Source organism: Mus pahari, chromosome 11 (genome assembly GCF_900095145.1).
Source record: "Mus pahari chromosome 11, PAHARI_EIJ_v1.1, whole genome shotgun sequence".
Lineage (NCBI taxonomy): Eukaryota > Metazoa > Chordata > Mammalia > Rodentia > Muridae > Mus > Mus pahari.
In genome coordinates this window covers 43,473,854-43,607,898 of record NC_034600.1, presented here as the reverse complement: position 1 = coordinate 43,607,898, position 134,045 = coordinate 43,473,854, and the positions used below count along the sequence as shown (strand labels likewise).

Genomic DNA, 134,045 nt, shown 5'->3' with positions numbered 1-134,045 from the left:
GAGAAGGAGAAGAAGAAGAAGAAGAAGAAGAAGAAGAAGAAGAAGAAGAAGAAGAAGAAGAAGAAGAAGAAGAAGAAGAAGAAGAAAGACTAAACTGACTTAAACCAAACCAAAACCCCACAAACAACACGTAAATACATATATATAAATAAACCCGAGAAATTAATATGTTGACAATAATGAACTGTGATGTAACAAGTGGAAGTGGAACTAAATACTAATTTTTAAATATTTTTTCCATTTACTGTTGATAATGATTCTGGCTTCAGTTACATACATGGAAACATGCATCAAATTTGAAAAGATATTCAAACTAACATTTCATGCATGTGCATACACCTATAATTTATCTTTTTCTCTTGAAGGCACTTAAGGCAAATAAACTTATTCTTGGACAGTTCCAGTAGAGTGGACAGACGGGTTATTGTGCCCACTGCTCTCTTCTAAGGAGCACATCTGCCTCGCTGTCCTGCGGGGTCAGTATTTATCTGCTACTACATATCAAATGATAAAGAACTTTGGACTTTCAAAGGCTACATTATTTATTATGATTGCTCACAGGTACTGTGAGTCAGTGATTCAGAGAGGGCAGGACGTGATTGACGACTTGTCTTTGTCACGCAAGGCCTGGAGCTACAGCTGGGGAGTGAAATTATATAAAGCTCCATTCCCTCCCATATTTACTGGCTTCAGGTCATCTGTACTTTTTATGTGGTCTGAGTTTCCCCGTGATGCAGAGGTTGGGGTGTGAAGATCACTGTCACAAAAGGAGAGTATGTATGTCACAGTAACAGCCTCCTTTTTAAGTCCCAGCCTCAAAAACCACACATGACTGGTTCATGGTACTGTTAGTTGAGGTCCCACAACCCCAGGTTCAAGGGAAAGAACGTCTCTCTTGGTGAGAGACATGTCAGGAACACTGTAGAAAGAACATGTGGGATGGAATGAGCATGCCAACTTGAGCCTTTGGAAGACAGAGTTAGACTCAGGACCTAAGTGAAGCTGAGGTACATTTCCTACAGCATGATGGATGGACAGACCCAGGAGAAGAGCTTGTGGTAGCTTAGGGCACTGGTTCTCAACCTGTGGGTCGCGACCCTTTGGGGGGGATGAAATGACCCTTTCAAGGGGGCCATCTGAGACCATCTGCATGTTAGATATTTACACTATGATTCCTAACAGTACCAAAATTACAGATATGAAAAAGTAACGAAAAATTTTACAGTTGGGAGTAACCATAATGCGAGGAACTGTAACTTACGTCTATACAGACGCCCTTATGGTCACCACAGCATTAGGAAGGGTGAGAACCACTAACTTGGGGCTTTGAAAGTGACAGCAAAACAAGCGGAGTCAGAGTGCTCTTCCGGTAGGTAGCACAGTCGCTGCCACTCCCGCCCTGGCAAAGGGTGAGTGCAAAAGCAGAGGGAAGCATGAATTTGAGTCTTCACAACTACATTTTCAAATGGGGGGTAAAGCTCACAATGTGAGAACAAGATCCTGGGAGTTCTACAGCCCTGGGCCTCTCTTGGGAGGGCCCTGTTTGTAGCCTTGCCCTTTGGGTTGAGTATCTTCCACCTACCCCGTTTCTATGGTGAATCTTGGCTCTTCCTCCTTAGCAGGGTCCTCTCTGCTGCTGGCACTGACCAATTTTATTTGTTGTGGTTGAAGTTAATCTCCCTGGAAACAATAGTCCTATTGACTATTCAACACATACTGCAGCTTTGCTTGGTTTTATATCTTTCTTTTTTCTCTTTCTTTCTTTCTTTTTTAAAAATATCCATTATCTTTGTGAGGTAGTGTTACACTTAAAAGATTTTTTTCCAGTAAAAAAATTTTTTTCATCATGAAGGATGCTTCTGACATTTATTCTTGATTGAGAAAGCTAGCAAGTATGTGACACTTATATGAAAACTGCAAAATATTGAAAATGGCTTAAGTGTAGACCCCGGTAGCTTTGCCCTACGGAGTTAGAATACTTGACTTGGGCTTGTGGCGTGTGATTCTAGACAAGTCCATAGATAATTTTAATATGTACCCAGGAACCATTGGGATTTTTAGGGCACTTGGGATTAGAAATAACCGGAGGGTCTCACTGCCAACTCCGTATACAGTTAAGAACCATTTAGAAGACATCTTTTCTCCTCTTCCCACTGGTGTCAAATTTGCTCATTGTCATCATGGAGAATATCCTCCCGTCTCCTCCAGGGTGTGTCAGGGTTTCCTGGAGACGGTTGTCTGACCAGTGGGGACAATCTGGGTTAAAACCGATTAACAGTCTCCTTTTCTCTTTCTGTACAGGAAAGCTCACAGATTAGATTTCAAATGTGCCACACCCTACTGAGGAGGGTGAAGAGGGGAGCCTGAAGCCAGAAGTGGATGCATGAATGTGTGGCAGAAACAGCCAGGGAGCCAGTTTTCCAAGGTTGGTCCTTTAGGAAAGACGAAGAGCGGCTCTCGGTGGCCAGCTCGCTGCACCAGGGCTGAGGTAGAAGGAAGGTGAGGAGCTCCTGGCAGAGAGGAAGAGCAGTTTGTTTGAACTTCCGGACACCTTTCAATTTTGTGAGACTGAAAAGCGCCAGCTGCGAAATAGTTTTCTATTTCCCTATGAATATGGCAACGAAGCTGAAGGTTTAGAGAAACTCTAGGGGCAGTGGGCCAGTTGCAGCCCTGCATCTACAGTTTGCACAGCTGCAAAAGGGAGTTTCTGTGTGGGCTCCAGCTCAAGAGGAGGCAGGCAGGGTCTGACGTCAGCGCTGCTCCTAAATATGAAGAGAGGTCCCACACCCTCTCCCAGGACTCACAGACTCCCTTACCACCCTACCCTGGTTTTCCAGAGCCTCCTGGTAAGTGCCAGCCTTCTGCCTATGAAAGAGAAACCATATCTCTGGAAGGATGGAGTCTAGCGTTTCAGACCGGGATGACAGACATATCCATTGCTGCTCTGCTGACGTGGAGACAGTTGAACAGACTTTGTTGTAGCTTGAGTTTTGGCATCCGATTTTTGTTTCCATCTTTGCTCTGAGCTGATTTAGGGAGTTTCTCTTTTTTAAGTAGGGATATATTTTAGATGTGTAAAGCCTGAGTACCAGACTCTTGGCCTGCCTGGTTGCTTCCAACAAACTTTGAAAAACCACTTTGTTCTAATAGTGCCAACTTGTAGGCCACCCAAAACGTCCAGTTTCCATAAAGCCCACCACTTGGGATGAAAAGATTAGGCCCAAAATGTATTTGGTGTAGATTTTCTTTAGCAAGTAGATATGAGTTCACTGGGGTAACGTGATTCCAACTGGGCAGTGGGCGCAGTAGTTGGAAAGGACTGTGCCCACTGAACCTTATTAGTGGGATGAGTGTGCATTTGTCACCCCAGGCCCTTAGTTCCCGTTCATTGCTTTTCTGTTATGGTTCTACATCTAATATCATACTATTAGATGTTATTGTGTCTAATATTAGAAGATGATTTAATCTGTTAGACACTCCGTTTCCTCTCTTGGAAAATGAAAAGGGCAATTCCCATTCCATCAGCAAGTCATGATGTCGATATGAAGGTTAATCATGCTAGACAAATGTTTTTAAATAGATGAATGGAGACAGTCAGGGAAATTCCAAGAGATGGGAACATTTTAAACCTGCTAAGAATGGGCCTAGTACAGGTGATTCCAAATCTCCTGTCCTGTGGAGAAACAAAGTCGCACCAAGATATGTTAAAGAGGGCACAAAAAGATGTTAAACATCTGGACAGATACGTGTTTTAATCACTTGTATCAATGACTGAGCAATGTAACAACACCTCCTTGTCTCTGGTTCTCTCTCACTTCAGTTCACGCTCTTCCATGCATTAGATCTTGATTCTAGAAGTGACGATCAGGAAATGGAAGAGACTCATGAAGCTGTCTGTAGACTGTGGCTGGTGTCAGGGTGCACGCCTATCTGCCACTCTCCAGCCCGGGTGACCATACCACATCGCTGCCACCTTTCCTAATACGAACCCAGCTTTCTTACTACTTCCCATCGCTGGTCCCATCATCAATGCTCCAGTCAAACTGGAATTTGTTCTAGCACTGGGAAACTGCAGACTTTTCTAGAGGCTCTGGTTTCTCATGCCACCATAACAAAATCCCTGAGTGTCTTAAAGAAGAGAAAGCTCTTTTCCTCAGTTCTGAAGCTCAGCAAACAGGGTGCCAGTGCGGTTGAGTTCTGAGGGGGGGGCGCTTTTCTTGGGTTTGCAGACACCCACTTTCTTACTGTACCCTCCTTTGGAAGGAAGAAGGAGAGGAGAACACTCTGCTATGGGCACTAATCCCAGATCCAGAGCCCCATCCTAGCCCTAAATGTCTCTCAACAGCCCCTTCACACTGGAGGGTTGAGATTTCAAATAAAAAATTGAAGGTCAGAGAAAGCAGCAGTTAGCTATCTATGATTTGGAAAGATGGGAAGGAAAGCAAAGTGTAATTATGACTGCACAGAAGTTTGGAGCACAGAGTTAGTTCATGGAGTGGTGGTTAACCTACATTCTATTGTCACTGAGAAAGGGACGACTCTCTCTTAACCTCAGGGTTGCAGCAAACCAGAGTCAGAGAGCTTGGAAATGCTGATAGTTGGGCTCCATATTTGTTATCACGAAAATGAGTGTCTTATTTAGACTTCATACAGGACTCAAAAAATAGCTTAGTACGTAAAAGCACTTTGCTGCCAAGCCCGGTGAACTGTGCCCCACATTCAGAGTGTACATGGTGGTAGACAAGAACCAGCTCCCTAAAGTTGTCCTCTGACCTCCAGATTCATGTCATGGCAAGTACACAGGTGTGAGCATGCACACATAGACACAAAAGCATGCATCCTTGCACACATTTGCTCAGGCACACAAGTAAGGAGGCATTCTTGGTTGAATGGGAGAAGAAAGGCTGTAGCCACAAGGGTTTTTCTCAATGAAGTAAGTTCTCACTCACCAGAGGTTCACCCTTTCCACACAGTATTTCTGAATAAACTTTCTCACAAATAGCAACCCACAGACACCAAGTTGCCCCTGGGATTGCATGTGTGTAGAAAAACTCATTGCTGAGGATACATATAGGATGAGTACTTATAATTTGCCAGGTAGAAGAGCCTGTCAATATTTTTTTTCTGTGTACTAGAGCAGTGTTTCAGAAGACAGAACCAAAAACGTAGAGGAGATGGTAGTATAGTAGCCAGCCTCCAAGCTGGCCCGTCAATGGTATCCTTCCTGGTACTGATGTCCTTTGCGTTGATCACCACATTCTGTTTACCCTTGACTAAGGGTACATTAGGGGCAATAGGACTTCCAAGACTACACCATAATAGACATCAGTTTTACCCTTTCTCGAATCACTTACGATGAGAGAAGCTGACTTACAAGTGCAGTCCAGCAGCACCAGGAGAGCCCTCTAATAAGGCCTCCAGCTATCAGTCATGTGAGTGAGCACGGAACATAATTAGAAAATAATAACTACCTCCTAGGTCAGCATCTTAGCAGCAATCTCAAAAGAGCTCGTGAGTCACCGCATCTTGCTACTGAAGTCGGGGTGGAAAGATTAGACCTCTGGTGAGTGGGAATTTATGATTCAGAGAGGCTGAGCTAATAAACGCTTATTGTGTTAAGCTACCCATATTGGGGATGGTTTGTTACATGGCCTGATAGGAAGGACTGTTAGGAATATGACCAGAATTGATATTTAAATTTTTAAGAAAATAGGAAAATAAAGGCTGGACTATAGCTTAGTTGAGAGAGTGATTTCCTGGTGTGCACAAAGGCCTGGGTCCAATCTCCGGCATGCCTGAAATCTCAGTGCTCAGCAGGTAGAGGAAGGATCAGGAGTGCAAAGTTATCCTTGGCCACACAGCGTACTTAAAGCCAGACTAAGGTACATGAATCTCCATCTCTAAAAATGGGTGGTGGCTTGAATGAGAATGGCTCCCATCGGCTCATATGGTCAAAGGCTTGGTCCCCAGTTGCTGAAACTGTTTGGGAAGGATAAGGAGGCGTGGCCTTGTTGGAAGAGGTGTGTCACTGCAGGTGGACTTTAGGTTTCAAAAGCCCAAGGCTTTCCCAGTTAACACTCGCTGCCTCTTGCTTGTGGATCGGATGCAAGCTCTCACTCCAGTGCTGTATTATCTGTCTGCTGCCGCACTCTGCCGTGAGGGTCATGGACTCTAACCCTTTGAAGCCATGAGCCCCCAAATTGAGTGCTTTCTTTTATAAGTTTCCTTGGTCATGGTGTTTTCACGACAATAGAAAGGTAACTAAGACAGATTGGGTGAGGGAATTTGGGAGAATTATCTAAAAACCACTATAATCTCCATCCTAAAATCTGACCAAAAAAAAATAGCACTTTGGAAATACAGAAAAACTCAACTTAAGAATCCATAGGGAAATAGAATATTCCTATGTATAGAAGTTGTAATTGGTTTTTCCAAGGAATACAAGAAAAATGCATAGTTTCCCCAATTATTTATTTAAAATAATAATTTATCCAGTTAGTGGAAGGCATTTTAATACTACAAAAAATAGCCTCTATATGATTATCTGGGTAGATACCAAAAGATAGTAGAAACCCTAACATCCGATCCTTTTCACCAAGATGGCGCCGAAAGCGAAGAAGGAAGCTCCTGCCCCTCCCAAAGCCGAAGCCAAAGCGAAGGCCTTGGAAGCTAAGAAGGCCGTGCTGAAAGGAGTCCACAGCCACAAAAAGAAGATCCGAACGTCACCCACCTTCGGGCGGCTCAAGACCCTGAGGCTCCGGAGGCAGCCAAAATATCCTCGAAAGAGTGCGCCCAGGAGAAACAAGTTTGACCACTATGCTACCATCAAATTCCCACTGACCACCGAGTCAGCCATGAAGAAGATAGAGGACAACAACACTCTAGTGTTCATTGTGGATGTAAAGGCCAACAAGCATCAGATCAAACAGGCTGTCAAGAAACTCTATGACATTGATGTGGCCAAAGTCAATACCCTGATAATGCCCGACGGAGAGAAGAAGGCGTATGTTCGCTTGGCTCCTGATTATGATGCCCTAGATGTTGCCAACAAGATTGGGCTCATCTAAACTGAGTCCAGATGGCTAATTCTAAATATATACTTTTTTTTTTCACCATAAAAAAAAACAAACCCTAACATCCATTTCTGACATACACCTAAAAACTTAGAGATGTATACAAAGAAATCTGCTTATCTTGTGAAAGTAATTTTGTCAAACAAATGACACATACTTAAATAAGCTTACTTTAAGGATTTGTACATTGCACCAAAAGAGGGTAAATATAGCCAGACATTGTTATTTGAATATTCTATCACTATGTATACGTTATTTGACATTTTCTGAAGACTTAGCAAACAGTATGACTGTATACATGCAGTAAAGGAAGAGACAGATGACATTACTCAAAATTTAATTATGCTACAAAACACCTAGAATAACAAGCAAGAGTTTAGGGATAGATGTCCACATAAGAAATAAATCATTATCAGACATTTGGGTATACACCAGCACATACTAGCAGTAGTTTAGAGATTAGCAGGTATTTCACAAGGATTCAAAATTAGTTTCACACTATTAGTAATAGGATATCCATGAATGATATTTTTCTAAGATTTTCATGAGATAATATTCTCTTTAAAAACATAAATAAATGCATGTTTTTATTGTTGAAATGATTAAATTCTTTATGAATTCCAATTCTTCCTTGGTCAGTTTTTAAATGTCCTCTTTCTGTTGATGACACATGTTACCTGACAGCTTCACTCACACATTTTGTGCCTTCTATTTACTCTCTCCATTCTACCGTCTTCAGTCTCCCTCCTACTCTCACAGAGCTCTCTTTCCCACAGGTCCCCTTCCCACATCTATACTTTTTACTTTTGTTTGTGACTTATAGATTTAACCAAGACTGTCTATATGGCCACAAGTTTGGACCTGTCCTGGAGGACTCATTATTTGGTAAAAAACTGAAGGCGATGGTAGTCCCTCCCCTAGACTCCATCAGTTCAATGCCAGTAGTTCAGAAAGCAGGGGTAGGGGTCCATAAGCCCTTCTGCAGTGTGTGATTGGCTGTTGATAGACCTAGTGGTGCACCAGTCTAATGCAGGCAACTTCAGCTGCTGTGTGGTCATGTCTGCAATAGTTATGGAAGTATTAGTCCTTATCCCCATCTTCAGGCTCCTGTAGGAGGCCACGGTCCCTCCGCTGGGCTACCCAAAGCCGCACCTTAAAAGATGGCACCTGTTGGCTATGGAGCTTGTGGTAAGCAGGTCCATATTTGGTGGTGATATGTTCCTACTCTTCTGGTTGGCTGAGGCCGCGTGCCTGGTGAAGTGACATGGCCTGCCGCGATTGGAGTGGATAAGAGTACAAAAGGGCTTGTATCCCGGGGCTCGAGGGAGATGAAGAGGGAGATGAAGAAGGAGATGATGAAGATTGTTCAAGGTTCCTGAATAAACTGCTGTAAGAAGAACTGGTGGTTGTGTCTTCCTTGCTGGTCAAGAGGACGCAACAGGCTCCTACATTTTTAAGATCACCCTTCCACAGTGTTCCCTTAGAGGGGGATGACAAGTTTAGGGCTGACAACTTAACTAACATTTATGTAAGCATCTTGAACAAACATGAGTTTATGTGTTCATTGTCTAGAGATGGTTTTCTGATTAAGGATGGGAACAACATTTGTCTTTGGGTATAAACAATATTTAGATTACAGTGTGCTACCATGTCAATTTATCTAAACAACAGTAATAAGTTCCCCCTGAGAGATGTTCCTCAAAATACTAGAAATAGAGCTACCATGTGACCATGGATACCACTCATTGGTGTGTCCCACCATAACGATTCTACATCCTATTACAGAGATATTTGATTATTTATAGTCATCTTTGCTATATTCACAATAGCTATGAAATAGAATCAATCTAGATGTCTGTCACTAGATGAACAGGTAATGAGAATGTGGCACATTCTACTCATCTGTAAGAGAGATGAAAATTTCAGATGAAGACATGGAACTGGAAATATATATTAAGTGAGGGAACTCAGGACTGGAGAGTCAAATGCCACATGTATGTCTGTGGATGCTATCTCAAATCTTGCTAACTTGCAGCACCCATAGAAGCCAGGAAATTAGAAGGAGGTTGTTGGAGGAAAGAATGTCTTCAAGGAGAGAGATGGATAGAACTTAAGTGATCTTAAAGTAGAGGCGGAGGAATTCAAGCAGGTAAGCAAGGAGGAGGTCAGAGAGATCTGGGGACAGGGAAGGGGGACTAATCAAAGCAGAACACATATGAAAGACAATTTGTAAAACAAATTTAAAATATACATTAAAGCCAGGAGTGGTGGTGCACAACATCTATTTGTTTGTTTGTTTGTTTTTCAAGACAGGGTTTCTTTGTATAGCCCTAGCTGTCCTGGAACTCACCCTGTAGACCAGGCTGGCCTCGAACTCAGAAGTCCACCTGCCTCTGCCTCCCAAGTGCTGGGATTAAAGGCGTGCGCCACCACTGTCTGTCTGGTGTACACCTTTAATCTAGCACTCAGGAGGTAGAGACAGGTGGATCTCTGTGAGCTCAAAGCCAGTCTGGTCTAATAGAGTGAGTTCCAGGACAGCCGATGCTATGTAGAGAGACCTTGTGTCAAAACGAAACAACAAGAACAAAAACCCACAATGACAATAACAACAAATATGTGCAGGGTGTGTGTGTGTGTGTGTGTGTGTGTGTGTGTGTGTGTGTGTGTTCAGAAGGGAGAAATTCTGCATGGCTAGATAATGCTGCATCTAGAAGCCAATGTTTATTAAGCAAAACTCTAAGTGCCAGGCATGGGCTATGTTGCTTTAGGTCAGGGAAGCCTCCTTGACACCCCCTACCACCATAACACAGCTATTGTCATTTCTCTTGATTTTTGCATGATAAGACACTATTAATGAACATAGCACACACCTTGCTTGTGAGATCTGGAGAAAGCAGGTGGGAATTGAATTGAGAGTTTCTCACTTCTGCCTAGCTTTCATAATGCCACAGGGGCTATGCAAACTGCTGGGGCGATAGGGCATCAATGATGTTATACAGCTGAGAACTCTACAAACTACAAGGTAAGCCTTCATAGCAAGATGTCTCCTCTATTGAAATAATGCCAGGAGTGTTAAGGGGGTAATCACTCTCAGAATGGATTTAAGAACTATTCCATAGGAGGGAATACCGACTGGTTCTGTAAACCTAATTAAAAACAAACAAACCCAAAAATCATGGCTTCAGATTTCATAGGCCCTATATTACCTTATAACTTTAACATGATTCAAAGAAAATTCCTGTATAAATTTATGTTGTCAATTTAGCAAAGCTAAGGGTTCCTTAGATAAATGGCTAAATATTTCGGTGTTGTCAGTCTATAAAATAGCATGTGTGTCAGGGGCATGCTTGTCAGCTGATGGGCTTTGGGAAGTGATTGGATCATGAGGAATCTAATTTCATCAATGGATTAATCCTTTGATGACTTCACAGCTGAATGTCCTAAGAGGAGGTGGGGCCTGGCTGAAAATGGTAGTTAGGGTTTTATTCCTGTGAAGGTACACCATGATCAAAGCAACTCTTATAAAGGATAATGTTTAATTGGGGCTGGCTTACAGTTCAGAGGTTTAGTCCATTATCATCATGGCATGAAGCACGGAAGCACCCAGGCAGACAAGGTGCTGGAGAGGCAGCTGAGAGTTCTCCATCCGATCAACAGGCAACAGTAAGGTCTGGCTTGAGCATTTGAAACCTCCAAGCCCACACCCACAGTGACACACTTCCTCCAATAAGACCTCACTTAGTCTAACAAGGTCATACCCCCTAGTGGTGCTACTCGCTGGTGTAAGCAAGCATTGGAGCACATACGTTGATAAAGGCCATTTCTATTCAAACTGCCACGGTGTCTACTTTTGGTGAGAGGTAGGTCTCGTCCCTGAACCTTTCTGTGTCTCTGCTTCCTGAATGCAATGCATAGAGCAGCGTTTCTCCGCCATGCTTTTCCGCCATGATGTTGTCTCACGTGCCACAGAAACAGAGGCAACAAGAGTTATATACTGAAACCTCTGAGCCTTGAGCCAACAGATCTTTCTTTAAATTGATTTAGTCAAGTGAATTGTCACGGGAATGGAAAGGGCCCAGCACACTCCATGTGTCTGTAAGGGTGTTTGCAGAAAAGCCTTATAGTTGGCTTGAGGAAGGAGTGTTTCACCAAGGTGTGTAGTCATCTTCCCATCCTATGAGGTCCCCTAGCAGAGCAAAGAGAGGAAGGAAGAGTGAATTCACTTACTCAGTTTGCACTGAGGCATCTCCCTTCTCCTTTCCTTGGACTTTGGTGTTTCTTATTCCTAGACGTGTGATCTTGCACTGGATCATGTGACTGGCTTTCTATGTTCTCCAGCTTGAGATGGTAGATTATGGGACCCTAAGTTTCTTAAACCAAAGTCAAACAGCCAATTTCCATAATAACTCCTTCACCCTCCCTACGTGTATATCAGTTGAGAACTAGGGAATAAATCATGAGCCATCCACATTGTTGAAGGCTGTATAGATGCTTTAAAAGATGAGGTAGGTCTTCTTGGTTTCCATGTGTATTTTCTATTCTCTTGCTCTGCAGAATCCTAGTGAGCCTTAACAGCTAGCTAGCTAGCATGCTTGCTTCCTTGTTACATTGGTTGCTTTGGTGGTAGGAAATTCCATTTCTTCTAACTTGGAAAAATAAATGCCCTCCCCTCGGGGTACAGAGAATTATATGCAGAAGAGGTAGAAAGATTGTAAGAGCCAAAGGGGATGGATGAGACCAAGAAAATAGTGTCTTTCTGACAAGACAGGACACATACATGAATTCAGAGGCTGTGGCAGGATGGATAAGGCCTGTACTGATCCAAACCAGATGGGGTTCCAGCTCTGAGATTGCTCCAATCCCCAACCAAAAACCTATCTCCCCTTAACAACCACTCTCAAGGGAAAAAAGTAGTTTCTCCAAGCAAGACTCACTGGGCAAACAAACCACACTTAAGGGCAGGCCTCACACACAGCAGTGATGGCCAACACAAAATAAACTCAAAGGTGTTTTAAGGGATTTTTGTTTCTTTATTTGGGAATTTTTTTAACCTTACTGTTTTTTTTTTTTTTTTTGGCTTGTACATTTTTTTTCCAATTTTGCCTTTTCATGGGATTCATTTGTCTCTGCATGTGTATGTATTTCTCATGCTTCTTTTTCTTTTTTTTGTTTTGTTAGTTTCTTTGCTTTGTTTAACCTTGTTTGTCTTTTTTATTTGCTTATTTGTTTTCTTAAGAGAGAGAAAATGAAGGATAAGTTGGAAGGGTGGGGAGGAGGGGAGAATCTAGGAGGAGATGTGGGAGGCAAAATTATGATCAGAATACACTGCATGAAAATAACTTTATTTTCAATAAAAATTTTAAAATTCATAACAAAATATATGATTTAAGAAATCCATAAAAACATTAGTAGTGAATGGAATGCTGCTTTCTCAATAATTAAAACACTTTAGATTTTACATAAGTATAGGAAAAAACAATAATGAATCAGAAGACAGGAGCTAGATTCATATATCTATGTATATGCATATGTACAGATCTATATATGTAAATATTTTAATGTAAAACAAAGATAGAACATTAATGTACTAGAATATTTCTACATGTAACAATATTGAATTTTCAGGGTATAACATTGAATTGGTTATTAAATTATAGAAAAGTAGGTTCAATCCTCTTGGGTGGAACTTATTTTTATGAAAGATGCAAGACATTCTTAGGTCTACTGGTTTCATTGTTAGACCATCTAGAATAGTGTTATACAATGGAGAAAGCTTGCAAGACTGCGTCTAAACCATCTTGGCACATTTGCCTCTGCATAAGCATGTAACACCTAAAATCAAGTCTTCCATATGAGCTGGCTGACAGACAGCGTTATAGAACATTAATGAATAGTGTCAGTTTATAGCATAGACTCAAACTCATGAATATGTATATATCTGTACTTATCAGTTGGAAAGCATAAACAAAAAGAAAATGGAAGAGAGACAAATAACCGCTTGGTAAGTAAACTACAAATAAACGGCTGTTACTACGTGAAGAAATGTCATTCCAATCACAAAGCGGTACAAATTCAGAAAAGCCAGGGTTATTGTACCCTGTCAAAGTAAGAGGGGTAGCGCTGTTAGACTACGGCAGGACGGTCATTCATGCTAGATATATAAATCCTTCCACTCTCTCCATGACATAGTCTAGTCACAGTTTGGAAATTTTAGCACAGATGTGTTTTAATCTACTGCTTCTATTTATTCTAAAGGAATTGTGGTATAACAAAATTGTGCTGCATAAAGATATTCTTAATATACTGATCATAATTAAAAAATAAGTGTGACTAACCTAATGTGGTGGTCTGAATAAGAACGGCCCCTATAGGCTCCTATGTTTGAATGCTTAGTCATCAGGGAATGGCACGACTTGAGAAAAATTAGGAGGTGTGGCCATGTTGAAGTAGGTATGGCCATGTTGGAGTAGGTGTGGCCTTTTGGGCATCAGTGCGGCCTTGTGGAAGGAAGTGTGTCACTGTGGGTGGGCTTTCAGGCTTCAAAAGGCCACAGCAAGCCCAGCGTTGCTCTCTTCCCACTGACCTTTGTTTTTGGATGTAGAACTCTCAGCTACTTTTCTCACATCATGTCTGCCTGTGTGCTTCCATGCACTCACCAATTAAATGTTTTATAAGAGTTGCTATGGTCATGATATCAAGTGGACATTTCTGGTTTCTTTGGAGACTCAGTTGTGTCATGCAATGTTTTTCTAGAAACTGTCTTATGAGAGGATGTTTTGCTGAAGCATACATGTGCAGGAGGGGGGATGTTTTGTTGAAGCAGACACATGAGAGAATGTGCTTTGCTGAGAACCTACACATGGTATTTTTCTGGAAGCTGCCTGGGAAGAGGGGCATGTGATGTTTTGTTAGAGGGAATGCTTGAGAGGGCATGTGATGCTTGGAAAGGGTATAAGGATAACCCAACAGACAGTGGAAGTTGCTGTGGCATTGCTTCACCTTGCCACTCTTCACTGGTCTTCACTGAGCTTTGCTGACGCTGGTCTTTGCTAATGACGCTGAGGCACTGGTTCACCCTGCCTTCTTTTGATGATCATCATTTGTCATGATTCTGTAGAGAGAAACACACCAAAGAACTTCTCATGATATTCTGGCAGCTTCTTGCTGCTTCTGCGGACTCGGGCTGATTGGGAGAGTTTTGAGAGTTTTGTACTGAATTGAACTGCTGTTGCTGATTTATGGATGGTGTTTGCAAGTAGATCGAGCTACTGCTGCTGATTCGTGTGAACTGAACTGCTGATATCCTGACAAAGAAGATTGGAATCACCCCAAAGAATGATTTCTAAACAGGTCCATATCCCCTTTGTCCTACTAATCTTTCCTTTCCACTATCTCTGGTGGGTGGTGGGCTAGAAGGGAGGCTAAAGCATTTAAAAACTCTTATTAAAGTAGTTTTTTTGTTTTTTAAATCTAGGCTTACAATGAGGTTTCTTCACAGCAATAGAACATTAATTAAGGCATCTAATGAGGTAGTGGAGAATTGAGATATAAGGCAAGGGTGATCTTCAAGGCACCAACCATCTTCAAAGCTGAGTACTGAGTAGACATCTTAAAAGATGAGGTAGATACTATTGACACAGATGTTTTGCTAACAGTGCTGGGTGTGGTGACACATGGTTGTTGACCCAGCATTCAGAAAGCAGAGGCCGGAAACCACCAAAAGTCTGAAGTTAGCCTAATATATATCTAAAATTACAGAGTAAGCCCTTGTCTCAGAAAAATAATAATAAAATAAATAATTATGGCTATAGCCACAAAAGAAGGAAAATGCTCTAATACCTTGAAATAAAATTAAAGGATTAATGTCAAGCTGTTATATGTTAGAAAGGTTTATAAATTTAAAAATTGTACCTTTCCTGTTCTGTTGCTTTAATTTAGTAACTAAATATATCTTTTCAAAGTGAAATATAAGGAAAACAAAGTCTTTGCCAGAAGAGCACCTTAGTTTTGTATGTAGGATGATGAATCTTTACCTTGCCATGCATTGTGATATAGACAGAAACCAAGGGCCAACTGTCTAGCTACTTGTGAAAACAGAAGAGGTCACTAACTTATGGGACTATCTCGTGTTTTCTAGATCATCAATAGCCACAGAACCACTGCCTAACCGCCTCACATCCTGTCTTCTGAAGAGTCCACATGCAATGAAACCACTAATGACAACCTTAAACAGATAGCCTGTCTAAAGCTCCGTGAGGCATGCATGTGACACTGGGGTGTGTCGGTGGCTGTCCACTATGTAGTCTGTCTGAAATCAGTCACCACCAGGAGGAGAAAGGTTCAGCCAACCTCTATCAGTGGACCGAGTTGCTATGGGTACACCAAGCCTAGTCCCAGGAAGTCCAATGACATCGAAGCCCATTAGCAAGAATTCAACATAGAGTTAGTAGTCCACACAGTACTTCAAGGCTACAGAGCCAAAATCCACTCAGTGATAGCTCCCACCACCACCACTGAATACCCACAAAAGTCCACAGAAGATTCCCTGCCTTCCTTTCATTTAATTTCAGAGTCTTGTCTGGAGTCACAGTTGTACCCACCGGGGGGAAGTGGTGTGCGCTGTCAGTTCAGAGCCAGGTCCTGACAGGCTCACTGCAGATGGGGACATGAGGTGGGGTCTTGAGCAAAGGTTTCATAGAGAAGTAGCATTGGGTCAGTTCCTCCTATCAGTTCCTAGTGCACTGTGAGAGGGGATGCATCTGTGTGTGGGCTGAGAGAGCCATGTGGCCATGGCCTGCTCATCTCTGGGAAGACAACCAAGCTAGAGTATGCACGTGCTGCTTGTCCTAGGCATCTCTTAATTCCCTAGGGTTGTCACTTTGGAAGAAGAATGGGAGTGTCATTCATCCAATAGCAGCAATTGCCTCTTCCAATATGGATAATTAAACCTTCTTTGATTTTTCAACAGAACACAGTGGTTAAGGACTCCAAGAGCCAAATGGCTCGAGCTGAGGTCATAGCTCTAGCAGTGTCAAGACATGTGCAGCAGACCCGGTGCTGAGGTTCACAGGGCAGAAGAGTTACTAAAGAGGACCCCTGGGATGAGCTACTATGGAGACTACAGGAGACTCACAAGGCGAGGCAGCATGAGGAGGAAGGCTGCTGTCAGTCTCAGCAAAGCCAACCATTCAAGGCCTGGGAAGCTGAAATGGACCTTCAGGATTTTAGTCTAATGGAACAGGGAGGTTGAGCCTTTGTCTCTGTGTCAGTCAGTCTGAGTCTTTGTCCCTGCGTCGATCAACCGTTGGGTGTAAGAGGTCCCTGGGAAATAGGTAAAATAAGTATGGCCCTCTTCAACCAAGATGAGTCTTGTACTCGTGGTCTGTCTTCTGGTCATGCCCACTGGGTCTGGGGCTATTTAGTCTCCCATTTAGAAAGGGGATCTGAGCCGCTCATGAAAACATTTCTCTAAGCTTACTATTTATATGACCTTAAAAGGTTACTTAACCTCCTTACCCTTACAAATCAGAAGACAGGAGTATTTATAGGCGGCTCTCTATGGAATGTTTGTGATCATTAAGGGAATACCCATGTTGTGCTAAATATGGAACAGCCCCATTGGCTCCTGTAAGAACACTCGGTTCTCAGATGTTGGGACTGTTTGGGGAGTTGTGGAATGTCTGGGACTCTAACCTTAGCTAGCAGAAATGGGTCCCTGGAAGAGGGTCTGTGCAGGTAATCTCCATTTCTGGTTCCAGCCCTGGCTGTCTCTGCTGATCTGCGAACCACGAATAAGCCGTGTTCCGAGTACCTGTCTACCACCCTAGACCACGAAGCTTCACTGTGCCTTCCGACCATGATAGGCAGTGTTTCCAGAAACCAGACACCAAAGAAATCCTTCCTTACAGTGTGCTGTTTCCAGGGGGTGTCCTGCCACAGTGATGAGAAAATTACTTAAAACAACTGGTAAAATGTTTATTAAGTACCTACTAAATGCCTGGCATTGCTCAAAGCGGTAGCTTTTATGCGACTAGCTAAAATGTCTAACCCAGGGCTCTCTATCGCCTCCATATTTCTTTTAAATATTAAACCATAAAGGGCTCTGTGAGGTGCTCTCTGTTACACATTTGTCCAAGATGTCCATTTTAATATACTTTTATCATACTGATATAGTGGGGGAAACATTTTGTCTCATGTGAGGAATGGCACTTAAATGCCTTGCCCTCTGAAATCTGCTCTTAAGTTCTCTGTCCTCCAAGGCTCTGAGGAGTGATTCTGTGCATCTTCTCCTGCAGGACCAGAGGTAGGCTGCTTGGGGAAGGGCAGGGACCAAGAAGCACTGGGCATTGCACTTGGGATGGGTTGTTCACTAAGAACAAAGTTAGGGTTCATGAAGCAAGCTCAGAGCACAGAAGATGGGATTCACAGGAAATAGGGAAAGGTTACATTGATTTGAACCATGTGTGTGTGTGTGTGTGTGTGTGTGTGTGTGTGTGTGTGTGTGAGTTTACATGTGTTCAGGTGCAAATGTGTGTATGGGGGCAGGGCTATATACATATGTTGACCTGCCAAAGCCCAGCCTTGGGTATTGTTCCTCAATGCTGTCCATTGTTTTTGTGAGTCTCTCTCTCTCTCTCTCTCTCTCTCTCTCTCTCTCTCTCTCTCTCTCTCTGTGTGTGTGTGTGTGTGTGCGTGCGTGTGCGTAGAAGTCAGCAATCGAGCTAGGCTGACTGGCCAGAAAGCCCCAGAAATCCATCTATCTCCACACTGCTGGAATTGACAAGTGAGTCACCATTGGTAGCTTCTGTCTTACGTGGGTTCAGGGGATTGCACTTAGCTTGCACTGCAAGCCCTTTACCAGTTGAGCTATTTCTCCATCCCTGGGAGAGACTGGATATTCTAATCTGCATAGCTGAAGCTGCACTGGTGACTAAATGGTTAATAGGCTGGAAGCCTAGAGTGTGTCACTCAGGTCTTACCCATAGCTGTGAGCAACTTCCTACCTCCTCTTCTTAAAGCAGAGATGGTGATGGCTGCTTCCAGTGACTTGCTTTTAGGCAGGAGAGACCAGTCTTGCTCTGCCCTTGCCAGCCTAACACTGCCTGGACCCCACACTGCGTGCTCATTTGTCTCCCAGCTCGTCTAACCCTCTGCTTGTTTTACCATCCGAGCAGCTAAGGTGGAAATGTATTTTATTTCCATGGAAACCTCAGAGTATTCCCTTTCTTCTGAACTATGAACCTTGTTGTTCCGCTGTCCCGGCCCAGCTCCTGACTTGCCACCCCTTACCCAAACCATTGCTCTCCCACCCTTCCTGCTCCCTAAATGTTTTGGTTGAAGTTGAAGGTGAACTGTGGTTTCCAATTCTATTCCAAAGCTCAGAAGAACAGCTTCCTCGTTTTCAATTGACCGTGGTAACAGCAGCCTCAAAGAAATCACTTTTCTGAAAAAAAACTGAGCCTCATTCAGAAAGCAAAGTGAGATTTTTTTTCCACATTGCATATGGACTCAAAAACTGTGGGGGACCCTCTTGTGCCCATCAAGAGCTGCTCCCCAAAGCCCACTATGGCAAAGCAAGACCACAAGGTATTGGATGAGATGGACTCTGGGTTTCTAGACCTGGGAGAAAACCCAAGAAAGGCAGGAGAAAGGGGTCAAGTCTTTCTTTCCTAAACAATGTGAAAGGCAAACCCAAGTGGGCCCCTTACGGTTTATTAACCATAAGCTGTTCCTCCTGTCTGTGACACTCAAGGAGTCTTGGAGCTGCTCGGGGTAAGACAGTATGAGAAGGCTGCAGTGTGAGGAAGTAAAAGAAGACAGTAATTGGAGTTAGAAGCAGGTGCCGACCTTCAGCTACAACACTGCTGTCTGACTTGTGCTAGACACCTGCTGACCGCACCTCGGGCCATAACGCCCACTCTCCATCTGGCTCCTTCCTCGGGTGGCTGCTTGCAATGGACTGGATCAGAAGCAAGCCACCCCCGACTTCTGAACTGAGTCAGTCAGGGAAAGTATTTGAAGGGGACCAGAAGGAAGGGCAAGACGAGAGCATCAGTTCCTCCATCCCTCCCACTCCTTCTCTCTGAGGTTGGCTGCCTCTAGCTATGGAGGTCACAGCTCCCAGCAGGTGACCATCTAGTTTAGCTCAGGACAGCAAGTCTTCCTTTGTTCTCCCTGCTGTGGCTAGCCCACGTGACCCCAAGCCATACTCACTTTTTTCCTAGCTCTGCTCCCATCTCTACCAACTCTCTTATTCGGTGTGCCTCAACTACCCAATTTGGACTTTTCTTGTTTCCTGCTGCCACATTCATGCCTCATGAAGGTCTAGGTCAGGGAATCTGAACTTCTCAGAGTCCCTCAATGTAATCTTGAGGAGGAAGCTAACTTGGAAACTCCAACTTGGAAACGTACCAGGTCCACCTCCCTAAAGCCGTATTCTGAGGGAGATCTTGACAGCCTCTGGGGACAACAGGCAGGATGGGAAAGGAGGACACAAGCCCATGGCTAACTCTGCCTACTCTAGAGTTTGAGAAAGCAATGTCAAGACACTAGAAAACGAAGAAGGGCCTAGAACTTATGGAGCAAGGAATGCATGTGCCAGCTTTGATACAAATGCAGTCTCTGCTGCTATTTTAGGAACAAGACTTATCTCAGGGAGAAGGCACAGGAGGAGCACTCTGTAGTGCCACCCTGCCGTCCTCCCTCCTTTCAGAGTTGACTCCTCCCAAGGATCCAGATAAGGAGGAAGTACTTCCACCCTTCTTCTGGCCACACAGATGGTCACAAGGAGACAGCTCATCCAAGAAGAATGAAGCAAAAGTCCGGGCTGATAAAAGGAGTTTCTATCTCTTGAGAATCTGGGCCGGGTGACCTTCAGTCGTGGTTGCATGATGACATGTATGCCCTGAGTTATACAGAACCATGGAGCACAGGATGGAGACACCTGGGCCACTAGAGGCAGCAGCCATTTCAGGCTAGGAGGAAATCAAAATGAAGAACCTTGTGGCAGAAGCCAGCCCTCTGGCAAGGGGGAGGACAGCCCACCATGCCCACTCATGTGTCTCACACGTGGGCTCTTGTCTTAGTTTCTAATACCTCTTCAGGCTCTGCCATGACGGTTATTACATGCTATTTCATGTTCCAAGAACAGCTGTAACTTTTTCCTTGGTCAACAAATGCCTTTTCCTTGTGCGGCACTAAGGGCTGCATAATAAGTAGAAGAGATGGGAATTCTTTTCAGGAGAATTTGCAAACCATGCATGTCCTATTCCAGGAGATAGAAACTCACTCCACAATGGACTGGACTCAGCAACACTCTGGACTGGACTCAAACGGACTGGACTCAGCAACACCCTGTAATATTCAGAGGGGAAGCAAGGGTGGGGGGGGGGTGAAAGAATAATAACTTCAAAGTGGTCGGGCCTGGGAAATACCACTTTAATCAGCTAGTTAAGGTTAACAGTGACGCCTTAGGTCACATGGGTATCATTTACCTGGCATCATAGAATCCAGGCACTTGCTCGGTGTGGTATTTCCTCCTCAGGTCCATTATCTCTAATCCAATGAGGAGAAAGTCTACATCAAGGGACACTGTATAAAATCACTGGCCACTGCCATCTTTATTTAACATGGAAAGAGACATGATGGCTAAGGAGAAATAGCAACCGAAAGCAACAGGTATCTTGAGTTGGGTTTTAAAGAATAAAAGGGGCCTTGGTGGGAAAATTAGTGAAATCCAAATAACAGGCCCAGTTAGATAATAATGTTATATCAATGATAGGGTGGGTATTTTGTTTTTAATAACAGCATCACGCTTACAAACATGGTATGTTAGAATAAGCCATACGGGCGTCTTTGCAGCCATGGTGAGTCTGGAATTATTTTTAAGGACTCCAGAGAAGCACACTGACTCTCTACAAGCATCAGAGAGCCAGCCAGTCTTGGCAGCTGTGGAGGCACAATTCACCCTCCAGAACTGGCCCATCCAAGATGGCCACCGTGGCTGCAGGCTCCCCTTTCCACTCCTGCACATCATTCTATGCCATTCCCAACTCTGAGAATGCCATAGAGCTCCTGCTGCTCCCATACTGCTACTTGTCACCAAAACTGACTGAAGACATCTCCTGCTTTTTACCTGTCATAGGCCTCTGTGCTCAGGAACAACTCGCACATCGGCTGGAAGGAGGCTGGGTCCTGGCACTTGCTTTTATCCCCGAGTGGCAGCTGTGCCTAGGAAGGAAGAGCTTGCCAAACACAGGAAGGGGCAGCATCAAGGCTGTGTCAGCATCAAGGGTGAATGCCCAGAGTGGTGAATGAGGCAGCATCTAACTGGAACAGTCACAGCGGACATCTCAGAGAAAAGAGATCGAAGATAGACTGGTTTCGTGAAAATGAATTAGAATTGGAAATACAGCAACAGCATCTGGTCTTCATCCCCGTAGAAGAGGGCGGGCTTCGGCAAACGGAAATGATTGCTCCACATAAATGTTATGTTGGAAAAGGCAGGCCATGACATGAATACAGAAGACTTCTTGTCTCCTCTTGCCCTTCCCAGCTCTACAAGCTGTTTTCTGTCAGGGTCAGCCGATCCCGTGCGAAATACACTTTTAGGGTTTCTTAATTAACAATGTAAAATTAGTCTTAAGATGTCCGGGCTTGGATACCAGTCAAAATTTCAAATTTTCTTTCAAACTGAAGGATTCCTGGCATGCGACTCCCATACAGTTTAGGCCTGAAGTGAAGACAGGCGAATCTCTCCTTCCTCACACCCCCTCCCAGATCACCCCCTAACTTCAGCTCCTTCACAGCTGGCAGGTAGAATTGATGGACTGGGGAACAGAAAAACTGCTTTCCGATTGGTGCTGCTGATACAGGCTCAGAATCTGTGATCTCCTTTTGTAAATACTTCAGGCTAAGAGCTCCTATGGTTCTTCTGAAACACTGAACATCTTTCATCTATAACTTCTGTGAGGATGCATGTTCTCTTTGTAGAACCAGAGGGCAAGGGCTTCTTCCACTCCCATCCAGTTAATGCCATACTGTGAAGAAGACATGTATCAGGGTGTTTGAAGAGGGACCCCTAAAGGTCAGAATCCGTCATTGAATCTTGTTAGGAAAAGGCATTTGTGGGAGGCTGGACTGGGCTGGGGGTGGAATAGATGAGAAGCAGCAAGGAAGAAAAGAAAGAAAAAATCTCTCACTTCCTACCCATCCCAGAACATCCTGTGCTTAAGCAGAAGTCAGCCACTCTCCTGCTCTCTCCCTCCCTGCATACTTATGCTCTTCCCAGTCACCTGTTTAGAAGCACTAGACTCATCACGACAGAATTATAATTATTCAGTTATAGCCCTCCTATGGGGGGAGGGAGCCATTTTAACCCATTTTCCATTCCCAGAACTTCAATTTTCAATGCTGAACAAGACTTTGCCAATTCTTTTTATTTTATGCTTTCTTTGAGCCAGCACCAAATGGTAGACATTGTTTCCTCTTAATTGACTCCATCTGCAAACCAGACTGTTCCAGAGCCTCTGGAAGGGGGGAAAAAACTTTCCAAACTCTGTATTAATTACTTGATTAATCAGTGCACTTTGACATCTGGCTCTCACGCTGTCCTGGCTCTAGCAGGCATACTTGCGTACAAGAACGTGAGTTATTGCTTCAAGTGCTTCCGCATCTCTTTCCAATATGGACAGGAGTTGTCTGTGTTTGGAGTCACAAGATTAGCAGGAGAACGGGTTGAGGAGCGGATCCTGTGTTTGGCCAGCCTGGCAATCCTAGTCCTAAAGAGCTTATGGCTGAAGCAAAGCAGCAGCCAGTAGGCTCGGTGAGCCAAGGACATCTGGCTCTTCCACAAAGAGCAGGCACTGACCAGTCAAGGGAGAGAGAAACCCACCTAATGGGTGCAGGTGTTCTTCAGCCTCTGCCTTATGTGTGCTGTATGTGGTGCCACTACATGCAGATGTTCTTCAGCCTCTGCCTTATGTGTGCTGTATGTGGTGCCATTGATCTGTAGGGTGCTTGGGTTAGACCAGGGAGGGCTAAGAACAATTCTGAGTCTCGCTGAGATCAAGCCAACCTTGGCTTAAGACTCCTAATCTCCCTCCTTCCTCAAACAGAAATGCTGGGGCGGGGCAATTTATGAGTGAGAGATATGGAAACATGGGGGTAAGCACCTCCCTCTTAGAGATTCCCTGTAGTCCTGACAATCTGTCAGACCAATTGCAGGGCAGACAGGCCCCATACACTATCGGGGCATTGTCAATGCTGGGCAGTAGCTCTTGGCTTCTGTTTAAGCCGACATCTCCCTGGCAGGACCTAAGAGACAGGCTGGAAAGTGTTGCTGGATCTCCTTGTTTCCTTTCCCAATGTGGCCACATTAAATACATCTATTCCCCCCCCCCATTATTTTGTGTCTCTAATTAGCCTGAGGGTAGGTGGCACAGCCCCCCTTGTTAGGACTGCCAGGGCCCGGGCTCTGACCCTAGCAACTCCAGTAACATGAGTTTCCATGACCAGCAGTAAGAGGCAAGAATCGAAATAAGACATGGCAGGTGTCTTTTTGGCTAAGTGTGTCCTGTCACCATATGGTCTGAAGACTGTGAAGTTGTTTCCGAAGGAGCAGCTGGGAGGGAAGTGACTCTTCAAGGAGCAGAGGGAGATGGGACCAAAAGCATGTTTCATAAAAAGTAGACCAGATGCAGCCGGCTCTGACTGACACTCACCAGCCTGACGCTTGGCCTCACGTTTACCTTGTGATTCCCCAACCCACGTGTTCTACCTCTTAACAGAAGGTATAATATTCTCCTTAAACAAAGAATGAATGGAAAGTATTTAGCTGTTAGGTTTTGTTTGTTTTTTAAATATATCCTTTAAGTAAGAATGTCCACGCATGTCATTAGCCGGAGTTTGAAACATATCATGGTACCTGCCATTCTGTTTTTAGAACATATGTTTGCCTAGACTTAGTAATGAGTCTGTTAATCCTCCATTGGGTATACAAGCTGCTGCTTCATGATGGCTCACCTGGTCATTTCTGTCTCAGCCACACTGACATCTGGGACAGGATCCAGCTGATTCTTTGTCTGGGGTAGGGGTTTGTTGTCTATTTGGCTCTACTGATTGAATGCAAAAAGCATACTTTCTCCCACCATTTTCGAACGTCTCAGGAAGCATCTTTCCCCTCGCAGAGCTATTCACAGCCCCACCATCCTGTAATGGGAACTCAGAAATCACTTTTGCTAAAACGTGCTGAGCCCTCCCTCCCTAGGACCGAGGTAGTAAACTGTGGAGTCGGTGCATCACTATCACTCTTCCTCTTCCATTTTGCATCTGCCCTCTAGCTTAAGACTGGCTCAGATTCCTGATCAATCCTGCATGTAGGCAAGCTGACCATTCAAGCAGTGTCCAAATGTCAGTGATGCTTTCCCTCTCACTCCCCTTCAAGGCTGAAGGCACATAAAGAGACCCTAGGACACACACACACACACACACACACACACACACACACACACACNATATATATATATATATATATATATATATATATATATATATATATATATATATATATATTCCTGACTGGCTTTGGACCATACCATCAACTTTTCACAGACTCCCATGAAGATGCCTAGAAGGCTCCAGTCTGTACCTTAGCCCTGCACTTCCCCTTGCATTCCAGGAACAGCAGGCCTCTGCAGACAGAACATTCCCTGACATCAGCCCCCAGCAGTAGCAATCATCTCATGGGAACCAGATACCCACTTCAAGCAATAAGAGTGTCTTGGAGTCAGCTTGCAGAGCCAGTACTGAGATAATGACCAACCAGACCACACTTGAAGTAGGACTGCTTCTTTATGCAGACTTTTTGTTCCCTGCCTCAATTCTTCCTCTGTTGAAACCAGGAAGACAGACTTGGGGACGGGCGATACCCACCCCTTATGTGGTCTTCCCAGTGTGGCTGTGATTAAATCTTTCTCCGTCTCCTCTGTCTGCTGTTTGGTTTTTGTTTCTGTCTTTGCTTTGTTGTTGTTGCTCTATATCACAGGCTGGCCTGAAATTTGCCACGTAGCCTAGGCTGGCCTCAAAACTGCAGCGATCCTCCTGCCTCTGCCTTCCAAGTGCTGGGAATGCAGGCATGGGCCACCATACCCAGCTGTTTTTATCTTTAGTTGCTGTACTGGGACATGTGGCTAAGCTTTGTTGGGACTCCCATACCCAGGACTTTTGTCCTAAAACTGGTACTAGCCTTACCCCTCAACCACGGGCTCCGGCTTTAAGAACACCATCCAACATGAAAAAGCAGTAGAAGTGTGGCGTCTCACAGATGACAATATGTCAAGAGTATTTTAATAGGCCCATTTCTGTTTACCTGCTCCTCCATCCTCCTCTACATCCACAGCAGGCAGACGGGTGACCTCAGGAGAGATCATCAGTCACAAGGGTGACCCTGGGAGAGATCGTCAGTCACAAGGTCTTATTCGCTTTGCCGGTGGTGGGTGAAAGGGCAGAAAGGATGCGGCTTGGTTTAGACAATAAGGTACGAAAGCAAATGAAATGGGAAGGAAGTCTCCTTACAATAAAACAACTAATACAAATAAAATGAGTCTCTCAAACAAGAAGCCACTGCGCTGTGTGATTCTGCCTTGAATATGTCCACTCTGCTGGGGCGCTTTGGCAGCCATCTCCTAACCATAAAGAACCTGAGGATGGCAGAGCAGAAGGGACAAAAGAGCTACCACCCCTGATATAATTATGAGTCCCAGAGCCAGCTTGGGAATGCTAATGTCTACTACGTTCACGAGTTGACGTAATTCAGCACACTTCAGTTGCTTAAAGCAAAGCCAGGCAAAGACTACATAATGTATGGGTCAAACTCAAGAGCTAAGGATTTCTTTTTGTACATTTTCTTAAAACAAACTTTGTTTTAGGGAAGATGAATAAAAGAAAAACAAATAGCAGAGACCATGTGTAGCCCACAAACCTAAAATCTTTACTATGTTACTCTTCACAGAAAAATCTAAATCATTTGTGCAAGCCTCAGGCTACCGTTTGTGGGTGTGTTATACTCTGCAGCCCAAGGCCGTCTTAGTATGAGTACGGAAAGCTTCATTTTAGACTTACAGAAATTAATGGTGGACAATGGTTCAAGGAGACAATTCAAATACAAATTTGTCATTATTTCCATTTATTGTAAAAGGATGCCAAAGTAAGGCATCCAAAAAAAATAAAAAGCTCTTAACACACCTTTCTACACCTCAGAGCTTCAGATATTTCTTGACTCTACAGATCCTTCTGTAAATAATGCCTCTGGATAAAATACATCGTATTTAAGGACTATGCTCAAAGGAGGTCAGTTTGCCCTGTGATCTGAAGAAGGCATTTCCTGCCCGGGGAAACCAACCTGAGGAAACTCCACAGAGAAAGAGGATGGCACATAAATATTACATAAACAAATCGATGTAATAAATGGCATCTTCTGTGGAGAGAGATCTGGCACCTCCTGCTGACTCACTGACAGGGTGAATCTCCCATGAAAAGTACCCGCACCGTCCTCCCTTAACTCCAAGCCCCAAGTTAAAGGCACTGCTTCCAATGGGATCCCACTGCTCAGCAGTACCTTAGTGCAGTTTAATTCTTCACAGAACCAAACTTATCGAGAACGCCAGGTCCTAGCAAGGGACCATTGTGGAAGGCCCAAGAGTGCAAGGTACGGCACTCACCAACAGCACTGGGCTGTGAGTGAGCCCTGTGTGTAACTACACCTAATGGGCAGCCTGCCTTGATCCTATCTGCACTCCTTCATCGTTATAGCCCAGTGCTGATCTTCATAGCTGTACAGTGGTCAGTAACAGCAAGGAAAGACAGAGATGGGGAGGGGAGGAGAGAGACTGGAAAGTGGAGAGGGATAAAGAGGGAGAGAGAGGTGGAGGGGGGAGCGAAGGAGAGAGAATGAGTGTGAGGTGGTGTAGGAGGGGGGCTCCCCATTTATACCCAGTACTGGTTGTGTTTCAGTGCTGGGTTGGTTTGTCGACAGAGCTTGGCCATGTCAGGATCCAGGTTCACCCATGCCTGCCAAGGAGCGCATTTCTCTATAGGCTCTGCCCCCAGAGGGGCTGGCTGATCATATGATTGGGTCCGGAACAAACTGGTAGGCCGGCTGCTGGAGCTTCTAATAAGGGGTGTCACCGTGACCGTGGGAATGGCTCCACTCCTCTCTGCTCTAGAGCCTGCGGATGGGGATTCGAGGTTTGTCTTTGGCTGGACAAGTGGTCTGGGTTTGTCCTCCTTTCGGCTCAGTAGCCAAACACACAGGGCCACCACTGTCACCAGCAGGAAGAGGAACACAGCAGCTAAAGGTATGATGACCACCAGAGGGTGACGGCTCATTTCCGGCTGCATGGTCCCCCTAGAAAGGGACTCCCCCACTTTAGTGGCAGCATATGGCCAAATGACCCTGGTGGGAGAGACCTTTGCATCTATATTTGTCTCTTTGCCACCGAGTTGAGCCCAGGAATCTGTCCCCGGCCATTTGCCCTGGGTCAGGTTTCCTGGAGTTTCTGTCGGTTTTTTAATTGAAGTCCTAAGTTTTTTCTGAGGGAAAACAGAGGCTATGAGGGTCTCTCCAGTGACAAGCAAAGGCACATCTGGTGTAAATGTCTGTAAAGGTAAGGGGTCTGGTGGCACTATGGTAAAGGCTAGATAACCTGCTGCTGGCTGCACATGGTCTGCGCTGAGCAAGAAGGCAAAGGAGTCATTCAGTGTACAGGTGCCTGTTAGATTAGCGTGTGGCTCAAGCACCAGCTGCCCTTGGTTGATGTCTGTCTGGGTGAATTGAGTGACCTCTTCCATCACAGGGCTGTCAACTGCTCTTCGAACAAGCCGTCCATGGACGGGGGGTTGTATCACTTCAAACATGGGATCACTATTAGTCCTGTTAGCAAGCTCGGTTGCATCTAGATCCTCTGTCCTAAGCTGGTGAGCCACTCTGTTGGTCACTGTCAGGTTTGCTATAACCCACAACAAAGGCCGCACCGTGATGCCCAGTGTCTGCTCCGTCAAGTTGCACTCGGTTGTAAACAGTGAGAACCTCAGCTGATCTTCTGAGGCTGTGAGATTGGTCATGTGGTAAGAGAGTCTTCCAGAATCCAAATCCTCCTGCCCAAAGCTGTTGACCACCTGGTTTTCAATCAGCAAGTGACCACTTTGGAGGGGCTGTGTTATTCTGTAGATGATCTGGAGGCTCCTACCATTGGTCACTGCTGAAAGATGAATATTGGTGATGGGGACAGTGGTCTGTCCTTGTGGGAGAAGCAGGTTCGTGAGGTTCACAAGAGTGATGGAAATGGGGGTGACATCCAGGTGGAAGAGCTTGTAGAGAGGGCGGTGTTGGCCGTCAGTCACACTAAAGTAAAACACACCAGAGGATGGGCTTCCATCTTGTATGAACCACACCTGAGCGTTATTGATGTCCGCCTGTGTAAAATGGTGAGCAGTGGTGTCTGGATTGTGAGCCATGGCTAAAAAGCCATTGTTGGGATGACGGATGATCACGTATTGGATTTCGCTTGGAGGACTATCTATATCTTCTACATTGAGGATTTCAGGTCCCACAACCAACCTATCGCCCTGCAGAACTGTCAACCGAAGCCCTTTGGTCTTTAATTCTGGAGGCTGATCATTCACAGGGGTGATGATGATGTTGAACATCTCTTCTAGAAAGCCAGCCTCTGACTTGCTGGTGGACTGATTCTTTGGGTTTGGCCAAACAGCAAAGGTAAAATTATCAGCCAATGATTCAGAGTCATCATGAAGATACGTGACTCCAAATACATTAACTGTGTGCTGAGAGAAGTAGGGGCTTCCTGTGGTGATGTTTCTCTCTCCAACCATAAGGGTCCCATGGCGAGGAAGAGCTGTAACCTGGAACCAGATTTCATGGGAAGAACGCTGAGGTTGAGGTAGCCGAAGTAAGAGGTTGGAGGCATCTAATTTAGATTGGTCAATGAGAACTTTATCTCCCTCCTTGACAGAGGCTCCTATTGAAACAGTTAAGGAACGAAGAGACATTTAATCAGACACTTAATGAAGGTCATAGAGCTTTCTCTCCTAAGTATACCTCTCAGGGGATGATTCTAAACATGTAGGTTGCTCAAGTATCTAAATTAGCATACAAAAATAAAATTTAAACATAAGCACATACCTATAGAAACCAATACAGGGCCGGGCGGTGGTGTTACACACCTTTAATCCCAGTACTTGAGAGGCAGAGACAGGCAGATTTCTGAGTTCAAGGCCAGCCTGGTATACAAAGTGAGTTCCAGGACAGCCAGGACTATACAGAGAAATCCTGACTCGAAAAAAACAAAAACAAACAAACAAACAAACAAACAAAAAACAAAAAAAGAAGGAAAGAAAGAAAGAAGGAAGGAAGGAAGGAAAGAAAGAAAGAAAGAAAGAAAGAAAGAAAGAAAGAAAGAAAGAAAGAAAGAAAGAAAGAAAGAGGAAAAAGAAACCAATACAGAGGTCCCTCAAAAAACAAAATAAAGCAAAAACCAAAGGGAAAATAGAACTACTATATAAGTCAGCTATACGCTCTTGGGTATGTACTCAAAGGACTCTTAGCAGTCCAAAGAGATACCTGCACACCTATATTTACTGCTGCACTATTCACAGTAAACAGGACATAAGATCAGGCTAGATGTCCATCCATAGATGAATGGCAAAGAAAATGTAGTCCATATATACAGTGGAATCTTACACTGCCATAAAGAGAAGAAAAATGATGACATTGGCGGGGGGGGGGGATGCGTGAAATTGAGATGATTTTCTTAGGTTAAATTAGTGAAACTCAGAAAGACAAAGGTCACATGTTTTCTCTTACTTGGAGAACTGAGATTTACGTACATACATATGTACATACGTGTGTGTGTGTGTGTGTGTGTGTGTGTGTGTGTGTGTTTTTATGTGCATTCGGAGGTCCTCACAGTACAGAAGTGGCCTCCTGACAGTGGCCATGCGGCAGGAAGGCAGAGGTGGGAGCTACACTGAGGGAAGAAAGAGAATGTCTAGAGCAGGGAAGAACACAGGATGTGGGAGGAGAGCGGTTGGGAAATGAATGCAAACAACCATTAAGCCAGCATTTCAGGCAAGGGAGCTTAAAATCTGCACATCCATGTATAAGACTTTAATTTCCTAACTTCCCCATGGCTGAAGTTCTCCTTCCTGCTCTAGAGATAGGCCCAGCTCCTAGTAGTTCTTTTCTACTCATCATTTTCATTTGTATCAACAACTTTCAGTCATGGGCATGATAAAGCTCTCAGTGGAGGCATAAGGAGACTCTTTAAAGTCAACTGCCACTCCTCGCCATGAGGCTCATGACAGAGTAACCACCACTGGCTGTAACTGTGTCCATCTTATCGCAGAGGATGAATGTGGAGCATGGTCTAAAAGGGAAAGACGGATTTCCACATTGTTCTCTCTTCTATAGACAAAGCACTAGCCTCGGTTTGTTGGCAGTACCTGTATTTGCACGCAGCCGGCTCTGTCGACCTGACTCATTGACTTCATGTGAAATGGTGATCCGGAAATCCTCAGGGCCCAGCTCCGCCGGAGGGGAAGATGCTGTGAATGTGAAGGAGTCTTCTGAGGCCCACCCCGTGCTCTCAAGATCCACATGCTGGTAGAGTATCAGCCCTTCACTCACCTGGATAGAGGGAAGTACAGTTAGGGCCAAACTTCCCGGATGACACAACGCATTCTAAATGGAGGAGGCATGCTCTTTGTGGGGCTTACTATACTCATGCTTAAATTATTCCATGTATTTGTATAAAGGAAAAAACATGAAAAAGTGGTGACCTCCTCTTCACAGAGAGGAGTTCACAGCGAGGAGATCATATTTCAAACCTGATCGAGCAATCAGAGAGAAGCCCGGTGACCCTGAGGTGGCCATTGCCCTGGCGTGCTTTTCTTATGGAAAGGGTATATTAAACCCTCCTTACTTGACAGTGTCAGCCACCATCAGCTCATATGACAGGCCTCGTTTCTCAGATACTGCTGTCCACTTTCTGTCCAGCTGTCTATTGGTGATCAACTCTTAGACATTGTGTGAGCTTATCTATACGACCTTCAGGAAGTACCTGTGTGATGTGACTTTCAGAAACATTACACCTCAAGATTAAAAATAACTAATTGACATTACAAATATGCAGCTGGTGTCCAAATTTCTGTATCAACCTGATAAAAAATAAAGGCAAAAACAAAGACAAGACAAAAAAAAACAAACAAAATCCATATATGTATACATGGCTGCTTTTGTCTGAGTCGAGACCCTTAGAAGGCCATTCATTCTCAGGGGTGCCTTTTCATCTCTAAGTCCCTACTTTTTACGTGGTGTGTGTGTGTGTGTGTGTGTGTGTGTGTGTGTGTGTGTGTTTAGAGAAGGCCCAGAGAAACTTAAACTAGGATTCTGTGAGATGAATTGTGAGGGAGCAAAGAGCTTAAAAAAGGTTAGGAATTTGGTCAGCCAAACCAAAATGGCCCCAGGAACAACTTCAAATAACTGCCTGTTTCCACTGTACGACGTACATATGGATAAACTAGTTAGCTAAGTACCTGGGCTCTGGGGTTGAAGAAGGGAGGGTGATGGGTTTTTATCTCCTATCAATTTAGATTTGTCCAGCTATTTTCCCTCCTGCAGAAGTCATCAAAATATCATCAGAAAGCCAATGGTACGGAATCTCAACTAATTAATGAAGCAGGAAAACTAAAACGAGAGAAACTATTACTTGGTAACTGACAGCTATAAATTCAGGTAAGGGTCCTAAAATGGTTGCTAAAACTAATGAGCTAAAGAGTAGTGATAAACAGGACATGCTGGAAATGGTCACCAAGCATGTCCTCATGGGACACAGGGGCACAAATCACAAAAGAGGATCATGCCTTGAAAGTGGAGAAACTGTAAACCCAGGGAGCAATGAATGGTATGGTGACTATAAAAGCCAACCTCAACCCCAGGACAAAGTAAGCATCATGTTAGACCAGCAGGAAGCTGAGAAGAACCCAGCAGCCCCCATGGTATACCTGCCCACAATGCAGAGGCTGACTCTATGCAGAGGATGCATAGCCTGAATCCTTGACCAGAATTCACAACTTGAATCTCTACACAGAATGAATAGTGAGGAAGGCCAGAGAGAACTGTCCTGTACTCTTAACAATGACAAAGTTCAGCTGGCAAAACGGTCACCAAGCTCAATGACCTAAGTTCCATCCCCAAGGTGGAAGGAGAGAACTCCCACAAGTTATTCTCCGACATCCACATGCACTTCATGTCACGTCATAATAAATGTCTGTCTTGACAAGGTCATAAAAGACACTATATTAATAAATAAAGAATGGTTCCATATTGAAGGAAACTAAAGACACTGGATAACTGAATGCTATGCTCTATGTGGTGGATAATTTCCTCTTTCCTACTAAAGACATTTGTTGGAACAATTTAGGAAAGTTTAATATGATATATAAATTGCATATTGACATTGTAACAATGTTAAAATTATACATTTGAAAATTACACTGTGATTATATGAGATTGCCTCAATTTTAGAAATTGCCACTGAAAAGACAAGTGTGTAAAAAAAATGATAGCCTGAGTCTTGTTAAACACTAGCACTTTGGGAATATGGAGGAATAGAACACGTGGATTCCTAATACTTTTAGTAATTACCTTATAACCTATTTCAAATACAAAATTAAATACAGTAATTCTCATTTTTTTCAATGAGCTTTAGGAAGGAGATAGCCTTCGCTTTTATGATGACCAATACAAGCAGAATAAGGGCAAGAAACCCACCCACAAAAGCAGCCTTGTACACTGAAGACAAGAGACCATCTCCTGTGCTGACACACCGGTCTGTCCCCACCCTCCCAATTTTCATCTCTATCCCTATGACCCCCAACTTGGTCCTTCCTTGGACTTTTAACAAGGCTGTAATCCAATATTACATTAGAAGCGTATATATTTCCAAAGCTTACATTTTTTTATTCTCTGACAATTTCACACACATATATAATATATTTCAATCATATACATCCCATTGTCTCCCTTTCTCTCTCGCTTGGTTTTTCAAAACAGCAATTCCCTGTGTAGCCCTGGCTGTCATGGATATCATTCGGTTGTCCGGGCTGGCCTTGAACTCACAGATCTGCCTCCTGAGTGCTGGGATTAAAGTTGTGAGCAACTATGACCAGCTCTGTAATCATCTCTAATCCCCTTCCACTTCCAGTGAACTTGTTGATCTTCCCAACAAATTTTCCTCCTACTTTGAGGTGGGGGGGGGGAGAAAGGGAAGAGAGGGAGGGAGGGAGGGAGGGAGGGAAAAGGAACACACTGAGTTTAAGGCTTTTGCTTACTGGGTATGTTACCAGTGGCTACTCCTTCTTCCAGCATTGGTTCCAAATTTTAAAACTCTTCCCAAGTAGCTTTTGTTTGAAGGGAAGATAAAGATAAAGCATTCTTTGGGTTTCTGTGATCAAATTTCTATCTCATATCCTTGATTTCTATAGACCTCAAAGAATAGTCAAACGCTAAGAAGAAATATTTGGCTCCCAGAAGGCCAGAGGCCCCACCAGGCTCTCTGCAATGGGCTACAGTTAACAGCTGAGAGGCTGCTGGGAAGGTTAGAAAGATGAACATCTGGAGAACTCTGCCCTTCCTCCAACTTAGGGTGCGACAATTAATCTCCATTGCAATTTGATGGGTTTTTAGAATCACTGTGGAGATAAATCTGTTTGATTTGTCTAAGAGGGATTTTCTACATTAGGTTAATTGAGGTGCAAAAGCCACCCTAATGTCAGTGACACCATTCCTATGGCTGAGGTTTGGAAAAAGAAGAAGCGCTCTAGACACTGATGTGTACTTCTTTCTGCGTCCTGACTCTGTCACCCATGACTTCCTTGTCAAAACGGACTGTTTCCCCATGAACTGTGAGTCCAAAGAAACCCTTCTTTTCTTAGGTTGCTTTTTGTCAGGCATTATGTGATAGCAATAACAATACAATAGTGACTACACAAGGCTAGTTGACTGCCAGGCTTGGTGGAGTCAACCACTACATGGAGATTGACTTCCATCCCCCAACTCTCCAAAGGTGTAATGATGGCTTCCTTGCCTTCTTCAGCTTGCCTGGCTACAAGCATTCCTTGACCTGTGGCTGCAATATTTAACTTCCTCTGTGGTCAGCTGGCTTTCCTCATCTGTCTATGTAAATCTCCTTCTGCCCCCCTCTTGAAAAGACACAGATGACGGCACTTAAGGGTCATCTAGATAGTCCAGGCCACTCTTCCAAGCCTATGACTATTAACTGCATCTTCAAAGTCTGCCGAGAAAGGGGTCATTCATTCACAAGTTCCAGAGACCAGGACCTACTGTTTTCAAAAGTTCCTGCACTTGTATAAAACTAAATCAAGATGTCCAATGCTACCTTTTGCTCTTTCCAAATTATAACATTTTGTGTGGTCTCATTTGGTTAATGTATTAAAGAGCTACATTCTTAAGAGTAGCATGGGTCCCTAGAGACCCTTCTATATAAATGAAGATTTAATCCTCTCTGTGAGAAAAAGTAATAGTTACAGACAGACTTCTGGAGTCCATGCAGAGATTTTCTTTCTAGTAAGCTGCTGCAGAGACCAATAGAGTCATTCAGAGGCATGAATCATAGCTCACTGATAATTATTTGGGTGTGATATTCTGCTGCCAATCTCTAGCTAGATATTTCTGGGTGTTATCATCTAGGAATGCCTTTTCTGCTCATTCTTACTAAGGAGAATCAGCCTCACTTTATACAGCCTGTCCCCTGGGAATTCTGTAGCCATGACACCCTGTGCCTCTGTTATAGAAATCTTGCTGTGCTTGTGCCCAGTTGTTCTCTGGAACCATGATGGTGGTCCTTCTGGTGGAAAGGGAACACACTCCAAGAGGATTTAGGATCTAGGTCCGGAAGGATGGAGTTCAGACTCTGGACAGCAGAGTTATGAAAGAAGACATTTCTAAGGCTTAGTTGTTGTTCTAGTTTGGTTTTTGTTTTTGTGAAGTAACACTGACCCAAAATGAATGACATGGGGGAACAAAGAGTTTATTTAGTTTAACTTCCACGTAGCCCAGAGATGATCTGGCTCACACTTCCATATCACAGTCTAACACCATGGAAGCCAGAGTAGGAGTTCAAGTCAGGGACTTACTGGTTTGCTTCCCAAGGGTTGCTCAGCTTGCATATAACCCTAGACCACCTGTCCAGGGGTGATATCAGCTGAGTGACAGTGGGCTGGGTCATCCATCCCACATCAGCCATCAATCAAGAAAATGCCTCACAGACATGCCTATAGCCCAACGTTAGGGAGGCAGTTTCTCAAAAGACTTCCCCTCTTCATAGGTGTTAGTTTTTAGTTTCTGTCAAATTGACAAAAGCTAACCAGAAACGCCGTCCTGCTTACAGTACTGTATTACGGTGGCCGTGGGAACTGAATAGAAGGAGAAGAAATAAGCCACTCTCATTAAATGGGAATGAGTGCTGTCTTCCTTTTCATAGAAAGAGCCAACGATACTAACAGAACAGAACATTTTGACTATTCAAAGCCACAGGGCCAAGAGCTGCTAGTCAAGTTTAAATTCAAGTAATGGATCGATGACTACATGACAATACAATAATCTCCAACATGTGGAACAACACTCTCCACATAACTCAGAGGAGTGTGATGCAAAACAAAACTGCTGAAAGAAAAATATCAGTGGAAAATGTCCACAAAGACAAATAGGCCTGTTTGTGACTAAACCAGTGAGCCCAAAGAGGCACATGATGGGTGGGTAGGACCATGAATGACAGGAAGGCTGGCCCCTCCCTACTCTGCAGATTCAAAGACAAAAGCCTAATGAGACATTAAGCTAATTTTACTCTCCATTAAATTATAACAAATTAATTTCCAGCCTTTGAGAAATGTGTCTATAATTCTCTAAAACATGTATATGTTATGAAAGCAGTAAGTCCAGATTTGGGGAGGAGTAATTGGACAAAAATTAATAGCCCAGCATGGCTTTGTGATTTTCTAAATGTGGTCCTGGGAAACCATTATCTGTCCTGCAGAAGCAGTGGAGACCAAGACGGATGGCATCCAGCCCACAAAAGTACAATAGCTGAGATGCAATTACTGGCTTTGTTGAAAAGAAAAGAGGCTGGCTGTCATCAACCTCAAAGTCAGAACACTTCGCTGTTTTAATGACTCTAAATTATCTCAACAAGCAACGGAATGAAAATCACTCAATTAGCTGTGAGCTTCACCTGGAAACCATCAGTGTGTTCTGTGGACTCCGAAGCTTGCTTTGTTCGTGGGTTCTTGGAAGTGGACAGAACCTTCTCCAGTGTGTAAGAGTGCTTTCGTGCAATGGGAGTCTGATGGTTGTCTTCTCTGTGGATACATCCTATGCTTGTTCTCTGTGGGTTATCTTAACCCCCTTAGAATTTGACATTGAAAAACAAAGCGGCCACTTGCTTATTTTGTTAGGCTGCCACGACACAGAAAACATAGTGAACTTATTCTGGGCTAAGAAACTTAACATTGGGCAATGACATCACAAATACCTCCTTAGAGTTATTCTGCTGAAGTATATGAAGCACAATGCAGTCGAGGTTTCTAATGAGCTATTTTCTTCATAAGTACTAATTTTAAATGGTCATCTCTTCACAAGCAAGAATAGTGTATGTTTTATATGCAAATGATGCATTACTTTTAATCTCCATCCTTAGCCCCCAACCCCCCACAGGTAGAGAGCCAAGGACAAATTGATTCCCTCCATTAAGGGGGGAAAGAGCACTGAGCCATCAACTGCCTACAATGTCCCTATTGAATGCTTAGCAGGTCACTTGGCTAGAACTGACTCTTGAGAAGAAAAGCTGGTCTAGAAAGTCTATTGGTAATTAGCCATTATTAAGTTACACAGGGCTAAATAGCTCTGAACTCTTTACATAGTTGAAATTACTTCCTGAGTTCTCGTTCTCTCTCTCTCTCTCTCTCTCTCTCTCTCTCTCTCTCTCTCTCTCTCTCTCTCTTCCTCCCCATCACATTGAAGAGGCCCAATAAATGCACATATGTGCTAATCAGGATCTTCATGGAGGATTTCAGAGGAAAGCTTCCTGCACTCTGTTGAACATACAGTCTCAGGCAGGACTGCTCCATAACTGAGCAAATCCCGGTCCAAGAGAAGGCCTCCTGCCCTCCCCTCCACCATTCTTTTACTTCCCAAATGTTCTAAAGCTGACTGATGGTAAATCTGAGCTGTCATACGATGACTGGGACCTGACATGGGTACCACTTGATAGACATTATAAACTTCAGGCTGTGCCAAAGCCCCCTCTCCATCTGCGTGTGGAAAATGGAAAAGGAGGTAGTGTGTGGGAGGGGCAAGAAGAAAGGCTAATTTCCTTCTGTCCTCAAACCATGAATAAAATGCCCATTTCTAAACATATATGCTAACCAGGATCGGAATGTTTTCAGTGTTGTTTAATGTGTGTACATGATGTAATGTGTGTGTGTGCATGCATGCACACGTATGTGCGTGCACACATGTAAGTGTGTATACGCTTTAACCCATGCTTACACATGCAGAGGTCAGAGCAGTCCTTTTATGTGTCTTCTGGGAATGTGAACTCAGGTCTTCATGTTTGCACAGCAGATGCTCTTACCCCTAGAGCCATGTCCTTATCCCTGGAATGCATTCAGGTCAGTGCATGTTTACTGTATTAATAGGTGGTATTCCTCTCTGTCTGGATACAAATTTAACATTTTATCGTTTTCTGGTCTTGCTTTTATCAAGTATGCACTGTAGTTTGGATCTGAAATGTCCCCCCAAACCCCATGTGTTAAGGTTTGTTCTCTGACTTTTGAACTATTGGGTTTCCTGTCTTTGGAGTTATTGGGGTGTGGGACCCTGAAGAGGTGGAGAAACCATTGAGGGTGAGTTAGGTGACTGGGGATGAGCGTCTGAGGGGACGTCGCAACCTTTGCTTCCATATCCCTTTGTCTTCTCTCTTTGTGCTTCCTGGCCTTCAGGAAGTAAACATTTCTCTACCTCGTGTGCCTCGCCAGGATGTTCTGCCTCTCAAGCCTCAAAGCAAGTGACAGCTGACAAAGGACTGAAGCTTCAGAAGCCAAACCAAAGTAAACCTGTTCTCCTCCACACGGATTCCTCTCAGATACTCTGTTACAGCATCAGAAAGCCCTTGAATGTCGTGTGTGTGTGTGTGTGTGTGTGTGTGTGTGATACCCACTAAAACACCAAAGCAAGCTATGACCCTGAAAGAACCAGAGCTCATATTTTGGATTTTATTTTTTCCTGGATTTCTCTGTAGTCTTCCTCCTTTACCCACATCATTGACTGTTCTTTATGATGGCTGAGGCAGAAAGAGAGACAAGTTATTCAAAAGTGACAAACATAGATGTTGGAAAACCCTGAGACTTGTCAGCAGCAGCTCCCAGTTGCTCCCTTCCTCCCACCACATCCCTCTTGCCCTGACTGTCAGAACAAGTCCTTGGAGATGCCCATCCTCAGGCCTCTTTGTTCCTCCGGCCTGGGCTCTGGCCAGGGATGGAAAACTTGGTCCCTGCATGAGACCTCTCATATATCCTTTGCTCGCTTCTCTCATCATCCCTGAGGGAAATGTGTTTGAGAATACCAGGAACTCTCTAAAGGAAACAATAAGTGGGTCATAGGTGGAGCAAATGTCATTCTCCTCTGATGACCTCATTTCCATTCATTAAATGACTGCTGCACATTAGGGCAAACACCAGCCAGTTCCAGTGTAGCAGAAAATTGCCCTCCCCTGGGAAGCTCCTTTTAAATATGAGAAGTAGAAAGGAACTTTTCACATTTCCAAGAACAAAAAGCTAAGCATCAGCCTCAAACCCCATCTAATTAGTGTTTGTAATCCTTAGGATGTCCGGTCACCTCACCACCCTTCTTGAACACCAGCTGGATTTCTCAGTCATCTTGATGCCAGCTCTCCTCAGTGAAATTCTTTACCATGGCCCACACAGGTAGTCACCTTCTAGCTTGTGTCTCTCCTGATCATTAGAAGAATGCTTTCCATCTCCACAACCCTCAATTAAGTGTAGGTAACATGCTATATACTTTACATCTATTTCTGTCTCGGCCGCATTTAACCACTTAGGGGAAAGCTCTGGTTAATTTGGTAGGAGTATGACCTAGAATCCAGAGCCCTGGGCTCAGGTCTTGGCTCTGCTATCAATAGGCTGTGTAACCATGTGAACACGTGTGCTTAAGGTCTGAGTCTGCATACGTGAATATGGTTTCAACAATCACTGCTACGACTCCTCCCGTTTTCAATACAACAAAACAGGTTTAACACCCATGTGATTTGCTGAGTCACAGAGGGAGCCTAGATCTCCTGGTGTTGTGCCAAGAAACTTCTGCACAGTCCCAGAAGTTACCAGTAGGTCTCAGATACCTAAATTATAAAATCTCTCCACATACCACACAACAAAGGCACCAGATGGCTGTCGTATGGAAATTCTACGAACTACAACTATATCTGAGACGTGGTTTTAGGGAGAAAGAAATCATAATATCAGGGGTGTGCCTTATGTATAAAGCCAGATACATGGTCTTTGTATACAACCTTTCAGATGATAAAATAATTTCTTCTTTGTCCTTTGATTCTAAGTTTTCACACCTCTGGAATGGCAGGCGCATGTTCAGCAGAAGAAAGGGTCATGGGAGGGGAGAAGCAGACACTGTGTCCCCTGATCTGTGGCCTGGGACTGGTTGTTTCCAGACTTGAGCCTGCCCCCCATTTCCTTATGCAGCACTGAGCTCCCGTACAATACCTCTCCTGCTCTGGCTCATACCTGCTATTGCTGACATGTTTGTGAGATACCTCCTATGTGTTCACAAAGGCAGAAGAAATCAGAAGGGGCAGGGAACCATTACAACCTGGAAGTAACTGGATTTTATTTCATCGAGACCTTGCTTGCCTGAAACCTTCTATTTGGCTCGGTATGTTAATTTCCTATTTACAAATGTGTTCTATTCTAAAGGTGGTTTGTTTTTTCTTTAAAAAATGTACCCTGGCTTCCAGTATAATACACAGTTTTCCGTTTGCATGTCAGTGCACCATAGCAGCTAGAACACTGTTCCAAATATTCAGTTTATCCACCACACTGGTAACAAGCTACCTCCTGTGGTATGTGAATACAAAGGATGTTCTAGAACACAAGCTGCAGTTTCCCATGGTCCAACATCACACTGTCCTTTGCTGCCTTCTGTGTGTGACTAGAGCGAGGCTGTTCCAGTAGCTAGATTCTGAAAGAACGAAGACATGAACAACAGACCACAGCCAACCCACAGTTGTCAGACAGTGCATGTGAGAAGGGCATGCTGGGTATCATAAGCCTCTGGGACTTGGGGGGTTCTTGTTATTGCAGCAAAAGCTCCTTAGGTCTAGCTTATATATTCACTAGCACTTATTTTGGATATATCGATCTTAATCTAAAAATGCCATATGTTTGAAATTAAAAGCTTTTGGAAATAATAGTCAAAATGTTTTGTCTTGTTTTGTTTTTTAAAAGAACTGGGGCTAGAGCCAACATACTCTTATAGAAATAACAACATTCCTGTTAGTATTCCAAAGGCAAACTGACCCTGGGCGTGTGTTGATGCTCCTGGGCACATCTTAATTCCCTACACAATGGAGATTTCATTCCAAGTTTTTGTTCTGTGTCCTGGAAAAAACTGCAAACCACAGACATTATACTTCTTCTTTTCAGGGTTACACTGGAAGCTTATGCTTGCCTCACGATCCACTCCCTCAAGTGCACACAGACAACTGAAGAGCAAAAGTCATGTCCACTCTCCTCACATCATACAGAAAGAGTTCAAAGGTAAAGAACTCTTTCTATTTCCTCTAAACTTGACTTGAGATTCAAAAAATTCTTTAGTTACTCAAAGCTATAGCCAAATAAATTTTCAGACCTGGTATTCTAGGACAGAAAGAGGATATCAGATTACAACCAAAGGCATGCTTAAATTAAAGAATTATATTTGAGAACATCACCCCAAGAAGATGAAATAACACATAAACAATCATGTTTTGGTTCACCCAATTCCTGGCTAGAAGGCAAAAAAAAATCTGAGTGATTATTCATTTCAATAAGAAGATATGTAAACCAGCAAAGTTACAAAGACCCTGGATATAAATTACATATACTTGCAATTACAATATACTACATAATGAGTACATTCATGTTAGATATAAATATATATATACACTTTGGATTTCCTTTTAAAGGACCCCCTTTAAAAGATTTTCTTATTTTTAAGTGTGTGTGTATGTGTGCGTGTGTGTGCAGTGTACATGTAGTGCATGTGAGTGTGTGTACATGTAGAATCCAAAACAGAGGAAGTTAGGGAGCTCTTGGAGATGGGGTTACAGAACATTGTGAGCTCCCCAGCATGGTAGGACTTGAACTTGGGTCTTCTGCAAGAGCAGTATTTGCTCTCAACCACTGAGCCATCTCTCCAGCTCTGAGTACTTTTTTTTATTTGATACTTTCAGAATCAGCATGATGTTTTCTGACTTCTGTCTCATGTTCTGTTCCCTAAAAAGACCCCGTTTTAAATGACATAGAAGTGGCCTGGGCCATGGCCCACGTCTAATTGGTTTAGCTGGATGAAGACAAAGGAGAGGTCCTCTGCTCAGACTCATAGTCCCACCCAGTGGCATAAAATGGATGTCAGGACTCACCAGACATTGGGTAAAAATGGAAACATCCTCCGTGCGGTTGTCTGAGTTCATCTTCAGCAGCCTCCCGAGTCTAGGGGACCTGACAACTGTAAATGTCACAGTTCTGTTCCCTGCCTTGTCATCATTGGTCACGGCTCTCAGGTCATGAGACGAAAGTGGCTTTGTGGAACCTAAAATTGAAACATGAATATAACTACAACCTACAAAAGGGGGTCGGCTCCTCAGTCTATCCAGACTTCTGAAAACTGCCTGGGGAGTTCATGGATGTGAATGGGGGGGCTATGGGGGAGGCTGGTGATGCCTGGATATTTTCTCATGGGCATGGTTTGTTCCTGAGCCACAGCAGAAACGAGTGATTCTCCTCCAGCTATGGCCTCACTTCTGTTTGGTTCCCTAGAGAAAGGAGTTCATGCCAAATAAGGCCTCTGTGGCTCAGCCCTGGGTATGTAAAGAAAAATCCGATTGTGTGGTACTGGGAAAACAAGAGACTGTGGTTCAAGGAGGGCGGTGCTGGCTCCTAAACAAACCCAGGGAGCCTCCCAGGCCTGTATCACAGGTCATGCGAATGCCAGGGGTTGGGGTGGAAAGATCATCCTCCAGCTCATGGGATCTGAAGCCTGTGAACCCTTCTCCTTTCCTTCAGTTCCTATGATGGAGGACAGGTGGGCTATCGATGCCATTTCCTCTCAGTCCCGCCTGAAGTGCAGGGTTCAGGACAATGATTCTTTGTTGATGAACTGCTCATCTCTGGACCTACAGAGTTGCTTCTATAGCATTATAGCCAAACTTTCCGGGAAATTCCCTCTAAGAGTCAAGACCAACATTCCTTGAAGAAGAGCCAAGTACAATTGAGTAAGCAAAAAACCTACAGCCTAAGGCCACAGCATGTTCTCACATGCCATCACTAGAGCTAAACAAACAAAATCTATGCTAGATTGCAATGTAAAAACCTTTCTTTTCTTTTCTTTCTTTCTTTTTTTTTTGCATAGAATAGAGTTTATTCAGAGCATGAGGAGGGGAGTAGAGAGGATGGGGGGAGCAGAAGCCCACCATGAGCATGTGGAAAGAGAGGGGGAGGGGAATGGGAGAGAGGGGGAAGGGGCAAGAGGACCAAGCAAGAAAGCAAGAGCAATGTAAAATCTCTTACGAAACTTTTTCTTGGAGAATAAATGACAGAGAAGGAAATAGAACAGATGTTGATCAAATTATATAAATACCTACTATATATACATATGTGTGTGTGTGTATATATATATATATATATACATATATACACACACACACTCATGCTATATGTACATACTTGCAATATGACAAAATGAAAAATCAAAAAATACAATAAAAATATGCTTTAAATCTATTACTTAGTACACACACACACATACACACACACACACAAAATTTCATTTAGAAGTATAGTCCTTAAAGTAACCATGTTAAAAACTGATACTCAAATTTGGCAAAATATGGAGGCTATAAAGTCTTAAACATTCACACACTGTGTATTCTAATAATTACTTGGCTTGCCATGCAAACTTTCTAAGAATCAAGCCAGGGCTGAGTGTACAAAGGAGCCAACGCAGAAACTTCCAAAGTCTGATGAACCACAGAGGAAGTTCAAATGGATGAAATGTGAATTAAAGTTCTTAAAGGTTTGATTTCTGTTGGTTGCTACTAACTTATGCCTGTCTGCAATACCTACCCCAACTAAAGAGATTAAAACACGTAACAGTAACGTTGCTACATAATTGATGTGGCCATTAACCTATTAACTTGCTGTGCTTTGTGCGTGTGCGTGCGTGTGTGTGTGTGTGTGTGTGTGTGTGTGTGTGTGTGTGTGTGTGTAATGCCTAGGAGACAAAATAAACAGCTACCCTGCTGTTCCTGTCTCAGAGAAGAGGCATTCTATAATAAAGACATCCTGGGATGCTGGCCTATACCTAAAGGAGAGGGGCTGCCTGAAACAAGTTCTAGATTTGAGATCAGAATTGTCACATTGCCTGAAGGCAATGTCTGTTAGACATGAGACACTGAGAGCCCCATGCCTCCTTAACTTTTACCTGCCAATCAGGATGTTGAAAGTTGTAGGGTTTTGGGGGGTGTGGGGGTGTTTTGAGACAGGGTTTCCTCTGTGTAGCCTTGGCTGTCCTGGAACTCACTGTATATACAGACCAGGCTGACCTCAAACTCAGTCATCCACCTGCCTCTGTCAACCAAGGGCTGGGATTAAAGTTATGCACCAACACTGCCTAAACAAAAGTGTATTTATACACTATTTCATTTAAACTTTTAAAAACACAATGTGGTAATTAAAAATATAAAATTCTATAAATATATAAAGTATCAGTACCTGAATGCCCAGCCTGTAATAGGAATAGATGTTCTACTCCGGCAACAGCGCTAAAACAAATTTTGCTTTCACAAAAACACTAGACTTTTCCCTGGCATTTTAAAATATAGAAGTTCTGAACACATGGGTCTGCAATAGCTCACACTGAATACACACCTTACATCACACCCTGAGGTAGGATGCTGAGTGCCTCCTCGCCCTTCATGGGACATCGCATAGCAGGACAAAGATGCGGACTCTGAAGGAAGATACAGAATGTGGCATCTATTGCCCACTTCCTGCCTTACACACAGCAGCTAGGACAAAGAACCCTCCCTCAGGTGGCTACTGAAGAAGCCATGCTGAGCAAGGCTCAGGTGGGTCCCTGAAAGGGCACAATGTGACAAGAGCCACAGGAATCATGGTGGCCCCTGCTACTTGGGAAAACTTCACAGGAAAACAGTAAGAAGAATGGGACCAGGTGGCCACTAAGGTCCACCTGTACTCTAGGGCTTCTGATTCCACAGTCGTAAGATTTCAGTGACTATCAGTGCCACTCGAGAGACGTGGGTATAAAGCTCCACCTCCCTTCCTCCTGGCCAAGAGCTGGAACAGGACACAAGGCAGGGAGGAGACAGTGGTGACTAAGAAGATCAACTGAGCTAACCGGCCAGGGAGGGTTAGTGAAAGCCAGTTCCAGGAGTGAGGTCTGGAGGCATACAGGGGCTGGGTTGCAGCAGATGTAAGGCTTGCTAGGAAAAGAAACATTAGCATTAGCGGGACAGTGGTCAACAGTGCACAGAGCTGTAAGTCTGACGCAGTCTTCTGAAAGTAAAAAAAGGAATGTGAACACTTTCCTGGATTCTTTTCTGGCCTCATTGATTCAGTAAAATATCCGCCAGAAATTCGAAAGTGTCTAAGTTACAGGGTTCCTGTCTTTCCTTGAATACGACCGTCATCAATTATTAAGCCAGACTCTGCCGCACCAGATGAAAGGAGCTTAATCTTTCGCAGCAGCAGAATTACTCTAGTTTTGGAATTTTAAAAATAGATTGCCATGTTTTTCTGATTACTGAAATGTAGCTGATTATTATTTTTTTTTTTAAAGCACCAAACGGCTTCCTAATTGCCTTGAGGGGGAAATGGTGGAAGCTTCCCACACATTCAGAGGGGAAACGGACAGAGCAAAGGCAAAATAAAGGCTTACATCAGAAGAATCCTAGGGCACACAGCCCTTGCTCCATCTTGAGAGGCTCCCCCTTACCAAACTCAAAAGCGGAGGAGAACGTCAAAATGAACACTTCAAGGCTGGGGAAACCGCTCCGGGGGTAGAGGGTCTACCAGCATCACAATCAAAAATTAGCAAAAGCATCCCAGCAGTTACTGTGAAACAACTGTGAACAAACTGTCCTCCCTGAAGTAGGTTGTGGCAGCAGGAGGCTCTCTCCACCCCTCGCTGCTGGGTTTGTAGTTCCACTTTACCTCACAGAGCCCACCAACTCCCCGAGAACTTATCACCTAGCACAGAAATACCAGGACAGTGTCTAATCCGGCGGATCCAAAACTAGTTCCCCTTTAAGGCCAACTAAAGTTTATTAAAAAAAAAAAAAATAGACAAGATGGCTCAGTAATTCTCGGAACCCACATGATGGTCCACAACCATCCGTGACCCCAGTTCCGGGGGGTCTGATGCTCTCTGCCTTCTGAAGGCACACAGGCACACACATGGTGCTCAGACCTACAAGCAGGCAAAACTCTTACACACACAGAATGTAATAAATACATCTAAAAAGATATTTTAATGAGCTAAGCCCATTTCAGAGACTCCCATTCAACTTCTGAGAGGCAGGTACTGTTAATTTTAGGGTTGGGGGGGCTAGTTGGACCATTTTTAATAAGATCGCCATCTTCCCATCTATGTTTGATGGCTAATGTCTGTCCTTTTATGTAGGATGTCGGGTGCAGGGCTGCACTGGCTCTTCCCCAGCATCCAGGCCATGCTGACATGTTCATGCTTCCTATGTCTACACCTCAATGCCTTCTGGGAAATAACTTCCAGCTTGGTTTTTTTTTTTTTCTCCTTTTTTAAAAATTGCCCTTGCCATTGGACACATTTCCCCCTCTCCATTGTTAGCCAGAAGGGCTCACAGCTCCTTCTCTGTAGGTCTGGTTTAGATCATTGGCAAACAGCCACTCAAAGCCAGGATTAACAGAAAACACTAGCAAGCCCTGGGTGCTGCAGAGAAATTTTCTATTCGGAAACACGAGCGGCTCGAGAACATAAACGCAGACAGGGATGTGGCTCGGATGGCGAGGTGCTTATCTAGCACGCACAAGGCCCCGGAGTTCAGTTCCCAGCACCTCGTAAATCGGGCAGAGTGGTTCAAGCTTGTAATACCAGCACTGGAGAAGCGAAGGCAGGAAGGTCAGAAAGTCAAGGTCATCTGTGGACAGTGGGTTCAAGGCCAGCCTGAGCTACAGGAGCTAGAGCTCTAAATATATACATAACAGACATAAATACACAATAAACAGTAACCTGGGGTTTGTAAAGACTTAGGAGAGAAGAATGCGATGCACACAAACAGGAAGGACAGTCCCTTCCATGACTCCCACCTCTGCTCTGCACCCTTCCTTTTCTGGGGAAGAGGCAAGGAAGGGACAGAAAGGCTGCTGAGTGCCAGCTTTGCTGCTGTCAGATTTCTGCTGAGAATTCCGTGGGGGCCAGGGGGCAGGCTTAATAGATGTTGCGAGAGTCATTCTACAGTAAGAGACACCACTTCATGCCATACAAGTGGATTCTCTAATTGATTAGGAAAACACTTACCCCCCTCCCACCCCCCAGCACCGGCTAAGCCTCTTACCTGGGAAGAGGCTCAATCCTCCGTTGACTTCTAAGCTAATGATCAGAGCTCGGGCGGTGATGCTAAAGATTTGTCGAGGCGCGAAGTTCAGACCATCAGTCACCTGGAAATGAAAGCCACCTGACATTGCTCCTTCAAAAGAAGAAAATATGCTCTGGTCAATGTGATTATCCTGAAAAAGTCGCCTACCTCCATTCTATCTCCTTCCACAGTGCCCTGAAAAATAAGCCAGAACAGTTCCGTAATGTGTTAATTACCCACTGAGCCTGCTGAATTAACTGCAGCTGCAGAGTAACGTTTGGATCCATAACAGACAACCTATAAGACTGGTACATCACCCAGATATGTCATAGCCTGCTTAGTTTTGTAAGGAAGTTTCATGATGTTTGCACACTGATGAAATAATTACTCAGATTGTGTCTCTGACTTTCTTTCTTTTTTTTTTTTTTTTTTTTTTTTTTTTTTTTATCTCGAAATGCATTTCAAATGTTATCTATCCCCTTTTCTGGTTCCCCCTCACAGAAATCCCCTATCCCATCCTCTCTCCCCACTGCTTCTGAGGGTGTTCCTCCACCCACCCATCCACTCCCACCTCCCTGCCTTCGATTCTTCATAGGACCTTTTATTGAGCCTTCATAGGACCAAGGGCCCTTCCTCCCATTGATGCATGACAAGGCCATCCTCTACTACATATGCAGCTGGAGCCATGTGTTCTCCTTTGTTGGTGGCTTAGTCCCTGGGAGCTTTGGGGGGTCTGGTTGGTTGATACTGTCGTTCTTCCTATTGGGTTGCAAACCTCTTTAACTCCCTCACTTTAAGTGATGCTTGATTGTATTATTGACAAGAAACAAAATTGAGACACACCAATACAGGTTAACATGCAGTCTCCCTTGACCTCTGACGTATTAAAACAAAGCGCAGATGTTACCCCTGAGAAGTTTTTGAAATTGTAAAAAATATACATGACCTGTGTTTATTATGCTATCAATAAATTATATCACTAATGTAACAGGTGACTATAACTACACAAATAATTTTTAAGAAGCTGACAAAGCTTAATACTGAAAATTGGAACTTAAGGGAAGGGGGATATTTAGCATCCTACAACTAGTTAAAAACAGCTATACTTTTAACAAAATATGCAGAAGAGAGGAAGGGAAGATGGCAGCTCTGTCCTGCACAAAGAACATAGGCAGTTAAGGATTCCTGAGAGCTTGGGAAATAGCCTTTCCCAGGGAAGAGCACAGTAATCGGCTATCCAGTACCAAATGGTCAACCCTGAAAACACATATACATATATACATACATATATATACACATATACATATATACATACACATATACATATATACATACACATATACATATATACATACACATATGCATGTAACAATAGAAAAAAGAGGCCCTGAATTTGAAAGAGAGTTGGGAAGGAGTATGTGGGAGGTTTGGGGAGGAGGAAAGGATAGGGAGAAATTATATAATTATAATTGCAAAACAATAAAAGAAATTAACAAGCAAAATCTATCTCAAACTAACCATCCTCTAAGAGTGGAAGAGAAAGGAAGGGAAAGACCTGACCTGGTTGGTCTTCATTAAGGATCGGCAAGGAGATCCCACGCCCACCCCGTCAGAGACTAATGATGCCAGTAAAGTGGAAAATTAACTTATGGGCATCACAGAAATGGAGATGGACCAGCATCGACCCAACTCCCCGGGGAGTTTTAACAGTCTGACTCGAAAGGCAGGGGCAAGATCTCTATGTAGGGAGACTGGTGGCCACATCCCTGTCACTCTCTGAAAATGTCCATTTAGCAGTAAATTAAAAGCCCACGGGCCCTCACAGAATGTACTAGGTAAAAATGTGTCTTTGTTGCTGTTGGGGAAATAAGGCAAGGAACCAAGGCTGTATGGTCAGACTGCAATTATGTGCAGGTACTCCCTTAGTAACGCAGACTGATTGACAGCAGGCAGGTTGACGTTTGACATCCTTTAAGCCTTAGATAAGCAAGGCTTAGCTTCCTCATTAGGAAGCCCCCATTCCTCAGAAGAACATTTACAGGGGGTGAGTATTTTTTTTTTAACCAACATATTCATCGGTCACCATTAAAGAATCAGAGAGAGGGAGAGAGAAAGACACAGAGTGTGCCTAACTCCTCATGGGGCCTGCAACCTAACGTTCTGCTTCTGCCTGCTTCCCCAGAAATAGATTTTCAAAGTTGTATTATTGTTTAAATTCTCCACGAAACACAAAATTAAAGGGGGGGGAGGAAATGCCTTTACACACTAGGAATTCCGGGAGTACCTCCTGAATCCAAAGAGATGATATCAGAACAAATAAAGAGTGTTACCCATAGTGAGGTCTAGCTGATTACGTAGGAACAAAGGAAGACAAGGAAGAAAGCAGACATGTAGGGTGACCTGCAGATTCTCTACAGCATAGCTCTGAGTTTTCCCAAGGGTACCTCCAGGAGGACAAGTGACAGAGTCCTTGGCTGCCCACGTCTTGGCTATATCAAACTCCTTAGGCTGTTGTATGGACTGGTGAATTAGATTACAGCAGAGCACTTTGCAGATGTAGGATCCTAAATGAGATTAGTTAAACTCCACCTTTGTTTGGAGCCGGTGATGGGCAGATGGGCAGCCGGTTTCAGCAAGTCACCTGCAGCTGGGCCCCAGTTGCTCTGAGAGTTACCAGCTGGCCTCAGTGTCCATTTAGGAGCTATAATGGATTAGTCCTCGTGGTATCCTGGCCTCTCCCTTTCTTTCCTTCTTGCTTAGACGTCATTTTCTCTATCTGCTAAAAGCACATAGTGACCTGGTAGCTGACAAGCCAGTCAACCCCGACAGCTAGCTGTTGTTTCCATCCTGTGCTGCTAATAGGAACCAAGGTCCTCCCACCTGCCACGCCCTTAAGGGTCAGGCCAGGCTGCATCTTTCTATGTCGTAAGTTTTCTCATCTCAAAAATGGGGTCATGACTGTGTATGGCTCAGAGGCCTGCAGAGTACTTGTGAAACGACATAGTCTGTATACTGTACCTCATGAGGAATGGAAGCGATGTAGGAGAGTTCCAAAAGAAATCTAAGACCCTGAGCTCCAGTCTGTGACCACCAAATGAGAGCATCCATATGCAAATTTGTTTTCAGATTCTTTGGGAAACCTGGGAGCTAAGTGTATTAGAGATAATCAGGGTATCATTGCCTCTGAGTTTAGAAGGTGTCCTATCTTTCTTTTCTTTATTATAGTCTCAAGTAATATACTTTAAACCAACTGGGGGAGAGATAAGATTTGAGCTTTTAAGTCATGTATTCCTGGGTCATACTCCTTCCTCACACCTCCTTCCTGCTGCTGCCCACCCTGGTCCACTGACAAGGCCAGTCTTGCAACAAAGCCAGGCTGCCCTGGCTGACTTCCTGGGCCACCACTACAGCAGATTCCTAGCAAGCGTTGTCAGTATTGACTCACTGATGACTAGCAGGAAGCAGAAAGAGCCTTCCAACCAACATCAGGATCTCTCATGATTATAGTTACATTCACTCATTCATGAGTGCAATCCTTGTACAAAAACTGCTTTGTGTCCTCAGTATCTGGAATGTTACTACCTGGTACACAGTTGGTGTTTTGTAGTAGAAAAAAAAAACTTAATTTGTTCAAAAACATTTTATTTGTTAAGCATCTACTATGTTCTAGTCAATGTTTGAGGGGCTGAGGATGGCAGAGATTCTGTCCTTCCTCAGGAGGCTTGCACTGTCATGGGGAAGGGAGAAAACAAACAGGCCCAAGTATTCTCACAGCCAAAGCAAGGGTGGAGAACCACAGACAGAGGCTATTACAGTGAGAGGGAGGAGTGGGCTCTCATGGAAGGCCTGACCTTACATGCCCTTCTGAGTAAGCCTCAGGGGAGGCTCAAGCTGGCTCTAATGCTTTCATTGGCTCTCCTAAACATGTTGCTTTAAGAAAAAACAAAAAACACAGACTCTGGGAAGTTTCTACGTTCTGTGGTTTTTCAGTCAGCAACTCTTCCGTCTGACGGCCACACCACTCACTGCTCAGAACACATGAACTTGACCCTGCTTTGCTCCGTGACTTACCAGAGTGCACAAACACGAGCTGACCCTCATCAATTTGAGCCTGAGTGAAGTTCTGGATACTTCTGCCAGGAGTGGACGTGAGAGCCAGATGCCCGTTGTTGGGAGGAGTGACCCAGTAGACCAAGTCCCGTGGGGAAGAGTCCCCATCTTCTGCACACAGGTCCCTTCTGGTCACCTCAGTGACAGAATTCACCCACACCTTAAAGAAAAGAGAACCAATTCCAGTCCACCCACATCATCGGGACCGTGGACCCCATGTAAGAAGATGGAAAAACTAAACTTACGCGAGTTTTTAAAGAATGGAGTTACTTTTTACGCATATAGGTGTTTTGCCTGCACGTATGTCTATGCACCATGTACATGCCGGTGTCCGTGATTTAGATTAAAAGTATTAGCTAATTATTTACTCAAAGTTAATTACTCGACAGTGTATATGCACTGATGTAAATATCTAACTATATAGCCATTGGCAACAAAGCATCTTGCGAGCTGTCCCTATGCTAAATACACCACATGGAATGCCAGACGATGCAGCATCTACTTTCCTGGGTTGGCCTGAGGATCTCTACACATTGCTCTCAGTAGCTACTGGTGTCACCAGCTTTTAAACAGTTGAAGAAGAAGAATGCACATTGTACATTTGTCGTTCCCTTTATTCTTCCTGTCTTACATGAAAACGAGGGCCCGCTTTCTTTGTTCTTGTGCCGTTTGCTGTACTGATGGTTCACATCTGTAACCATGGCTAAGAAACTCAGCTGCTTTCTCCTCTTCCTGTTAAAAATCTATTTACATTGCCTGAACATTTCTCTGTGTATCTCCTGTTCTCACTCTCTCTCTCTCGCTTACCCCCATCTCTTCCACATTCCAAGTTCAGGTGTGTGTGTGTGTGTGTGCACATATGTCTGCATGTTCATGGGTATGCAGGTGGGCACATGTGTGCACATACCAGTAGAGGCCATAGGATAACCTCAGGTGTCTTTCTTCAGGGCAATGCACTTTGTTTATTTTTTAGACAAAGTCTCTCAGAGGGACATGGACTAGGCTAGGCTAACTGTCCAGAGAGCTCCAGGGATCTGCCCATCTGCACCTCTGAAGAACTGGGATTACAAAGGCATCACTGTGGCTGGCTGATGGTTCTATGTGGATGCTGGGGACTTTACTAACTGTACTCAAATCTCTTAACTCAACACTTAACCAAATATATTGCTCATTCACCATGTGCCAGCAAGTCTTATGGATATTTGCACTGTAGCAGTGAAGGAAACAAAAGGAGTCATGCCTTTGTGGAACCTGCACTTCAGCGGAGGGCACAAAAGAACACAAGAGAGGAGGGAACAGGCATAATCGGAATGAACAATGTAGTGAGTTATAAAATCCCTAGACCAGGAAAACAGTGAACCACAGTCCGGGGTTCTGGGATGTAGACTGTTAAAGCAGGAGGCTTGTTAGAGGAAGGCCACATGGGATAAAAGAGAAGCCATGCACATATCTGTATATCCAGGAACAGGAAAAGAACATGGGACACTGGAGTTAGATGAGGTAGGAGAAGTGGTGAAGGGGTCATTATGGCGGAAAGAAAATAAGCGAGATGAAGAAGAAAGGAGATGTCTCAAAACACAAGAGATGGTCAAATCCAAGTATAGTCTTGACTTGTGTACAGAATGTCCAACCCGCCTGGCCTTTATGTCATGATGGTCTGTAGAAGCAGGAGACCAGTCAGTGGGTGACTATGAGAAATCTACAAAGAACGACAGTGAGGAAGCCACAGCAGGATGGGAAGTGGTACGGGTCTGGGTGTCTACTAAAGGTGGTGAGGGCTTAGAACATGAGAGTTACAGAGGGAGGAAAGGCAGGGGACTGACAACACACTTGGAGCTTTCCCAGTGAGAAGGAAACGTTCCCCACCATTGGAAGGGAGACAGCCGCATGGGGAGTGGACAGCAGAGAGCGGGAGCTCACTGATGCTTTTAAAATGAGTCTCACTGAATGGAATCAGATATCAGAAGTTCTAAAACCAGGGAGTCACATGATGTGGCAAATCTCCCTACCCCCATATGTGAATGCTTAATCACCAGGGAACAGAACTCTTTGATAGGACTAGGAGGGTTAGGAGGTGTGGCCTTGTTGGATGAAGTATGTCACTAGGAGTGGGCTTTAAGGTTTCGAAAGGCATGTTCAGTCCAGCCCCACTCCCTCTTCCTGTGATCAGAATATAGTTCTCAACTACTTCTCCAGCACCATGCCTGCTGCCATGCTCCCTCCCATGATGGTAATGAAACTATAAGCAAGCCTCCAGTTTAATGCTTTGGTTTTGTAAGAGATGTCTTGGTCATTGTGTCTCTTCACAGTGACTAGGACATGTGACATTTCACTAACACCAAAAGTAAGTGGCTTTATCATTTACTCAATTTTCACACCTTTACCTGTAGCTGTTTCTTACAGAACACAGAGACATCATGTGCACACTCCCGAGTATATGTGCCATCTTTACTAGCAAACCAACACTGTATCTGGTTCTATGCTTTTTAGCAGAGAATCTAAAACTTCACTCCTAAACTATTAAATTGGTATGATGCATGCTCAAAAGGAACAAATTTTCCTCAGAAAGGGAGGCACTTTTGCAGTGACAGTTCGTATCCCATGCCACTGAAATAGAGTTTGAATGGGAATCCAGAAGGCATGTAGGGCTTAAGTTTTCATACCAAACCTGATATCCAGAAAATAAAAATCATTCAAATTATATCCAAAGTGCCACTACAGATAGCAAGGAAAAAAACCCTTTTGTGAACAATCCCCTAACCTTGTGAATGCCAACAGCTATGATCATAAATTATATATAAAATTTATATACACATGCATAAACACACACACACACACACACACACACACACATATACTTACACCAGAATTTATACATACAAATCTGTGTTCAACTCTATAAGGCTACTATGGTGGCGTGAATAAAAATGACCCCATAGACTCATATGTTTGAATGCTTGGTCCCCAGTTGGTGGAACTATTTGGGAAGGATTAGGAGGTGTGGCCTTAGAGGAGGTGTGTCACTGAATAGAGGCTTTGAAGTTTCAAGAGCTCACACCAGGCCAAGTTGCTCACTCTGCCTCCAACTTGCCAATCAGATGTCCGCTTTTAGCTACTGCTCCTGTGCCATGCCTGCCTGCTGCCATGCTCCCAGACATAATGGCCTTGGACTCACCCTCTAAAAGTATGAGCAAGCTCGCGGTTAAGCATTTTCTTTTGTTAGTTTCCTTGGTCATGATGTCTCTTCACAGCAATGCAAATGTAACTAAGGCAATTCACTATCTTGAAGAATAACTCATGCCAATAAAAACAGCACTGTTAAAAATTCAAATTCTTGTGTTCAAATTACTTTTGTTCGAAACCATTAGATTTTGGTTTTATCCAATGACAACCAGGGTTCAAGTCACTGTCTTCATATTTCCTAGCAGTATAACCTTGTCCACATCTCTTAATCTTCCTGGGTTCTAATTTTTTCATCAGTAACAAGGAATAGTGGGGATATCTCTATGTTGTACTTAGCACAACCTCACCTGACATACAGTGAGTCTTTAGTAAATACTAGTTTGGGGTTGCCCATTTCCTTTACGAGATTTGCCTCCGAGGGTAAGACCATATTTGGCTGTTGTGTTATGGTACTGTGTGGCAAAGCTAGGTTCTTCTGCGTGTGTATCACCAAAGATACACACTCAGCCCAAATGTAACTTTGAAAAATATTAGATTTACTTTGTTTTTATGTATGCATGTCTATGTGTACACATAGGTGTGCAGGTGCCCTGGGGAGCCAGCAGAGGGAAACTGATCCCCTGAAGCTAGAGTTATAGGTAGATTTGAACTCTGCATTGTAGATGCTGGAAGGCAAACTGCAACCTGCAGGAGCAGAAAGCGTCCTAACCAGTAGGCCATCTTCTCAAGCCACCGAGTGCGTTGTTCTTTAACACGGCTCTAAAGCCACCCCAGTTACGTTAACAGCACGAAGATTATTTCCTAACACAGGCTGCATATATTGCTTAACTTCACATCATCCATCATGGGATGGGACATTTTCCTGTTAACAACTTCAATTTACTGACCGTTTTTCTCTCTCAGTCTAAGGACAACAACTTTTCAGTGTCTACTGGAAATACAAAATTAACGGTGTGCTCAGATTACAAGGACTTAGGCTTAATTTAACTTGTGGAAAAGCCACGGTTCCTATAAAATGCGTAAGTTGGCCTGTTTAGCAGTACCATGACCACCAGTTTCAGGCTTTACATTTTTAAATCATTCCCTGTGGCTTATTTTTATTTCAGGAATGAAAATTAACTTGCGAATGTGCAGTCATTTCCCTTCCGGTAACTTGTAGACCCTAATTATTTGTTTCTAATCAGGAGCTTGGAAGAGTGTTTTTTCCACTGCAGTTCCTCTAAGGCCAACCACCACTTTCCCCTGTCAGCTCTGGAATATACCACCTTCTAAAACAAATGGGGAACCTGTCACTAGCTCATCAGTCCCATCACTTCAAGGGCAGCTTAGTTTAGAGCCCAGCATTGGGTCACAGGTAACTTCAAATATGTGGAGAGGGGAACAGCAATGAGCTCAACCTTGAAGCCAGATTTGAAAGTGATGTAAGGTTCAATAAGCAAGTGTCTGAGGACATGCCACACTTGCCCTGGGGGCAGTACATCAAAATTCACCTCTGCTCATAAGAGGAAGAGAGGTTGACCCATGGGTAAACTTCCAGGGTTACCAACTGTGTCTAGCTATGGACCCAATGTCATCCACCGTAGTGCTATCAACATTTAAAGACTCTGGCCTTTGGATCGGGTTTCAGGGGAGTTGTATAGAATACTCTGGGCAGTCTGGACTGCCACTGACTTTCACAGCCTTTACTCTTCCACTGTATCTGGTTCGCAAAGCTCCTTCTAGTGGTTCTAAATAATTGCCAAAACCAAATAAGTAGGGGGTGGGGTGGGATGGGGGGGTGTATCTCCAAGGGACAATTCTTGATTAGCACAAACCGGGCCCTGGGTTCAATCCCCAGCACCATACAAAGCCAAGCCAAGCCAAGCCTATCTTTAAAGTAAAAACAAGGCAAAGCATTATAGTATTATATTACAGGTCTTTCTTTTTGAAAAATGGGAAAATGAAGCCTCCTTGTGGCCAGAATTTTATGTGGCCTGTGCCAGTGCATGGCAAATACAGAAGTGGATGCTCACAGTCAGCTATTGGCTGGAACACAGGGCACCCAATGGAGGAGCTAGAAAAAGTACCCAAGGAGCTGAAGGGGTCTGCAACCCTGTAGGTGGAACAACAATATGAACTAACCAGCACCCCCAGAGCTCTAGTCTCTAGCTGCATATGTAGCAGAAGATGGCCTAGTTGGCCATCATTGGGAAGAGAGGCCCCCAGGTCTTGCAAACTTTATATGACCCAGTACAGGGGAATGCCAGGGCCAAGAAGTGGGAATGGATGGGTAGGGGAGCAGGGTAGGGGTGGGGTATAGGGAACTTTCAGGATAGCATTTGAAATGTAAATAAAGAAAATATCTAATTAAAAAAAAGAAAATTAAAAAAATTTTTAAAAATCACTTAAACTCAAAAGCACTCTTTAAGAATGGATTCCAGAGCAGAATACAAAGGAGTCACTAGGGATGGCATAACTCTGAGTCTGGTTTGTCAGAACACAAATAAATGACCCCATTCACAGCACCAAATTCCCTTAGAGATGGGCCCGCAAGCCCTGCGGTTTAAGGATTTGTCTTGTTCCTGCAGGAGAAAGGCACCGCTTGAAACGCCACACCGGAGAAGGTGATGCTCAGACCCTGCTCTGAATCCCCATCCAGAGTCCAGTATGCTGTCAGGATCAATTCCCACCTCTCCCATGCTCTTCTCCAAAGCAGACTGGGGTGGACACTCTTGCTATCTACAGACCCTGGCAAGACTAGGAGGAAGAAAGCCACATAAGGTTACCTGAAAGTTTTAATAAAATGCAGATTGGCGAGAACATGAAGGAAAAGGTGCCTGCTACCAAGCCTGAGGATCTGAGTGTGCCCGTGGGATCTGCATAGTCGAAGGGGAAACCAGCTCTTTGCAAGTTGTCCTCTGACACCGATACTTGTGTTTGGTGCATGGGTGTGGCCCCTTTACCCTATATCCCAAATAAATCAATGTGATTTTAAAAACCCATAAATCTGAAGGCCTTGTGCAAATCACATTTTGCTTCTGTCCCAGATTCTCTCTCTGCTTAACGTTGTTATTTGGGCAAGTCATATCTACTGCCCATATCCTACATGCCACCACTAGTCTCTCCAGCCCACGCCCATGCACACATTATAGAAGTAACTTACTTCCAAGCCACACCCCAGCCCCTCACTTCATCTCTACCCTTAACTCTGTGGGAAGCCCATACTTCCTCCAGGCCCTTGGGTTCCAGAACTGTAACTGTAAAGGAGAAAGTAGTAGTGCTTCACCATTGTGATCTCAAGCTCGTACCTTAACTCTGCTATATCCCCAAGGCTCTGTCTGTCTGTCAGTCTGTCTGTCTCTCTTGAAATCTTAGCCGAGATTCTCCTGTGCTATAGATTCCTCATTTTTCAAATAAAAACGATACCCTACAGAGTTGTTGAAGGCTTGTGTCACATGCTGAGCCCAAAACCAGACACAGAATAAACATTTCAGCAGTATTAGCTACCATGTGACCAGAAAGTGGTCATTATCTTCATCAACCAATTGCTCTGAAATAAAGAGAAGAAATGTCACTGTCAGAAACAATCCCTACATTTGGGAGGAATTACTCATACATCTGCTACTAGACAGTGTGCTCAGTTAGCTGTGGCTTTAACTAAGTGCATACACTGTCCACATTCACATCCAGAAAAATGGACAGACCTGATAATCCTATAATATTATTGGGAATTGATTCATGACACTCCCTGCAGTGTAGTCAATACATTTAGCTTTTCCATCATTACCAGCCAGTCTGGTGGGAAAGGGAGAAATAGCTTGAAAACAAAGATAACGGGGGGCAGAAACTAATAGCATATCTTAGGTCCCGTGGACTGCCTAGAGCAGACTTTCTAAGAGATGAAGGCTAATTCCTGACTTCTGCTTGGTTCTTTTTCTATTTGAAATTAAGTTGCGATTGATAATAGATACTATCATTGTGCTTCAAAATTTCAATGCATAAGACTACATTGTTCTAAGACCTTTAGGCAATCTCTCTCTCTCTCTCTCTCTCTCTCTCTCTCTCTCTCTGTGTGTGTGTGTGTGTGTGTGTGTGTGTCTTTGTGTGTGTGTCCCCTCAACTTTACACCCTTTACTTGGAATGTTTAAATCCTTGTCATTTGTTATTTTTCTTCCCTCATGACGATGACTTTGGATGGCCACTGCAGTCCATAAAGTGAGATGACCAGGTTTGAAAGTAGATGCCTACTGTTCCCCATCCCAGCCTACTTTCTAGCTGGGAAAGGCAAGCCTGTGTGAACGGGCAATGAGCAGGTGGAGCTAATTAGGCTGGCAGAGCTAGGACATTGAACAGTTATTAGGAGACTTTAAAGCTAAGGACAACAAGCGGACTTCCCTGCCTGGCAGTCAGACAACTCTTAATGTAGTAAAGAACTCTGGCAGTATTAGGTGCAGAGGGTACAGTCATTACAGGAGGTAACAACTTTGTCCTCACCCTATGGTATCAGTTTCTGGGAGTTCAGGATTTAGCACTTTCAACAGATGAACTCCTAGAACTTGACTCAACTCATAAAAGGTCACGTTTCCGGGTGAGACAATGGCTCAGTCAGTGAAGTGCATGCCACACAAGCTCGAGGACCTAAACCATCTCCAGCCCCCACATACAAAGTCAAGTTTGTCTGGCATGTGCCTGTAATCCCAACATCGGAGTGGGGAAGACAAAAGAAGTCCTGTGCTTATAGGCACCCTAGCCTGGCCAGGGAGGCAGGCTAGAGAATTCTATATACAGGTGCACATCCTCACAAATGCACATGTACACATGTACAAACAGACAGGCCAAGTGTTTCCAGAAACAGTAAGAGTGATGGAGGGGGCATTTTTCCATCTATATAAAAACATCTGGCTTTGTTAGTTTCATAGCTTGCAGTGCCTTTCAATTAGCCAAAGTAATTAATACATTTTACACACTACCCATGTGGGGTGTGTGTGTGTGTGTGTGTGTGTGTGTGTGTGTGTTAGACAGAAGATAATTTGGTATTACACATTCTATTTCATTTATTATGATTTTAAAATATTGGTTTGGTACCATAGGACCTATAGCCTCCTGACCATTCCTACTACGGGTAGCAGGTGTGGACTCTGAACTCAGACCACCCAGGCTCAAATCCTACTTTTGCTCACTTTGCCAGTTGTCAAGTGCCTTAAATTTTCCTTGCCTCAAATATTTATTACAACCCTCCTTTGATCACAAGAATCATGGAGAGGATTAAACGAGGAATCATTGCATCAGTTAAGTGGTACATTTATAGCCTGACTCGTGAGTGATGGAGGGGTGTGGCTCAGAAATGCTGGCTGCCACCCACTAGTATCTCTGGAAACCAAAAGAACAAACCTGCGTCATGCTGAGGGATCCTTATGCTCAGAAATCAACTCTCAACATGGAGCTAATATTTATCATCCTTTTCTTCCCACCCACCGCTCTGGGGTTTTCATGCCAGGCTTACTTCAGATTGATTATATTTGTTCTGGAGTATTCCTTGGCCAGGAAGGCTCTTCCCCCTAATGTGCATACAGATGGGTCACCCAAGCACATAAGCCCTATCTTTGCTCATAAGAGTTCACAGGAATAAACAGCAGATTCCTCTCCTCAGCGAGGTCCACTGTAAGCCTGGCCCTTGGATGGTACCCAGTACTGTTAACCAGTTTGCTACCCTGGCTCGAAATACTCCCCAAATGATAACTGGGGCTCACCATGACTAAACTGTTGGAGCCATGTGGTCTGTGATGGACTCCTGCTTTTCTGGGAGTCTGGGGTCTGGAATTCGGGTTCTTACCAGGCAGAGGGTGCTTGCCTACCTGACCAGTCCCTGAAGATATCTTGGCCGCTCAGCAACTGATGAGCTTCAATGATAGAAGCTGCTTTGCATGTGTTGTCACATGTTGTTACTCACCGGGCCAACTGACTGTTGACTTCACTGGGAAAGCACTCAAGAGCTGACCCAGTTCCCACTGGGCTCCACCCGAGTGCTGCCTCCCTTTGCTGACTCTGTATTGTTTGTTTCCCCCAAAGAAATCTTAGCCAAGGTATGCCAGTCCCATGTACGAGAGGCCTTGGTTCCCCTGACACACATGCCTCCATGAAAAAGTCCTGCCCTTGGAGAGAGCTTCCCTCCCTACAATGTCCTCACCCTCTGACCAGAGCCATCCTGAATGGTGGAGAGAGACTTGGCTTCAAGGTCACTCTTCTGTTCCCAGCAGCTCCTTCAGAGGGCCATGGAGACAATAACAGGTACAGAAGGGACCAGGACACAGGGAATATACAATAAATGCAAACTTTGATAGCAGTGTCTAACCACCATTGACAGCCATAACTTCTTTCTCAGATGACTCTGCAAAGCAACCTCTGGGGGAACTGCTACAGAAGAGCCTGTGGGGGGGAGGGGGAGAAATGTAACTGAACAAGGGATGTCTAGAAACTTGGCCAGCCAGTGCAGTGTTCCAGGAGAGCCGGGTTAAGACTGCAAAGGAAGCTCAGACTAACAAGTTCCAAAGGCAGAAGCACTTTCCTCATGAAATGCAGAGGTGAATAACTCACCAAACTGTAAAATAAACAAAGCTCTAAAAAGCCTATTCTCTGATCCCACTGCCTCCTGTTAACAATGCAAGCCTGGCTACCTAGCCTAGCCCACGGTGGGCCCCTGGGCTGCCTGCACAGTGGATTAACTGGTCCTGGAATGCTTCGTAAAACTGAAGCCACGGTTTACTGCTTCCTACTTCACGGTTACTCCTTTCTCCCTGTTCTTCTCTGTCACTTATCTGCCCACCATTGTCAACAAAGGGCCTTTCCGGTTTGCTTCAATGGTAGTTCATAAATGGTGATATGCTATAGCATTTCATGGCATGTTGGGCTAGAAACTTACTGCTTAAAAAATAAGCTAAAGTACTTGGCTAGCATGAGCAAGGCCCTAAGAACCCTGGCACCATTCAGACACCGAAGAACAACCCCCTTTAATTAAAAATAGTGGATGTCTAAAATCTCTTCCCAAAAAAGCACAGTAAAGAGAGTATGAAGATTCTTGGAGCAGAAGTCAACAGAACTCACAGCAAACCCCTAACCAGGAGCCTCATTTTCCCCCGCGTATTCTTTTCCTATCCAAGACATGGAGACTACTTTATAAAATGAAAATCTGCAATCATTAAAGAAAACTAACTCTCCTTCTCCCAATAGCTATTAAGCATCAATAGTTCTTCAGTTAATCATGGGATTACAAGTCTGCCTTCCCTGTGTATATTGGGATTTTGTCTGGCTGGAACTTTCAAAAGTCTTGTGCAAGCTGACACAATTGCTGAGTTCATATGTGCATCTGGAAAATACTCTTTCTTTATGCTATCAATCACCTCTGGCTCTTACAATCTTCCTGAGGCCTCTTCCAAGAGAATCCTTTGATCCTTGAGAGAATGGTATATTGCATTTTGAATGAAAATGACCCCCATAGGTTCATAGGGAGTGGCACTATTAGGAAGTGTGGCCTTGTTGGAGTAGGGGTGGCTGTGTTGGAGAAAGTATGTCATTGGGGGTAGGCTGTAGGGTTTCAGAAGCTCAGGCAGGCCCAGTGTTTATTCTCTTACTGCTGCCTTCATATTAAGATGTAGAACTCATCTTGATTGTTGAAGTAGAACTCAGCTCTTTCTCTAGCACCATGTGTACCTGCATATCATCATGGTTCCTGCCATGATGATAATGGACTAAATCTCTGAAACTATAAGCCATCCTCAATTAAATGTTTTCCTTTATAAGAGTTGCTGTGATCATGGTGTCTCTTTACAACAATAAAACCCTAATTAAGGCAGAAGTTGGTACCAGAGACTTTGGTATTGCTGTGATAAACCCATCTATGCTTTTAATGGGAGGAATGTGGACCTTGGGACTTTGGATTAGAAAAGCAGTTGGATGCTTTAAGTGGGATTAATAGGGCCATCCTATTAATGGCCCTATTATTAATTAATTAAAAACATGGAAGACAACGTGTGATTTGAACTGTGGGTCTGGCTTAAGAGGTTTCTGAGGAAAAGAATACTAGTATGTGGCCTAGAGACTATTCTGGTGATATTTTGGCAAAACAAACAAACAAAAAACAATGCTGCCTTTTGCCCTTGTCTGAAAAGTCTGCTTAAGGGTAATTTGAAGAGTATTAGATTATTAGTGTTGGCAGAGGAAATTTCAAGACAGCCTAGTTTTGACTTTGTTGTGTGGTTATTGGTGTTCAATCTAATAAAGATCTATACTGAAAAGGAGCAAGCTAAGCAAGGAAAAATACAGTGTACATACAGTTCAAGGAAAAGGGGGCACCAGGAAGTGGAATGAACCTAAATCCTATGTTCAAAGAGATAAACAGAATACAGAAAAGACTGATGTTAAATTGAATAAAGGGAGTGATCCAGGGCAAGACCCAGTTAAGCTTCCAACTTGTGAAAAGGAATTAGAGACTAGCTTCAGGTCTGGTGTGCTGACACACACCCTTAATCCCAGCACTGGGGAAGCAGAGGCAGGTGGATTTTGAGATGAGCCTGGTCTACAGAGAGAGTTCTAGGACAGCCAAGTTTATGCAGATAAGGATACTAACAAAAACAGAAAGATGGTGAGCATGTAATTGAGTTCCAGAAAGCGCAAATAGCAGAACTTGGAAGCTTTGGCCACAAGGTTCTGACTTTAGAGTCAAGGGTAGGAGAAAGGAATAGTGAGAATTTTGATTTCTTTGAAAAAACACAGAAATATTATGGGAATATGTTTTTGTTTTAATCCCTGTTGTGGGGATGTGGAGCTGCTTCACAGCAGGTGACTATGATTTGCCCTGTGCTTTAGTAGGGGGATAGTTCTTCCAGCTGCAGATAGTTTCTGCAAGTGTGTGACATTTGGAATTCTGGGGGCTTTTCAGAGGATATATAAATGCTAAAGCCCCAATACAAGGGGCTGGTTGGTAGCTGGATGCTGTTGGTTGCAGTTTGTCACACAATTGTGTGCAAAGCAAGGAAGAGATTAGATATGCTAATGGAAGATCAAATTTGCCCCAAGGAACTTGACACCCCTATTCAGCAGGAAGTAGACTACTTAAATCTTTGCCCTCTTTCCCCTCTATTCTTTTTTTTCTATCCTACCTAGTATGAGGGTGTTGAAAGGGAATAAGAAGAAGGATGGAGAAGGGTGGAAGAAAAAGAAACCTGTTAGGGATTGCCTCTAATGCTATTTGTGTTCATTTGGCTCCCAATATCACACAGGAACCTGCACATCTACGATGAGGGTCCTTGTCCCCAGTTGGCTCTGATTGGGAAATAAAGTTGCCAGCTGCCAATGGCTGGGCAGGGAGATGAAGGCAGGACTTTTAGGATTCCCTGGCAAGAAACCAAAGAGATGAATAGAGGATTCGGCCATAACAAGGGGAGATGGACCATGCCAGGAAAGTGCAGAAGGGTGAGATGGCTGAAATGTAGGTGCAAGAGGAAAGCAGCCCCAGGAGGCTGCCCAGCAGGGTCCAGGGCAGCAAAGATGAAATACAGATTCAGTAAGTATTAACTCAGGAATATCGGAGAGGAGTGGGTTAGCCATGACGGTGTGTGTGTGTGTGTGTGTGTGTGTGTGTGTCTTTCATTCATGAATTCAAAACATTTGGGCAGGTGGAGAGCAGGAACACACACCCTCAGGGAGTTTCGAGTGGATTAACAATTTACAGCATCAGGAACCCACAAAGTAGCCAAAAGTCTGGTTACTGAAAGGGGTTATGGAATCTTACTCCAAGATTTAGGAAAACTACTGAGGCCAGGCACGTGTCAGGGGTGTCTTTGCATGGAGGCCTAGAGAGGCCACTGTGTGAAGCTGTGAAGGTGAAGCCTGGATTGCCTTGGAGACTCTAAGATGTTGGAGATGCCAGAGCTCTGTGATGGCTGCCAAGGAAAGCTAGTAACAGAAAATGGAACCAGCCCAAGAGAAAGAAGTGTGTTGCTGTCAACAAAGCTGAAAGGAGTTGAAGATAAGAAGAACATTTTGACATTGGATGTGGGGATGCAGAGCTTGGGGTTTGCCCAGCTGGCTTTTGGTTGCGTTGTGGCTCAGAATTTTCTCACTATGCTCTCTTTCATCTGTTTTGGAATGGTAATTTAATATCCTGTGATATTAGAAGCATGTAATCTCCTTTTTTTCATTTTGATTTTACAGAGAATTACAATAGAGAGATTATATGCGTCTCAGAAGAGACTTTGAATTTTTACACAAGTTTGATACTGTTATAGACTATGAGGACTTTTAGAAGTTGGATAAAATGCATTTTGCATTATGATATGGCTACAAGTCTATGGGGACCAGGGAGTAGAATATGGCAGTTTGAATAAAAATGCACCCCAAAGGTTCACAGGGAGTGTCTGTATTGGGAGATAGCTTTGTTGGTGTAGGTGTGGCTTTGTTGGAGGAAATGCATTACTAGGGGAGAACTTTGAGATCTCAGAACCTCAAGCCAGGGCTAATGGATCACAGTCACTTCCTGCTACCTTCAGATAAAGATTTAAAACTCCCAGTTCCATTTCCAGCACCATGTCTGCCTGTATGCCACCATGCTTCCTGCCATGACACTAAGGGACTAAATCTCTAAATTGTAAGCCAGCCCCAATTAAATTTTTCTTTTATAAGAGCTGCCATGGTCATGGTGTCTGTTCACAGCAATTCATACAACTAAGACACAGGGTCACACATCCAACAGTGGAGTCAGGACTCTGATCATATATAACTCCTGCAAACCTTACTCTCTTAACCACTGTGTTACCAGCCTAGGGAGACCTGGCCATGTGCAGACACCTCCCTAACCTACCACAAAAGACCATGTCTCAGCAAGAAACACTGTGAGTGGCACCAGCTCAAGAAATTCAGAAAACCAGGCCAGTAAGATGGCTCAGCAGGCACCTGCCACCAAGCCTGATGACTCGATGACTAGAGCTAGATTCCTGAAACCTCCCTGGTGAAAGGAGAGAAGAAGCTTCCACAAGTTGTTCTCTAACCTCCACAAATGTACCATACTGTGCGTATATATGTAAACATCATACACACACACACACACACACACACACACACAGAGTCAAATGAATAAGTGTTTAAACAAAAAGTAAAAGGAAATACAGAAAGTATTGCCTCCCAACAGTATCCAAGAGGATATTGGCAAGTATAGTTAACAATGCTTTGCCATAGTGGAGACACACTACCATATGAACATGGCTATACGTATGCCTTGCTGTTTTACAATAGCAATGATATAAATAAGAACTCATTTGTTTGCCCCGAAGTTCTTATGTCAAATCAAAACCATGAGGCACTCACCTGGAGGATGTTATTGGCTGTTACTACCGGGGCCTCATCGTTCACAGACTCAACGGTCACAAACAGAGTCTGTGGCAGACTCTGCTTCGCAAGCTCAGAGCTGTTCGCCAAGATGGTGAGGCTGTCGAGAAACTCCTCACTGCCGTCGTGAACATAGTAAATCAACCCCTGCTCCACCTGAAACCAAAACCAACAGGAGCACCAGCCAGCTGAAACTCAAACCCAAACCATGACGCTGCTAAAAAACAAACAAACAAACACACAAACCAGCTTAAGAATCCCTAAAGCACAGAAGCATGTCTTCATCCCACGAAGCCCGAGTGAGCATAGAGGAACTGTGATGGATAGCATCACACTTCATCCTAGAAATCAGGGAAATACCATTTCACCCTTGGAATAGGTTTAAGGGGGGGAAAAATAATGCAATGTGGCGTAGTTACGAGAATGCCGGGTTGGTAGCAGAATTGTTGAGTTTAAATCCCACCTCTAACAGTAACATGTACTGAGTGTGCGTAGCCCAGCCTTCCTACTAATGGGGCAGCACGATAAAGTGTTAAGTTCCACTTGCTTACTTAAGTGACTAAGTTATGAAGGTTTTGATTGTTTTATTTGACAATTTAAATGGTTAGACTTGGGCTCCTCCTCGGTTTCATTTCTCTTCCTTGGAAACATACGGATCAGGGCAACTAAGTTCACCTAAACATATTTTTTTGAACTAGGAAGGCACTGTTTCCTTAATTGTTCTCTGTGTCTGAGGTTATGTGTGATTGTGAGTTTTAATTAACTTCACACAGCCTGGATTTACCCTGAAAGGGAGTCTCAATGATGGACTGTCTCCATTGGGTTGGACTTTGGGCATGTCTCTGAGGGGGTCTCAGTTAAGTTCATGATGTAGGAAGACCCAACCCACTGTGGGTAGCACCATTCCCTATGCACAGGGTCCTGGACTGTTTAAGAGTTGAGAAGCAAAGCTAAACACAGGCAAGTAAGCAAGCAACATGCACGTATTTCTTTCTTTCTGCTCTTGATTATGTATGTGATACAACTTCTTGCCACTGTGGCTCTCCTGCTATGATGGACTATAACCTGGAATTGTATATTGAAACAAACCCCTTTCTCTGTAAATCCATTTTTGTCTGGGTATTTTATCATAGCAATGGAAATGTAACTAGGATAGCCTGCTACTTCCAAATCTCAATCCCTTGCCTTCATAATAAATCGTGTGTCTCTAACGCTAATATACATCTCCTGTGGACAGAATGCATTACAATCAAATTATTCCACCATGGAAGAACTCTTTTATGGCAATAAAGCAAATGCAAATATTCAGTTTTACCCCGGTTAGATTCCATCTATTTAATTTCAATTCTGAAATAGCCACTGGATGATTTAATTATTCCTCTTTGATTTGTAGTAACCAAAATTCTGATCAAATCCCTTTCCTCTTGACTGTACTGGAAACACTGGTGAGTGGAGTTCAGACCAGAGAATGCTCAAGCCGAATGGGAAATTAGCTTCAATGAGTCTGTGACCCAAACACAATGGTGAGAACTCCCAACACCCCAGAGGAGTTGCTGGAATTCAGAACAAGTTTCTGGGGCTGTGTTTGTTTTGACAAAATTTAGCCAAAAATTTTAGCAGTTCAGCTTTGCCCATTCCTGTGGCGCGTTTCCTTTAAGCAAAGTCTTTTGATCTTACAGGGGTATTTCTGACAAGGATTGAAAAGTTCAGTTAGGGTCTCAAGGGAAAAAAAAATCACAGCCACTGGTATACAGGTGCTATGAGAGTTTCTTTGGAGTTCCATGGGTAGAAGATTCCAGATAACAGGCCTAACCTCACATTCCTGAAATACGTTGTGTTAAGCTACTTGTGAACACACAAGGAGAGGGACTGGCCACAGATGAGAGACCTCAAAAGGGAGAGCATTGTAGGGACACCGGACAGCCCTCACTTCCTGGAGAAATGCATCCCCTCTGCAAAATCACACACTCTTGAATGAGGAATTTGTTCCAAAAATCACATATCAGTTCATGATAATGGCTGAAGGCTGAGAAAGGGTGTGTCTATTCCTGCCTTTCAAAAGTCAGTAAAACATCTGCTTTTCTGGTGTATTTTTTTTTTTTTATAGTACTAATCTTCACTCAACGTGTTATGAATTTCACATGTTTCTTGTTTCTCTGCCTCCTTCTTTCCCAAACCTGAGGAGAAAACTCCACACAGATGGGGGAAGGATCTCATTAGTTCACCACTTTGTCTCCATCACCTAGGTCTCGAAGCTCTGTCACAAGATACTCCCAAACTTATTATTTAACAAATGAACCCAGGGACTTTCCACTAAGACACTGAAGGCTAAAGACTCATGGGATTTGTGTCACTTTAAGTAAAAATGACAATGTCTCAAAACCTGGAGACTACAGGCATGATATATGAAAGTATGAGGGATCACCCATCAAACAGGTTCATGTGACCCTGCCACATGTCTATAAACAGGCTGCTCGATAACACCGATGCCCCAGAGAACGTATGAAGCCACACACACAGTTCGACCAACAATATTCTTAGGAACCCAGTCAGTCACTGACTTGACTGAGGCAGGACTCAGTACATGGTATAAAGGGTATCTGATGGAACTTACACCAAAGCAGAAGGAGGTTGCCAATGCTGGGCTTTCCAGCCTTTGAGATAAAAGCCATGACTGGCCAAAGCATAAGACCGAAGCAAAGAACCATTCACAATGTCAGTAAATAGTCATCTTCCCTGGGACACAGGGAGGAGCTGCTTGCTGCTTTCTTACCCTCTGCATCCTTCATGGCTTCCTGATGATACCTGTCTAGCCCCCCTGACAGCTGATGTAGACCGAGGTAGGAACCCTCCAAATGAAGCCTCAAACAATCTCTGCCTGTGGCGTACTCCTCAGCTACCTACATGGCCCCCATCTCTCAGGCCTCCACAGACTTGCCTAGGCTACTCCTTTAACTTCCACTGCCTTTTTCTGGTTCCTAATCTGTTTCTTCTGCACTCTTTATCTAACTCATCAAAGTCTAGATTAAACTTTATCCCTTGGCAAGCCACTTATGATCTTCTTCTTGCTCTCCAATTGGAATTGGATTTGTCAGTTCCGTACTCCTACAACACTACAGTGAAATACAACGTGAGAGACAAGAGAGCATCCTCATTAAAGATGAAGCGTCTGGCTCCTCCATGGCACTTCTTGAGGCAAAGAAATGTTTCGGTTACCATGGTGACACGCAGTCACTCAAATGGAGCAAGCCTTTAGAAACTGGATTTAAATCCATTAAGAATCCCATGACTTGGAATTTCAGATTTGTATTTAATTCTACATTTGGGTGTTTTGCCTGTACATATGTCTGTGTACCACTCGAACGCCTGATAGCCACGTCAGAGCCTTTAACTAGTCTTGCAGATGGTTGTGAGCCACCATGTGGATGTTGGGAACTGAACCTGGTTCCCCTGGAAGAGTAATCAGTGCTCTTAACTGCTGAGCCAGCTCTTCAGTCCCTAACTTGGAATCCTTAAAAGACAAAATGAAGCAACATTCATGTGTTTTTAGAAGGAGAGGCAAAGGCAGACAAAGATGGTGGGAGGTTATTTGTGGTTTCCAACCCAGAGAGTCTATATTGCCAGGGAAATCTGTAGGTCAATTTTCAAAGTTAAGAAAACAAACGGGAAATCATTCATTGACTCACGATTAGAAAGCAAAGTCTTAATAATAAGACCAAGCAAAGAACCAGATAGCAACCTTGAGTTGACTTTGGTTATTTTCATCTGCTCTCATCTGGATGCCAGAGGACCAGTTGTATCCAGTTAGGGATTACCATTACTGGGACTGAGCCACTCTGGACACCTGTGGTCCATGTTTAGCATATAGTACAAACACGTGGTCATTGGATGAAGGGAGACACGAGTGAAAAACATTCGCTAAAAGATGAGTCGGCCGAGTGTTCCTGGGATCAGTGAGAGGGCCTGGGCACTCATATAGAGGTGGACAGTCAGGATGTAAGTCAATTCAGGGTGTACAGGCAAGTCAGAAGAATGTAACAAAACAGACAAAGTTCAGAGAAAATCTGACAACTCCTCTTTCAAATAGTAAAGCATCTATGAGGCGAGGGACGGTTTGCTTCGGGGATAATCCCTCACACTACATTCTCAAGAGAGGCAGGATCTAATAGAAATTTCTAAATTCAGGTCAGTGAAAAGAAATGTTAAAGTGCTTTTAACTACAAAGGGTCCTCTCAAGGAGTCCTAAGTATTCCGTCACTGAAAATGTTTAGACAATGTTAACATGGTCTCTACAGGGACGCAGCAGATACTAGCATCCTGTGCGAAGTTGGACTCCAAAATCGCATCACTGGCAAAGCCTGTGAGTGTAAATGATACAGCATCAGTTCTAGCCAGCCCCCCCTCTGGCATATTCAAACATACTCAAACATATTAACTGAGATTTATTACCTCTTTCCTGGAAAATCTCATTAGCTTTACCCTTGGAAACTTGGAACTTTCAACATAACCGTGCTTTGGTGGTTCAAGGAGAACAAATTCACAGTCAAGACTCTCAAAATACTTGCTTGCAATTTGGAGGTTGTCCTGCAGAAGTACTTTGGAGCCCCCTTCTTGAACTGTGAGATTCTGCACCTCTAGAGGTATCCACTTAGGGATGATCTCCATAACCATCTCGGCTCTCTTTACAACCTGGGGGTCCTTGGTCACCTCTAGGGTGAACTGGTCCTTCTGTTGGCCGGGAGCTGTTTGGACATAGAGGACATGGCCATCATCAACATCCTTCTGGGTGAAGCTCAGAGTGGGTGTCACGTCTGCCTCCGTGATGCCGTCTTCTGCTGTGGATATTTGGAGGTCTCCGTGTACGGGTGGAGTTCTGACTATGAACACTGCCTCTGAAGGAATATCTTCTTCATTCCCAGCCTTGTGTTCCCCAACACAACACACAGAGACACAAGAAAAAAGGTTATGTGAAGAACTGTAAGAGGCAATCAAAGCCATCGACGAACTACGTGACTTCACTTAACATCGACAAGTGGCTTAAGTTACAAACAGGGTTGTTATACAGTTCAAAGTCAGGTCTGATTTGGGGGCCCATGCCAATATTTGGAATATCAGCCCTGGTCACAAAAATAAATAAATATTAAAAATCAATAGTCAACAGTTATGAAGTACCTGCACACAGCCCTAAAAATCCTGAATAGTCTAAAAATTTAGATGGAAAAAATTTAAATAAGGAGAGGGCTGGAGGCTTGCCTTGCATCTAGTGTTCGCAGGGCCATGAATTTGATCCTTAGCACCATGGTGGAAAGATTATCAAGAGTCAAAGGTGGCGGAAGAAAGAACAATTGACTCAGCAACATCTCACAACTGTAGGGGAAAGGGCTCTTTCCTTTTTTAGTTCTACCCTCACTAGCTCAGCACTTCCTATGTGTTTTCATTGTATTGATTCAGCAAAGACCATCCTGGAACCCTATTTGCAACTCATTTCATCACAAGGCTGAACATGCCACCTTGTGGTGAAATGAAATAATTCTGTAAGCTTGGAAAAGAATCATGTAACACTGGTGTTTTCTAGTCACCAAACTGCCTCTGGCTCAAACTCAGCTCTGATATGATGGGTTGCGCTTGGATGCCTGCCTCAAGTCCCTAAGGCAAAGGCAGAATGGCCTGCATGGGTGGGCAGCTGTCAAAAAGCCCAGCTTGCCCATCCTATACCCTAGGAAATTCCCCTAAAAAAATGAGCCTGGTCACACAGATCCACAGGACTACGCTCACTGGAAGTTTCAAGGTGGAAGAAGCTGGAGGAAAATTTGTGGCTCTGCTTTCACCCTGGCATTTTACTCTACTGGTCAAAATCAGTTTTATCCATCTGTTTCCAAGGCCACCTCCAGACGTCAAGAAAGAGACTATGCAATGCTGTCCTCTGCTGTCTGGGGAACCCTTTTTACATCTGCTACGACTTCCTCCCATCATAGACGAACCCATGTCAAAAGAAATGTTGCTAGCGCTGCTGTTAGCAACACATAAAAATAAAGAGCTCTTAATTTATCATAACATAAGCTTCTCTAAGTCCTAGTTCAGGCTGTACTACATGCAGGCACACACATGACTGCGTATGTAAACACAGCTTTAAAATAAGGCTGGACATTGTGCAGATTTTATTTCCAACTGTCGGAAAACTGGTAGAATCAAACTGAAAACCTCCCAACCTTTCATCTCAGTGGCACATAAATATGCACGTAAGTGTGTGCACACACACATACATTAGAACTATACCCAGTACCATGAAACACAGTGAGAGAGACAGAGACAAAGAGGGTGTTCTCAGAAGCAAACAAATGGATTATAAGCCCCTACGAGTCTAAGCCAGAAAGAACGCACAACACTTTGAATACCACTTACCTGGAGCTCTCCTCTGCTCAGTTTCACTGGTTTTCCTTCTTCAACTCGAAGGCTCTTGCTGTGCAGAGTCGGAGTGTAATGTTGGTGACCCTCCAAGGACACTTGGACCCAGATGCTCACATCTAGGTAGGCATCTTTAACTTTCACTGTCAGGTTAAAGGTATCGAGGTTGCCATCCCCATCGTACCTATAAATCACATGTCCCTGCTTTAGGTCATGCTGGGAAAATGAATGAAAGACAGAATTGTTGGCCAGGAGTCTGCCATGTTTAGGGGGTTGCACGATGTGGAATTCAAACTCATGGTCTGTTCTGACATCTTGATTTGTGGTGACACTCAGGTTGGCTGTTGTTAGAAAGCTGTCCGTCCCTCTGTGCACAAGCAGCCCTGTGTTGTTGACTATGCGGACATAGGCCTCTGACACACTGACCTCGAAAAGGGATGATGTGTAATGGACACCATCTGTCACAAAAAACAGGAACCGAGCGGAGTCTGGACCGTGGTGCCTAAAGAGCACATGCCCTTCCTGTAGGTCCTCTTGTCTGAACTGGTAGAGCTTCTGAATCGGGACAGTGGCGTTCACCAACTCTCCATTTGGTATGCCATGCCTAGTATAGAGCAACTGGCCATCATCAAAATCTATGTCGGGGTCATGGTAGCAGAGGTCTGCTAGTGTCAGTAAGCGCTGGCTGTCCCGCACGACGTGAAAGGTCTTATCTACCACACGCACTGGCTTCTCGTCATTCTTCAACTCAACAGAAACGCTGACTTTGATCTCTGTAGACGTGTGCTCAGAGTAAAGACTTCTGGCCCCTCCCTGATGGCCCAGACCTGTGGCAGAGGCCAGAAGGACGAATTCATCCCACTGGGTCTCAGAGTCATCATGAACATAGACCAGCCTCCCACTCACTATGTCTTCGTCTGTGAATCCAGTGGCCCTATTGTCACTTTCCAGAGAAGCAGACAAGCTGACCAATTTCAGTTCCCCATGCTGAGGACTCTTGGTGACTTTATATTGGAAGACATGATTGTCCAGTGTTTGAACAAATAATTCTGATTTTGTAATTATTGTCCTTTCTCCCTCTGTAACATACAGTCCGGTGTTTGTTATAATGATATGTGTCTTATCTGCTTTAAGGTTTATCCTAAAGGTATGATCTTTAGATTCTACGTGTTTTACAACAATTGAGAAACTAAAAGAATCCTGAGAGTGTTCCCCGAGCGTCCCCTGAGGTTCATAGCTTACCTTAGAGTCTGTAATGTTTTTTTGACTGAACATTGAACCAGATTTAAGAACTTTATTGCCAAGTAGCAGTTTTCCTTTCTTGGGTGGAATCAGTACCTTGAGATAGAGTTCCCTCTCAGGTACTTCCACACTCCCTGCTGCAGCCTGCAGATAGCCAGAATCCAATACTTTCTTTTTTGCGTTGCTAATCTCTAGAGGAATATTTTTCAGAAGCGTCAACTTCAGCCACTGCACAGTCACAGGAAACAGGAGCTCTTTGCTTTCTCTTCCCTCTATGTTAACTTTAAACTTAAAGTGATCCGTCACATTTTCTTGCTGCAATCCCTTGAATGAACTACAGTATCGGATCTGACTCTGGTCAACGGAACGTTGAGAAAAGGTCCTAACTGGTTTCCATTCTCCATTGGGTCCCCGATGCTGAATTTGGCCAAATTGAGGTGGATATGTGATGTCATAGAGAGTGTCCAGCTCATGTTGTCCGCCATTGACCTTCACAGACAAGTTGCTCCGAGTGATGAGAATGGTATCGCCTTGTGGTACCACCACGCCAGTCCTATCAGCCACTTCAAAGTCCCAAGGGACAGCCATGACCCGCAACACCACGGTATTGCTAACCAGCTCGCCATCAGTTGCTCTTAGAACAACTCGAGAGTTTCGATGACCCCTGTGCACATAGAAAATGTTGCCATCTTGTAAATCCGTGTCTGTAAAACCAGTGATGGCTCTCCCGGGCTCCCTGGCATTTTCTAAAAACCCAGCCTCTGAATTGAAATTGTTAAGAACCGAAAACCTGAGACGCCGAGAATCTGTGTCGGGATCTAACACCTGTATCACCCTGGGCGTTAGTCGATGCTTAGTGTTCTCAAAGAGAAGCAGGTGTCCTTCTGGGAGCTTAAGGTATGGGGGGTCATTCACAGGCAGGACAATAATGTTAAACACATGTGGAATAGGAGCCTGCAGCTGGGACGGCATTGCCTGCTTGGTACTGGAAAAAATCCGAAACGTAAAAGAATCCGTAGGCTCTTCTGAACCATCATGGACATACCACACTTTCCCATGCCTCAAATCTGACAAAGTAAAAGTCATCTCCATTTCCTGTGCAGGCCAAGCATCTATTTGAAGGAACCCGTGAGCTGGCATTTCCTGTATCTTAAACAGTATCTGAGAAGAATTGATACCCAGATCCATGAAGTGCACATCCAATTCTATATGCCTTTGTCCCAGTAAGGCTCGTCCACCTTCTTGGACTTCTAACTTATTCAAAACCAAAAAGCTGCCCCTTTGGTTTTTCAGAGGAGAATTGAGAATGGTCGTGGGAGGGGATGGTGGAAACAGGTCTTCCCCTGCCACAGAAGGATCTGTACCACGGAGACCCTCGCTTGTGCACCCAGCGGAAATATCTCTGGAAACAAGAGCATCCCGTAATGCTCTCTTTTCCAAATTGGCTTCTAAGGCTTGCAGGCATCCTTTCAGAGACATGCCTCGAACAGATTTCCCAGGCACAGACACAACTTCTAAGCTGCGCACGGTTTCCCACATCCGGTCATCCAGGCCACCCACGAACAGGGGGCCTTCGGATACAAACGCTTGGCTTTGCAGAGGCAGCCCTGCCCTTTCCCTGTGTTCATCCACCATGACGTCCACGTGCCTCCCCGTGACTCTGAGCTGAACAACGTGCCACTTGTTGTCACTAACCAAGCTGAACGAAGAGAGTTGAGTTTTTGTTCCGCCCTTTCCTACGTGAGCCTTCAGTAGACCCTCATGGATTTCCAAGGCAACGAAATCTCTTCCTCTGCCTGACTGAAATAAAAGCAAAGCCTGAGGGGTTCCAGTTTGCACAGCAAATCTCAGGAACCCTTCCCTGTGTACCTTCCATTCTGGAAAGGTAACATAGGACCTAGAGCTGAAAAAGCTAATAGCTTCATCCTTCCCAGCAAAAAACTCATCATTACACCCCAGCGACACCTCATAAACCTTCTTAAAGCCAGGGTACGACCTAAGGGAGGTGAGGATCGCCCTCTGGTTAAACACCACATCCTCCATGCATCCACGGAAGTTGGGGGTCTTCCTGTCCAGGTAAGGGACCCTGAGTCCCCCACGACCTCCTATATAGATTCCATGGTGAAAGGTGAAGTTACGCATCCCACCAGCCAGCTGGACAGTTGTCTCATAATGCTTGTCAATGACCAAGAGAACAGTATCTTTGCCATAGTGCAGCTCCAACGAATGCCAAACCAGATCGTCCACACGAAGTCTTTGCTCAGAAAAGAGGATTTGTTCCCCCGTGCCCGTGTTTATTTTCACCTGAAAGAGACAAAAGCCATAATTAATGATGCCCATCAAGGTGTTCATCCCTGTGCTCTTGGGGAATGGGTTGCTATGGACTGACCCCCTACTAAACTTGAGGCTTAAATCCCCAACCCGGCAATGCCGAGAGGCGTTGAGGCCTCAAAGAAGCCATTGGGTTGTTAAGAGGGGTTAATGCAATGTCCTCCCAGAGAGTGGGTTCTCTTATGGAATGGACTGGGACATAAGAGGGGGTTGTTAGAAAGCAGGTAATATTTAAGACATGCTAGAAAAACTGGAGTCAATCCCACCCTGCGTACGTGGCATGTCATCTTATTCTACAAATTATTCCAGTTTGTTCTCTCTTTCGGTTGCTTGGTGTTCTCTAGGAACTGAATGCTTACATATTTTAAAGATTATTTTTTTCAAAAGCATACCTGTAATATTCCAGACAGAAATTCTATCAGGCAATAGTCGATTTTCCCGGCTGCAAGGAATAGTAAGCCTTGTGGCTTGCTGGTTTGAAATCTTAACTGAAGCGACAGCTCAAGGTAAACCTCGGCGGTGCTGAGCCCCACGTAGCTTTCCCCATAGAAAGATGCTACGGGGAAGAAAAGCACAAGTCAGGACATGTACCCCACAATGACAATGCATTATATTTCCTTCCTCTTCACAGACTGACCCTGCTGAAGAGAGCTGCCTCACCAAAGGCCACTTCTTCTCCCAAGGGTGCCCCATGAACCCAGCATGCCGTACAAAGGCTTAGCTTTCTCTTCCCCATCTCAGGACAGCTCTGAGAGGTCGCTTCTTCATTAGAACCCTCCAAAGGAACTGCCAAGGCTTTCACAGATTCGGAGGCAGCTCAAATTCCTCACCTCCACAAGTCTGCCCCCTTGCCATCTGCAGGGGTGCTGATTCGGGGCTCCCTCTAATACACCATTTGGGTGTTAAGTTTCATCTCCAGTTTAGCTTCCCACGGAACCTCACTGGTAGTAAAAGTGGCCTTAGATAGCGACTCTGGGAGGGAGTAGATGCTGAACCACCCTCAACTGAGATGACAATGAATGAGTTTTGCTGTCGACAGGTGGGGCCCAGGAAACCTGGCAGAGATGCCAAAGTCCTGCTGGTTATGAACTGGGGTGGCATAGTAGTGACAGAGTACACACTTGTCCAGCTGTGAAACACTAAGTGATAAGAAGCAGAGGGCAAATGTAACCACGAGAACAATGAACCTGGGTACTGAGCAGCTTGAGGTTTTTACAAAAAGATACACTGGGAGAGGCCAGTGTCCTTCTCATTGCTCACAGCAGAAGGACGGAGGAAGCTAAGGTTCATACCAAAATCACCAGAGTACGCAACCTCAAAAAGTCCCAACTAAACGAGCTCACTCTGAGGAAGCAAAGGCTCAGGTGGGATAAAGACAGAACACTGCTGTGTGGAACTGGAAATCTGCATCGGAGCAGTGTAGTCGAGCATCTTGACACGTAGAACCCCCTGGAGCCCTCTGAGCCCACAGGCACAGGTTATCCTCTTATGAAGGCCAGCGCCTCGGAGTTTGCAGAAGCCTTTCTTCACGAGATATCATGGGACCTCTAAAGACAGACTCTATTGTTCCTGCCAGCAGCTAAATCAAAAGCAAAGGGAAAGACACAACCCAGCCTGCCCAGGGTCGTAGTTGGCTGGATATGAGATAGATAAGGCTCATGCAAAGAGGGTGTCCATATGATCACCTTGGATGCTTCCCCCAGCTCCTCCCTCTCTCCAGGATTTCTCTGTGTAGCCCTGGCTGTCCTGGAGCTAGTTCTGTAGACCAGGCTGGCCAGAGATCTACTTGCCTTAGTCTCCCAAGGGCTAGGACTAAAGGTGTGTGCCATCAGGCCAGGCTCAACAGTGGATCTCTATGACTCTGCCATACTATGTGTTGCACCTTAAAATTTATTATAGTCAGGGAAGCAATAGAGAATATACTGTAGTACCCAAGGACTAAATTCAATACCATGTACCAGTGTTCAAAATAAGTTTAGAAAGAAAAGGAATATGGCAACATGATACCGCCAAGAAAACATATAATTCTCTAACACTAGATTCTAAAGAAAACAACACTCATGAAATGCACAATGTACTGGCTTGTTTTGTGTGTCAACTTGACACAAGCTGGAGTTATCACAGAGAAAGGAGCCTCCCTTGAGGAAATGCCTCCATGAGATCCAGCTGTAAGGCATTTTCTCAATTAGTGATCAATGAGGGAGGACCATTGTGGGTGTTGCCATCCCTGGGCTGGTAGTCCTGGGTTTTATAAAAAAGCAAGCTGAGCAAGTCAGAGGAAGCAAGTCAGTAAAGAGCATCCCTCCATGACCTCTGCCTCCAAGTTTCTGCCCTTTGTGCATTCCAGTCCTGACTTCCTTTGGTGATAAACAGCAATGTAGAAGTTTAAGCTCAATAAACCCTTTGCTCCCCAACTTGCTTCTTGGTCATGATGTTTTGTGCAGGAATACAAACCCCGAGTAAGAAATCCAATAAATGATTTATTTAAAATGATAAGGAAGCTGAATAAAGTCAAGAAAATACAGATAAATAAGCAAGACCAGAAAAACAATATATCATGTTAATAAGAAATTGAGCAAAAGAAAATGTGGTATATATGCACACAATAGAGTCTGATTCAGCAATAAAGACCAAAACTGGGTTATTTGTAGGAAAATGGATGGAGCAGAGATCTTCATGTTAAGTGAAATAAGCCAGACTCAGAAAAACTAATATTGTATGTTGGCTCTTATGTACAAAGTTTAGGATGCAGACATAGGCATTTGGCATGAAAATGGAAGGGAAATTGGGGAGAGGGAGGGTGCCATGAGAAAGGGGGGCACAAGGAGGAAAGAATATAGGAAAATACACAATATGTATGTATGGCAACTTCAAATTAAACCTGCTGTTTTGTAAAAATGAACACACACTAGTAAAGAGACAAAAAAACACTTTAAAATATTTAAAACATAAAAAAAGAGAGAAATTCAGTAAAGAAATGGGGATCTTGAAAAGGAATCAAACAGGAATCTTGGAAATGCAGAACTCAACAAGCCATTTAAAAATTACAGTCAAAAGCCGCAACAGCAAATGAGATCAATAGAGAAAGATGAGCTGAGCTTGAAGACAAGTCTTTTAAAAGATATCTCCCAGATAAGAAAGAAGACTGAAGGAGAAGGAGCTAGGGGATGAAGATGAAAGCCTTCAGGAACTTTGGGGCATCATTAACGGTACAAAGGCTACATCCCAATCATTAATGGTTCAAAGATTGCACCCCAGGAGGGCCCAGAGGAAAAGAAACACTGAAGGCATACAATGTCAATTACATGACATAATGGTTAAAAGCACCCATCACCTTGGGAAAGATGTGGATGTCCAGATATAGGAGAGACAAATGACCCAAACAGATGTGTCCAAAAAAGATGCTCAAGCCAACTTATTATAGTGAAATTGTCAAAGTCACAAGACAAAGAGAATTCTAAACCCCCCAAACAAGAAGCTTCCAAGTCCTATTTAAAGGAAAGTTCACTAGACCAAAAAATAATTTCTTTTTTTGGCAGAGTCTCACTATGTATCCCAGGCTGGCCTTGAATTCAAGAACCTGTCTCAACCCACTAAGTGCTCAGATTGCAGCCAAGTACCACCATGTCTAGTTGCCAAACAGAAGACACAGCAGAAGCAGCCCTTGTCAAGAGGGCAAAAGCATCAAATCATAAAGATGAATGGGAGGAATCACAGAGCAAATAGAACTCAAAACAAATAGAAAAATTAACACATTTATCAAGCGTAAGGCCATACATACGTACAAAAACCTTCAGTGTTGATAAATTAAATCCCCAAATTAAAAGATAAGGCCTGGATGAACAGATTAAGAAATAAAGCCCAACAATATGGTTCCAATGAGAAACTGATTTCACTGGTAAGGCACACACAGACTGGAAACGAAAGCATGAAGACATGTCCCACAAAGACAGAAACCAAAAGTAATCAGAGATAGCTATTCTTCAATGAGACAAAATATATTTAAAGACAAAAACTGCAAAAAAGAAATCAAGAAGCTTAGAATGACCGAAGAATCAATGAAACAGGAACACGTAACAGAGCCAGAAGTCTCAGAAGGTTAAAGACATTTTCCAGCAAGTCAGGTGACCCAAGTTCAGACTGATCTTGTGACCTACACAGTGGAAAAAGAGACTCAACTTCAAGTGTTGTCTTATGGCTTCCACATAAACACCATGGTACCCCCCCACTCTCTCATACACACATACACACACACGTACAATCTTTAAAAATGTAGACTATAATAAATTGTAAGTACTATGAACCTGTGTTGAAGCACAGACTTCCATAAAACTATCTTTAGTAGAGCTAAAGAAAAAGATGGGATCTAATACAATGTCAACAGGAGGCCTCAACAACACACTCTTTTGTGTGTGTGTGTGTGTGTGTGTGTGTGTGTGTGTGTGTGTGTGTGAGACAGGGTTTCTCTGTGTAGCCCTGGCTGTCCTGGAACTCACTTTGTAGACCAAGCTGGCCTCGAACTCAGAAATCCGCCTGCCTCTGCCTCCCGAGTGCTGGGATTAAAGGCGTGCGCCACCACGCCTAGCTAACAACATACTCTTTATTCACACAATGAATAGATCATCCAAATAGAAAAGTGACAAACATAATTACACCATACTCTAGATCAAATGGCTTTAGTAATAGGCACGACAAAGCATTATGATAAAAGACTGCTTACATTCTAAGAGACTGGAACTTTTGTTAGATCTCACAGCCAGAGTTGGTAGCTTAAGACTGTAACCAACTTGTTGGTTTAACACATCTTTAAGAGACAATGAAATAGCCAACCTTACTTGCCTTGTATTTCCATGTACTCAGCTTTGAAAAACAAAACTAATGCACCGCTGTAGTCTTAAATGATGTACTCCTCCGTGCTCATGACCCAGAGCAATGCAAGTGAGTTATGATAATTCTTTGCTGGAAACAGCAAACAGAGGCTGAGAGCAGCTTTGTAAAATGAACATTCACCACAAATGCTGAATGTAACATATGGATATTGTTTGATAAACAATAATGTTTGTTATCTGGGTCAAGTGAGGTCAACTAAAAGTCAATGATTTAATCTCTTGTAGAACTCTGTTGAAGATTTCTGTGTCATATCCCTCAGTCCTTCCCTCTGTGATGTATTCTGTGCTAGTCAATAAACACAGAACCAAGCCCTTTGATAGGGACACTCACATGCATAGATAAGAGACAGACAGACATATAGACATGGACAAACAGACAGGGACAAAAGGGCATACATGCGGGAGGAGGGGAGACACGGGGACACATTTACTAGACAGTTTTCAGGAAGGCATGGCTCAGACTCATGCAGTAGACAGAAAGGAGGAAGAAAGACATGGGGAGAGTAAAGAAGAGAGTTCAAATCTGGGCTCACTCTTGGTTAAATGACACCAAGGGAAAGTGTTCTGATTTCTTTCCTAAATGTTTCACTGACACATTATTGGTGACTCTGAGCTCACTATTAAAGTGTTCAAACCAACCACAGGCAGGCATTTTCAGAACATTTTACCCACAACTATAGAATATACATTTTTTCCCTTCAGCACATAGAACTTCCTTCATAGATCATATATTATGTTCAAAATAAATCTCAACACACCCGATTCAAAATCATAGCAGTATCTTTTCTCATCACCGGGGAAACACAACTAGAAATTAACAACAACAACCTTCAGAAGCTTTGTAAAGTCAGAGACTCAACAAGATGCTACTGAACATACCATGAGTCATTAAAGAAATCAAAGATAAATTCAAAACTTTCTTGAAAGAAGTGTGAATAGAAATAATCTATCAAAATTTCTTGGATACAACAAAAGCAGACAAAGTATGTTTCAAAATAAATGAAAGCTCTAAACCATGCAACCTAATGATATATCTCAAGGGCCCAGAGGAGTAAGAGTAAAGCAAATTAGTCAGAGGAAAGACATAACGAAGAGACTAAAAACTGAAATAAGATCAATGAAGCAAAGGAGTTTTTAAAAGACAAAGACAATAAAATAAAATACTTAGAAATAAATTTAACCAAGGAAGCAAAAGAAAAATTAGAAGACATCAATGAAAGAAATAGAAAAAGACACACACACACACAAAGAAAGGCATTCCATGTTCACGAATTGGAATAATTCATATTACTAAAATGTCTACATGATCTTAAGTGATTTTTTTCAGATTCAAGGCAATCTTTATCAAAATGCTGATATTCTTCAAAGCTGAAAAAAAAAATCTTAAATTTTATATTAAACACCAAAGACATCACAACACCTGATTTCAAAGCATACTACAGTGCCACAGTTACCAAACCTCATGTCATGGCACTGGCATACAAACATACAATGACCAATGGAACCCAGCAAGCACTCCAGGAGTGAACGGGTTCCTAATAAAGGCATCAAGAACATACACTGGAGAGAGAGAAGGGAAAGCCTGATGTTAGAATCTGACCTCTGTCTCTTACCCTTGCACAAAAACCAACTCAGAATCATTTGCAAAGTCCCAAATGCAAGACCTAAAATATCTCAAACTTCTAGAAGAAAATAAAAAGGGGAAGACCTCGAATATCTCATTGATACAGCACGTACTCACAAAGCACACAAAAGCAAGAAAGGAAAAAGCAATCAACAGAGGCGGGACACCTTAAAAGACGAGAGAAGATATCGGGATACTATTCATCTGACAAGAGCTTGGTATTCAAATACACGAGGAGCACAACATCCAAAGAAACAAATTCCTATTAGCGACCTGAACAGACACTTCTCAAAAAGAAAGATAAATGGCCAATAGATGCATGGAAGTGTTTGCTGTGGTTAGTGACTTGGAAAATTCCAACTCAAAACTGTATCATCTTACCCTAGATAGAATGACTAATATAAAAACAATAACAAGTGCTGCTAAGTATATGTAGAAGTAAAGGAACTTTTGTACACTGTTATCAGAAATGTAAGTTAGAACACTCAATACAGAGATTCCTCAAAACAGTAAAACTGGTCTACCAGAGGACCCAGCCTTCCCATTTCTGATCAAATATCCACAGGGATGTGAGGAAAACAAGGGGGTGAGTTGCATGCATGTCCATGTTTTCTACAGAACTATTTACAGTAATTAAGATTAAATCAGCAGCAGACAAATGGATAAGTGAAATTAGATAGTGGACAACTGATAGATATCAAGTATATTTATCAACTACAGATGATTGATGGAGATAATATTTAGATATACAATGTACTACTATTCGTTACAATTCAGCCAAGCAAAAATGGGTGGAGCCAGGGAACATCATGTTAGTGAAATAAGCAGAAATGTTGTCTCTCCTATGTGGAAGGTATTTATTGTTGTTGTTTGTTTGTTTGGTCACTCTTAATGTAGGAAAGAGGGGTTAGAAGCTGGGAGGGAGGAAGGGGAGTTAAGGAAGGCTGAAAGTGATCCGGACACACTGTTTGGATCTATAACATGCACAACTAATAAGTTTTGAACAAAAATATACTGAAAAACATCAACAAATACATTAATAAGTAAACTCAATGCTAGAATAAAGAGTTAATATCATTAAGATAAGCAATCAATCATAAACCTCCCAGCCAGCCGAGTTCATTCTCCTGAATGCCCTCCCCCACCCCCACCCCCTCTGACAGGCCTGGAGGTGGAATTGTTAAGTGTTCAAAGGCAGGAAATGTTTTCAAAATCGTAAGATCAACTGTTGAGATGACTAAGTGACATTCATAAACAATATCCTTATAGGTTCCCATGTTTCACCTCTCTGGTGCTGAGCATTTCCAGTCCCAGTGGTCAGAAAATTCCATTGCCTCCAGAGAAAAACAAGGAAGTTGAGTGCACCACTTCTGGTTTGACAGTCAGAGGCCACTTGATGTCCTCAGTTACCCCATCTTGCCAGCCCCTAATACACACCTCGTAATAACAATAAGAACAAACAGGAAACCAAGTGAAATCAGTTCCGGGAGGTGAAAGAAGATTCTCTGGTGAAGGCAAGGATGTGACTTCTGTATCTAATCAGGTTGGACAGAAACTGAAGATGCTGTCCTAGTCCAGTGTGTGATGTAAGGGCTAAAATGCCCAATCTAACTGGTGTTTGGTAATAAGGTAGCTAAAACACAGTACTCCCAGACAGCAAATATTTATGGTGGCCTGTGTTTTCTCTTATGAAACAATTTCCAGTCACCACGTTTACCTTAGAATTGACTACAAGTCTGTCTTCCAAACTCTTTCTAGCTTTCTGTTTGATTTTGGGTTTATGTTTATTTTGTTTTGGATTTGGGTTTGGCTTACTATTTATTGAGTGCTCTTAGCATGTGCCAAGTATTGTCAGGAGCAGAAGGTAAAGACTTAACAGCTCACTGCTTATCAAAATTAAAAATGTGCCCAGGAAGAGTGCCCTTAAGTGATGGAGTTAATAGTAAGGGAGATGGTTTGGGTGGGCCAGGGAATGAGAGAGGGGACAATCAAAGGAAAATGTGCCTTTCGCAGCCCACAGCAGAGCCCAAGGATTTTTTTTGTTGTTGTTTTTTTGTTTTTTGTATGAAGATTCAAAGATAAACACAAAAGATTGTTGTCTTACTTTTCTGTTGGAAAGATAAAATACCGCAAGGAAAGCAACTTAAGGAAGAAAGGGTTTATTTATTTTTTCTTACAGTTCCAGATAGATACATTCCATCCAGGCAAAGAAAACATGGTAACAAGCAGAGACAGACACTGTGGTGGCAGGATCAGAAAGCAAGCTGGTCACACTACATCCATACTCAGAACACAGAGGGAGAAGGAATTAAGACCAGGCTAGTGAGCATCAAGGCCTGCCCCAAGCAACACATTTCCTCCAGGGAAGCTCCACCTCCTAAAGTTTCCACAACTTTCCCAAATAGTACCTCCATCTGGGAACCAAGTGTCCAAACTCGGCAGGCTTATTGGGGAGGTCATGGGGCATTTCACATCCAAACACATCTACTAATTAAGCAATCGTGATGGCTATCAAGTAGGTCACAGCTGAATCACTTAGCTTGGTTGAAGGACATGCGGGGGGGGGGGGTGTTCCAGCAAGACCTAGAGGATGATACAGGAGGGAAATGATGCAGGGGAAAATGAAGAAGAGATGTGATAGCTCAAGGAACTGAAGGTTGTGTCCAGCTAAGTGCAGGATGAAGGGAATGGGTATAGTCAAGCCTGGAGCAACCTGAAGGGTGAGTTGGCCAACAGAGGGGAAGGGGCACCTTCTCTGTCTCTGGGTATTTAAAGGGCCTTTACAACATGAGTAGCTGGCTGCTCCTTTAACAGCCTTTATAAATCTCTGCTTGTTAAGAATCTGTGTCACCGATTATTATCTGGCCCCAGTACCTGCTACCCAGAATGAACTATAACATTTGGAGATCAAAAATCTTTGTAAGTCAGAACACTGCCTAGTTCTCAAGGCATAGGACAATGCCCAGCACATGTTAGACTACTTAATAAACGACTGCCTTGGGAATCAGGACCCTATCAAAAGGGGTTTAGAGAAGAATCTGTTAGGACAATGACACCGTCAGACTGTAACTCAGAAGGTGACAGTACTGAAACATAGGTTTGAAGGGAGGCCAAGAAACAGAGAAGTGAGTGAGCTCAAGAGATAGCTATAAAGTATGGTCATGGGACAGGGAAAGGAGAAGCCGGAAGACAATCCTTATGAAGGTATAAATTCTGTGTTTGGTTGAAATGTACTGAGATGGAAACCTGGGATGAGGAGCCTTTGTGCTTTGAGTTGTTGACGCACATACAAGTTTGGGAGCAAATGAATGACTTGCTAGCTAGGTTCCTTCCAAGGAACCGTCGAAGCAGAAGGTTCAACACTGGCGGGCCTGTGAAGAAGGCTGAACCCTATACTGTAAACAATGCATTCAATAGCTTTCAGCTGTGCGGAGACAGATGGGTTCTGTATTTTAGAGAAATGAGTCTGGTGGCTCTGTGAAGTAGAATATAAAATTAATCAACGATGTATTTAGTAAAACATTTCGGACCTATTTGCTGGCATTGAAAATCAGAATTACATTTCTATAGTTTTAGTATCTAGGGCAATGTTACATCCTATCTTTTTAACACACGGTTGTTCTTTGAAACACACTACAGGGGCATTATGGCCATCGAAATTTGTCTTTAAAACTGAAATCAGAAAACAAAACCAAAGTTCTCTGATATCATCCAAATTAGAAGAGTCCTACACTGGAAAACACCTCATACTCATACTATGTGATCTGACTTAGGCTCATCAAACCAGTTGGAAAGGCAGATTTCCCCCCTGCAGATCCGTCTTAACAATCTCTAGTGTTTTAAAATTGTATGGATGCTGTGCGCACCTCAAGTTCAAGTGGACTATTTAATTCAAGAAACAGCTAACTTTAACTAGCTCCTCGGAAGAAAAAGGAAATTACAAATATGAAATAACTTAGCACAAACATCTTAAACACCCCCCCATGCAGCCTCCCAGCACAAAAAAAAAACCCACAAAACCCTGCTCCCTTACAAACGTCACAGTAGAAAAATCAATGAACCAATATTTGCTCTCTGGCTATAGGATGAGAGGTTGACCAGATGGCTCAGTGAACTGTGAGGGCAACACTGGCACCAAGTCCCTATGATAAATGTGTTGTTGATGCGGTCAGAGGAAGACAAGCACAGAGGACCACAAGTTCAGATACACCAAAAAAATAAAAAATAAAAAATAAAAAAAAAATTTCAGGGTCTGGGTTGATCTAGGTCAAGCAATCTAACACCCGTCAGCTCTTTACAGACCACTACCCTCTAGGCTCACAACTCTCCATTTCACCCAAATATCTGCCTCTGTGCAATTGTTCTGGGCTAGGTCTTCAGGCAAAACCAACTCCAGTCTCATCGTCTCTCAATGAAGATTTCTGTGTCGGGCACTACTCTGGGGGCAGCTGGTCCTGAGGTCTCCAATGCAAAGAGTCCCTGCTGAGTAAGTGAATGGAGTAGTCCAAGTCTCAGCTTTCCCTGGTTGAGCCACCAGCTCCCTCTGCTGTGCCACAGAACCTATGCTCAGTTATTCATGCTCTGCGTTGGTATCTGCTACCCAGATAGTCTTTGAAGCATCCTCCTTAGACATGTCTGTCCATTCTGGAGCCAGGCTTCCTCCCTAGAGGAACAGTGCCCAAGATCTGAAGTTGACAGCTCTCCCTCTCCTCTTCAGTGGCACCTGACTTCTAACACCCAGAATTCTATGACCCTTATCTATCTTTTGCTGAACCCCTGGTGGGGCTTTAAGTCTTTCAACTATGAGGAGCCAGCCCTCTGAACCACCAGCTGCTAAAAATAAAATAAAAATAAAATCCGAATCTGTGCACCAACCCCCAAGGAATGCCAGGATATTTATTGCAGAGCCAAAGGAGTATATGAGGACTTCTGAGGGAGTCGTCATCTATAAAACGAAACAACAAAGGCGAATTCAGTTTGTCCATTTAAAGCTGCCTGAAAGTCTGTCTCCATCAGCATGTAAAATGGCTGTTCACCTCTCAATGCACAAGCAAAGAGGGAACCCCACAATGTGGAAAGCCGACTGTGGAAACATTCTCCTCCTTTGGCACACACCTACACCATAGGCAGGCTTACCTGGTTAACTAGCTTCATCAATTACAGCATCTCCCTGTAAGTAAATACAACCTTAGAAAAAAAGAAATCAAGGGGGCCTTGGTTTGGATGTCGTCTGTACACCATGGTTCATACACTGGAAGCCTGGTCTCTGCTATGCCGACGAGAGGTGCTAGTGGCTTTAAAGGGTAGCATGACGAGTGGGGGGGCCATCTGGTTACCTAGGGCTTTACCCTCAGAAGAGGTTACAGGAGTTCTCGGGGAACCCTTGTTAGCTCTCTGGAGAAAGGAGCTATGAAATGTAAAACTAGCCCCACCCTGGACACTCTCTGGCTCCCTTTGCCCTGGCATGATGCCAACTGCCATGACCTTCCTCACCAGAACCAGCCCTAAAGTCCTGAACTAAATAAACCTCTTTTCTCTAAAGCAAATTCAGTCTTGGATGTTTTCTTCAAGCTGACTAATTAATACAAGGTGTGTTTAAAAGTTCTTCCAAACAACTCAAGGGTGAAGACACATTTAAAAACACTGTAAGGAGCTACAAGGCCAAGCAACAGGTCATACCCCCTCCCCCTGTTCTCTCTCTCTCTCTCTCTCTCTCTCTCTCTCTCTCTCTCTCTCACACACACACACACACACACACACACACACTTCTTCTTGGACAAGCGCCCAGTCAGCCTTGTTAGAATGCAAAAGCAATAGTTGACAAGAAGGTAGTCAAAATTAGAAATACTGAAAACAAATACCAAAATAAACCACTGGTGGTAATACAGCTCCCATGCAACGTATATCCTGTTACCTCCAGAAACTGGCCAAGGACAACAGTGTGGCTTACACATAGAAATAGCTGAGCTCTGTGCACTAAAAGGACCTTTACTAGACAGTATCTATTGCCAGACAAAAGTGACTTCTGCTGTGACTTCTCACCCTGAACCCTTCAAAGACTAAGAATAGTGCTCACCTTGGACGATTCAAGTGTTTAAGAACACACCCTGAATTATACAAGGCGACAAGGGGAAGGGGAACTAAACTCAAATTACACATGTGGTAACTGAGGAAAATATTCTCAGGGCTGGAGGGACACAGCTCAGCAGTTACAAGCACAAACTGATCTTCCAGAGGACCCGGGCTCAATTCCCAGCATCCACATGGTGGCTTCCAACTTATCTGTAACACCAGTTCTAGGGGATCCAATCCCCTCTTCTGGTCTCTTCCACCACCAGGCACACATGTGGTAAAAAAAAAGACATGCATGCAGGCAAAACACCCACAGCCACATACTGTGCATTACTGTTGATGACCTGCAGAGAGTTGAACCTGACTGGGGTAGGAAGGGAATGAAGTAAAGACAGACAGACAGACAGACTGACTGACTGACTGACTGACTTGACTGACACAAAGAAAGCTGGGATCAGATAGCTGGAGCTCTCTATTGCAGAAACCACAGCTCACAGCACATTCGTTATATAAAAAAGAATGGAGAGACACAGTTATTGCTCACAGCTGAGCAGGAGCCAGAGTTATCGCATACAGATAAGCAAGGAGGTGGGGTGTGTGGTATCCGGCTGGATCAAGAAGACAGGTGTAGTTAATCTCCGCAGGAACAGAATGTATAGGGAGCAGTCTTCGGGCCAAAACTGGGGGTGGGGTGTTGTGGTTGACATCTTCTCTCATACTACATCTTCTCTCATACTATCAACATCCACACGTGGACCAGAGGAAGGCTTTGCCGTTTCCCTCTTAGCCTCGACACAAGGATAGAGGAAGGCTTAGCCATTCCTGTATGGATCTGAGACTCTGGGGTCTTTGAAACGGGGAAACCCAGGGCTTCTCCCTATAGCCCATCCACATAAAATAAAAGAATAACAATTAAACTATGCTCCCAGGCATCACAAAGTAGATTTCACAAAATTTGGGCTTATAATATTTGTCCTGCTGTCCTGACAGCATGTAACATGTATGACAGAAGAACATACATGTTACAGTGTGTGCTGCGGGATTCTTTATTCAACAGAGAAGCCACACTCCGAATCTTAGGGAATATTGTGCCCTACTGTCTCCTACCCCACTAACTGTGGACAAGAGGAGGAGCAGGGAATAATGAATAGGAAAGGCAGGAAATGGGTGTTTATTGATTATTCTCTGGCTGCTAAGCAGTTGTTTTAGTTAAGCCTCTCGGAAGATGTTATTACCGTGGTAAATTTTACAGAGGCAAAACCAAAGCCCATAGAAGTAACTGAGAACAGAACATAGCCCTTGGGTTTGAAGTTCTCCCTTGACTCGCTCGCTGACTCTTAATCCGTAAACTTCTCTTTGCCCCCATACTATGACTGGGCCCCTGTCTGAAGCCATGTGGGTTTTTCTTCCAAAGGCCATTCACTGCCCTTTGGAGTCTCCCTCCTCTTAGACTCAACACCTGTTCCTTCAGTCGGTCACAGCAGCCAACAAGCCTCCTCCAACCCTTTGCCACACCCACCCTTGGATTCAGTCATGAAGGGGCAGGGCAGCCTGTAGATGAGGACCTAGAAAATATGAAGGAGGATGAGGAAGGTGTAGAGCTTTTCCAAGCAGCCTGCTCAGCACCTGAGAAAGTGGAAGGGTGAGGCGCCTTCAAGAACCTAGAAGGCCCTTGGACCATTACTCTAAAGCGGCCAAATGACGACATCACGCAATGATCGCGCAAGCAGCAATGCTGTTCGGCCACTCTGAAAATGAATTTAAATCTTGAGAATTTCATCTAAATACTATGCACATGCAACACGTATGATTTAGGGTTTCTTTTCCTGTTTAAAAACAAAGTCACCTGGAAGTCATTTTTGAATTGATGTTGGGGAAGGCCTAGGAAGTGGAGCTCATAAAAGTCTAAAGAACCACGTGTTTAGTAATCCGAAGGGAGGCAAAAAGCCAAGGGGGAAAAATTTGAGTATTTGAGCTCAGAAAAGTTAAGGTCCCCTATGGTGCAAGGACAAGAAACCTGGGTCAAAGAATAGCCCTGGTGAACAGATGATCCCCCAACGCACTACAAGTCACAGGAGACCAAAGAGCTCCAGACCCAAACTAAAAAGAAGCAGCCGGGCTGCCCGCAGGAGTCGGCCATTCTGCTGGTTGGATAGCTAACCTTAAAACTCAGTCTCCGAGTTCACCGGGAGGAGGTGGTGCGGCTGGGAGTTGGAAGGGGTCGGCCGCCCGCAAGCCTGTGAGCAGGGCCGCGTCGCATCCTCCCCTCTGCCCAGCTTGGGGACATGGGGCCTGATCGCGCCTGGGGACCCGAGGGACCGAGGGCCGCGCGCCCCGCTTGCTCCGGCTCGCCCGCACGCCCAGCCCGACCCGACCCGCGCTCCCACCGGCCGCCCACCCTCTCCGCGCCGTGCCGCTTGGCTCGGCCCGCCCCGGGCTGGGAAGGGAAGTTGGGGCGCGTACCTCCGAGCCCCCCGCGCGGCCCGCAGAGCCCCAGGAAGGCGGCGAGCAACAGGAGGCCGCGGGCCCCGGGCCGCCCCATCCCGCCGCGCCGTCTCCGGGGCCCGCGCCGAGCTCTACCTGCGCGGCCCGCGGCCCGCCTGCGCGCCCCAGAGCCTGGAGAGGGGCGGCGCCCGGCGCGACAAGACGGGGCGGGGCACTTCTGCGACCTGCAGCTGTTGCGCGGGGATCCGAGCCAGTCAGATTGATGGCTCCAAGGCCCTGCAGGCGACAAAAGGTCCCGGAGTAGGTGGCCTCCTCCCCTGCTTGCAGATTTGGGGTTTAGTGTTCCTGGGTGGAGAGGGGGAGCTCCGGGCAGCAGGCTGAGGGGATAGAAGGGCAGGACCTAGGCTGGCCTTGAAACAACCTGTCACTCTGAACCACAGCACATCTCAGGGGGTCAGTGGGTTTTTCTCAGCCTTATCCGGGCCTTCTGTGTAATGTTTGTGAATGTGTGTTGGATGCGCAGAACACGGTAGGAAAGAAGGTAACCTGTCATTTCTTTGCAAATGTGAGCCTTACCTTTAGTTTAGTTGTTGTTTTGTTTTGTTTTGTTTTGTTTTAAGCTCAGTGCGAGTTAAACCTTTGAATTTCCGGAGCAACTACCTGTCAGAATAAGGCCTAAGTTTTTATGTGTCGCTATCCCGTCTTACCTTGGGAGCCATGATTACAAGTCACAGGGAGGAGATGCCCCCACACAAGTAGAGTCCAAGGAGATGGTTTGACCAGAGGCTTCCAGGGCTCTCTAAAACCAGCTTCCCTGGGCTACATTTTGTGACACTTAGGGGGTGGACAAAATGGCAGATCTCCAGCTACCAGGATAGTCAATGTTAGTCCTGCTTTGTTCTTAGCAAAACCAAGGATGACTTCATTTCCCACCCGTTCCCTTTTTAGTTCTTTAATAAAGTGCGTTTTAAGCAGAGAATCACATTTTGACCTTTTCTGCAGCCGAAAATCTGTGAGGCCACTGTTCCACTTCTAAAAAAAATTACGTTTCATCCACCCAGCAGCCTTCCATGATTCTGGGAACCTCGCCCTCCTTTAGAAAAACTGTATTCTCTGCCTGCCTCACCATGTGTGGGAATTAGGAGTTGGCATCCACTTCTAAGAGCCCCCTCTGTCACGTGATGGGCTGGGGTGGGTACTCGTGACTGGAACGGGGCCAGGCAGTTTCTAATCTGAAGATTTCCGCTGAATACATCTAAGGAAGAGGGCCTGCAACTCTCCAGAAGGGGAGGCAGAGAAACTAGGAATGGCTCTGACCCGTCTAATAAGCTAGCACACAAAAAGAAGACAGCACATAGAAGAAGGTTGTAGCTCCACCTGGGGTCTACCGCCTCCACGAGCCAGCCCTGAAACCGGCTGTACCTTAATCTTTTCGAGGAGGTTTTTGCATTAAACCATTCACCTCCACTTTTAACCGAAATCTCCCTGGAGTTAAGTTCCTTACTTAACTTATAACCAAAAGCAAGCTGTCAGCTTGAGCCCAAGCATGGTAATGTGCTGGTGTATATATTGGTGGCCTTTCTATCTGGTAGCCTATCTGTCACAGTGACAAGTCATCTGAGTAAAACAACTTATAGGAGGCTGATTTGGCTCACGGCTTCGGCGGTTTCAGTCCCTGGTCAGCTGCTTCTCCCCATTTTAGGCCTCAGATCAAGCAGAAAATGATGGTGGAGAGGCAAGGTAGAGAGACCCTGTTCCTGTCACGGGAAACCAGGGAGCAGAGAACGCAGCAGAGAGTCTGAAGATAAAATATACCTTCAAAGACACTCCCACTGCCCTACTTCCTTCCCTTGGGACCCCACATTCTAAGAGCCCACTGCTATAAACTGATCAGTGGATTAACCTCGTATGGTTCAATGTCAATAATGCATCCAGCTGAGGACCAAGCCTTCAGCACTCGAGTCTTTTGTGGACTGGAGTGGGAAATACTTTGTATCCAAACCTTGTCAGCAAGACATTGGAGGCCGGGAGACAAGCAACAGACTTCCCCTGCAGGTGGAATTCTACCCCTGGCCTCTCTATACTCATCCATGTCCTGTTATTTTGTGTCTTCTCTCCCCCAAAACGTGCACTTTGATCAAGCAAGAAATGGCAATACCAGGCCTTTAATCCTAGCACTCAGGAGGCAGAGGCAGGCGGATTTCTGAATTCGAGGCCAGCCTGGTCTACAGAGTGAGCTCCAGGACAGCCAGGACTATACAGAGAAACCCTGTCTCAAAAAACCAAAACAAACAAACAAACAAAAACAGAAATGGCAATCCACAAAATAAGCAGCCAAATGGGGATAAGCCAGAAAGAATTACAATTTCTAGGACCTGTGAAAACCTATTACTTTTATTACTCTGTTTTCCAACGTTTATAGTCGAGTGTAAACAAAGGACAACCCAGACCTTTGTTTCTTCCTTCTGAAGATCACAGCAAATATCGGGTGCCCCAGGCTTTAGCTTTCTGTGGTGGTTTATACGAAAATGGCCACCCTTGGGCTCATGGAGAGTGACACTATTAGAAGGCGTGGCCTTGTTGAAGTAGGTGTGGTCTTGTTAGAGGAAGTGGGTCTCCTGGGGTAGGGTTTGAGGATTCAGAAGTTCAAGGCCCAGTGGCCCACTCTCCCTTCTTGCTGCCAGAGGATCTGCATGTAGAACTCCCAGCCCATCTCTAGCACCATGACTGCCTGCACCAGCTATGCTTCCTGCCATGACAATAATGAGCTGTAAACCAGTCCCTCCTCCTCTCCCCGCCCCTGAAACATTTTCTTTTGTAAGAGTTGCCGTGGTCATAGTGTCTCTTTGCAGCAATAGAACCGTAACTACGATGCTTTCTAAATGTTGCATTCGGAATGTAAATCGATGTTAGCCCGGGCTGACTCTGTCCTACCAGAGCACTGAGGGTACAGTTTATGGCCAGGGCTAGCGTACCTGAGAGGGTTAGTTCAGCTCAGGCTCTGTGGGTATGTAGAACCTGAGTCGGTCCAAAAGCACAAATAGCCTCCCTAGAGGCCTTATCAATGCCTTCCAGAAGGTGTTCTATGCGATTGTCATCTCTAAGAACATGGTTTGGTATCTGGAAAGGCCTCTTAGAAACGTAAGCTGGGGTACTAATCTTACGAGGCCTATTTGTCTCCTTGAAGTTTGTCTAAATTGAAGATCCTATAAGTCTTATGATACAATAGCCTCATAGACTCATGATTGCATATTGAACATTGTGTGTGGTTCGTGCTAAGATTTCACCAGGTACTACTGTACCTGGGAACCCAAGCAGGGCCATAGGACTGCTCCCCTGCCAGCCTCCACGTATCCTCGGTCTTATCTTTAGAATAGAGGGCTATTTTATTTTCCTCTTCCATGCTTGGCGTACAAACAACTGAAGTCTCATCCTGTTGTGTTGTTAGTAGACTTCAGCATTCTCTGACCACCCACGGTACTGCTGATTCCTTGAACTAAGTGGGGTGTGGGAGCTACAGCTCCGGTAGCAGATGTGTGGCAAATCACATACCACAGCAGCTTGTTCCCTCATCCTAAAAGATGAAAGGCATTGATTAAATAAATTCCCTCTAGGCTCAACATTTTATGATTCTAATTAGTTATCACTGGTATCGGGGCCGCTGCACCATTTGATAAAGCCCTTTTAATTAGGACATAGGGAAACATGAAATGCTTGAATTTCCTTACACGGGCCAAGGAAGCGATGGCTAATAAACTTGGAGCTTTTAATTTAGAGAAAATGGTTAAAGTGTCAAAGAGAGAAGAGAGGATTATCTCCCTGTAGAATGCCCCTTGTTCCTGTTTTAAAATGACTTCTAATTCATTGTTTGTAACCTTCCCAGAGAAAGTGCAGCCTCTAGTGAATTCAGATGTCTCTAAAATAAGGAGAAATTAAAAATGTTCAGTTTTCTTTTTTTTTTTTTTTAAATGAGAAACCATTGTTTATGATGACTTTAAGTCTGTTGCTTTAGCATCTACTCAAGAAATCAACCCCCATCAAGGTCATTCTAATGTAGTCGTTCCAACTGGCGACTGTTTCAGGCTGGAATGAGCTCCTACCAGCTCTACAGAAAACATTTCAAGACAGCTGCTTTGAGCAGAAAGAAGAAATGTTTCCCAAGTTGGAAGATATCGATATTTTCTGCTGTCCCTTACCTGTGGATAGAAAAACCCTTTACAGACCAGACTCCTCACAGATAACTCCAGCTAATAATGTGGAAGCCAAGGGCTATCTAACAGTAGAGAAGGAAGCTTGGAAAAGCAGAGGTCATTCTGTTATGCAGGAGACTTAAGTTCATGCAACTCCCTTCGCCCAAAGGCTCTTGGGAGCTCTTCAAAAGATGGTGGCCAGAAGGAATAACAAGGCCCTGGACAGCTCCCTGGTCACGCTGGGATGTGTATCTCAGGAAACCAATTTCAATTCACCGCCAGATAGAGTAACCAAGGAGAATTTAAAGAAAAGATTCTATCCAAGCACAGTTTAGTGAGCCAACGAGCAGATAGATCACAGGTCCTTAAGAAGGAGTGGCCCAGCAATGGCACCAACAGAAGAAAGCCTTCACCCAGGAAGGATGGTGTCTCGCGAGAGCTGCCTCACTGGATCCCCGCCACTGAAGGCTTCCCCTCTCACAGCGGGTTGTGATAAATATTTAATCCCATCCCGTCCTGGGTTTCTACCCTGCCTTAGACCATTTAAATTCCCGGATGGAAGACACACACACACACACACACACACACACACACACACACACAACACACCCTTTATATTTGCAACAAGTCTTAAACAACACAAGAGCTGGGGGCAGCTGCCTACCCTTTCTGCTGTTAGAATCCACTTTCCTATTGATAACCCCAAATTATTACTTACTATGTTTCATCTGGGCTGCTCTGAACTCCATTTGGCCAGCCCACGGAGGGCATGTTTTCTTCAATCCTAACCCATAGCAGGTTCTTCCTCTTCCTCCTTCCCTTTCTTCTCTCTCCTCATGGTTCCTCTCCAACCCCAAGCCAGGGAAACCTAACCCCCATCTATGTCTCTTCTGCCCAGCTATTGGCTGTTGGTATCTTTATTTACCAATCAGAAATAACTTGGGTTATAATAGCAGGGTCACAGGGTTACAGGCAGACTCCAGGTCTTGGGGGGGGGGCACACTTAGCATTATAATAGCTAGCAAAAGATCAAAAGCCAACACAGTGGTTGTTTAATGTTTATATGACCTTGGCATTTTGAGTCTTGTGAGTTTCTTGAAGTGTCCCCTCCTCAAACACATATCCCTGGAGGAAGCAGCTGCAGAAAAGGCAATTCTTTCATTATTTAGGGAAGTGGGGTTTTGTTGTTGGTGGTGTTTTTTGTTTTCGTTTTTGTTTATTGTTTTTGGGGGTTTTTGTTTGTTTGGTTGGTTGGTTGGTTTTTTGTGTGTGCACTCCAAACTCTGATTATAGGGGTGATGAGAGACTTAAACCCAAGCAACACAATTTATCAAAGCAAGTTGCTTAACCTTCAAGAACCAGTTTTGCCTTCTGTCATAAGGTGATGTCATAAGGTTCAATGAGGTCATCCAAATGGGATGTTTGACACATGGTGTCTTCGTTAGGATACTATTGCTATGATGAAACACCACGACCTAAGCAAACAGGTGAGGAAAAGGTTTATTTTGCTCACATTTTCCTGGAACAGTCCATCATCAAGAGCAGTGAGGGCAAGAACTCAGGAAGGGCAGAACCTGGAGGCAGGAGCTGATGCAGAGGCCACAGAGGGATGGTTCTCCTCATGGCTTGCTCAGCCTGCTTTCTTATAGAAGCCAGGACCACCAGCGCAGGGGTGGCCATGCCCACATGAGCTGGGCCCTCCCCCATCATAAGAAAACGCCTTACAGATAAATCTTTTTTATTATTATTATGTTTGTTCTTTTTTATGTAACACAGTACCAACAACATTCCATATTGTTTACATATTATAATCTAGACATTGATGTTATATATTTTGCATATGCAAATATTATTTAGTTATTGTATAATATATCCTCTTTAAACAGAAAAGAAATTGAGGTTACACAACTAAGTGATTCACTATGGTCACCAGCTCTTTAGAGGTAGAGATAGGATTTGACCCAAGCCCTTATGACTCCATGTTTCTTTTTTTTTTAACTTATTATTTTATTTTATTAGATATTTTCTTTATTTACATTTCAAATGCTATCCTGAAAATTCCCTATACCCTCCTCCCGCCCCTGCTCCCCTACCCACCCACTCCCACTTCTTGGCCCTGGCCTTCACCTGTTCTGGGTCATATAAAGTTTGCAAGACCAAGGGGCCTCTCTTCCCAATGATGGTCAACTAGGCCATCTTCCTTACAGATAAATCTTAGGGGTGCATTTTTCTCAGTTGAGGCTCCCTGGTCTCAGATGACTCTAGTTTGTGTCAAGTTGACATAGAGCTAGCATTTTGACAGTTAATCGTTCCTGGTCTCTTTAAGCAAAGCAAGATATCTCTTGTGTAAATAATACCATTCAGGGGCTTGGAGAGAAAGCTCCATTAGTGTTCTATAGCTTCCTTTCTGTTGCCATCACAAAAATGTGACCGAAACACACACTAACCAAAGCAACTGAAGGCAGGAAAGGGTTTGTGCCATCTTACAGGTTACAGTACAGGTTACAGTATATCACGGAAGAGGTCCAGGCAGGAGCTCAATGCAGGAGCCTGAAGGCAGGCAGGCCTGCTTGCTGTGCCCTGGAACAGCCCGTCAGTCACAACCAGGGAAGTCCCACAGATGCATGGATGAGTGATGCTTGCAGACTCACACTAATGCTCAGCCAGCCTTTGTACACTGCACAGGACCATCAGCCCAGACAACAGCGCCACCTGCAGTAAGATGGGGTCATCTACATCCGTTAACAAGACAATCGCCTTGCAGACCTGCCACGGACCACTGTGAGCTAGGTAGGCTATTCTTCAGTGAAGGCTTTTTCCTCTTAGACGATTCTAGACTAGTCAATAGACTGTGTCAGATGATATTTAAAGCTAACCAGGACTGTCGTGATACATGAGCACACACACACACACACACACACACACACACATGAGCACATGAACACACATATATTAAAAAGTAAAAATTTATACTTTTCAAAGACATTAAAATTACCAAGAGGAGAATGGAGTACCCAAGTGTGGAAAGATCTAGGAATTTACATATTTAAAAATATTACCTCACCACACAGGCAGGAGTGGATTCTCTCTGATGGAGACGGAGGAATTCGTGGATCTGAGCTCAGCCCATAGGTGGGTCTTTCACCCTTGGCTAGGCCCATTTTAGTCTAGCAGTGAGGTCCTTGTCACCTTCCTCGGGGCCAGCTTTAATTATGTTTCACAACACCATTTATGATGATGATGGTGGTGGTGGTGGTGGTGGTGATGATGCTTGTGGTGGTGGTGGTAACGGTCATGATGTTCTCTGTCCTGTTGTTCCTAGACATTCTCCCTACTTCATGGTAATCTCTTTTGATTTGAAGAGAAATCTGTTTTGGTCCCTCTGCTTCTGCTCTGGCTTTGTTCCTTGATTCTCCAAGGGATTCAAGGAGGAAGAATATAGACAGAAGCCCCGCTGCTTTTATAATCTAAAAGGTGTAAACCTCGATTGGGAGTGAGATTCACAGATGCAAAGACGACTACCCGCTTGGTTGGTTACTGAAGGGCTACTCATGAAGAGAAAATGAAAATACATCAAATTATTATTTCAGCCACTTTGGGCCATGGGACAATCTTTTTGGTTTTTTTTGTTGTTGTTGTTGTTTTTTAAGATTTATTTGTGTGTGTGTGTGTGTGTGTGTGTGTGTGTGTGCCACATGTGTGCAAGTAGCCACAAAGGTCAGACGAGGCTATCAGATCTCCTACAGGTACAGGTAGTTATGATCCATCCAACATGGGTGTTGGGAACCAAGCTTGGGTCTTCTGCAAGGGCAGCCAGTGTCCGTCCCTGTTTTCACCTCCCACAGGACAGTCCTTTAGTTAAGAATAACTAGTCTCTTTCTTCACCACTTTTAGAATCCAGAGTTCATATCAGTGATGTGTCATTTAGCAACACTGTGAACTTCAGTTTCAGCTTACCCAGGGTACACAGCCATGGGCTTTAAGTTTCCTCAGAGAAAGCAGCATGTCAGGACAAAGGAGGAGAAGGAGGTCAGAAATCATCTGGGGGGGGGGTTGGAGAGACAGAGAGACAGAGACAGAGAGAGAGACAGAGAGAACAGAGAGACAGAGAGAGGCAGATAGACAGAGAGACAGAGACAGAGAGAGACAGATAGACACACACACACACACACACACACACACAGAGTGAACACTGGAAGCTCATGGTATGTTATACACTTGAGGAATTTGGCTGCAGAAGCCTTCATATCTCACCTGATTATTGCTTCTTCTTGTGCCGCCACCAGGAAATAGCTTCCCACTGAAGGAATGCAGAAAATGTTGCTATCATATGGCTTTATGTCATTATAGAGGTCAAACCACCTCTGGCATTCTTCACAAGACCTTAGTCCATAAAAGGAGGTGGACCTCAGAGTCCCTCCCAGTTCTGACATTCCACAATGACTTGAATCACTGGGCCATTCATTGTACCTAAACGTTTACAGAGCCCTCCCAGTAGCCCTTACAGAGCACACAAAGATGACTCTCTTCATAGCCAAGATGGGGATTCTCCTAATCGTCCCATATTGGTAAATTCTCAGGGTCACACACCCTATCTTCCGTCTATATTGTCTCGGAATTGAGTCTCTTCCGGGCCACTGGCTGGAATGTAGACCCGTATACCATGTGATGAAAATCCACATAGCTGGTCTGAATGGTGGACTATTTCCCACAGACCCACTCGTGAGATTTGCATGGAGATCCCACACAGAAGCCCGGTGCTGAGTCACAACACTCCTGTGTAGCTTTCGACCATTCAATACGTGAACTTCTCAGTGATGGGACAACTAGACATTGTCTCCAGCACCCTCCCCTGCTGAAGAGCCCGGGGTTTCGACACAATACCAACAGGCACCAGGCCTCGTTAGGGAAAGAAGCATTTCTGCTGAATGTGCATGCTAACACAAAGCTGCCTTCTGGCTAAAGAAAAGTAAGAAGCCACAGGAGACTGTTTTGGGCTCTCTCAGAAATGCAGAGAAGATTCTCTGAAATTGTTGAGCTCTACTTTCCAAAGACCCATTTATCCCTGTATTGCTTTAACCCACACATGTCCTACTTTCTCCCTGCAACTGGGTGAGAGGAGAAGGGTTCCAGGGACCCCCTCAGTCATGCCATGCCCCACCCCTGCCTGCCCAACTCCAGCCCCAGCCCCAGCTCCCGCCCCCAGAGTTTGCGCTCAGACATTCCACAACCCTTCGCCCGCCTGCTTGTGATCCACGTGTCTCTGGCGCCACCTGCAGGAAGTAGAGCGCAGCTGCGTCCCTATCCCCGAGGCCGTCCTGATGGAGAGAGGACAAGATGTGTTGGATACAGTTACGTGAAGAAGTCTATTATGAGTGCCCAGTGGTGCAGAAAGGTTTCGAGATAGGTGGAAGAAGAGATAGAGGAAGACTGCTAATACCATTTGAAGGATAGAGCTGTCCTAGATGGGAGCAGCACCCTTACCAGAGACTGAAATGTCATGTCCAGAACGGACAGAATGATAAGAGGAGGAAAGGCCAGGCGTAGGGACCGCGCCAAAGAGTTGGGATTTGACAAGTAGGGATGGGGTTAGCTTGGAGGGTAAAGAGATCTTAAGATTGGGAAAGGGAGTTTTAGAATTAGGACTTGTCTGAGAAAAATGAGGGAGGAAGAGAGAGAGAGAAAGAGGTGGAAAAGGAGAGGGAGAAGGAGAGAGGTGTACAACATTAGAATGCAGAAAGGGATTTGCTAAGGGAAAAGCAGAGGTGCACTTAAGCAGAGTCTGTTCATGAACCCAGGTACAGGGCACGGAGCTCAGAGGCATCTATTTTCTCTATGCTATGAGAAGCACAAGGCCTGCCAAGTGTAAGAGGCGTAACACAGGCTGGGAAATCTGGAGTTAGCCTGGCTCTGGCCATCTCCGGATCACCTCTAGAGAGTTAAATGGACACTCTAGGTTATAAGTGCACTAATTATTGCTCACACTGTGCCCGAGAGTCTGGTTTATGCCTCTTGCCACCGTCAATGTTCACGGTAGCGCCACCTTCTCAACAAGGAAACAACGAAGGGAGGTGGCCACGTCCAAGTCCCTCATAAAAAAAATAGCTTAGTATTGGCATAAGACCTCCTGCATTTAATTTGTATAGCTTGCTTTTTGTTTGCTACCTTTTTAAATCAGCATATGGTATACATTGCTATTAATGAAGTCTAATGAAATGTCTTGATTTGGATATGCCTTGAGTAGTGGCCAACTCTATGTTAGTATTTCACCACCTTATACTTCAGCCATTTCCTTAGGATGAGCATATTCAAAATCTTTTTAAAACTATGTCTCAGTATATAATGTGCTATTGCTAAAAAACACTGTGCTGTGGCTCACCAGCATCTACTCCTCCAATTAAACCATAGCGCTGTGTGTACTCACTAGTCCCCACTCACCAGTCTCCTTTCTACCAGGACACAGGTAACCATTGTCCTACTATAAGATCAACTTCCGACGATCCCACTCATAGGTGAGACCATGTATGGTTCGTCTTCGCATGCCTGAGCTCTTTCACTTAACGTGATGTCTTCCAGATCCACTCACGTGATTGCAAATCGCAGCTTTTCTTTGTTTAATGACCAAATACTGTTCCATCCAGTGTGTAGATCACACTTTGGCACATCTGTCTGTTGATGGCCACTGGTGGATCTCGTGCCCCGCTTACTGAGATCTATGATGCAGGTACAGGGAACTCTTGCACTGGAAGCTGCTTTTAGAGCTCTATAAAGTCTAATACAAGAGAGGTGCTGTATAAAATCGGCATTTGCTCTACTGTTTAGGGCTCACCAATGTGAAAAAATGATCTGTACATATTCCCCACTGTTGCAGAGCCATGAATCATTCCCAGTGGGAGGGCAGAAGGAAGCTCAGAGGGACTGGTGAAATTCCTCAGAAATGTTCTGGATCGAGGAGAGAGTTCACATGCCATCGGGTCTCCGTACACCTCACCACAGGCTTTTGTAAGAGTAAATAATTCCTGGGAGAGAGGAGTCTCACCCGTGGCCCAGGTACCTGCAAGTTACACGGTGCAGTCCAGTGCTTGGCGTTCTTGAGTGGGCACCAAAGCTGCGCTTATGAGGGTGATGCTGCCAGAGATACCCACAAACCAGCAAACTCACAGGGCCACCAAGCTAGACCCGGGCGGAATGATCGCTTAGGTTTTTCAGTGGCGCCTGATCTGGGGGTAGGAAAGAGCTTTTATTCACAGCTTGTCAGGGGAAACTAACAGCAGCTAGAGATTTCCCTCGTCTGTGTGCTCACTAGCTATCGATATGGGGTGGAGAGAGAGAGAGAGAGAGAGAGAGAGAGAGAGAGAGAGAGAGAGAGAGAGAGAGAGAGGATTGTTTCTTCAACTTGCACAATTTGTTTTCTCCTGTAATGTAAATCCTACGTCAGACACAGAGACAAGATAGAGTATTGACCCAGGGTTGGATTTTAAAAATTTAGTTTTAAAATTTGCATTAATGGGCAGGTGTGCGCGCCATAGCATACCCAGGATGGTGAAGACAGCTTGTGGGGTCAGCCGTCTCCTTCCACGGTGTGGGCCCTGCAGATCAGGTCTGCATCATCATGCTTTGCAAAAAGTGCCTTTACCACCAAGTAGTCTCTCCGGCCCCAGGGCTGAGATGTTTGGTTGTTTATTTGGTTGTTCGTTTGTCTTTAGAGAGAACAAAGTGGAAGGCTCAAAAGTCAGAACCTGAAAGCCGTGGAAACTGGCAGCCCAGAGTATCCATGTTTGTTCTTTTACTCACGGATAAGAAAATCAAAGACCTTGTGGTTTTAGCCATCTCTCAGAGGAGAAGCCATTGTCCTCCCGGTGAGCGACCTGCGCTCACCATTGAGCTTTCTTAGCCCCACCTTACTTTCAGAAAAGAAAACACAACTGGAGAGATACAGTAATGACTACACTGCGGTGTGAGCAGAGGGAAATGCCAAATGTTGATGCCACCACACCCTGGGTCCGTAAAACACGAGAACTGCAGGCTTTCTTTTACATGCTGATCCACGCCCCACCCCCACACTTCTCCATTAACAGACAGAAAAGCTATACTCAGTTTCCTGAACTAAAGCGTGGATCTTTCTGCCGGGGATATCTGGACGCCAACAATACACTGGCAGGGCAAAGTCCAGGACAGGGAGTGCACTGCCCACTTCCCACTGGGGTGGCAGACCTCTCTGTATGCCAGACCAAGGAGGGCGATGCGGGGCCTGAGACCAATAGACTCCACAGGGCTCCAGTCTGGCCGGGAATGCTGGGAGTATTATGGCTCTTAAGAGAGGAATAAGTTTGGGTGGCCTGCGCGGGGCAGGTAGCCGGGGTCCCGGGCCCCCACAACAGCTGCAGCTGCAGGGGCAGCTATACAAGCTACTGCTGCCGCTCTGATGTGAGCCTCTGTGGGCAGCTAGAGCCTATCCAGCCAGTCCGGTCCAAGTGCTTCCAGAGAGAAAGTCCTTCCTCAAGTGTTACACAGTTCAGTAAAGACAGCCACTCTCAGATGACCCTTGGTGAAGTAACTTGTGCGTTTTATTCCTCGTGGACCGGGAATAGATGAACCCTGGGCATTGAGATGGGAGTGGGAGGAGGTGAATGTTTTCTATTGGCCGAGTTTGGGATGTTGGTGATGCTCTTGGCGCGGGGAAGGATTTCAGGTCTGACTGCCCGTGGTCCTCGCAATCGGTGGCTGTGGTTCCAGAGCAGGTAGGTATTAGAGGCTGGAGGGGCAGCTCCACTCCTGCCGGCTCAGACCTCTGCGGTTCCAGGGATTTGAACACGCCCCACTTCCCCAGTTCGTATGCCCATCTTGTAGTGCAGCCCACGTGCCCTACATAAAAGAACAATTAAAAATTAAAGACCAACCTGAATGTATCCTGTGAACGAGGCAACATCAGCAGGCGAAGGAAGTGCAGAAAAGAAGGAACTATTTTTTCATAAACAGTCACATGAGAATTAAAAGGCGGGAGGGACAACGTGGTGCTGAATATATCCGCAGTAGAGCCATGCGAGGAAGTCAACCCTGTGTTAGACCCCAGCCCGTCCCTCCTGGGATAGCCTGACACTTGCAGGGGGTCTGCAAGATGCTCAGAAGGTATTGCTGGCTCATCTCACCATGGTCAGAGCTTTGTAGGGTTGGAATCTTGCTGGCGTCTGTCGATGCCTCCCACGCCCACTTAGAAACAGCGTCCTCCGTAAGCTGCCTTGCTTTTCTCCACTGTACCCACCACTGGTGATTTCCATGTGTCCCTTTTCCTGTGAGCCTCACTCGGTTCTAATGTGAATTTCTTGCAGCAACAAATAGGTGTAATAACTGCAGTGTCCCCATTACCTGTAACACAAGAGAACTGCAGGCTTTCTTTTACATGCCGATCCATGCCTCACCCCCACACTTCTCCAGTCTTTCTAAGCAAACATTTACAGGCAGAAAAACTATACTCAGTTTCCTGAACTAAAACATGGATCTTTCATGGATCTTAGGCCATAGTTCGTCCCAAACCAATATTTATTGAGTGAATGAGTGAACAAATAAATACTCTATTAATCCAGTCTCTGATTTTGTGAAATTTTAGTAACCTTCATGATTAAATTGTGGAGATAGTCTAAGAGGATAATTGCACTACGTCTCTTTCCTTTTTGGAGAATCCATCTGAACCAAAAGGCATGAGAGAATAATATTAATAATTAAAGGCAGAAACAAATATATATTGGGCAACACCAGCAAATATATTCTGAAGGCAAAGCAACTAAAAATGAGGATTCTGCCTTCCTTCCTTTTCCCCTTTTCTTTCTTTCTTTCTTTCTTTCTTTCTTTCTTTCTTTCTTTCTTTCTTTCTTTCTTTCCTTCTTTCCTTCTTTCCTTCCTTCCTTCCTCCCTCTCTCCGCCTCCCTCCCTCCCTCCCTCCTTCCTTCCTTCCTTTCTTCTTTTCATGAACAACAACAACAACAACAACAACAACAACAACAAAAAAAAAAGGGTCAGGATCTTACGCATCCTGGGCTGAGTTTGAACTCCCTGTGTAAATGAGCATAAACTCAAGCCTCCAGCCCCCCGTCCCCACCTTCCATCTGGGACTACAGGTATTCAGCTCCGTGCCCAGTTGATGTGGTGCAGGCGTTGAGCCCAGGGCTTCCTGCGTCCTAGGCATGCACCCGATCAACTGAGCTATGTCTCCAGCCCAGCACTTAAGGTCTTCTGCTTCTGCTTCATCATATTTATTGATCTCAATATACCTCCCATCCTTTTAAGAAAGGAACACACTTGATAAGGGTCATCTCCACCACCTCCTTTGTCTCCAAGACCCTTTTTCACTAGCTTCAACCTTGGTCTCTCCTCCCTCCTCCCTTGCATCTGTCTTCGCCGTGATCACCCTTTACCACTCCAATGGCACATGTCTGTTCCTATCAACTGCCTTTGTTGGACTCCGGCAGCTGCCCCTCCTTGAAACCCTTTCCCATCTTGGGGTGGCAGTGGCTAGCCTCTGACTCCAGGGTCTATAACCGATGTGTCTCTTCTGAGTCCATGTCCTCTGATCCATCTTAGTTACCTTGGAGCCCAGGTGCTGTCACCTGGCAGCACCTTTCTTCTCCCTCTTGACTGGAGGTGGAGATAGCATCTATGCTGGTTGATTTCACCTGTTGACTTGATATCATTTGAGAAGGGAGTCTCAATCTAGGGATTGCCCAGATTGTTAAACAAACAAGTAAGCAAGTAGGCCCTTAGGGCATTGATTTCTCTCAACCCTGGAATGAAATCAACATATGATGAATCCAGCGGAAGTACCGGCATCTCCACAGGAGCAACATTTATCTCCTTATTTCAGCAATCAGAATATCTGCTTTCAGTCCCGAAGAATTCTCTTTGCACATTATGCCAGGTTCAAAATAAATGTTTATTTTTTAAAAAGGAAATCTATATATGGACTCTTTTTCAATCATCGGCCGTGCAATCAAACTTAGAATTCTTGGGTTTAAACACAGCATATAAGGCCTCCAGGTAACCACTAAGACATATTTAACTTTGTAGGTGGTGTTTTATGCAAATAAGCAAGGGTGGGTTTTCTGTTCTGTAGAAGTTCCGGGTCCTGTTTAAGCACTCTCTGTACTATGTGTGGATGCAGTGTGGGAAGTCCTTAAAGACTCTGAAGTTGATACCTTTATGCAACTGTGTTTTGTATAAAGCCACCACCATGTAAAACATAGGGACAGGCAGCAATGATCATGGATTTCTGACTATTTCTGGGTGGTTTTTATTTTTATTTTTTTCTAACTGCTGTAACCTACATTTTTTTAAAACTGGGTTGCTTTGAAGAGATTGAAGTGTTGTTCAGAATGATTAAAGATTAGTGCCAAGGAGCCATGGAGATTTAGATTGCCATTAAGGATTCAATGTAGTCAGTTATATGTCCATGAATTAATGAGTTATTAATCACTATTAGAGTAAATAGTGAAATAATGTTATACATAGTTATACATATACATAGTCATGAAGTTTCTACAGATTGTAGTGTGGGTATATTTCATGGTATGTGTTTAAGGTCTGTGAGCCGATGCTTTCACTGAGCTTATTTTGATGCGCAGTGAGGGGACTCGGTGTACACGCCTAGCTGCTTTCACTGTTTTCTTCCATTTTTGTGGTAACACACACTACCGTAATCTCTGTTATATAGACATTTTTAATCAATTTGGCCCACAGACAACATGGCACTGACTGTTGCTATAATAGGAACAAGCCGTGGTATTGTTCATGAACAAAGTAGCAGCCATCTTCCTCCCAATGGAGACTGATGGGAAGTCGACCTTGCAACTTTGTCTCCAAAGTACCAAACTCCCTCACAAAACAAGACATTCCAATGCCAGGCCAGACAGCGGTGGCACACGCCTCGAATTCCAGCTGCCACCAGTGTGTCTCTGCGTTCCAGGATAGCCTGGCCTCACAGAACAAGCTCCAGGACAACCAGGGCTACACTGAGAAAATGTGTGTGTGTGTGTGTGTGTGTGTGTGTGTGTGTGTGTTGGGGAGGGGAGGGGAGGCTTTCAAAAGTATGCGTGTTTCTCCAGACACTTGTACAGTGTTTAATTCACTTACTGGCTCTCTGGGGTAAATACTATTAGTAACTCTGTTTCCAGATTCTGCGGGGGCCCTGCGGTTCTTAAACTACAGACTCACTTTCTTATGCAATATCCTCTTCCAGGCCAGTTCCTCATTTTAAATGCACACATCCATCAACACAGTGGTCGATGTCTTAGTCCAAATGACCAAAACCCCTAGCGTCAAGTCAATTTACAAAACGCCTTGCTTCCTGTGGTCTGAACTCTTGGAGGAAGACTCTGAAAGACGCAGAGAGCAGATAGTGAGTGCCAACAGGATGTAACCCCGTGTCATATTTGACAGCCCTAATCAGAGCCCCCTGTATCTGGAAAATTACTGGAGACTTGTGTCTTTTTACAGCTTTGCCCATTGACTCTTGGCTAAACAAGAATCTTGAGAAAAGAGATGTTTGAGCCTTATAACAACGAATAACAAATACACACGTCTGAAATACAATACTCAAACGATTGTCAGTTAAGGGAAATTTCTCCTCCCCAGAATATAATTAGCAATTGGAGATTATTTACTGTCATGACTGCTGGCTTTTCGTGGTCAAAAACATTGATAAATGCAATGAGCAATGTGAGATTTCATGTCACAAGAATGATATCTGGTCTGAGATACTAGGATGAGTGGAATGAAGAGGCACCTGAACTGTTCTTTCTCAAGGCTGACTTTGAACATAAACTCTCTGAGGCAGCGCAAATTGATGGAAAACCATCCACCAGACCTCCGTTCTCCATTGGACTGGGAATGAAGTCAGTGGTGAGATGGGGCAGCTACGGCGTGTGGCTAATCTCATTGCTACTCTAAGGAGAACAAGGGAGTTGCCGCTGTGCTGGCTAGACCTGTACAGGTAGCCATGCTGATATAGCAGACAGCATGGAAGGCCTATGCTTCATGCTTTAGTAAACATTTAAATGTGTGTTTGAGGGTCGGGGTGGGGCTGGGGAGAGAAGGACAGCACCCAGAAAGGGTAAGACATACTTAGTAACTCTTGCAAAGAAAAGACAATATTCAGCTGCACTATTCACATTGTCCACTAGAGGGCGGGCCTGCTCAGTATTCCCCATCTGGAATCCCGTTCACTGTACAGTGTGTGTTAGGGTTCCTGCAGGAAAAATATTCTAGTTGAGGCAGGAGGATGGTGAATTAGGCTATACAGTAAGGTCTTCAGTGAACAAAAACAAACAAATAGAAAGGATTTTTTTCCTTTCTTCTCTTGGTTCGTTTTAGAAAAGTCTGTAAATTTGAAAGCACTCATCATGTTTTGATAACAAGGAAAGAACATTTGCCTTGTGTAGGGGCCTTCGAATTGAATGGAAGATGCTGAATTAAGTAGAGCAATACAACCATGAAGAAAAAGGTTATGGGGTGATCTTGGGGGGAGGTTCACATGAAGGGGACCACAGAGCTCCCATGAATACCATACCAAAGCCCAGGTGACTGAAGCAGGTTAAAGGCAAGGGAAGGAAATTCCATTTGGGCCAACGATGCTCTCTTTTGTTTTCTCTAGCTCTCAGGTATACACTCCATTGACTGTTTCACTTGAAGTTCACCAGCGATAAAGTTTTAACGCCGTCAAATACTCCAGCCAATTAAAAGAGCCTTGTTTGAGCCTCCTCCCTCTGCAGAGCCCTGTAAAATATTTGGGGATTTCAAGTCTCCCTATCCTCTTCGGCTATTTCTGGCCAGATGTTGAAACTTTGTTGGACAAACAATGCTTGTTCAAGAGGCTAAGGTCACACATCAGGTTGTTTGGTTTGGTTTGGTTTGGTTTGGTTTTAGAAGAGCTTAAACAGCCAAATAAAGCAGAATGCTTCCCCAAAGGGTTTAGGTTTCTAGCTGTAAGTCAGAAGATTCCTGTTATGCAATTCGTTCTTGTTGTCTCTTCTGTCAAAATATACAGAGCCTCCTTTGAACACAACAGCCTTCTATTTCACTTGACAAGGAAATTGAGAGCTTGTCAACTGAATTTTGCCTAACCCCACTTGAACACAAAGAGACTAAACCACCATTTCTGTTTCTTTTCTTAGACGTGAGCTCTAAATTCAGTTTTATTTCATAGCTTGCACTGGGCATGGGACTTTGTCAAAGATGACACTTTAAGGCAGCAGATTTTCATCAAATAAAGGGCGCCCCCAAGTGGCATAGCTTGTTTCAAGATCCAGCATCCCATGGCGGTTCTTTGGGAAACCTTTTTAGAGTGATGTGGCCTGAGCCACTAGTACAGTGGTTCCCCACCTTCCTAATGCTGCCACCCTGCAGTCCAGTTCCTCATGTCCTGGTGACCCCCAAACATAAAATTATTTTGTGGCTAATCTATAATTTTGCTACTGTTATGAATTGTAATATAAATAGCAGATATGCAGGATATCTGATACAGGACCTCAAAGGGGTTGCAACCCCACAGGTCAAGAACAACTGAGTCTAGTGGTATCCCTCTTAATGATTTTGGCCACCAAAGTCCTCACAAAGACCCACAAAGCCCTGCTCCTCTCACTGTCACCCTAGTGGGTACTGATTTCATCTCTGACTCTGCTTTCAATTTAAAGACTCATTATCCACTGCTCTTGTCCCTGCTTCAGCAACATCCACCTCTGGGCTCTGTGCAAACCTACCCAGTTCACTATCCCCGTGACCCTGGCCATCAGGGTCTTCTGCTTGGTCCTCATTCTCGTGATTCTCTCTCTTCTCTTAAGGGCCTTGCTCAGCATAGCTCTCCTTAGGGCATTCTCCCACCCCTCCCTTTAAAGGAACACTAACCTCATTCCTCACTAACCCATCTTTCCATGCCTGGTTTTTCCTTCACCTTTTTGTCAACGTCAGAAGTTCTGTATATCTTGTTTAAAGAGGTATATAAATATAAACTTCCTTCTGCCTCTAGAAGCTCCTAAATCCCCTGACGTGTGTGTGTGTTGTGTGTGTGTACATGCATGTGTACAAGGATTAACAGTGCATGACATGTAGTATATAGTCAGCCAAACATGTTAAATCATTGAGCTGGTATAGCCTAAATAATCCATTATACAACTGCTAAAGGCAAGAATGCAAAACAACAAAGTCACACAACAACAACAGTAGCAACAATAGCAACAACAACAGCAACATTAGCAACAATAGCAACAACAACAGCAACATTAGCAACAATAGCAACAGCAACAAGAACAGTAACAACAGTAGCAACAATAGCAATAGTAACAGCAGCAACAACAGTAACAACAGTAGCAACAATAGCAATAGCAACAACAACAACAACAACAGTAGTAACATCAACAGCAGCAGCAGCAACAACCAGAGAGGAAGGAGAAGGAAGCCTGAGCCATGACTCAATGTTGAGCCCAGCCAAGCAGAGTAAATACCTAACCCAGAGCCACACAGCTAAGGAGACAGTGAGTTCATCTGCTAGCCACCCATCCATTCTATGGTGAGCCCCAGTGAGGTAGAAGAAGAAATCTACATTAATTATTAGTTATTATTAATTGTTGTGTGTGTGGTGGGGAGACACAATTTAGATCCTAGATGGCTTTAAACTGAATTATCTTTCATTCTTGCAATGGGTGCTGCTGGTCATCTGTCTCTGAGCTCCATTTGTTGGAACTGCTGTCGACACTATCCTCGTATAATCAGTTTGGTACTAGTATTCCTCCCCCAGCAGATGGCATCATTAAAATAAAAATAAAAATAAAATAAAATAAAATAAAAAAGTCCAGAGTCACTCTAATCTTTAAACACGAGCTGTAACCAGGGCGTTGCTTTATTCGTTGGAACATCTTAACAGCTTACTACACTATACACACTGGCAGCATCAAAAGCTCAATATACTTCCAATACTTTCTCAGCCTCCACCAGAGCTGGAGAGCCAATCACAAGTTAGTGTAATGATGTAGTGACTATCTTGTTACACCTAGCTTTCCCTGAAGATGGTCTGGTTATCGGCCTGGAAATTTGACTGTATAGTCAAGGTGGCCATGTGTCTTGAATCAGAAAATGTAGTCCTTTCTCCTCTGTCCAAACCCATGAGATTATTTCGCAACACATCAGCCCACCACTGAGCGCCTGGAAGGCTTATCCATTGAAAGAGAGACGTACTCCAAACGCAGCTGTCCGACTCCAGGTTCAGCCAAGCAGTGGTGAGATTCCAGGGCATATAGCTGTGGAGCGGATCTGCAGTCAGGCAGTGAAATGGAAACCCAGCAGTGGGAACCCATTCACCAGTGTGTCTACGCAGGAGAAGACCTCGTGCAGAAGAGCAGCTAAGCTTAGGCTCTCAGCAGCACTCTCAGGCAATGGGAGAAAGTCGAAAGAGAGAAAAACTGAACCTAGAAAGGAAATGAGAATGGATAGAAAGGAAACAGGCATGCAGCCATCTCAATTTTCCGAATAGGCATTGATTCTGGAAGGAGAGTAGAGATAAGGAATGCTTGTACAGGGCCAACGCGCCGCAGAAGACTGTGACAACACGGTACCTCTGGAGTGCGGGACCTGTGCCCTTTGTCCCAGTGAAGATCCTCATAGCTCTTCATGCTGCCTCTGCCTGGCTGTGCCCCCCCCCCGCACACACACACACACACACACACACACACAACCACGCAACACCCACCCGTCCGTCCTCACAACTCTTCCTTCCTTTCCTGTTCATCCTTGTGTCTCAACCTAAACTTCACTTGTTCTGATAAATCCCCAGTTCTTTCTCCGTGTACATCTCTCTTTACAACACTAAATGTATTTATAATTTCTCATCTGCCTTTGCCATTAAGGTCAAAACTCCATCAGCACACGGCCCCTCCTATATACCTTGAGCTCTTCGTAGAGGTCCGGAAACAAAGACAGAGTCAGAGGTACTTTAAATGCTGGATGAGATACGTATTTGGGAGTTTCCTCAAATGGGCTAAATGAACGCCATCACTGGAAGATGCTATTTTCAGAAGCAGAGGGAAACGGTCTGCGATGGGCTTTGATTACTCTTGCTCTCATTCAGGGGCTTCATGTCAAGAGAAGCCAGAGTGGCTTCCCTTCAGAGGCTGCCGTGGGCTACCTCACTCTGAAAAAGGAGTTCTTGCTCTACAGGGTACCACATCAAAGCTCCCTGGATAAAACAGTACTGATAATTTCTTTCTCACAGGTCAATGGATGGGACATTGAATTAAGACTTGACCGAAGTTCTCAAAGCATCGACTGGGCCTTCAGCCTGGGCTAGAAGATCGGAGATAGCTTCAGTCATATCCCTCCCTGTGTGCTCTTCTCTTCTCACACTCATTCTTCTCATAATGGTCTAGCCTATGCTCCTTCACAGCATGAAGTCTGACTGAAAGGAGAGAGAAGCAAAGACAAGCTATCTAACCTCCTAAGGATAGACCTAGAATTGGCTAAGTATCATTTTTTTTCCTGATTCTGTGTTTCAAACCATGTAACAGTGGCACCCCAGGTTCAAGGAGGAAAGAAAGGAGACACCTCTCTTGATGGATGGAATATCATGTGCACACAGGGGGAGAAAGGAAGTGATTGCTGCCACATTCGGAAATTCCATGACATCGCGAACAAGGTGAACACACCATAGTCTACATTGCCATGTGATCTAAAGCAGTGGTTCTCAACCCTCCTAATGCTGTGACCCTTTAATACAGTTCCTCATGTTGTGTGAACCCCCAACCTAAAAATTATTTTCATTGCTGCTTCATAACTAATTTTGCTACTGTTATGGACTACAATGAAAATATCTGACATGCAGGATAGGTGATATGTGACCCCTGTAAAAGGGTCCTTTGACCTCATCAAAAGGGATCTCAGCTCTCAGGTTGAGAATGCCTAAGCCATCATCTATACTGCAAGTCCCCATGCCCCTTCCTACACCTTTAAGTCAACAGACAAGACCTCAAACTTGGCTTTTCTATTTTCTTTACCAAGTTCTTGCTATAGTTTGGATCTTATATATTCCCCTAAGACTCACAGATAAAAGATTCATCCCTAAACAATGATGTCATTAGGAAGTGATGCATTTTCCCAGGGTGAGTCATTAGGGACGTTAGGGTCATTAGGGACGTGTCCTTAGAGATGGCTGCTCTTTCTCATCTCTAGCATGATTGTCCCCACCATGAGCCACTTACTTCCAAGTAACTTTATGACCTGTGTCTTCCGGTAACAGAGAAGAGGTTGGATGGCTTTCTGCTGTGGCATGTCACCTGGCATTTAGAGTTCTATAAGATCCATGGTTTACGGGGTTGGGGAATTGGGGGGGGAGCTAGGGAAGGGGCGCTGGAGAAATGGCTCAATGGTTAAAAGGAGTGGCTACTCTCCCAGAGATCTTGAGTTCAATTCCCAGCTCACAACCATCTGTCATGTGATCTGATGCCCTCTTCTGGCATGCAGATGTACATGAAGACAGAACATCAATCAATCAATTCATTGCTTAATAAAATACAAAAGAGTTACAGGTAGATCATTACAAATTGGAGGTTCAGTGTTCTCTAATATCCTTTTTTTTTTCTTCTTTTTTCTTCTTTTTCTTTTTCTTTTTTCTTTTTTTTTTTTTTTTTTTTTTTTTTTTTTTTTTTTTTTTTGGATGGTGCATCATGTTTTAATTTCTTTCTGAACTGTCTCTGATTTCTTCCTGCCTCCAATTCAGGACAACATGCCTTAGTTTTCTGACAAATGGCAGGATAGATATTAAATAAAAACCCTGGATACATAAACCCAATTCTTTAGAAACAATGCACAAATTGATTTTATTATATTAATCTATTTTTTAAAAAGTGTAAGAGTCAGTCAGGCGTGGTGGCGCACACCTTTAATCCCAGCACTTGGGAGGCAGAGGCAGGCAGATTTCGGAGTTCGAAGCCAGCCTGGTCAACAGACTGAGTTCCAGGACAGTCAGGACTACACAGAGAAACCCTGTCTTGAAAAAAAAAAAAAAGTAAGAGTCAGTTCCTACACTTTCAAATAGTATGCTGGACCATGCCTGTAACCCCAACCCTTGAGAAAATAAGATAAGAGAATCAGAAATTCAGGGCAAGCCCCAACTGTATAACAAGTTCTAAAAATATTGGGAAAAAGATGACGTTGACATTATATATAAACACCTAGATTTTACGAACACAGAGTATAAACCTACATTAACTGCTAAGGTTCTAAGAGTCGACTGAAGTTAATCAAAGCCTCTCAGAGATGGTGTCCATAACAGAAGCCTTTCCTGGGTTCTGGAAGGCAGTCCATGGGTAAGAGCACCTCTGGGCTGTTCTGTGTCTCAGCATCCTACACCGAGGACCCAAAGTTCTGTCCCTGCTTCTAATCTAAGCAGCAGAGATGAGCTCACACAGTACAAAGTATCTGGTGCCACCTCACATGTCCGAGCATTTCCTGGGGAAATACAAGTACTGTCCTTTGGGTTTCCCAACGGCCAACCGCTTCAGGGGCCGTCTTTCATTTTTCCCTGCTGGTTCATATCCTTGAAATAGACCAATGGCAATATTATTATTTTTGCCTGTGATTCAGTGTTGATTCATTTCTTTGCTATTCTGTACTATTTTCCTTGCTATTTATTCTCATTGTCTGAAGCTTATCTACCTCCTCCTATAATTTCCTGGGGTTTAGGTTTTCTCTACCAGGGGACTTAGATACAAAATGCCACAACTTTCATAATTCTTGAAATATCGATTGTGCAAATGACTCTTCAGGCTCTATGAAAATATGACTCACACTGACAAGTCATGCGCTCACGAACCAGGCTCGGGTGTCTTCCTTTCTTCATTCCTTTGGCCTTAGACACTGTCAACAGGAGCCGTTAAAGCATTGTGTCAGGCGATGGCATGACCAAGCATCTTCATGAGATACTTTTGAGGAGGAAAGGAAATATTACGAATAATAAGACCTAGTTGAGCTGTACCAGATGTAAACTGGGATCTGCCTGGGCAAGGCAAGATTCAAGTCTGTCCAACTATTTGTACATTCTGAGGCAGCCCGTCACCTGACATGGTCAGAACTCCACTAACAGCTAGTCAGGCTGTGGGACCCTGATAAATATTTTCATGCTTATGGACATTGGGGCTATTAAAGCAATGAAAACAGAAATATAGAATACAAATCATGGAAGTTAAAGAGTGTAGGAGTTGTAGCTCTCTGCTCCAGTTCATACAATGATGGCAATTCTCCTTCCAAGAGCCAAGCACTTATGTCCAGAGTGGAAACTGTCCCCTATCTCTTCCTGACAAATGTGATTATGTTCAGATGATCACAAATGCCTATGGAGTACAGGATTTTCCCTCTATCTCAGAGCCAACCGCTCTACTCCCATATAAACTGGTGACATAGCTTTTGGGCTTCCCTTTAATTGTATAGCCCTTCCACACATCTCCAGGAGCTTCTTTTCCAGTTAACTGGTGGTGTTCCTCAGACCTGCCGAGCCCTTCTAGGGCCTCTCAGGTTTGTCATTGTGTTTCTGGACTTTGAGAGTTTACATTTCAGTCTTGCACAATTTCTGTTTCATTATTGTTATTAACTATTTGGTGAGAGATTTTTTTAAATAATCTATCTATCCATCTATCTATCTATCTATTTATTTATTTATTTTTATTATATGTTCACTGTAGCTGTCTTCGGACACACCAGAAGAGGGCATCAGATCCCATGACAGATGGTTGTGCAGATCCCATGACAGATGGTTGTGAGCCACCACATGGTTGCTGGGAATTGCACTCAGGATCTCTGGAAGAGCAGTCAGTGATCCTAACCGCTGAACCAGCCCCTAGTGAGAGATTCTTCTAACACAGTCGCTTAGACCTTATTCCCTTTAGTTCTTTGGAAATATTAATAACCACTTACTTAAAGTCTTTGCAATATAAAGCTCAAGTCTAGGCTTCTTGGGACAACTTGGATAGGCTGCTTTTGGTTGACATTTAGGCATTTTGAACAGCATGCTGTGGGAATGGATGCTTGGGAACCAGATAGCTCCTTGGGGATTATCGCTATCTCAGTTTATCCAGTGACTCGCTTGGGACGGTTCTATTTAATCCATGTTCTTCGTCACTGAAGTCTTTACTCTATTTTTATGATCAGCAAATGATGGGATATTTTGATGGCGTCTATTCAGATAGATACCATCTGGTATCTAAATAGCCGTTATCAGGCCCCACCGACACCCCAAGGTTCTCAGGACGGTCCGAAAGTGGCAGCTGTCGCTCTTGTCAATCTGATTGTGAAGATATTTGATCCAGTGTTGCCCAAACTAGCGGTGGTTCAGAAGAAGGTGGAAATGTGAAACCCCCGCATAAAATTCTTCAAGGTTTCAACATGAAAAAGAGCCTGCTATCTAAGCAAAATCTGCGGGCTGGACCTACATAGGCCGTGGGTGATAAGAAAGACAGACGATGTGGGAAGCGTTTTATATGGTTGAAATAGGGATGTGAGAGCGTAAAACCCCTCCACATTTCAGGCTTGCACATTTGTGCTTTATTTGTTTTTCAGTAGAAGATGAACGAATCCTTTTGAGTTAGAGATTGCGGTGATGAGTATTCCCGAGGAAGAGCTAACCTGGCAGCGTGACGGACAGGTAGGAAGGGGCTGTGGTAACGAATGGAGATCCAGGGCAACTTAGGATCCTACAGCGATCTTTTATATGTGAGATAAAGAAGGCCTGAGTAGGATTAGGGTGTAACTTAACTTTTTTTTTTCTTTTGCTTCATTTTTATTTTTGTTGAGTGTTTCCTCAGTGTGCACCACATGCATGCAATGCCCACGGAGGCCAGAAGAGGGCGTCAGATCTCCTGGGACTGGAGGTGCAGACATGAGTCATCGTGTGGACGCTAAGACTGGAACCCGGAGCCTCTGAGAGAGTCGTGAGTGTTCTAACCACTGGGTCATCTCTGGAGTCCTTAGGGTAGAATTTTAAAACAGGCATTAAGTGGCATACAGTTGTATTGACAGAACAAAACCAACAGCAACAAGAAACACTCTAGACAGAAAAAAAAAACAAAACAAAACAACAACAACAAAAAACAACAACAACAACAACAAAAAAAAACATTCAAAGGGCCCAAGTCATCCTGAAAGTTTAAAATAAAAACTGGGCAAGGAAAAAAATAAGTATGACATGGAGTACAGGCCAACTTTGCTGCTGTGCCTGGGCCTAACCCTTCTGTGGAAAAACCTGTGCTCTGCCCACACAGATGCACCAAAACAGCAAGGCACCAACCAAGCTGATAAGGACTGATGGAGCTGATAAAAGAAACAACTTTGTCACAATGAGAGGACTCAGGCAACCTTGTCTTAGATTATGCACAGTCCCAGTTTGTCCAGTATCTTAATTGAATTCTTAAAATTCGGAAAGGCCAGACAGGCCAGGGAGGATGGAGATTCCCTCCTTGAACCATGACCTCCACGGTCTCCTTCTATCTCCCGGGTCCTTAAATCCACAGCTTCCAGCACTGAGTCTCACCTCAGACCACTGCATCCACAGAGCATCATCCCAACCTTTGTTCATATCCTGTTCTTCATTCTCTTCCTAAGTCAACTTGTGCCAGATCTCTTTCTTGTTCTTGAACATTCCGGCTCTAGGTCATGGGATGCGCCACAGGATGAAGACGCTGCTGATGCCCTGCCTCTTACAATTTTCTCCCCACTTCACGTTCACCTGAACTGCAGGGAACAGTCCTTCATTATAATTACAACAATTGCCTCATTTTCTTGTCCTCTGCCTGGGGCCTTCTCCCATGACATGGGAACTCGGCGTATTCTTTGGGATATACAGATTAAAGGCCCCATAGGAGAAATCCTTAACCATTTAATGAAGAATGTCTGCCAGGGAATGAGTATCCAGCTTCAAAGAAATAGTTCTGGCATGCGTGTCTCACCGTTCCTTGTATAACAAGGTCCTAGACTTAGAAGGTCCCCAAGACCTTAGCGCACAACCGACTCCATGACAGAGGTACCACTCAGGCTGCAAAACTCAGCACGTAGACAACATCACCTTCCAAAACTAAAACGAAAGCCTAATCCAGCCAAGGCCATAGTTCTGGGGAAGTCTTTAAAGGGACTAGCTCTGCTCTATGGCTTCTGCAGTCCTGCTTCTGGCTGTTCCTGTTAACTGAAGCATGTTAACCCAGAAACACGGCTTTTGTGCTTCAAAGCTCACCCTGAGAAAGTCTTGGGACTACACAGAGGTCTCGAACACCAGTGCAGTTGCCAGCTAGCTAATAAGGATTTTCTACTGGCTTAAACCCGTGTCCGAGCAGTCTTCTCTGGTGAATACCCCACAGCATTTGGTGGATCTTGAACCTTAAGCCTTTCATCTTCAACAGGAGGTCGGCCCAAGGGCCAAGAGCAAGAATTCCTTCCTTTTCATGACAGGGTCTGACTTCTCCTTCCTCTCTGCTTCTAGAAATCACTCTCTATTCCAAATAAAATTCCCACCTCAGAGTATTTTTTTCTAGGGATGGTTTTGAGTGGCTCAAAAAGACACTGGCCATTTTATCGACCAATGGATAACCATGCTCATAGGTTTTTAGATTACCCTTGAATATTGACAGATGCCCTAGTGGTTATGTTGGGCTATCTTTTGATATAAAAGAGTACAAGTGTCAATGGTGATTTGAAACATAATGATAAACCAAAAAAAAAAAAAAAAAAGGAGATACTTTGAGATGTGCATCACCTGTAGGTAACCCTAAAACACATCACTTGCATCTGTACCCACAGATTTTGCATTCTATGAAAATGAGACTATGTTCTGCCAAACCTACATTTCTAACCACGATGGAACACATTTAATTAAGGTTCCATGTCTCAACAGTTTTCTTTATTTATTAGGGGAAAATATAGACTACCCTTTTCCTTAGTGGGACTCAATTTGAGCTACAGATGACGAATGTGACAAAGGCTGAGAAGAGTCAAGATTGGCTGTACTAGGTACAGCCTTTGATTGACAGCCTACCACAAACCAAAATAGTTACTAATTATTCAGGGTGTGTTCGTGAACTTTATAATTGAATTTAAATGGAAAAGCTTTATTTAAAAAAAAAATCCAGACCATTTTAGGGGTTTTTGTTGTTTCTATATATAAAGAACTGTTGAATTTAATGTTCAGATAAACCACATTCATACTCAATGTGCATTATATTCAGGGTAGAAGGAACGGTTCTGAAAGTCAAAGCATTAAATTGTACATTTTTTCTCTCTGCATATATTTCTTCTTCTGTACTTTTCCATCAGCTTTTTGTCTTCTGAATTTTTTTAAAAAAATAACTTATCAATCTACCTTGCTATATTTCTTTGCATCTTAAGCACCTGTCCAATGTAGAAGATAAAATGCCCGACCTTGGGAACACAGAGAGCTGACTTGTATCAAGTTCTGGGAGCTTATGATTTAACAGGAGAGTGGGCTAATAAAAAGGGTTATGTTTTCAAATCAAATTGACTCAACTTGGAGCTTTATTAATGATTCAGAGACGCAAGCATCGGGGAAGTACAGGCAAAGGGAGGGGAGGTCTGAGACATTTTTAGGCTCTTGGTCTTTCTCTGATACTAGGCATGGGCTCTGTCTCAGCATGGATGAACTCTCCTAGAAAAATCAAAGGCAATTGATATATCATGTAGTGTAGATGTTCTGTTATGTAGGTGGTTTACATCCAAAAGGATGATGTATCTCACCAAACATTCTCTAACCAACCATATTTCCAAAAGCCACAGGTCTGCTGTCTCCAAAGCAAGCTAAGAACCTCCCATTGAGAGCAACTTACAAAATGCCCTCTGCCTGGAGAAGGGCATCACATGTTTCCTAGAGATCCAGTTACTGTACTGATAATGACATTCAGTCAAGTCACCTGTCCTCTTTTCTTTCCCTTGTTAGCATCAGAGAGAGAGAGAGAGAGAGAGAGAGAGAGAGAGAGAGAGAGAGAGAGAGAGAGAGAAACAGGAGCCACAGGAGCCATAGGTTAACCACTTGGTTCTTTCCTCCTTGGTAGATGAAACATACAGAAACATACCTTTAAGACCACACAGAAACTAGAGTTAGGTAGTAGCTACTATAGAACTCAGGGAATAGCAGAACAGAAAAACTACTGCTGCAAATGCTTTGTCTGTACTTCTTAAAGTTACTGTGGCTTCTATGATATATATATATATATGAAATATCTGTCTATCTATGATATATATGCTATATATATGGAAGCTCTGGAGCTCAGTCCTTTCTGCTATGTGTAGATTTGAACCAACCAGATGAAGGAAACAGTCTAACACATTTGAGGATAGGAGACCAGAGAAGCTGGTCACAGGAATCAGAAACCATAGTCAAGATTCCTTACACACATCTTCAAGAGTTAACTTTTCCTCCCACCTTATGCTCCCTCTCTCCTCCCCTCTTTTTCTTTTTCCTCGCCCCGAGAAGGTCTCGGCCAGGACGCCCCATTCCTGGTCATTTTGACACGAATCCAGCAGCTTCAGACCCACAGCACTGGCACCACCCACAGTGTATGCATGAGAGCGTCACCGTGAAAACGTGCACGGCTCTTGACGGCCGGGCAACAAGCACCTCTTCTTCCATGATCACTTCTATTCGGCCACTGCATTTCTTCTTTGCAATCCTTATCCCTTCCAGTGCCCATGAAGCTTCTCATATTGCAAACTATAGTGGTCTTTGTGTTTTCTTACCTAAGCCTGGTTTGGTAGGGGTCATCAGAAATTCCGTTTGGGGCCTAGCAATTTTGAGAGGTCTATTAGAAATCCAAGAGTTGGTGTCATGTAAGCCATTAGATACATGAGTCTGGAGGAGATGAGTTTGACCTCTTAGGAAAGAAGTCCAAGCAGGTACTGAATTGTACAGATGTGACATTTAAACAGACAGGACTGGAAGAGATGATTACATTTGTTCCTGTAGATCAGGAGAACATCCAGGAACTGAGCTATGGACACTCCAACATTAAGAGGAAACCCAGCAGAGAAACAGGAAAAGGATCAAAAATTAAGACAGGAAGAAATCAGCGAAGTACGGTGTTCTGGGAGCCTATGTCACTTTATTTAACTTGGGTTTGGGTTTGGAATACTGAAAACCTCACACTACTTGAAAAAATCCTATACTCTTCAGGGACTAAGGAATCCCAGCTGAAGATAATGAATATGTCCTGGAGGAAGATTTAGTGGTCTGGGGCCCTCCTGCCCAGCTGAGGATGGCCAAGGTGTCCCAGGGAAGGCACGTGCCGTCCAAGTCTCTCCTGTGTCACAGGAGTATGAGGTGATTTAAGCAACTTTGTCTTCCCTCTGCCTGAGTTTCCCTTGAATAGAAAACAAATATGGTTTTGTGACTTTTCTCCCTACAGTAAATATGTGGGTTTTTTTTAAATAGCCATTTTTAAAGTTAATATTATGAAAAGCATTTCAGGGGCCAAAGGTTACCACTGGCAGTCTGATGTGGCCACTTAGAAATTGTAAAGTATTTCGGAGTAAAATTGGAAAATGTCTAAATCCCAGTATTATCTTTTACCAAATAAAGACTTACCTCAATTTATTCACCCTTTTCTCATTTTCCTTACCTGTAACATGCATATAATGCCACCAACAGGCAGACAGCAGGAAGAAAAAAACTTAGACATTTCCAAAATACCAATAAATAAGTCAATTCCATGCTCCACTGCAAGGTCTTAGAAATGCAGTAGGGAAATGATCATATTTTAACATCAAGTGATTTCTAAATATACAGATAAAGAAAAGCCTGCCTGAGTTGTTTTAATGGAAGAAGACAGAGAGGCATGAAATTGCAAACAATGTTCTCAGGAAGTGAACGCTCAACCAACCAGAGCCTGGATTTGTCTGTTAAACTCAATCAAGGCTGTGCCTAAGGGGCAGGGGCAGATGTTAGACAAGGAAACTGCACTTGCCACTTTTATTGGTCTGTTGTGTTCTTCATGGCCAGAGCTTTCACACAGATGTGGTTTGAGTGACTGAACAATGACCAGGCCTTTTCTGTGTGGTCTGCCGTCCTCCCAGAGTGGTCGATGACACTCAGGCTCCAGGTTACACTTGGGAGATGTCTCTCTTTTTAAAAGTCAACCTGGAAAACTGAATTACAACCTACTTGAAGAACGTTTGGTAACAATAATAATAATAACAACAGTTATTATTATTATTATTATTATTATTATTATTATTATTTCCCAGACCAGAGACTTTCTGGCTTGTGAATAAGCTAGGACTCTTCATCTGCTCTGGGAAAAATAATGGCAGAGAAGCTTAGTCCTTGTTGTCGCTATTATACTCTGTGCCCCAAGAAGCTGGAGCAATGCAGAAGGCCTGCATCCGGGTGTTAGTGCTGCTGTGAGAAAGGACCACGAATAGCACGGCTTAAACCACAGCCGTTGCCCCCTCATAGCTCTGGATGTCGGAGGCTCAAGATCAAGGTGCAGGCAGATTCAGGGGCTACCGGGAGCAATTCTCCTCCCTATTCAGACAGCCGCCTTTTCACTGGGTCCTCACAGTGTCTTTCCTCTGTGTGCACATGCCTGATGTTTTGTTATGATTCCAAACTTCCCTTTTTATGAAGATCCCAGAGAGAACAGATTAGGATCTACCCCAAAGATTTAGTTTAAACTTAATCATCTCTTTAAAGTCTACCAAACAAACAAACAAACAAACAAAAACCTCCACATTCTGAGTTACTATTAGAACTTTAATTTAATTTTAGGAGATTCATAATTTAGGTACCAAAAAGGACTGGCTTAGAGACTTAAGAGATGGGATTACATCCATCTTCTTGATGGATTATGGTCAGAAGCAAAGGAAGACTGCCCAAACAGACAAGCTCAGAGTCTAGGAGCGTGTTGTCTGGTGCACTGTTTCAAGTCAGTCCCAGAGCTGATATTTTTGTGAAGACAAGACAAAACCAGACCCCACCCAGCCCTCTGCTCTCTTCCTGGGCTTTCTGGATGCCTAGTTGCTTCCTGGACAAAGGCTTGACCCTGCCCAAGTTGGGACTCATGTCTCCCCATCCATGACACTCAAGCTGCAGCCAGGACATATTGATGGATTTACCAGGACTAAGCTGGGGAACCCACGTGGTCCTCTCTCCGAGGATGGTCAGCACAGGCTAGATAGTGGTGTGTACAGTGTCAGACATGGGTCAGCAATTTCCAGAATAATGGACCACATTGCACCACATCTTCTGCCTTGCAGATGCCACATGAGGGGCTGACAAGAGTGCCGAACCGGAAGGAGCAGGCTGGAGTCTTAGTGCATAAGCACTAAGAAAGCAACCTTTGTGTAGCTGCCCGTCACATACTCTTTTTCCCTGAAGGTTTTGCTGCCTTGATTTTCCCTGTCCGGGGAGGAATCGATACTGTCCTCAGGCATTGCCAGAAAATGTGCAGATTGTCCCAGTGTTGTCTTTAGTGCATCATTTCCAAATCAATCTTCACCCCAAGAAGGCACCTCATTTGTGCAGGGTGGTACTGTGTGGGGCAAGGAATGGTCCCTGTGGTACCAAACGAACCCAACAGCCTGACGCATGGGAGAAGGCCCTGGTCAACCGGTGGCCTTCAGGGGTGTCCTCCAAAGATTCAGGTGTTTTCAGTCTTGTGGTTTAGCGTTCAAGGGTCTCGAAGACATGTCCATCAGGAAAGACATAGGAAAGAAAATGAGGATCTGTAAAGAGCAGGCTTGTGGGCCTGACCCAAAGTGACATTTGTCAGTCCAGTGACCTTTCATTGATCAGAACTGTTACAGGCACATCTGGTAGAGATGGGGGATGGAGTCGGTGAGATAGGGGCGTGATATCCACAATGACATGTTGGCTATGGGGATCTACTTGGAAATACCTGTTGTTTAATTGTCTCCCAAGAGAAACATATCCGTTTTATCTACATTAAACAAGTATTGCAAAACAGCAAACACTAAGAATCCTCAATTATTGGTGTAAATTGTTGGAAGTAATCTCACATCATTTCAGAACAAAATCTTTACGGAGTGGATCTTGTAAATTGCTAACAACTTCCTGCCAATGGGAGTTGGGAGTTTTCAAGACTTGAACTAGACTTTGCTTAGTTATACTATGATTGCTTTTTAACTCCTAATGGAAACATTGTATTCTTGAGTACAATGAGTAGTTTCTGTATCCAGTCTGTATCCAATCCAATGGCTGAAAACAAACCAAATGTAAAACCTCTACTGTGTATTGTTGTACTTGGCAATTCTGAAAACAACAACAACAACAACAAAACTCCCAAGTATCTCTGGAAGCTGCTAATGTTCTTCCAACTGCATTCCAGCATCTTCATGAAATTGCAGTGTGCCAGGACCCTTCCTCTCTGGCTGGATGGCATGTGTGCAAACTAACATCCTAGCTTTGTTGTCTCAGGCTGCGGTGCAATTACCAAGCTTCCTAACTCAATCTCCACTGACGATTTGCAGAAAAGAGCCTCTCTCCAGGATGGATGCATGAACACACAGTAATACTGCTTTGGGCCAGGAAGGTTGTCTGTGTTCCTCAGAGAGTTTCTGGGGAAGAATTCCATGGGGGAAGTGCTAAAGCAAAGGACCCACAGACTTCTAGAAGTCCCTTTGTGGAGGACTTAGGACATAAGCCTTTCACATTGCCAAAATGGGAGTTGTCCAGGATCACAGCTACCTCATCTCCACCCCAGACTCCCTGAGTTTAAGCCATCGAGGACAGGACCTTGACCTTGCTGTTGGTCAAGTGCCCCAAAGTCACTGTTACAGGCACCCTGCTCTTCTCAAGCTAAGACTCAAAAGAAGTGACAGTTTTCACAGATCCAGTACAATTGGTCAATAGAAAAAAAATTTTTTTTGAATTTTTATGTTTCTTATTGCTGCAACAAATTATCATAAACATGTAAAAATAACAATATGTTTATTATTGTTTTATTTTTAGTTCTATATGTGTCAGAATCCAAACCAATAGTTTTGAGGCAAAAATCAAAGCTATGTGGAGGCTCTAGGGAAGGACATTTACCAGCTTCGGGAGGCCACCTGAAACCCATGACTCATGGTCCCTGTCTTCAAAGCCACTTGCATGGCATCTTCAGATCTCCCTGCTTTTATTTCTACTGTCCCATTACTGAGGTTGACAAAAGGAACTTTGAAATTACTCTGAACTCACCCAGAAATCCTTCGTAATTTAAAAAGCTCTAGGTCCTTAATTTGATCACACGTGCAAAGGGGTAATATAGTCTCACAGGTTCTGAAAATCTGGATGAAGGCATCTAGGGAAGGTTGCATCATTCGGCTCACTATGGGATCATTCAATAAGTGGAAGGAAGACTGGGATGGGGTGGGGGAGGGGGTGATCCAAGTGACAGAGCAGCTTCGGCTGCATAAATAGGGAAATTAAAACAAAGGAAAAACAAAACAAAATATAACTTTCTAAAGACACAGAGAATGAGTTTTGAGGATGTTGTCCTACCGCCTAGGAGAGCAGAGGTCACAGGCGAGAAGTTCAGGTTGGCTGTCTGTGCAGTGAGCCGCGCTCGCTGTCTGTGCACACCACGCACAGCTCCTAAGCCTCCACTGTCATTTGGTTTCCCTGTAAGCTGCCCAACTAGGACTTTCAGGCGTGTTGCAGTAAGAAGGATGGGGGGAGGGCAGTAAGCGGAGGGTTTTCTCAATTGCAACGCATAAAACATCAGTTATAAGGAAGAGAGAAGACCATGGTGAAACACAGTCCCTGCTTTGCTGGGATTTACAGATACTCACGGGCATGACATTGCTCTCCAATCAAAATCCTTGTTAAAAAAAAAATCAAAAACAAAAACAAACAAACAAACAACAACGGGAAAAATCTTGATTGCCCCTTTCTCCTTCATGTGCCTAAAGCCTGCAGACCAGTGTCTTTCCCACCCGATCTCCAGGACTAGCGAGCTGCCTCTCTGAGCTTTCTGAGCACCAGTAGATGACAGCGTCTCTCCCTAAGGTCCCACCGTGCGAGTGAGCTTGTGATCACAGAGGAGATTCTTTGATAGATTACAGATTGTTCTCAGCAGCTGACCTAGACATAACATCACCACTTCCTGATCATATTGATATATGTTTCTATTATTTGCTTATTTGCGCCCCGAGAAACAATTCGTTTTTGTTGTCTTACCATAAACAACACTGCAAGGTCTCTGAATTAAATCATAATTATTTACCCGTGCAGTTCATGCACCTTTGTCCCTGGGGAATCTAGTGACGTGAATTTACAGGAACATCAGGGTATTTCTCACCAACGGCTTCCTGTTATTGATGCTTTTGTTTGCTTGTGATCTTTTTTTTTTTTTTTCACTCATTCAGTTTCTCAAGGGAAAAACAAACAGGCACGTGACAATGATCACAGTCATGGGATCTCTTCTGGGGACCTCGCAGATGTGTGTTTGTGAAGGGCTGAACCCTCTGACAAGGCCAAGCACTGTGGGATTGTGTAGACAGACAATTGCTTATCATTCATTTGTTCCCTTAGCTTTCCCACGCGCCTCAGATTGCTATCTCAGTGAACAGGTTTCTGTCAAAGAAATCCCACAGTCCTGGAAGAGACTTGTCTTGAGATTAAAAACTGGATAAAAACAGGAGACTTATTGATGAGATGCAATTGATTATTAAGAACTCTGAAACACCGGTCTCCACAGTTTACAAACATTTTCACCTGCCAAATCATCTATTAGGTCGCTCATAGGCCTATGGGTTCTCCTTGGCTGAAGTAGAAAACTGAGTTTCCAAGCCTCAGACACACAGGAAATGGACCCAAATTACTTAGTCTTTCTGTATCATTCATTAGTCTAAAGTAAATCTATCATGATCTTTTCAAGGGTCGTCTTTAACCAAGCAGTGAGAATCCTTATCCTCAAAAACATTCAGGAAATCACCACAGCTTTTCATAAGCCCCTTATGTCTATCAGTATGCTAGTTCATGTGAGCCAATGACAGTCCAGAATTCTGCTGTCCAAGGTGTCAACTAACTATGGTTATTTAAATTTAGATTTATTAAAAGTTAATGATAGTAAAGTTTCTTTTTCCTTCCCTCCCTTCTTCATCCACTCACTTCTTTCCTCCCATCTTTTCTCTCTCTCTCTCTCTCTCTCTCTCTCTCTCTCTCTCTCTCTCTCTCTTTCTCTCTCTCTCTTTCTCTCTTTCTTTCTTTCTTTCTTCCTTCCTTCCTTCCTTCCTTCCTTCCTTCCTTCCTTCCTTCCTTTTCTTTCTTTCTTCCAACTACTCACTTTCAATTGTCAGCAGCCACACGAAGCCAGAGCTCCCGTCATGGACAGTTCTAAATATTAACAGCCCCATCCCATCCCTTCACAGAACTCCTCTGGGCGTGATGCTCCGGGATGCAGTTTCGCCTGCACTGAACCTTCACGGTGATTATTTATTAGTGAAAGCTGCAGCTAAAGTTCACACCTGCAAACCTCTCAGTTTCTGTCTGCCTCTGTTTCCCAAGTGTACCCAGTATCTGTGGGTGAGGATGTGCATGTGAGTGTAGGTATCTTTGGATGTCAGAAGAAGGTGTAAGATCCCCTGGAGTTGAAGTTACAGGCAGTCGTGAGTGAACCTTATATACTGGGATGAATTGGATCTTGGGAACCAAACTCAGGTCCTGTACAAGAACAAGTGCTCTAACCACTGGGAAACCTCTCCAGTGTCCACTTCACCCTGTCTTTCTGTCATATTGATTGCTACCTCAACAGGAAGGCCCATTCCACCAAACATAAATCTAACAAATAAGAGAAAACTAAACTTGGACCCAAAATTGAAGCAGGAAGTCATGTTTTATTTATTTCTTTACAAATATTTGGGGGTTTTTTGTTTGTTTGTTGTTTAGTTTAGTTTTGGTTTTGGTTTGCTTTTTTTGTGTATGTATGTATGTATGTATGTATGTATGTATGTATGTGTGAGTGTGTTATACCTACATGTGTTTGAGTGCCCTTAGAGGTGTTAGAGCCCCTGGAGCCAGAGTTATAGCATTTGTGAGCCACCTGACATAGGTGCTAAACATCAAACTTGGGTCCTCTGTGAGAGTAGTACTTGCTCTTAACCTCGGAGCCATTTCAATAGCCTTCATGTCTTGTTTTTCTCTATGTGTCATATTTTAAAAAGGTACTTAGTTGGGGGTTGGTCTGGTGCTAATTCTGAATCCTAAGATCTGGTTGCACCCAGACAAGTGAATTCTCATTTACACCAGCTTTTGTTGTGTAAACCTTACTCCCCAATTTAAAGCTATTGGTAAAGGGCTTAAAGCCTGTGACTTGGCAGTAGAGATAAAGGAGGGACCTGAGGGGTCTGGGGAGAGACCATGGGAGGAAAGGAGAGAGAAAACGAAAAGAGACGGTGTTGTCATGAGGCCAGATGGCTCATGAGCGAGGGCGTGGCCAGAAGAAACACATCCTGAGGAAGGCTGATGGAGCAGGAGCAACCCAGGCAAGACTCAAACAGTGAGTAACAAAGGGCACACGGTTTGGATATAGGTGAGAATAGCATGGCATCTGCCCAGTCTAGGCTTATAGCTTGTAAATAGAATACCAGGTTAGTATGTCTTTTATATGGACTAGCTAGGATATATGACTCTTTTACAATACTTAACCTAGGTAAAACCAAACACGACTGATCCAAAATTTTATTTTAAAAAAATAAATAAAATGATTCCTAACAATAAAAATTAAGACACTTAAAATTAATATATTATAACATAGAAATTACATAAAAATCCCTCTCTTTCATATTTTGAGGGTTGGAAATAAAAGGGGACAGAGTCTTTCTTTTCTCTTCTTTTCTTTTCTTTTTTCTTTTTTTTTTTTTTTTTTTTGGCTTTTTGAGTCAGGGTGACAGAGTCTTGATCAATGTTGTCTTTGATTGTTTTAGCTGAGAGATCAAAGTTTGTTTTAATGTGCTTCAAATATTGGGAAAAGAATTAAGTATGCATTGCCAAATTCTTCCAACAAAGATATTAGACATGTTTGATAAATATACAAGACATATGCACATATGTGTATATACATGCATAAGAACATACATGAGAGAGTGCGGTAGAGACAGTTTCCCCCAGCACATGAGAGTCAAAGACATGACTCTCCTTAAACCCAAGTTCAGCAAGACTGGACTTTCAATTTGAAATCATTCATGGTGAGATATTTACACCATAGAAATCTGAAGAAAGGGCTCATTATTATATATTTATTTACTTACATTCATACCCTGCTCATGTCAATATACTCATAAATATATATGCTTATATACTACTATGTATTTGAAGATTTACTAAGATGATAACAGATAAAAATATAAGAAAAGAACCTTTGCAAGGCAATGGTGGCCCACACCTTTAATCCCAGCACTCCCAAAGCAGAGGCAGGTTGGTCTCTGAATTCAAGGCTAGCCTGGGCTATAGAGTTTGTTCTGGGACAGCCAGGACTACACAGGGAGCCCTCTCTTGCCAAAATAAACCAACAATATAACAAAGAAAGAGAGAAAGAAGGAGGAGAAGGAAGGAAGGAAGGGAAAGAAGAAGAAGAAGAGGAGGCAGTAGCGGTGGTGGAGGAAGAGGAGGGGGGAGAAATGATTGAAAAGAAAAAAGAGTCTTCATTTTTAAGAAAATAATATGAAAAGACCAGGGACATTGTCAGTGGTAGAATGTTTGCCTAGGATAGGTCCTGGGTTCACCCCACAGCATCACCAAATAAAAAGATGCTCAGTTTTAGCTATGGCAGCTCATGCCTGTACTCCTAGCCCTTTCTAGAGTTGGGGAGATTGAAGCAGGAAGATCATCATGAGTTTGAGGCAAGCCAGGCTACATAGAGAGAAACGATCTAGAAAGGAAGGGAAGCCATCTGTTAGTCCCGGTGAATCATTGGAGACTTTTACTGGCAGTGGAAATAATATAGTTCATTAAGCATTTTGCAAAGATGAGAATAAACTGAGGGCCCGGAACTGGAGAAGCAGGCTGATATGAGTGAGTGAGGTCAAGCAACATCCTCTTTCCCCAGATAAGGGTCTAAAAATTGCTAAAGAAGACCCCAGACTCAGATAGTATACAAAGACAAAGAGTGTTTATCCTGCAGAAACAACCACTTTACAAAATGGCCATCCCAGACAAAGACACACAGGCCTTCTAATAGGGAACCAGAAGAACTCTCTAGAAGGATTAGGTAATCTCTAATGTGATTGGTAGGGGCCAAGGTGGCAACATCAGTATAACTTTGATTGGCTACTATGTTAATTCTTGTATATTTAGAAAGTGGGTTAGGTAATCTAAACTTTCAATGGTGGGTGCTGGGAAGATCACTGAGGTCAGCTTCTGATTGATTGGCTTAGACCAGGTGGTCAATGGCCTGCATTCCTATGCCATGAACAGTTAACTACAGGATAAGATAGGACTTCCCACCACAGATGACCCTCACTGGGATACAATATTTTCCCATTCTTGTGGTTATCCAGAGGCTGTTCTTTGGAAGGGGAGTTTATTATCTTGTTATGGATTTTATGGTCTGTTCCTGGAGGTAAATGCTTTGCTCTGCTCCTCTCCAGGAATACTTTCATGACAATACACTTCATAAGGTTTCCAACAGTGGGTGGATCCAGATGTCCCAAGCTATTCCCAGTCTGGTTACACATTCTAACAGTGCCTTTTCCTGGCCCTATTTCTTTCTTCCCCCTTCCCCAGTCTCTCCCCTATAAATACTTACATTAAGACTTTCTCTTGGGATCTGCATCAGAGCAATACAGATTGCAAGGCAAACCACCATGCCAGATAATTGTTTGTTTTAGGATAAGAATTGTGCTTCCCCTAATATCCAGATTTCAAGTGTAAGATACTCTTCTCAGTGAACAATGATGTGCCAGTAGGACTCTGACCAGTACAGCTTCTGATTTAGTCTTCCAAATTGTAGCCATTTTTGTTAAAAAACTAAATTTGTTTAAACAAGCAAATTTGGTTAAAAACTAAATCACTCAAAGACCATTTTGACAAAGTGTGTCTGCATTCCTCTATAAGTAAGTAGTTTATCTTTCTGTATTGTGAACCCCAAACCACATTATTTTCATGGAAATAACTGTTACTGTGAATGAGAATGCAGAAATGCTTTCACAGTTATGTTAAGTTTTAAAGAATACAAAGCACATGAAATTCAGCTAGAGAGGAAAAATAAATTCTATTGATCTATAGTTCTAAGGGGAGATTGTAGTTTAAAGCAATTTATATATTTCATAATGATTCAGAAGATGGGAATTCATAGGCCAAAAACTTGAATAAGTGCTTAAAGAGAGAGACCATCTAATTATTCTGGTTTAATTAGTATAGGTTAGCCATATCTGTCAGTTTACTATATTCTATTCTGTAAATATGGGTACATGCCTGTGAAAGATAAGATCTTTAAAACTATGAAAACCCAAATATTACTCTCCAACTTTATCTTAAATATAGTATTCCTATTTTTAAATTTCATTCTTTTATATAGTTTTGCATTACAACATAACTTTAGAAGACAATTAGATTCGTCTTTTTGTCAACTGTGTAAGTACCTTTTAGCTGAAGAATGGATAGTTCTTTTACATTTACTATAATTACCAAGAAATTTAAATTTATATTTTTCTCACTTTTTATTATATATAGGGGTGTGTGTGTGTGTGTGTGTGTGTGTGTGTGTGTGTGTAAATACATGATAACCTGAATCTGATCAAAGAGAGAACTGTCCCCTGCAAACTGTCCTCTGATCTATATACGCAGTCCCTGACAACAGTCATCCCCCCCTAACAAATACAAAGGTAATTAATTAAAAATTTAGTTTTATCTTTAAAATATGTATGCACAAACATTCAGTTAACAACCATTTTCATAAAAATTTCAGTAATTTCTCAACTTTTTGAAAACCCGATTTTGTATGATTGGTCTTGTCTTTATTTCCATATATTTCCTTTTCCTTTTGTTGGAGCAAATGCATGGCAGTTCATTTTTCTGAGGATCTATGAGAGGTAAACTCCTTCAGTCTTGTATGACTGAAATAGTAAATCCTCCCCTCCCCCATTGATAATTGATCTGGGTATAAAAAGGTTTACGGAGCTGGGTGTATTGGCTCACACTTTTAATCCCAGTGTTAACTCAGCCTGGTATTTAGTTCATAAACAGCATATTACCAGACCAGTGCTTTCTTTTGTGTTTAATTTCAAAACAGAGAATATTTATAGTATAAGTCAAGACAGAGGCAGGAAGAGCTCTAAGTTCAAGGACAGCCTGATCTACACAGAGATTTGTAGGAGAGCCAGGGCTGCGCAGAGAGAGCCTGCCTCAAACAAAAACAACAAAAGTCTTATAGATTGATATTTTTCTTTTGTACTGTTTGTTTATAGTGCCATATTCTGTTGCCAGCAAGGAATTTACAACCAGAACAGTAAATAGTGTAGATCAGTAACATTTCCATTGATAACATCTTTTACTTTGAAAACATTTTCTTCTCTGTCTGCAGTATTTTGCCATCTAACCATAATGTATCTAAATGTAGATTTGTTTTCATGCCTTAAAGTGTATTTTCAACCTGAGGCATAACATCTTTTTGCTTTAGCCTTTGACTCTTCACTGTTCCTTTTCAATCTTCAATGCCAATCACAGAAAGACAATTTTCAACGTGCTCTTTCTTCTCTTTGAGGCTTTGTCTCCCTAAGCTTCTTCATTGCTGACTCTCCAAGAACCATCTATGAATCCATAAGTCTACATCTGAATCCAGCCTAGGGTTATTTCCTCTCCTGGATATTATATTTCAAAATCATAATTTACATTTCTGGGATTTTTAGCTAGCTCATTGTCCTAATTCTTTGCTCTGAACACCCATCTTTCTGATTGCACACATGTATTATTTTTGTTTAAAGATTTAAGTTTATGCAAGGTCCTCAGTTTCTACCAAAAAAAAATCTCATTTTTAGTAGAATTACACTGCAATTATGCATTTGTTTTATTTTATTTTTTAACATATGCTTTGGGATGCTGGTGTTCAGCCATATTGTCGAGTGAAAGTTGGTATGTGTGTGTGGGGGGGGGTGTATTTTGCATTGTCTTCCCTCTTGGCATAATATTCTCAATTAATGGTTTTTCAGTTTTCTCCATTAGGTGCCACCTGCTCTGCATAGCTCTTAGCGTAGGGCAGGAATCTTGCACAGGAATTTTTTTTTTTTTTGCATAGACCACAGATCCAGCCATGTAGTCAAAGGCCAGCTTAGTTCACTGGACAACGTTGGCAGGTTTCCTCTAATCCCAAAGCTCTCCTGAACCACAGCCCCTGAGAGAGATCTCAGCATTCTTTCAGGCATGCAGAGGCTTGCCCCATCCTAAGCCTGCCCCATCCTTTCTGATTCTTGTCCTCTGTTGGGCACAGATGCCTTGCCTCTGATTCCCTTACAGAAACAAACCTTAGCTCTAACAGCCTTGCGCAGCACAATTACCTGTTTTCCATTTCCCGAAGACTACTTACAAGGATATTTATTTTGTCGCTTTTAATCTGACACTTCCTAAATTTTGCCAAGATATGTGTTTGCAGCAAAAGGAATTACTTAAGACTTGTCATATTGAGCTGTTTTGGCAGAAGTCTGTTACGATTTCAACAACAAACATGCTTACAATGTTTCCTAAAATACAAACCAAACCAGCCAACTAACCAAAGCAAACCAAAACAAAACAAAAAAAGCCCCACTTTAAGTCTTATGACTATCATAATCATGAAATAGGAACTCATTTTAATTTGCAGTGAGCAACGTTGTATTACATTTTTTTTTTTGCATTTTTCTTCTAATAAATTTTTGTTGTCTCTGGAGACTTAAAAATGTTGGTGACAATGTGGTTTGACAATAGCAATTTTGGTTCTTGAGTATTGTGTTATAAATATTTTCTGTTTTTAAATTAAACACAAAAGAAAGCACTGGCCTGGCAATATGCTGTTTATGAAGTAAATACCAGGCTGAATATTTTAAGTATAAACTTAATGACAGGTTTAGAGGCACACACACACGCACACACACACACACACACACACACACACACA

The 134,045-nt window shown here is 43.8% G+C and overlaps 1 protein-coding gene and 1 pseudogene across 1 annotated transcript; one reads left to right on the top strand and one right to left on the bottom strand.

Annotated features, from left to right (window-relative positions):
* Positions 1-6,599: 6,599 nt before the first annotated feature.
* On the top strand, positions 6,600-7,073 carry LOC110329196 (annotated as a pseudogene).
* Positions 7,074-26,172: 19,099 nt separating this feature from the next.
* On the bottom strand, positions 26,173-90,844 carry LOC110328881 (chondroitin sulfate proteoglycan 4-like). Its single transcript, XM_029544129.1, has 10 exons — positions 90,764-90,844; positions 76,108-76,271; positions 72,140-75,688; positions 70,187-70,657; positions 65,717-65,893; positions 51,158-51,356; positions 47,066-47,197; positions 41,876-42,045; positions 30,591-30,774; positions 26,173-29,107 (listed from the first exon to the last, which is right to left on the bottom strand). Exons 1-10 carry the CDS (start codon positions 90,840-90,842, stop codon positions 27,057-27,059), a joined length of 7,176 nt encoding a protein of 2,391 aa, XP_029399989.1. The 5' UTR covers positions 90,843-90,844; the 3' UTR covers positions 26,173-27,056.
* Between the last annotated feature and the right edge of the window lie 43,201 nt (positions 90,845-134,045).

What these genes read in the sequence shown, in the direction of transcription:
- LOC110328881 (XM_029544129.1), bottom strand. Translation starts at nt 90,842, where the DNA reads ATGGGGCGGCCCGGGGCCCGCGGCCTCCTGTTGCTCGCCGCCTTCCTG. An exon ending in TGAGCAGAGGAGAGCTCCAG is followed by an intron (nt 70,658 to 72,139) that starts GTAAGTGGTATT and finishes GGGGAACACAAG; the next exon opens with GCTGGGAATGAAGAAGATAT. An exon ending in CAGCCAATAACATCCTCCAG is followed by an intron (nt 51,357 to 65,716) that starts GTGAGTGCCTCA and finishes CTTTTCTTTAAG; the next exon opens with GTGTGGGTGAATTCTGTCAC.